Below are 144179 nucleotides of genomic sequence, written 5' to 3'. Positions count from 1 at the left end.
CCTCAAGCGTCTGCACGGCACATGTCCATCGTCTGGAGTCCCTCCCCGCCGTCGCTGACTTGAGAGAAACCTGCTGGGCCCTCAGCCCCGCATCCCAGCTCCCTCTGCGGTGCCCCACCTGGCCCACCCCACCTGGCCCACCCCACCTGGCCCGCCCCGCCAGTTCAACTCAGCCCTTCCTCCTTCCAGCCCCGGGGCACCCCAGCACCCCCTCCACACTTTTATGAAGGAACGCAGCATTTTGGTTGTTTTGTTCTCTGTCCTTTTCATTAAAGTGGCAACTCCGTGAGGAAACGTGCTTTTGTCTTTTTCATCTTTGAAAACAGTGAAAAACTCCCAAGGAGGCTTTGTTCTAGCGGTTCGGAGTGACTCCCAGTTCCCCAGATGCAAGACGCTCCCCACACCACCTGGCTCTCTTCTGGGGCACAGCCCCCAGCGCAGAACCCAGTGCGTGAAATGCGCTCCATTACAATGTCTGGGTGCTCAAATACTGGGTGTTCAAAAGATGGGTCCCCAAATGTACAAAACCCTTCCTTGTCGCCTTTCCTTGCCATGCTTTTCAAAACATGTTCTGAATGAGGCACGATTTTTCAAAAGACAGCATGTTAGCTCCTGATGTAAAGATTTCTGCCACTCACCGAAGGAGAGGAGAGAGGTGCACGGGTTGCCTCCCCAGCGCATCGGAGCAGGGCCAGAGCCCTCCACCCTCTCGTGGCAGCCGAAGGAAGCAAGACTGAAAACCGGACAACTAGCCTCTCCAGGAAAATGGCCTCAAAAGGAAATGGCGACCAAGTCCGACAAGACAGATTCCTGGGTGTTTTCATCTCCTGATGCGACTGGACGAAACGGCAGGCTCCGTTGGCTGCCACCCTCCCCGCACCAGGCCCTTATTTATTGCCTGCTTCGAGGTCGCGTTCCTCTCTCCTCCAAACGAGATTGGCCGGAGGCTAGCCCCTTTCCCATGAAGGTCACCAGAGAGCTAGCTGCTGAATGCTAGGAAGTGGTAACTTCAGCAAAATGTCAGGGAAGATTTAGTTGAAAGGAACTCTGCGCCAGGTACCGGGTAAGGAGCAGAGCTAGCTGAGACTACACACGCAGAGCCCAGAGCTGCCTGGGTGGCAAAGTCAAGGGCAGGCGGGCCCAGGCCTTGGAGACCAAGTCCCCTAGGCAAGGAGCAGCCTCCCGGGAACTTCAGTAGGGAGAGAGACTTGTGAGACCTCTCGCCCCTGGATCGCCCCTGCCGTGGGCAAGCCGGCTACAGACAGGGCTCGGGATGTTCTGCTTGCTCTTCATTCACAGAAATTACCAGGAAAACCCAAGGTCCGATTTGTTCCGTGACAGAAGAGGAGCAGCAGCCATCTGCACGATGGAGCCCGACCCCTGCCCAAATTAAGCAATGCCCCTGAGGAATGCTTCCCCTTTGTCTGGGTGGACAGCAGGGCCTGGCCAGACTTCCCCCTCAGTGCCTTCCATCTTCAAAGGGACTTTGAAGTTCTTCCCCCTGGGAACGTCCTGTGTGTGACAGAGGTCTTCGGTCTACAGGTAGACCATCTCTCTGGAGAGGTTATGCATTGGGGGACACCCAGAAAAGGATTTCAGATTGAAAGGGTCAGGAGAAACCCTTCGAAGTTTTCCCTGAGGCACCCAGAAATCAAGCCAGTAACCGGATTCTTCCTCTGTTCTTGTCTCACACTCAACATGGTCATGGATCCAACACGTTACATCCAAACGCACAGATTCACATTAGAGACAATCCAAGCCAGTTCGCTCCCTCGCGTTCTGGAAAAGGAAGCGGCGCACAGCTCGGGGTGACAGCCAGCCAGCCTGGCACACGCCGCCCCGCATGCTGGGTGCGTGAGCCGAGCAAGGCGCCCTCTGGACCCGATCTCCGCTTCCGCACGGCTCACTGACATGGCAACGGTTGCCTCTCTGACGAGCAGCAACTTCTTTTCCGACAACTTGCTTTTTTTCTGGGTTGTATTAAAATAATGACTTTTCTGGTTTTGCATAAAATCTCTACATCTTCCTCTCAACTTTGCTCATGAGCCTACCTAAAACTTCTCTGAAAAAAAGTCTTAAAGGATACATATGAGAAATTCAAACAGAATACAATAATTGCAAAAGAAATTTTCTTAAAAAATTCTAAACACTATTGTCTAGATACAAGCATCATTAATATTGTTAAACGTTTTTCTAGACATCTCTTTGTGTGTGTACTCAAATAGAAGGGTAGAGCCCTGGCTGGTGTGGTTCAGTGGATTGAATGCAGGCTGTGAACCAAAGGGTTGCCGGTTCTATTCCCAGTCAGGGAACATGCTTGGGTTGCGGGCCAGGTCTCCAGTGGGGACCAAGTGAGAGGCAACCACACACTGATGTTTCTATCCCTCTCTTTCTCCTTCCATTCCCTTCTCTTTAAAAATAAATAAATAGTGCCCTGGCTGGTGTAGCTCAGTGGATTGAGCGTGGGCTGCAAACCAAAGTGTCGCAGGTTCGATTCTCCGTCAGGGCACATGCCTGGGTTGCAGGCCATGACCCCCAGCAACCGCACATTGATGTTTCCCTCTCTCTCTCTCTCTCTCTCTCTCCATCCCTTCCCTCTCTAAAACTAAATAAATAAAATCTTTAAAAAATAAAAAATAAAAAAATAAAATAAAATAAATAAATAAGATCTTAAAAAAAACACAAATAGAAGGGTAGATAGATGGATGAAAATAATTTTCCAAAAATGAGATTATAGTCCATATTTTCATTTCTGTGAAAGTGCCAAATTTAATATTATTTTTTAATTTAATATGAAAAAGAAATGGCAGGGAAGCTGAAAATGCCCTATCACAAGACATACGCGGTGACAGATGTAGTGACAAATGGTCACAAGTCCTTTGTCACTCCTCCCACTAAGAGGTAGGATCTCTTTCCCCGTGGCCTCGAACCTGAGCTGGGCCTGTGACTGTTTTGACCAATGGAACACAATGGAAGTGATGCTGTTTTAATCCTGGGCCTCACCTGTAAGGGTGCTAGCAATTTCTACTTCTTCCCCCTTGGAATCCAGCCACCACACTGCCAGGAAGCTCAAGCGGCTACAGAGCAAAGTCACGAAGAAGGAAAACTGGAGCCCGGCCAACAGCCAAACGGAACTCCCAGCCGACACCAGCATCAACATTACTGCCCAGGTGAGTGAGCCACCTCCAAGTGATGCCCCCAGCCCCCGCAGACACCGGCTGTAACAAGGACAAACTGCCCCCACTCCGAGCCTTGCCCAAACTGCCCAAATTGTGATCAAACACATGAGTGTGTTTCCTTCAAGCCACTAAGTTTTGAGATGGTTTCTTATGCAACAATACGTAACTAAACAAAACCTCTCCACAGTGGTTGAGGAAAAAAAAGACAAAATACTTAAGAAATGGGGTTTCTCAATTATGTCTTTCACATTTAGAAAGTCACAATTGACTCTAGCTATTAAAAAAAGGATCCCAATCTTATTTAGTGTCATTTCCACACATAAAGGGTAGAATGTTTACCATGAGATTTTCGCCACATCCTCAAACTTCCTCATTTCTCTTATTTAGTATCATTTGGTTGATAAATTTTAACCTCAAGTGTCCCCAACTCCATAAAAAAAAGAGTTTATGGGCACTATCAAACATTGATTGGTACATAGAGATAGAGTTAAGTCACGTTGAATCACATTGTGGGCAAGTTACTTCCTCTTCACTGTCAGTTCTGTTTAAATCAAAGATGGAGCCTGAATTCAGTGCTGGGGTGTCTTCAACATCTCTCCAAACATATTGGATCTTTCTTTCTAACAAAGAGAGAGTTGGCTCTAAGGTCACCTTGAGCAGGTGACCACGGGATTAGACACCCCGCAGGGTGGTGTGGACCCCCACTCTTCCCCAGGAACAATTCTGGCTGGTCGAGCAGAGCCTCCCTGAGCTGCCCGAGAACCTTCCGTTCCTTTCTCTGACCCCCTAATCTTGACATGGGTAGCATGAATTTGTAACTCTGTTATTTTTAGTTGGTGTTAGTGAGTTGTTTTGCTATTATAATTTCTCCTCGTTTTTACATTTAATTTTTTCAAAAGAAGAGTCTTTTATCTTTGTTTTTAAAACTTCTTTCTCTCTCTCTCTCCCCCTTCCTTCCTTCCTTCCTTTCTTTCTTCCTTTCTTTCTTTCTTTCCTTCCTTCTCTCTTTCTTTCTAGACGTTGATGATCATTTGAACAACATTTGATCTAACCAAAGTGTTGGCTAAGATTTAGGGACACAATTAAAATAAAAAATCCCCAAGTCTCCCCCGGGGCATTATTGTAAGGCAATGTGGTCAGTGGAAAGTATATGAAACCAGGAAAGCCGGCATTCATGCTGCCAGGCACCTACCAGACCCAACAAGCAGAGACAGGGCTTGAATCTTCATGGGCGGTCTGTTCAGATGGTCTGCAGCCTGAGAAGAGGGTGGGCTTATACCCTAACAGACTGTCTTAAATTCCATTTTAAACCAACGCTTTTTATAAGGAGAAGAAAAGTGTAGGGAAGGGGATTGGAAATCAGGAAAAAAGGTAATCACATAAAAGCTGCAGCATTCTTCCATCCAAGTCCTTATCTGAGTCCTTATCTGAGTCCTTCTTATCCGTATCCTGGGCGGTGGGCGTCTCACCCTGGAGCACAATGGCTCAGATACCGTCTGGACCGCTTGCAGGCCCCCTGGGGCACAAGGTGGAACTGTCCGTGGTCTCCTGGAGTCAGGGTGCGTCATACCTTCTGTTCCAGAACAATAGCTGTTTACATACATTGATGACTAAGCTTATTAACTGTTACCTGAAACTGAAATTTTTCCAACATTTGAGCTCCCCAGCAGGTACAGTCTGGATTTGAATCCCGGCCCTGGTGCTTCCTAGCTGTGGGACTTAGGACGAGGCACTTAACCTCATCCAGCCTCGGTGTCTTCACCTGCAGTGAGTAACGTGGTGCCCATCACATAAGGAGTACTCAGTGGATGCTCAGGTAGCTTTCTTTGTTTGTTTATCCGAGTGCCAGAGGACTCAGGGGCGAGTGGAAGGGTCCACCCAAATCCAGGCTGAACCAAGGGCAGAGAACCAGCCCCTCGTCTCTCTTAAAGAGCCCTGAGCGTCATCAGACCCAAGAGCCCCATGAGAGTGAGCAGACTTCATCCTCCTCCTGAGAAAAAGAGGAAACTGAGTCAGGTGAGGGGCGAGATAAAGCCTCAGACGGGCGACCCCAAAGGAGCGCTGGCCGATCCCGCTGGGCCCGTTGGCCCTCTGACCTGTTCCGAAGTTCTCCGAACCAACGCTTATTCTCTGTCTTTCTGTCACACTCACCGACATACACACATTCACACGAACAGGAACATATTTTTTCACATATACGCTTGTTTACATACAAATCTACACACATCCAAGCAGTCACACACACAACACAGAGACAGACACACAGACATTCACTTTCGCACATGCAGATCCACGCTCACAGGTGTGCACAGATACTCACACTCACACGCACACCCTCACTCCCTCATACACATGTTCCTATTAAACTCTTCTCCCTATCAGAAGGAAAAAAGAAATCACTCCTGCACTTAGGCATCCAGGGGCAGTCTCTCCTCAGTCTCAGGAAGACTCTGAGAGGCCGTCCTGTTTGTCACCACGCTGGCCTGGGAAGCAGCCCCCGCTCAGTTAGATGCAGGGACAGCCGACTGCAGGGGTCCCTGTAATCCCGCTTCTGGGCACGTGCCCGAAGGAACCCAAAACACTGATTCGGAAGAACGCAGGCATCCCTGTGTTCACTGCAGCGTTACTCACAGTCACCAAGATGTGGAGCACCCCATGCGTCCACCAGTAGGTGAGTGGATAAAACAATGGGGCAGTTACACGATGGAATTCTACTCGGCCGTAAAAAAGAAGGAAATTTTACCCTTTACAACGGTACGGGTGGACCCAGAGAACATTATGCTAAGTGAAATAAGCCAGCCAGAGAAAGACAAATACCCCATGATTTCACTCACATGTGGAATCTAACGAACAAACTGAACTAACAAGCAACACAGAGACAGACTCACAGATGGTGAACAGATGACGGCCAGTGGGGATGGGGGAGGGGAGGTTAGGGGGTGGAGGGATCCAGCAAAAGAGGAAAAAGGACTCATGCGTGTGGACACAGGCCGGTGATTGCCGGGGGAGGGGTACAAGGGGACTACATAGTAATGGGAAAAATATAATAAAGATTATTTTTTTAAAGAAATGTCATCCTATTGGTTATCACAGTGGCCTGGGAAGGAGCCCACTCAGTTTAATGCGGAAACAGCCGACTCCGGGGATGAAAACACCCACCTGGGCGAGAACAGGAGCGTAACTGATTACATTCATTTTCTCACCCAATCACTACATTTACAGCCCACTGAAAATATTTGAACCATTACCAAGCCAAATCCCCAATTTTCTATTTGAGTTTCATAAATCTCACATATGATCTTTATCCCGAGCCAAAGCTCAGTTCATTAAAAATACTTGTTAACCTAATTAGGCATCGGAGCTCAGAGCCCATTCTAAGTCGGGGGACGGGTGAGCGGGCAGGCAGTTGGGGCGGGCAACTTCATCTCCCTGAGATCCGCCGCTGGTGGTAATTTATTTTAGAAAGAGCATCTTTAATTAAGTTTGAATAGCGTCTGATTTATCGTGTGTGCCAAATACGCAGTCACCGAGGACCACTGTGCTCAAGAGCCCTCAGTTCCCGGGCACTAAGGCAGCCGCGGGTCTGTGTCACTGGGCGGACGGAGCCGGCCCCGCCTCCCTACCCCGCCATGCCTCCACTTCACGGGGACGCTTCCTCCGGCAGCGCCATCCTTTTTGAGCGTGCCCGGGGAGTCCAACACGGACAGAAATCCAACATGTACAGAAACCTAAAACAGCTGTGCACCTCATATGCATGGAGCGGTCCTGGCTGAGCCCACCCAGGGTTACTACTGCGGAAGGGGTGGCCTGGTGACCGCTGTGGCGTCTCTCTGCAGGAGCTGATGTGAGAGTTTTGAGGAGGCCAGAGGTACTCGGGTCGCTGAGGGAAGGAAGAAGGGACAGCGCAGTTTCTGTCCCTGCTGCAATCTCCGCCCCGGTCCTCGGCCGGCTCCTGCCAACTCTGCAGGCTAACAGACTAGCGTTGATCTCCTGGGAGAGACGGGTCAGGGTAGGAAGCCAACGGAGCAGCTTTCATGAAAGTCCAGGAGAATGCTGGGCACAGCTGAGACTGAGACAACCAAGCACGGCCGAGCTGGGGGACAGGTCACCACGCCGCTTCGGCACCACAGCACCGCAGCAGGGTCTGGCAGGGGCTGTGGCTGCACCGCAGCCACACGGCAACTCTGGCGGAGGACCTGGTCCCATAGAACTGGTCTCACCAGGTCCGCCAGCGGCAGCAGAGAGGCCAGCAGCATCCTCAACGGCTATGCACCATGGGCTTCCATGAGAAGGTCAAGTGCAAGAACTTGAGCAGACTCCTCCTGAGGACCTATGAGTTCTTTCCGGAGACTCACAGAAACACCTGAGGGAGGGTCAGAATGGCTATTGGATTGAATTCCTTCTTTCTCCTAGAGAGGTTCCAATGTCAGGGTCAATCTCATCTCATTGTTCCATCTGCCCAGTGATATCTGAGACATTCAGACACACACACACACACACACACACACGCCTCCACAATCAGTTCATAACTTATCCAAACCTGCATGCTGAGACTACCTGGCTCCTGGGAACTACAAGTCCCAGCCTCCCTTGCAGTCACATGTTTCCTCGTGACTGAGCTCCTGGCAATGGAATATAAGCAGGAAAAATATGTGTCACTTCCAGGCCTGACCCATAATAATGTCCCACTTGTTATGACCCATCTCTTTTTCCAACTCTCATCTGAATAAAGAGAATGCCAAGGACCTAGACAGAGGTTCACAAAATGGAAGGAGCCCAGCACTGGCTGGTGTGGCTCAGCGGACTGAATGCCGGCCTGAGAACGAAAGGGTGGCCGGTTGGAACCCCAGTCCGGGCACGGGCCTGGATTAGGCAGGTCCCCAGTTGGGGGCATGTGGGAGGCAACTGATCAATGTTGCTCTCTCACACTGTCGTTTCTCTCCCTCTTTCTCCTTTCCTTCCCCTCTCTAAAAATAAAGAAATAAAATCTTTTTTTTTAATGGAAGGAACCCAGTTCCTGAATTTTCAATAAGAAAAGCCACCAGACCACAAATACCCACACTGGTGAAACACAGTAAAATAGAAACTTTATTGTTCCAAGCCACTGAGATGTGGGGATTGTTTATTATAAAAGCTAGGGTTGCTTGCCTTCTGCATGATGCCATAAAAGCATTATTATCCCCAGTCTACAAATGAGGAAATGGGAATTCATAAGGGTTAAGTCAATGGTTCCCAGCTGGCAGTGATTTTGACCCCAGGGGACATTTCGAAATGTCTTGGAGACATTTTTATTGTCAGAGCTCAGGGAGGGGATTGTATGGGCGGCTGGGCCCTGATGCAGAGAGGCCGGGGCGCTGCCACACTCCCCGCAGGGCCCTGGTCAGCCCGCGGCAAGGCACTCCCCAACCCAGGGGGGCAGCGCGCTGAGGTTGAGGACGCCCGCCCAGGGTGTGCGAGCTGTCTGAGGTCACTGAACTGGAGCGAGCAGGTGGCTTGTCATCTCAGCCCTTCCTCAGTGTCAGGTTGTCTCTACCGGGGGGACCCTTGTGGGTGAGCCGCCATGACACTGTGTGTGCCCCGTGTCCCCACGTCGCTGCTGCACCCAGGTCTGACGGGAAGTTCAGTCCTGGAACAAGGAGCACCCCTCTGCACAGATCTCAGTGAGCTCTGTGGAAGACAACGCCGGCATTTCCCGCTGAGTCAGCGGGGCCCGGGATGCTGACTGAACACAGGCCAGCGCGTTTGCAGTCTCAACCACGTGCCACACCCCCACACCGGAGAACCTTTGGAGGGAAGGTGTTTGTCTTCCGCTGCTAGGGTCCTTGCAGCCTTCTGCATTATAAAAAAAAAATTCATTTTCCTGCTTTCAAAAGCAGTACGCTTGTTTTTTAAGACATTAATAAAAAATAAATTAAAAATTTCCTATGTTCCATCTGCTTGAGGAACCCATGATAGGTAATTTTGTTCATGTTCTTCTATATTTATTTCTATGTATATGCTAATGTGATGGTTAATTTTGTGTATCAGCTGGATGGGCCACGGAGGCCCCAGGTTAAGCATTATCCCTGGGTGTATCTGTGACAGTGTTTTCATACGAGGCGAGTATTTGAGTCCATGGACCCAGTAAACTACCCTTCGCATGTGGATGGGCATTATCCAACCTCCTGAGAGCCTGAGTAGAACACAGGGTGGAGAAAGGAGGCATTTACCCCTTTTCCTGGCCTCGCTGTTGAGCTGAGGCATTTCCTCTCCTGCCCTCCTGCCCCCAGGCTGGGATCAGCACCGTGCCCAGCCCCTGGGGTCTCAGGCTCTCGGACTCACTCAGACTGAATTGCACCACAGGCTTTGCTGGGTCTGCAGCTTGGAGATGGAAGGTCGTGGGGCTTCTCTGCCTCCGCACTCATCCGAGCCAATTCTTATAATAAACTACACATAGAGGAGATATCAACCATCTACCCATCATCCGTCTAAAGATATCTACTATTGGTTCTATTTCTCTGGACACCCTAATACAGCTAATATTTCTCTATTTTCACTAAAATAAGATATACAGGTGTGAGCAAGAGTAGGTTTGCAGTGGCGAGTATGTGAAACAGTTTATTCTTGTATTATTTATTAATCATTGTATTCTTTTCCATATGAACTGTAAACCTGCTTTCGCCCCACCCTTCATATTCATACACCTGTGCACATACAAACACACACACAATCAGGGACTGCTAAGGAACAATCCATGTTCCCCTCGCCCTCCTGAGAACACTTGTAGAATACATTTCCCAGCCTGCCTTGCAGTCAGATGTGGTCACATGACTAAGTCTAGCCAATGAACATGAGTGGAAGTGCCTAGCGCATCTTCTAGGCCTGGCGACAAAAACCTCCCATTCATGCTGCCCCAAGTTCTTTTCTCCTTCTAGCAGGTTGCGGGGGAGGCAGCCACACATCAGAGACGATAGAGCTTTCTCCAGCCTGAGCCCTGCACGAGTGCTGGTAGGAGAGTCACCCCAAGTCTGCTCCAGACTGTTGTGTGAACAAGAAACATACTTCTACCGGGCACACCGGGGCCTATTCATTATACTATTACAGCTAACAGCTGCTCTGTAACTTGCTTCTTTCACCTAAAAATATATTTCAAACATTTTTCCACATCAGTACATACACTATATGTTTTTATGACATATTTTTTCCCCCACAATTCAACTTTTCTGTAGTTGGGGGATATCTAGTATACAGGAGGTCCAATTCCCCAAAAGATTTTATTAAATGAGTGGGGTATCTTGGAATCAAGGAAACATCACAATCTAAACTTCCTAGAGCTTTAAAAATAATACTCATTTACTGTTGCTGTTAAAAATCAGAAGAGTACGACAGGGTTTTAAAGGAAAAGTGTTTAGTGTAGCAGAAATGTTCAGACGGGTGGCTCCTCACCCAAAGGTCCAGTGGAAATAGTTGTGCTCATGGAGGAGCAAAACACCCACAGCTGGATGTGCAGGGGCTGAGGAACTCTGAGACCCCCCACGTGTGTGAGGAGGGAGAGCATCCGTGCAAGAAGTTCAGTCGTACCCAGGTTTAACCTTGGGAACTACTCAGGATATATTCAGCCACTGCAACGATCTTGAAAACACACGGAGAGCATTTCTCTGAAGGATTTAGGTGGAAAGGTATCAGGCAGAGATCAATCAACCAACTACACATACCATCTCCGGAAAGACTGAGAATCCCTAGTTTTTTAAAGTTTTTATTTATTTATTTTTAGAGAGGGAAGGGAGGGAGAAAGAGAGAGAGAGAGAAACATCAGTGTGTGGTTGCTGGGGGTCATGGCCTGCAACCCAGTCATGTGCCCTGACTGGGAATGGAACCTGCGACACTTTGGTTCACAGCCCGCGCTCAATCCACTGAGCTACGCCAGCCAGGGCGAGAATCCCTATTTTTAAGACCACATTCGTTCATATTTAAGAAAAGCTACCAAATTCTTTACCTTCTTATCTCCTGTCAAACTTTCCAAATTCCATAAGCTTTTTTAAATTACAAAACACATCTGATATCAAATGAGAAATGTCTTATGTCAGAAGACATCTCTCTCCTTAAAGGCCTTGGCAATACTGAGCACATTTAGAAAGGCTTTCTTGCAGGACTGGCTCCATAAAACATTTATCATGAGAAAATAAGCAAGATGTACAGAGGTAAAACTTCAAATTAACTTTATTTATAAAATGCACTTGCTGTTTTCCTCTCCAAGGCAATGAGGGGCTTTGTGGTCACTATAAAACTCTGTTTTGCCTCTTTTGATGGTTTTTGAGGCCCCTAGAACCCCCAAATTATTCTCTCTGCAATGCATTCCTTTTGGTAAAACAGAACTTTTTCTCACAGAAAGAATCGGTGGCTTAAAAATGCCTTTTTTGGGTACAGAATAAAATATTCATCAAATCTTGCCTCTCAATCTCCCAGCATCTATTTATGAAAACCTGCCACCAAACGTCTTATGGTGACAAAGACATTTCCCAGGTGAGAGCAGCAATAATGGTTCACATTATGATTCTCATCTTCCTAGTCCAGCTTTTCAACATTCTGCAAATCTTCATGTTTGTCTAGAAAATAACCTCTGGAGTTTCTTCCTTCTCAATCACTAGTTATGCCATGAGCATGCAATATTCAAGAACTACTGAGTCTTGGACTAGAATTCACTGTAGAAAATCTTTTAGGGTGTAGCTTCCAAGATATTTGATAGAGTTCCAAAAGCCCTTCATCTAATGCCATTTTGACAAATGGAGAAGGCGCAGGCTCTCTGGAAGATGGAATTGTGGTCTGTGATGCTGGTTCAGCCAACATCTTTGAAACAAGAGAGTCTGTTGGCAGCTCACTATTAATAAGCAATAATTAGACCCTCAATTCGTGTGGTTTCTTTGCTGGTGAGTAATGAAAACCATTTGGCTTTTCTGTCCAAGTAATGAGTCTTGTTCAAAGAAACTGGTTTTATTTAAAGCTTTGAGATGGTTGGAAATGATTTCCTTGGTTGGGAAAAAAAAAAAAAGTCAGCACTGAAAGATTCTGACTTTCTTTACTATGAAAAAGAATACTACTCCCTCCCAGAATCCTCTGGGGAACCAGTATTCACTGGAGACCAGGCTGGAAATTGTCATTACTTCACCGATGTCTAAATTCCTTTAACTTTCTTATTTCACTTATTAAACAAACATTTATATATAGTGTCTAATTTGTGCTACCACACAGGGTCTGCTGACACAAATAATGCCCCTTTTTATTACAAAGTCATAAGCATGTAATTCTGTAACATTACAATATCACACTCAAGCACACCATATGACATTTTGGGTGAAATGTTCAAGTTAAAACTATAAATCATTACACCTATATTATTACCCCACCAACCACACTCAAGCAGGCGTTGCTTCTGCTGGACCCTGTATATTAACTCCATTAATCCTCATGGTTCTCATATAAGATTTTCCTGATAATTTATTCTTTTTCCCCAGACTTAAGATAGCAATGAGCTCTTGGCATGGGTAGGACTATTTCCATTTAAGTCTTTTTCTCCTTAAGGGTTATTCCAAGAAGATAGAAATGAAGAAAAACAGAAAGTTAACCTTTAAAATATGATTTGGGGATCAATATCAGTAGAGAAATGACCCAAAAAAAAGTATCCCCAGAAGTAAATATTTAACTCTGATAGACCTTGTAACTTGGGAAATTTGCATAAAAACAAGCTAACTTCTACCCATAGGAGTTAACCAGGTTGTAGTTATTATATCAAAAATTAGAAACTTTTGTCACAAATATACCATAAAATGCAATTCTACAGATCAGATACTAGCCTCAATAAAGTGCAGGTAATAACAGTTACCATGACACTTATTAAGCACTTAAGAAACATCGCCACAAAACAGAATGCTATCCTACATAATAGAGGAACAAGATCTTAGTTTGGTCTGTGTGTCCTGAGTTATATCATAAATGAAACTTGAGGATGAGCCAGATGAATTTCAGAAGTCCCTCCACTGTGACCCAAGATCTTATCACTCGTTTGGTGCATCAGCTAGCCTACATCTAGCACAGTAGTCTTCAAGCTGTGATTCCCAAAATGCTAGACTGGTGTAAAAATAAAGACTTCTAACATACATCATTTCGGAAATGCTTCCTATTGCGTGGCCTTCCTGGAGATGGTCAACGTGCCCAAGACTCGAAAAAGTGCCTCCGAACTTGGCTTGTTTAACCCAGCCTTAGGGTCCTGAGAACACAGCTAGAACCACCGGCTTATCCAGTGAACTCCGGACGATTCGCTTCAATGTCAGAGGACAAGTGTGTTGCAGAGAATAGAGTTAGAACCTGCAACTGGGGGTAGACCCGGGGGTTGCTTCTTGGGCACTAGGGTTCTCTTCTGGTTCTTAGGGACACAGGTTGAGTTCCTCAGACTTCTCAGTTCATGACCTGTGACGTAGTGATTTATAATAAAAAAATAAATATATTTGGTTTTTGTTCCCTTTCTTGGCACTGAGCTCCTAAAACCCTTGAAATTTCCTAAGTGATAAGTGGTAAAGATAGCAAGGATGCCCACTCTTGCCCTTTTATTCGACATAGTATTAGAAGTCCTAGCCAGACCAGTTAGTAAAGAAAAAGAAATAAAAGGCATCCAACTTGGAAAGGAAGAAGTAAAACTATCACTTTTGTAGGTGACATGATATTATGTACAGAAAACCCCAAAGACTCCATCAAAAAGTTGTTAAAACTAATAAACAAATTTAGTAAAATTGCAGGATATAAAATCAATATACAAAAATCTGTTGTATTTCTATACACTAATAATAAACTAACAGAAAGATAAATTTTTAAAAATCCATTTATAATTGCATCAAAAGAATAAGATACCAAAGAGTAAATTTGACCAAGGAGATGAAAGACCTATGAAATGAAAATTATAACACATTGATGAAAGCAAGTGAAGAAGACACAAAGAAGTGGAGGATATATTGTGCTCCTGAACTGGAAGAATTAACATTGTTAAAAAGTCTATTCTACCCAAAGCAATCTACAGATTCCATTCAATCCCTCTCAAAATTCCAGTGACATAGTCCACAGAAATAGAACAACCTTAAAATTTGTGTGGAATGACAAAATACCCAAAATTTCCCAAATAATCTGGAGAAAGAAGAATAAAGCTGGAGGCAGTAGACATCCTGGTTTCAAACTATATTACAAAGCTATAATAAGCAAAACAGTACAGTACTGGCATAAAAACAGACATATAGGTCAATGGAACAGAAAAGCAAGCCCAATAATAAACCCAAGCATATAAAGTCAATTAATTTGTAACAAAGAAACCAAGAATATACAATGGGGAAGGAACATCTTTTTCAACAAATGGTTTTAGAACTAATAGATATCTATATGGAGGGAAAATGATCTTGACTCTTATAACACACCATACAAAAAAATTAACCTGAAATGAATCATAGACCTAAATGTAAAAACTTAACCAGTGAGGTGTCTCAAGATAACCAACTGTAAGAGAAAAATCTCAATCTTGGAGTAGAAAAAACAAATCCTTAGGTAGAACTCAAAAAGCACCAATCATCAAAGAAAAAAATTAAAAATTGGACCTGTTCAACTTTAAAACTTCTGCTCCTCAAAAGATTCCATTCAGAAAATTAAAAGATGGAGTTCTGGGACTTCCCACCAAGATGGAGGCGTAGATAGACGCAGTGTGCCTCCTCGCACAACCGAAAGAAGGACAACAACAAATTTAAAAACAAAAAACAACCTGAACTGCCAGAATGTCGAACTATATGAAGTCTGACAACAAAGGAGTTAAAGAAGAAACATCCATCCAGACCTGCAGGAGGGGTGGACACAGGCAGCCAGGTGGTGAGGACTCGTGGCTTGGCGGCAGCTGACGGACCTGGCGAGGTAGTGGCTTGCAGACTGGGCGGTCCCACATTTGCATGCAGATAAACCGGGAGGAACAATTGGGGAACGAGACAGACTGCACAACCCAGGGTTCCAGCGCAGGGAAATAAAGCCTCAAAACCTCTGACTGAAAACCTCTGACTGTGGGGGTTGAGGCAGCAGCAGGAGAAACTCCCAGCCTCACGGGAGAGTCCATTGGAGAGACCCACAGGGTCCTAGAATGTACGCAAGCCCACCCACCTGGGAATCAGCACCAGAAGGGCCCAATTTGCTTATGGATAGCAAGGGAAGTGACTGAAAACCAGCAGAGAGTGGAGCAAGCGGCACTGTTCCCTCTCAGACCCCTCCCCCACAGACAGTGTCACAATGCAGCAACGTGGGTTGCCCCGCCCTGGTGAACACCTAAGGCTCCGCCCCTTACTATGTAACAGGTATGCCAAGACAAAAAAAATGGCCTAAATGAAAGAACAGATCAAAGCTCCAGAAAAAATATAACTAAGCAATGAAGAGATAGCTAACCTATCAGATGCACAGTTCATAACACTGGTAACAAGATGCTCACAGAATTGGTTGAGTATGGTCAGAAAATAGAAGAAAAAGTGAAGGCTATGAAAAGTGAAATAAAGAAAAATATAAAGGGAGCCCACGGTGGTGGGAAGGAAACTAGGACTCAAATCAATGGTCTGGAGCAGAAGGAAGAAAGAAACATTCAACCAAAACAGAATGAAGAAACAAGAATTCAAAAAAATGAGGAGAGGCTTAGGAACCTCCGGGACAACCTTAAACATTCCTACATCCAAATCATAGGGGTGCCAGAAGAAGAAGAAGAAGAAGAGCAACAAATTGAAAACTTATTTGAACAAATAATGAGTGAGAGCTTCCCCAATCCGGCAAAGGAAACACTTTCAGGAACTCCAGGAAGCTCAGAGAGTCCCCAGGAAATTGGACCCAAGGAAGCACACACCAAGGCACATCATAATTACATTAGCCGAGATTAAAGATAAGGAGAGAATCTTAAAAGCAGCAAGAGGAAAGAAGACAGTTACCTACAAAGGAGTTCCCATAAGACTATCAGCTGATTTCTCAAAAGAAATCTTGCAGGCAAGAAGGGGCTGGAAAGAAGTATTCAAAGTCATGAAAGGCAAGGACCTGTATCCAAGATTGCTCTATCCAGCAAAGTTACCAGTTAGAATAGAAAGGCAGATAAAGTGCTTCCCAGATAAGGTCAGGTTAAAGGAGTTCATCATCACCAAGCCCTTATTCTGTGAAGTATTAAAAGGACTTATCTAAGAAAAAGATGATCAAAAATATGAATAGTAAAATGACAACAAACTCACAACTATCAATAATCAAACCTAAAAAGAAAATAAAAACAAAAACAAACTCAGCAAACAACTAGAACAAAAACATAATCACAGAAATGGAGATCACGTGGAGGGTTATCAGAAGGGAAGGGGAGTGGAAGAAAGGGGGAAAAGGTACATGGAATAAGTAGCATAAGTGGCAGATAGAAAATAGACAGGGGGAGGTTGAGAACAGTATAGGAAATGTAGAAGCCAAAGAACTTATATGTACGACCCATAGACATGAACTAAGGTGGGGGAATGCGGGTGGGAGGGGAATAAAGGGGGGGAAATGGGACAACTGTATTAGCATAAACAATAAAATATATTAAAAAAAGAAAATTAAAAGATGAGCTCTGTCTTGAATGTGCAGTTCCCATTCAACGGTAAAAGATTGTGTATGTCGGTTTCCTGCCTGTTTTCCTCTGACTTTGTTCAATTTCAGTTTCACTGAAGATCAGCCCCTCTCTCTTTACAAAGGGACAGTGACCCTCGGCAGCAATAACCCGATTCCTGCCCGACCCCCAGACTGCACTGCACACAGCGGGGTGACGAAGCCAAGGGAGGGTGACCCCCGAACTCGCCCGGCTTGTCTCGGGTACCCGAGGAATGGAGCCCTTGGTCTCAGTGTGGGTCTGTGGGTACGCGTGTGTTCACTCTTGGGTTTCTTTTTTGTTCTCATTTTATAAACACAGTGTATGTTCATCCCTTAACAATCAGTAAAAGCAAATTAATTATCCAGAGCTTATTGATTGCAAGTGACAGAAACTTAGTTCAGAAAAACTTCATCGAAAGGTTTTGGGGCCATCTCACCTGCTCCTCCGGAAGCATGGCGCCTTTGAGAACACCTGCATTCAAGGTTCGGGTGACGCGTCCAGGTTCCGTCACTCTCCACTATCAGCTCTACATGCCTCATTTTGTGGGCGAGCTGCCTTTTTACCTACTTCCCACTGCTTCCTCCAGGCAGCCACCCCAGAGTCACACCTTCCCATTTAGCAGCTCAAGAGTGAAAAGGAAAAACCCTTTCCTGTCAGGAAAGTTTGCCTGTCAGGCCAAGAAAATGAACCATCAACCCTGCCTGAGTCAAATGCCCTGGTTCTTCTCTGCTGTATGGACAACGCCAGTCGCAAAGCAGCGCAGTCTTCTGCGTGCTGATTGAGCAGAACTTGCATGCTCATGGCCTCTCCCTCCTAGGGAGTATCGTGTTGCATTGCCATCGCCTACACCAGCTTAACATACCTTCACATAGTCTTCCCTTCATTTGTTCAACAAGCAGCCTGCCCCGTGCCCTGCCCGGCACTAGGTGCCGAGGATGTCAGGTTAGACGCGGCCCCTACCTAAGTGGCTGAGCAAGGGAACCCTCCTACAGTTCAAGGAAATTCTGCCATCAGGGGCACTTCCATGGGGCCACCCAGAGCACCAGTATGGAGGAGAGTCCTAGAGAAAAAAACACTCACTTGCACAAACACCTCTAAGAATTTCAAAGCACTCTCACTTTTCTCTCTGCTCACACCTGTAAGGTTGCTCCTACGGTCCCTGGAGCCCAAATTAACTGGTCTTCCTGCCTCCACATAGTCGTGTGAATTTGGATATTTAGCCATTCACTTTACTCTATAAAGTATTCCAGCTCTGGAGCCCCCAAGTTACTCTCAAGGTCATTTGAAAAACGAATCACAGCAAAAGTTGCCTGTTAATGAATGTGAACATGTGGGGAGGAACTGCCATCAAACAGAATAGGACTCGGGGACACTCCATTCGTCCCCAATAGTGTCTATTGTACGTTAGTAGACTTGTGTTTTCTGAGTCCAGTTCTTCCACTAGTAAATGCTTTCCCCTCCGTAGTTACTAAGATGTCAAACAGCCATATCTGAAATGCAGCCCCGAGCTGCGAGGTGCTTGACCCGGCGTGCTGCACGGTTCTGTGTTGGCGTCTTCTGTTGCGTGGATGATGTTGTATGGATGACGGCGCACCTGAAATCTTGGTGCCAGTACGCTGGGTACGTGACTCCACCTTTCCCCCTGTCTGTTCAATGAAGCGTGAACATCTTAAAGCTAGTCTGGAACCAACATGTTTCGCATTTTCCCAAAGTGATCCTCAACACAGGTACACACAAGATACAAACATGCAGATATAAACACACGTAAATTATATATGGTTTATGTGACAGAAGGATTAAGGACCATTATTCTACTTTGGCAAAAGGAGTACTCATTGCAGAAGCCTTTAAAATAACATTAAAGGGTGCATTGATTTTGTACTAAAAATTAGAATGAAAATGACAAAAATTCTCTTTACATGCAATGTCTGAGGAATACATCTATGTGCAAAGACCCACTCACGGGTAAATGTTTGACAATCACGTATATACAATGCACGGACATGTATATATTCCAGGAGCAGTCTCTTCAGAGGGCTCCTTTCCAACTCTGTGATGAGTCCATACATTTGCTGATCAGCCACCAGTCTTGGTCCAAATTAACATTTGGTTGGTGGCAGTTGTAGGGGAAAACGTAGCAGAGCAGATTGGAAATTTACAAACCTTCTGGAAGAGCTATTTGCTAAGCCCGTGTCAAATCTGCCTGAGTTGGCTGCGAGGCAACTCAAAATCCAGGCTCTCGGGGTGCAGATGGCCCTCCTGACGTGGGGCCAAGGCTTGGCTGAGTCCCTCACATCACAGAGCCCCTCAGCCAGCGGAGCTGGGCCCCTCTTGCAGGGCACCTGCGCCCCACTCCAGTCGCCACATCTGCCAGGCAGGGCTGCTCCCCGGCGTGGGCGTGGTGGCCGAGGAGCGTGGGGCTTGCTGGGCCCCTGCATTTGCCACAGCTCCCGACAGCGAGAGCTTGAGGACAGCATGCCCTCCTAGCCGCATCTTGAACACTTAGAAAATTCCAAGTTTCTGCTCAAAATAAATAGCAGCCTCCCGCAGCGCAAGCCCTTCCCCCTCCCACTCAGACGTACCGACGGTCTGTGAGTCGCCCCTGGCCGTGGTTGATCTGGGTCCTTCTGCCTCCGGGAGCCTGCGCAGCGCTCGGGCCCCACCCCCAGCGAGCCCCTCTGGCCCCCGTGCAGCTCAGGCTGCGCTAGTGCCAGGCCCTTGATTTATTCATCCATCGTGGAGTCATTTAAATATTTACAGAGCGCCTACTACGTGCCAGGCGCCGGGAAAGCAATTGTGAGAAGGACCCACATCGGTAAGGAAGATAAACAAGTCCTGCGTCTAAGACTTCTGTTATTTTCTCTCCTAACTTCGTTCCCGCCCCCTCCACCCCTCCCCTTCGGCCGCCCATCAGCCTGTTCTCTCCATCCACGGTCCACTTCTGGGTTTTTTTGTTGTTTATTCATGTTTTATTTTTTTAGTTTGTCCTTATGAGTGAAATCATAGGATATTTGTCTTTCTCTGATTTATTTCTCTTAGCATAATGCCATCAAGGGTCATTCTTATTGTTGCAAGTGGCGAGATTTTATTCTTTTTCACTGCTGCTTAATATTCCATCATGTATGCATATGTGTGTGTGTGCATCACATCTATATGCAAAGGTTTGTCCAGAAAGTTTCCATCCACATGCTATTAAAAAATAGAGACATTTACTGAAGAAGATACAAGACACAAGAAACACTGTACATAGGACGATGATGCCTCAGTCCCATTCAAAGTAGGTACGTTGGGACCTCACGCAGTTCTCCCAATCACCATCAGCTGCCCTATCATATTTTCCTGAATGTCACTGATGGTCTGAAATCTCTTCCCTTTCAAAGGTGATTTTAGTTTTGGGAAAAGCCAGAGTCACAGGGCACCAAATCTGGGTTGTAGGGGGACTGAGTCACCTGGGTGATTTGAAGTTTTGCCAAAAAACTCTGCACCAGACGTGATGCATGAGTGGGCAGGTTGTGACGAAGCTGCCAATCACCAGTTGCCCATAGCTGCAGCCTCCTTAATCATCTGAATAGTTTCCATGGAGGAAATGTTCGAGCTTAAAGCAAAATTTGATGTAGATTCATTGCTCTGATCACTCAGTCATTTTGAATGTGACAGCCACACAGTGCACATGCTCACTCAACGGCATCTACCCCCACTGACTAGTGCAGTGAAGTTGCCATTGTTCACACGTGTGCATTCCAGCCCACTCGCCAGGCTACATCGCTGTCGCACAGACTGCTCCCGTTATATTGACAATGGCTGGACTTTTTCCGGACAGACCTCACATACATCCCATCTTCTTTATCCATTTATTTATTGACGAACGCCTAGGTTTCTTCCATATCTTGGCTTTTACTAGTAATGCTGTAATGAACATAGGGGTGCATGTATCTTTTTAAATTAATGTTTTGGTTTTCTTTGTGTTAATACCCTGAAGTGGGATTGTTGGATCTAAGACTTCCCACTCAGGAAAATCAGTGACCAGGCACACGCATGGTGAGAGAGAGAAGTCAAAATGTCGCCGGGGCACCCAGAAAGATCCCTAAGCAGACTTGTGAGCCAGAGCCTTGTGAGGGAAAGAACTGAGGTCTAAGCTGAAACCGGAAGGCGGCCAGGCCTCGGGCAGGTCCGCGAGGGCAGGGAGGGTGGGGCAGCAGGGGGTGCCCCCTGCAGACGAGCCCGGGGCCCTGCAGACCGCGTCTGGATGATGAGGACGAGCACCGGGGGCAGGTGGGACTGCAGTCATTTGTGCCTTTTTTATTTTGCTTTGTATGTGCTTTGATGTCTGTGTTCTGCCTCATATATTATTTTTTATCTTTTTAAAATATTTCATTGTTTATGTTATTATAGTGGTCCCAACTTACCCCCTTTGCCCCCCTCCACCCAGCCTGCCCCTCACTCCCACATTCAACCCCCACACTGTTGTCCGTGCCCACGGGTCCTTCACTAATGTTCTTTGACTAATTCTTTTACCATTTTCCAACTAATTCCCCTCCCCCCTCCCCACTCACAGCTGTCAGTCTGTTCCATGCGTCTATGTCTCTGGTTCTATTTTGCTCATTAGTTTATTTCGTTCATTAGATTCCTCTTACAAGTGAGATCATATGGCATTTGTCTTTTACCAACTGGCTTATTTCACTTAGTATAATGCTGTCCAGTTCCATCCATGCTGTCAAAAAAGGTAGGAATGTACTATTGTTTGACCAAGAATCCCCAATTCTTAACGCAGAGCTTAATCTCCACAGTGTTGCCAAATAGATTACCACTGTGTGCCTCGGTAAGACAGGGCGATCTTTCTGAGCTCAGGCATGCTGCCTGCCAGGCTTCCCGCCCATAGCAGACTCTGCCGGGGCCCTGGCTGCACCGGGACGGCTCAGCGCTTGGACCGATGCCAGAGGGTGCCCACGTCCCCGTTTCCAGAATAACTGCATCTGTGAAATAAGTGACATCCCAGCTCCCCGGCTGCTTTGAGAGGTAACAATGATTCACATTCCAGGGGGCTAGAGAAGGGAGGGATGGGGGAGGAGCTGATGTACAGATGTCTTATAATTCTTCGATGGACGTTTCTCAGGCCTCGGCTTCCTGGGCCTCTGGGTGGGACGCAACACCCTAACGCTCCATCAGTCTCAAAGTGCCCTTCCCTTTGGGCTTCTGAAACACAGCTGTCTGCCTCTCTTGCCCCTCCTTCTCAGGTCTTTGTAGGGGTCTGCACATCACTCAGCCTTTCCAAGTGCAGAGGGAGGGCTCCAGGCCCATCCCCAGGCCCTCCCATCTCACTCAGTGAACTCTTCTTCCTTAGAGATTTCTTCTGTCCTGCAACCAGCACGGGACTGATTACTACCAAATGTCCAGCTCCGGCCAAAATGGGCTCTAGCAGTTGTCATTTTTGGGCTGCTTAGCATCCAAACCTCTTCTCTAGTCACGGAGAATCCCCCTCCTTGTAAGTCTTCGTAGGAAACAGAGAAGCACTCACCAGAGAAGCACTCAGCAGAGGAGTGCTTCTTCCCCAGCTCCCTGAGCAGCCAGCACTCGGGCAAGGGACCCAGGGTCAGCCACTCGAGGGTTCGAGGGTTCGTTCAGGGACTTGGCGGAAATCTCTCCAGGTGCCAAAGGGGAGAAGGGAGGGCTGTGGCAGCAGCCTCAGGGACCAGGGCCAGGCTGTCAGTGATGCAGGCGCTCAACAGCAGCAGCAGATGCTGGGCTCAGCAGCAGCCACTGCCCTCCCCCGCCTGCTGGGGCGGTGCTGGCCCAGGTCCTGGACACAGGGTCTCCATCTGATTCTTGCTGCCCATCTCATAAAACCTGGCCTTCGCGTGACTCTGTGAGCGCCCCAATATCCGGTCAGTAAATCCCATTTCAGCTTCAGTGAGCCGGAACAGGCGTCTGTTCTGATGGGGGTGTGTCCCCCCCCAGCTTAACTCAGAGGCACTGCTCCAGCTGGCCGGGTTCCTGCCTCCCGCACCGCGGCTCGGTCAGCGGCCAAGGCTCTCCGGCGTCTCCAAGGTGTCACCCCCAGACACCTGGAAGCTGCCGAGAGGCTTTCAGAAGGTCTGCAAGGTCAAAATTATTCTCATAAAATAACTGGGACATTATTTGTCTTTTTCGCAGCGTTGGCATTTTCACGGTCAATGTAAAAGCCACGGTGAGGGAACAGCTGGTGAGGGAGCAGGCATCGAGGTGGCGGCCCCAAACGGTGGCAGGGGGACTGCGCGCCCCACCGCCACGCCCTTGCAGGAAAACACAGCCAGTGCCACTGGGGAGGAACCTTGCGGAAAGAGTAAGAATTACTGATTTCATTAAACCTCCACCCTCCCGTGCACTGCCTTTTAAAATTCTATTCTGTTTTGGGGGGAGGTTTCCCAAGAGCACATCCTTTCGATGAAAACCATATTTGTAGCCAGTGACAAAAATCTGAGCTTTCAAGCAAAAAAAGTAGAAGTTTGGAAAATGTATGTCCTCCACCTTGAATTTGAGAGCTTCCTGGTACTCATGAATCTTCTCATGAATTTGGTTGCCACGTTAATGGATATGATTTTTTGAATATTGTAAAATGAAATGTGCTAATGCCTAGAAAACTGCATAATTCAGTGAACAAATATTTTCCAAATAGCTAACGCATCATGTTTTAATATTACAAATGAGCAAAAGGTCTATTCAAAGGGGCGAGAGAGAGAGAGAGCAATTGCTTTTACTGTAACTGAGTAGGAGCAGAAAGTTCACTGATATCAATTCGGATTCCACCCGGCAAATAACCTTTGACCTACTGCCTCCCAGCGAACTTCAGCATTGGATCAAAGGAGAACATCCATAATTATCTCCTCCTTTTTCCTGAGCAAAGGTGATTCTTCTCCACATATTTCAACCAAAACATATCACAATAGATCGAGGGCAGAAGAGATGTCCCATCGTCTTTTATCAAGTTAGACATCAAAGAGATTTGTGAAAATGTAAAAATATGGCTGTTCTTCTCGGGGACTTTTTATTTAGGAAAAGTGAACTTTTTAATTAAAATGTTATTTACCTTGACATGTAGTGGACTTACTATGGTTACTTTTAACTAATACATAGATAACTTTTTACATTTCTCGGTTTTATTTTTTTATTCTCACCCAAGGACATGCTTATTAATTTTATTTTAAAGATTTTATTTACTTTTAGAGAGAGAGGAAGGGAGGGGGGAAGAGAGAGAAACATGATGTGTGAAAGGTACATTGATTGGTTGCTTCTCACAGGCCCTCAGCTGGGGACCTGGCCGGCAGCCCAGGCATGTGCCCTGCCTGGGAATCAAACCCATGACCCTTCAGCTTATGGGATGATGCGCCAACCAACTTAGCCACACCAGCCAGAGCCTCAGCTTTAATTTCCGACTCAGTAAACAGCTCTAGATTAGGGTTGCCAGGCTTAGCAAATAGAATTACAAATGTTGCATGGGACATACTTATGCTAAAAAATTGTTTTTCTGAAATTTAAATGTAACTAGGTACTCTGTATTTTATCTTGTAAACCTACTATACAGAAGAGTTCTTGGGGATTCTTAATACTTTTTACACTTGTAAAGGGGTCTGCAGACAAAAGGTTTGAGGACCGCTGCCCAAGCATTGGGTCCCCTCCAGGTCCCCCCCACCCACTGTTCACAGGGTTCACAAGATTCCTTTACTGTGGATCATTGGTGGTCCCCTGAAGCACTGGGGGGGCCCACACTCCAAACAGCTCCGTGTTTCCACTCCCTGGTCCTTGCAAGCCACGCTTCCTCCCTTTGACAAAGACCCTTGGTCCCCCTGCTCCTTTCTCTCCCTCCCAAACGGACTTCTCACCTTCGGCTCCTTCTTCCCCCTGCCCTGGTCTTACTGAGTCTTTGAGAGCAGAGGACCTCATTCCGCAAGCACTCGCCAGGCTTGTTTCCCGGGCCTCAGCCCGGCCGCATCTGTGCGTCTTTGCTTCCACTTGAGGTGGGCTGCAGGAAGAGAAGCTGCCCTCTGGGGAGCCCAGAGCAGAGGGGTGGGCACATGCACAGGAAATAGATCAGTATTTTACATAATCCTCAGCTAAACTTGCAGTGGACATTCCTCTGAGCCCCTGCCCCTGCATCCAGCTGCCTGCTCCATGCACAGCCCCTCTACCTGGAACATTCCCCTCACTCAGCGCTTGACTAGCTCTTAACTCAAGTCCCCCTGAGATTAAACCATACTTTCCTCAAAGAGGCTTTGTCTTATGTCTCAACCTAAATTGAGTCATCTACCCACACAACACCCAGTTTTTCCCTTCAGAGCATCCATCATCATTTTAATATTTGTCTGTGCTTGCTCACTCCTTTGTCTCTCGGCAGACCGCGACCAGCAAAGGGGCAGGAACCACGTCTGCTCGGCTCAGGACCATATACCCCACAGCCAGGTGCTCAGTCCTGACTTATTAAATGAGTTAGTGAGGACACAAATACATGTTTTACTGTGTTTAGTCTGTTTCATCCTGATGTGACCATGTAAAGCTATACATTTTCCTCTAAAAACTGCTTTAGCACTCTGGCTGGCGTAGCTTAGTGGATTGAGCATGGGCTGCGAACCAAAGCATCGCAGGTTCGATCCCCAGCCAGGGCACATGCCTGGGTTGCAGACCATGGCCCCCAGCAACCACACATTGATGTTTCTCTCTCTCTCTTTCTCCCTCCCTTCCCTCTCTAAAAATAAATAAATAAAATCTTTAAAAAAATAAAAAATAAAAAAGTAATTTAAAAAACCCTGCCATTTTCTAAAAAAAAAAAAACGACTGCTTTAACTGCACCCCACAAATCCTGATACGTGGTTTTCATTATCATTTCACCTTAAATATTTCCTAACTTTCCCCTGGCTGGTGTGGCTCGGTGGATTGAGCACCACCCTGCAAACTGAAAGGTAGCCAGTTTGACTCCCAGTCAGGGCACACACCTGGGTTGCAGGCCAGGTCCTCAGTTGGGTGCATGTGAAAGGCAACTGATCAATGTATCTCTCACACATCAAGGTTTTTCCCCCTCTCTTTCTCCCTCCCTCCCCCCGTCTAAAAATAAATAAAATCTTTTAAAAAATCGTTTTCTAACATCATGCTTGATTTCTTCAGAAACACATAGCTTTTTAGAAATATGTGGTTTAATTTGAAATATTTTGAGTTTTCCTAAGCATTGCATTTTTGCTGATTTCTAATATAATTACAGGGTGGTCAGAGAACATACTCTATATGACTTCAGTACTTTGACATTTATTGAGACTTGTTTTATGGCCCAGCACATGACCTGTCTTGGTGAACACACCGTGCACGTTTGAAAAGACTGTGCAGAATGCAACTGTAAGGCATAACGTTCTGCATCATCAGTTAGGTGAAGGCGACTGAGAGTGTCCTTCAGATCATTTATATCTTTACCGATTTCTTGGTCTAGTGGTTCTGTGAGTTGTTTAGAGAGGGGTTTATGCTTCATGTATCTGGATGCTCCATTATTAGGTATTTACAATTGTTAAGTCTCCCTGGCGAGCTGATCTTATCATTATGAAGTATCCCTCCTTTATCTCTGGTGATACTTTTTGTCTTCAGGTCTGTTTTATCTGATATTTTCCTCTCTACTAAAACTAAAGTAAAATAGCACCATTTAAACTCTAACTTTTTAACATTTCTTCACACGTTGATCTCTCTCGTGTTCTCCAATCTCGGTGCTAAACTGAAACAAGTTAGCAAGGTGGCGTGAACCAAAACAAGGATTTCTTCTGGAAAGGAGCGGTGTGGCTGAGAGGTTGGCCAACCCCTCCCCTGAACCCTGATGCGAGATCCCTCACCAGAGACAAGCCGCGCCCCTCTCCCTGCTTCCCACACTCGGCTCCGAAAGTGTCTCTCTTGAATCACAAAAAGCAGCTTTCCGCGCATTTCTAACATTTTTACGGCTTTGACTTTATTAAGCGTGGGGCTTTCAATAATGAATGAAAAGAAAATCATTTCATGACTAATAAAGCAGGGTTGGCAGACAAACTTTTTTTCTCAAAGATCTAACTGTGAGCACAATTGTTACAGCTTTAACAAGCTATTCTGTCTCCTGTTGATTCGGGGGAGAATGTCATGGCACTCCAAGGAAATCAAGTTCAGGGTCAACTGTGGTTCGTCTTTGTTGGAAGTTTTCAGAGTATCTCTATTCCTGGTACGGGAAGCAGCTGGCAATGTAGATCTTTAAGCTGCAACACAATGGGTTCACAGGGATTCCCTAAACATTCATGTTAATAAAAAGTTTGGGAGGTTTTTTTTCTTCTTGATTAAATCGCTATGGTTCCATCGTTGAAGGAAACTATGGCGAGCCTTAGATTGTGCTCAGCCCTCCTGGATGTCTCCGACGCCCACACCGCATATCTAAGGTCATTAAAAATAAATCAACACCAATTTCCACCGGGCATGGAGACATCAAGGCATCGGAACACCATATCCTGTGATTGCAGGCGCCTCCGTGAGAGCACACAAGGAGCAGGGGCCAGGCGATGACTTGGGGGGGCCACAGAACCCCATCACCGGAGCGGGGTGCCCACCTCCAGTCACTGCTGTGCGTGAGACGTTCCCTTCAGAAGGCTCATGTGCAGCCCACCTGCTGCCTCTGCCCAGGTAACGTGCAGATTTCCTGACCCCCGACCAGCGGCTGGCCCACCGGGCCCAGTTCCCACCCCGCTGCCGAGTTCTTGCCGGCCAAGCCCTCTCTTCTGAGCTTTGCTCTTCTTGGTGGCGACTTTCCATGATCACCCCCAAACAGAGGACACCCAGTCTCCAGCCCTGACCAATTTTTATGAAACCATTTCCTGTCTCTGGTTCCCAGATGGTTATCCCCACTAGGCTATGATCAGCCTGAAATGCAACTTTCCAAATCAAAATTCATGATCACACTTCCGTATCACCAGCCCTTTTTCCAACGAGTTATTTCCAGCCACCCTAGGACTCCTCTCTTCCTCCCTTAGTGAAGAAGTCACAAAGCTCCATTTCTTCCTTTCCAGGTCTAGTGGTCTAAAAAAAAACAAATACAAAAACAAGACAGGCAGTCTGGGGGATAAGAAGTAAGCAGGTGGGAGGCAGTTCGGTTCAGATCAACATTTGCTGGACACCTCCTCTGAGCCAGCTGAGACACGTCCCCTCCTGCGAAGATGCTGAAACTCCCACCACGCATTTCCAGCTCTACTCACGACTCTTCCCGGCCGCCTCCCCCGCCCCCCCACCCCCGGCCAGCCACCAGCCCGTGCCCCTCCACTCCTCGTGCGGCCTGTAGGTCTCTAACTGCAATAGAATCAGGTGCCAGCATGACCTGGAGGCCTGGGGGGGCGCATAATTACTATAGTTACATCGTCATCAAAGGAATTTCAGAGAAGCGGACTGTGAGGTACAGATTAGCATGCAGAGCCTTGATTACGGTGCGGCCTTCAGACCACGCCTCTGGAACAGAAGAAAAGCAGAATTGGGCAGAGGCTTCCACTGGCCGCACCATGCGCTCCGGAGCCCGATGACCACTGGGAGCCATTCAAGCAGGGGCCGGGGGGGGGGGGGGGGCAGCGGGGGGGGAGCCGCGGGGGGCAGGCCTTCACAGCCCAACTTGGACGGGTTACTGGATGTGGCTGCCGCAGGAAGGGCGTGGCCCAGGGAAGTGCAGTGGTCTTCCCGGGAGCAGCCTGGATGGGGCCGCCGGCCGAGGACCCACCGCCGCTGCCACTCCCAGCTGCTGAGGGGGGTCCTCCGCTCCCGCGGGGGTGGGTGGCACACCGCGGTGCGCACCACGGGTGCGCTCGCCGGACAGCAGGGGGCGGTGTGCCAGCCCGGCCGCCGGGCGTGGGCCTCCCTATCAAGGCAGTGGTCGGGACTCCACAGTGACTCTTGCAACATGAAGATCCAGTGAATAACGGAGGAGAGAATCCACACGCTTGGGCACGAAGAGGTGCTGTGGAGGAGGCGTCATGTGTGAGCTGCCCGCACCTCTAAGAACGCTCTCCTCCAAGGGGCACGAAGACCAGGTGCACTGGCAGGGAGGCCAGCAGCGTCTCCGATCATCAGCCTGTGACTGATTCCGGGGACCAGTGATGCGAGTGGAAGCAGCTGAAGTGGGATCCTTGCTATTAATGGAGGAGCGAAGAGGCCAGAATGGAAGAAGCTGATTTCAGGCACTTCGTTGCCAAAGGCAAGATCATCGCGGTAGTGACAACGGGCGGGAGGGCTGGCGTGGCAGCCCCAGTGCTCTGCCCTGAGCTGGGAGCTGGGGGCCGGGGGTTGGGGGCTGACTGATTATGCAGCCCCGGGTGGAGACTGAAGTTGTCCAAAAACACCCACTCTCCTGCTCCTTCCGCCTCCTTTGGGCGGTGTGTGGTCACATGACAGCCCCTGGCCAATGAGATGTGAGGAGAAGTGCAGGCCTCGCAGGAGAGCAGAGAGTTCGCCACGTTCGTGCCCTCTTTCCTACCGCGTGGGGCCACGACACCCGGGACAGCCGTCTTCGGGGAGAGCAGCACCCGAGGGATGGTGGAGCCCCCAGAAAGAGGGGTCCCTGGGCAACCTCTTAAAGCAGAGCTGGCATGCCAGCCACGACACATGGGTCACTTTGTGAGTCATTCGTTGTTCTTCGGGGTCTCTCTTACGCCCACAAAAACCTACATCCTCTGTTACTTAGAACTTGGTGCCCAAAAGTGCGGCACTGATGTAGCAGGTGGCAGGAAAGGGTCGCCTCACGCTGGCAATCTGGTGAGACTTATGCCATGGCAAAACATGTGGCCAAACTGTCACCTACAATACATGGTGGGGGGGGGGTGGGGGGGGGGTGGGGGGGCGGGGTATGCAGCAAGCCTGTGGCTCCGGAAGACATGGTTCGGAAATAAATGAGAACGTTGGAGAGTCTTCGCCTCACTGTTCTCGGGGAAACTCAGCCCGTGGGCGGGAGGGGCCCCAGCTCTGCGGGACGAGCGCCTTTCTCCGCCGGCGGCCTGCCGTCTCCCTCTAGGTTGCCTGGCAGGCCACAGCTGTGCGCGGAGCTTCTGTGGGTCAGAAAGCTGAGCTGGCGGACTCCAGCCGCCGAAGTGAAGTGTTCATGAAGTCGGAGATGGCCTGCCACGGGAGTAAATCGGCGGCACCTCCCTTTAAGGTCTCTCTCCAAAACAAGAGAACCACCCGGGGGCCAGGGAAGGGTTAGGGGCATTGGTCCCCCGCACGAGCCCCAAGACCGCTGCCGCTGCGTTGGATGCGGATGAAGGCCGAGTGGGGTGCAGACGCCAGTGAGCCAAGGGCTGGCGCCTTCAGGCCCGAAAACCGCCGATTGCCGGTCGTTGGTGCTTGCGCGGGGAGCCAGCCGGAAGCCAAGAGCCAGAGAGCCCGAGGTAACGAGCAAGTCCGGCCCGAACCCGTCAGCCTCCAAGTCTGTGACCATGCAACCCCTAAAGCAAGGGTTGCCGTATATTTTATGTGACGAGCTGGTTGGTGTTTTAGGCTTCGTGGGCCCCGTGGCCATGAACCCACTTCCGTTGTTTGCAGGGCCTGGCGCTCTGTGAATCGCGGTGATAGGAAGGCCCCTCCCCCCGCCAAGACCAGACCCTTCCCAGCCCGGCAGCCAGAGCGGGAGCAGGTGGCCTCAGGGTGGCCCAGCTCTTGGGCAAGTGACACAAAGAAGCAGAGCCGGCCACTCAGTGGTGAGGCCGTGCCCAGTGGCCGTGGAGCCAGCAGCCCGTGGGGACGTTTGGTCCTAATCAGATCACCCCTGGAGTGGGACCGTGGGCGGGGGGGCGCCTGCCCCTTTTCTAGTCTCTCCCTTGCTCATCCGTTTTTGAGAAACTTAACATCTTTCCCATAACTTCCTTTTCCTGCTTGCGTGAATCAGTCTTTTTGATTCTGTCGCTATCTGAAGCTGGGAAGCGTAGCTGCGACCGTTCAGGATGTCCGCCCTGTATTCGTCTGCAGCCCAAAAGGAGCGGGAGACCGCACGAGAGGGTGGGAAGCTGCCCCGGGGGGCATGGGGGCCGGGAGGGAAGCTGGAGCCGGAACCCGGGGAACCGCAACGTTTACGGCGGAAGAACAGTGATCTGTGGATCTGTGGGGGCGGGGGGGCGACTCGGTGGAGAGCGGACGGAGGGAAAGGACAGCGTGTGCAAAGAGGTGGGGTTTCCCCGTGCAGCACTTGCCGTGGGAGTCGTCCCACCTGTGAGTGCGGTTCGGGGGTCCCCGACGTCCAGACGCCACCAGGCGCTGCAAACCAGCAAGGGTCGGGGACAAGGACAGGGAGGCCACAGGAGAGGGGCGCCTAGGAGTCTTCACCCAGCAAGGCCTTTCCAGCCCCGGCTCCTTGAATCCCATTTAATTCCCTAATGTGTTTTCCCTACCGTGCAATTTAAGAGTTTCCCATTTTTCCCACTTTTTATTCTGGGAATTATTTTCATTGACGGTTCTTTTCCAGTTACATTTTACATCATACAGCTGGTTCCTCGTCAGCTTCTGGCCACACATTCTTCCCAGTTCGAGCACCTGCAATTGTGAAGTTTGTGGCTACTGTTTTCTGATCACCTCTTGTAAATCTGGTCAAGCAGACTTAGTCTTTTTCAGTCGGTGACAGGTTTTACCAAGTGTGCTTTCAACCACTTTCACTTCTACTGATTACCGTTTGGAATGACTTGGACACCCCCTGAGAACCTGTGTTTCTGTCCTGGCTAACCCGTGAGACGTGATGGTAACGCCAGTTTTATGACGCAGAGGGGCAGGGAGACTTGGGACTCGGGCGGGGCGGGGAAGAGAGCCAGAAAGGGGAAAGCGAAGCAAAGTGAGTGGGGCCCAGGCGGGGGGAGCGGAGGCGCAGCCGCCCAGGCCCGTGTCTTCAACGCTGACGCCCAGCATCTCCAGCCTCTGACCCTGAGCAAGTGTGGAGTTGCTCTCGGGGGCCCCCTCGCGGTCAGTGGGGCTGCATCACCTGTGCCGCTGCTGGCCGGCACCTTCAGAGCTCTTTGGCCACTGACCCTGCACCCCAGAATGCCCCACCCCGGAGTTCCTTCAGTCCAGGCCTCAGGGCAAGGACGGCACAGAGGAAAGTGATGGACTTGAAATGTTTATAAGAAATAAACCGTTACTGTGTGAACGTAAGCCACTGGAGTAAGGCGTTATGTATTACCGCTGCCTAACCTGCCTATTTCAATTGCTGTCTGTCAGCTGTGTGACTTTGATGGGTCACTGAACCTCTCTGATTCTCAGTTTGCTCATGCAGGAAACAGAGAAAATAATGCCTAACTTGCAGGGCTGTTGTGAGGATGTTGTGAGACATATTTCAAGTGTCAGGTATATGGTAGACAATAAATGAGAGCTTTATTATTATTACCAGTGTAGCTTAGGAGGCATTTCAGTCTGGTTGAACTTGGCAATCAGCTGCCTTGTTTTCCTTTCTTTCCTGGACTGCCTTTGGGTCCAGCCCACGTTGTGGCTAGAAGGAATGGCCTTTGTCCGAGCAAAGATGACTGATTTTTGGACACCACAGAGCAGGGCTCCAGTTCTGTTTTCTCAGCCATCGAGGTCTATGGTGCGAGAAAAGGGGGACAGAGCTCTTTGTGAGGCTCAGGGAAGGGTGGAGGGAGGGAGGTGAGGGAGGGTCGGCGGGGACCAGTTCCCAGATGAGGCTCTTCCTTGTACAGGATCCATTCCTGCACTCTGACCCCCAGAAAGTTGTCTAAGAAAGTCACCCCTTTGTTGCTGGGGGAGCCAAGTGAGCAGATGAGGAGGAAGAGCTCTGTGAGTGCCAGCAGCGTCCTTGGTTCAGAGACAGGCCAGGCCCGCCAAACGCGGGGTCTACCCCCATGAGACCCTCCCCCAGCTGCACCCAGTGGGTCCAGCCTGCAGTAAGTGCCTCCCCTCGGCCTGCCCCTCGGTAGTCACCCGTCCTGCAGCAGTGACGTGCAGCCAGATCCACCCTGTGACCGCCTTCCAGGCACCCGGCTCCTCTGGTGCCCTCCTGGAGGCAGGGCCTGGGAGGGGAGGGTCGGCAGCAGGCGTGGGACACCCTGACCGTCCATGCCCTTCCTCCCCTCCCCACCTGCTTCCTCCAAATTCCCTCTCAAGGCATTTGGGGACTTTAAGAACCACAGACACTTGAGTGTGGAGGAACAACCAGTGTAATTTTAGCAAGTGCTTCTGCCACTCCTGGAACAAACAGAAGCTCGTGTCTCAACCATTAGGGATTGCCACACGTTTTAAATTATCCAGACGGAACCAGTAAGACTTACAGAACCTCTGGGCCCCATTCCGAGCACGCAGCACGCAGAAAGAAAGCTACCTGTCTCCTGTAAGAGCAGGGACTCCCCCCGAAAAACTGGGATTGTTTTCCGGAGGGCAGGCCCCTTGTAGTTCAGGCTTCCCCAGCTCAGCGAGTGTTCTCAGAACCCATCTGTGTCAGGGCACCTGCCGGCGTTGTGAGAGGCTGCGTTCAGGTTTAGCGAATTTTTTTTGAAGACTCTTTCAATGCATTTGCCCATTTCATGACGGGTGGTTTACGAGCACACCTGCCCACACCGCGCTGAGTGTTCAGCAGTTTTTGACCAAAAATGGCGTGACCCCCGTTTCCCACACTCTTATTCACCTGATCTCACCCTGAGCGACGTTTTGATTTTTTTTTTTGAGGATGAAAAAAGTCCTCAAAGGGAAACAGTTGGTCAAAGCGGAAGAGGTGAAATGGCAGAAGCCCTAAAAGGCATCAAAATCGGCAGGTTCAAAAACTGCTTTGAGCAGTGGAAAAAACGTCTCAGTAGGTGTGCTACTTCAAATGGAGAGTACTTGGAAGGTGACTGAAGTTTAAACCTAAGAGTACACGATTTCTTGTAAATAAACACCTGGGTTTTGGGGGTGCCCCTTCGTATCTGGCGGAACGTCCACACCACCCTGAGGGGGCCCCTCTCATGGGCCCAGAGTGTCCCTGCCAGGCTGAGCCAGGACAGGCCGAGCAAAGCAGGCAGGGTGACCAAATTCGCTCTGTGTGGCTGCCCTCCCTGAGGTCCTATGTGTCCGCATGGCCCAGGGCCCGTCCTGGCCCCAGCAGTCCGGCCAGTCTGCAGCGCCCCTAGCGGCCTCCCTGCCGTCGCGCTTCCGCACTGTCGTGCTCAGCAGTCTCCACCAGAGGGCGCCAGTGCTCCTCAGAAGCGGGGCCGCGGCCGTCTTCAGGATCCGGAGTTGTACTGAGGGTACAGGGGCCCACGAACGGAACGTCCACAGCAGCCACCCCGCTCCAAGGTCCGGCGTTATCAGCACGTGCAACCCAAGGACTCTGTTTTACACTGAAAACACATCCTCCTGTGGCAGCCCCTCCCTCAAAATAAGTAATAATAATAATAGCGATAATAATAATGCGATGATGTATTTTTCATGGCCCCTTGCTGGAGGGTTTTCTGCCCCGGAACAATCTTGTCTTGGCGGGTCCTGATAAGGCATTACCCCTGGGCGGTCTCCTAAACTAGTCTCTCTCCCTCGAGTATTTGCAAAAGTTTAATAATATCTTGTATTTGCATACTCAGCTGGCTTATAAGTGCTCTTCAAAAACATCTCATTCGTGTGCCACAAAAACCTCATGCTGCCCTCTTCAAAGGTGAACAAGCAGACCTGGAAAGGTCACTGTGATGGCTGCTGGACAGAAACGCTCAGCTGGTAAGCAGCCCCGGGACTTGGGCTCGGTCCCTGCGCCCTGGCCCTCTCGGCCTCCCCGGGGTCTCTGCGCACCTGCCGACTGTGCGTGCCCGGATAACGTCGGCACGTCCTCCCTCGGCCATTCTCGGTCGCGTGTACTTCTGCACACGGACCAGAGTCCCAGCGGCCGGGGGGAGGGCAGGGGTGACAATGAGGCAGTGTGCGGGCCCCTGCTGACATGAATGCCAGCCCGTCCTGCGCGCCCACAGGGCCACACTGCCCCCTGGACCATATGCCAAGGGGTGAGCTGACCGATCTCAGAGGAGGCCGCTCACAGCCCTAACACTTCTGGAAGGCGACCGATTGTCTGGAAAGCAAAAGGACCAACACTGAAGAGAAAGTGCGAAGCCGCTCTCAGCGCTGTCCCCTCCCTGACCCCTCAGCTGCCGGGCCATCCTGTCCCAGCCACACACTCCAGTGACTGCTGATGAGAACTGGGCGTCTGAGCGGTCCCAGCCCGCCCCTGGGAACGCCTGTGAGGCAGGCGCCGCAGGCAGACACCACCCAGGTCTCTGCCACTGAGCTCTTCCCACCTTGACCTCTGTCGCCAGGTTGGGAGAACTCAATCCTTGGCTACCTGGAGGGGCTCCTCGCTTCCTGTTTTATTCTCCCCCGATGCCACACTTTTGACATCCAATAAAGGAATCCATTGTAATGATCAGAGTAATTTCACTAAAGGGAGACGAACATGGAGCTTCTGAGAAACCTTACCTAACAAAAGCCTCACAAGTAAAAAATGCACATATTCTAAGGACCACCATTTGCATTTTGCTGGTGCAAAGGCTGAATGAAATCAGGCGGCTTTCAGAAACTGTTGCTCCTTTGTTTCCCTGCAAGTGTGACCGCTCTGCTGCATTGCATTTACCCAGCGCCAGCTCAGAGGTTTCCCCTCAGAGCTCCGTCAGCACTCTGTGTCAAAGCTGCTGTGGTTCTCAGCCCACAAGGGGGTCCCCTGCCCCTGTGTCCGACATCCTCAGAAGGAAAGGGACTCCTAGGAGGAGGCTTGGAGGCTAAAGGCTAAAGGGGCTGCGCCAGGGACCTGCGGCCAGGTGGGCAGGTCCTGGGCCAGGTTCCCCCAGGGGGTCATGGTTCACCACCCTGAGGGGGCCCCTCTCATGGGCCCAGAGTGTCCCTGCCAGGCTGAGCCAGGACAGGCCGAGCAAGGCAGGCAGCGTGACCAAACTCGCTCTGTGTGGCTGCCCTCCCTGAGGTCCTGCGGACCCCTGCTCGGCCCCTGGGGCTCAATGTCCTGAAGTCACCTGGTGCTGACTTGCTGTGAAAGCCTGCAGCCTCACAGCCCTGGCCTTGGGAGCGGAGAGGGGCCTTCCCCTGAGGGACTGACCCCTCAGCAAGAGAAGGAAGCCACCCAGCCCCGCAGGGCCAGCAGCGTGGAGTCTGAGAGCCTGCTCTGCTGCAGAGTGAGTAGCACCTGCCGCTGGTCCACCGCCTCCTGCTCGTCTGTGCCTCTCCGTGCACAGGGCCATGTCTCAGGGCCTGGGACAAACTGCCGTAACAAAAACATCTCAGAACACCAGGGCTGAGACCAAACAAGTTTCTCATCTCTCAAGAAACAGTCCAGAATACACAGGTGACCCAGGTGGGGGGATGTGATGGCCTCAGCACGCAATGGCCACAAGTTCTTGCCGGGGACTCGGCCAGCAGGATGGAAGGAGCCGGGCACACCCACTCAGACCCCGCAGTGCACATCTTGTTGGCAGGCCCTGGCTTGCTGCCAGGTCCTTGGCTCGGCACCCAGGTGCCCAGGTTAGCTCTCGCTGTGGGAAAGGGGACAGCAGACACAGAGGGACCCAACACTCAGGGGCACGGCCTTAGTGAGGCTAGTCTCTGCCACGCACAGGAAAATCTGCCGTTCTCCCTGGTCCTGCCCTGGCTGCCCAAGGAACCAGGGGTTTTAGGCCTCCCCGCACCCAGGCAAATGGGGAGGGGGCTGCAGTCCTGGTGGGGGCCTCATGAGATGGCCACGAGGGATTGCTTCACCAGAACCCCCCTGCAGCGTCCTTCACCACCCAGCCCCCTTGCCCCTTGCCCGCCCTGTCATCACTCGTGGTTGTCATTTTCGGATGCCTGCCCCTCTCCAGCTTCTCTCTAAGGAGGCACTGCCGCAACGCGCCCTGAGGCCACGGCTGCCTCCAGGGCTTTTCCAGCCTCCTCGAAACAGCTTGTTCTCATCTTCCTCCCACGGGGCGGGAGCTGTGGGGCCCCAGGGGGCGGAGGGCCCCGATGTCATGCTGGCCTTCGGGCCCAGGCCCTGCCGCCACACCCATCTGTGCAGCAGCTCTCTCGCTCGGAGACTGTCCCCCGGGGGACACAGCCTTCTTGGGTCCACAGCAAGCAGCACAAGACAGGGCGCAGGCCCAGAAACGGCGAGCACAGCCCTAGCCCTGTCCCTGTCCCCTACCCGACAAGGCAGTCCTCCGCAGCCAGCACCCCGCCCCGCAGCCCCCGTGGACCCTCGGGCCCTGGGCCCCAGCCCGGGCAGGGAGCGCCCCCTGGGGTGGTGGACACTGCTCTGCCTCGGGGCAGGCCGGGAGGAAGGGGGAGCTGGTGGGCGCCACGGACCCCTCGCATCCCAACACTCCCTCGTCGGTCCCGTGGAGGAATGGCCCCGAGAAACAGCCACACCCGGGACTCAGCAGTGACGTCCTGCGCCGAGAGGCGGGGTGGCGTCGTGGTTACGAGCACGGACCGGAAGCCACGTTAACCGCACTGAGACCTAAGTTCTGCCCCGCACTGGCCCCGGGCCTGAGCACTGGTCCTGCCCCCGAGCCCCGGTGCCTTCGAGTGTGACCGAGCTCGAGGCCCGTGCCTGACGCACCGCCACGTTTTAACCCTAGAGCCTGTCCCGGGTGCCCGGGGAAGCTCTCTCTGCGCAGATTTGGAAGAAGGCGAAGAGGAGGGCACCACATTTCAGGCTCAGCAGCCTTTTCAAGCGGGACAGGAGCTTCGGCATCAAAGACGTGCCAGGGCCTCTCGCTGCCCACACTTCAGCGGGCAGGCCGCTTACTGCGCAGCCTCGACCCAGGAGGGCATCTGCCGTCCGGACCGAACATTCGCCCTCAGTCCCTGCGGGACGCTGCGCCCGAGACCTCACAGGAGCTCGGGTTCCCTTTGTAGTTCCAGGAAGAGATGTCCTGCCAGGTACAGGACGCAGCACGGGTGGCCACCACCACCCATCCAGGTGCTGCAGTCACCTTCGGTAGCATCGCAAGCATGGCCCGACTCCCACTAGAGGGCGGCATCTCTCGGAAACTGTACCGCAGCGGGTTTGGCGGGAGCTCCCTCTCGCCACCCCCAAGGCCTTGGCTATTCACCAAACCCATCCTCTCGCCTACCTTGCCCTTCTCCTTTGCCTCTCAAGACACACACACACACACACACACACACACACACACACACACACCCCTTTCTGAAAATTTCCTGTTGGGTTTAGTGCTCAGGCTGAAGACGTTAGGGATCGCCAGAGCAGCAAGACCCACTGACGCCCAGAACGGGAAATGCCAAGACTCAGGCATTTGCCTTCCAAGACCAGACTCTGATGCTATTTCAATGCAGGCAGTTTGTTGGGCGGGATGGAAAGGAATCGAACTCCCAGTCATGACAGGCAGCTTTATAAATCCAGTCAAATGGGTGACGTTAGCTGCTACTGAGGTCCACTGGCCGACTTCTGGTGCAAAGGAGCACAGAACGGCCAGGCACTGACTCAGGTGTCTGCCCTGACTCGGAAGGGAGTGTGCACACAGGAAGCAGAGGAAGGGGACAGAGCTGCGAGGTGGTGCAACAGGGTGCAGCCAAGGGGGGGCCCCAAATAGGGCTTTATAACGCGGTCCAGAACTCAAGGTGCCCAGGAAATATTAGGATGTCCTCACCCCCCCTCAATGCCACAGGTGTGGGATGGGGGAAGGGACACATGGAGCAGGGCCATTGAGAGCTGTATTGCATAACAACAGCTTTGCAGCTAACCTCTGGTGTGGTCATTTAGCATATCTATAACCTTTAACTGGCTGCATAGATATGTTAAATAGCTGTGGCCATGCCCTGAACCAGGGGAATGGAAGTAACTTCCCCACCAAGATGTAAGGGGGGGCAGGTCCCCTGAGTTACGGCACCTGCCTGGGAGCTTGGAGAAGATTGGCTCCATGACATGGGGCCACACCTGCTCAGACCCACGACGGCAGCCCAGTAAAGCTGGAAGGATATCAGAGTGCTGGCAAGTGTAGCCAATTGTGGGAGGAGTAGGAAATGGGGCTGCAGAGGAAGATCAGTGTGGGCATTTAAACCAAGACTCGGCAGCCGTGGGAAGGGAGAACCACGCGGTTTTGGCTGAGTGGGGACTCCTGCGGCCATTGTGCAGAGAGGACCACTCGGCTGTGGCAATAGAAAGGAGAGCCACGCAGCTTTGCCAGAGTGGGGACCCCCGCAGCTTTAGAAGGGGGAACCACCACCCGGCTTCAGCAGAGATCCTGGCGACACAGCTGATGGTGCCGGGAACCAAGGGAGGCCTACCAGCCGAGACGGATCAGCTGGGAAGAACCGGGGGCTGCCTGAGCCACAGACTTCTATTTCTTTTCCTGAGATACAGTACCCCAGACTGGGAAAAGGGGGGGGAAGGAAGGACTGTGTGTGTTTGTGGGTGTTTTAAGGGACTTTGATGAAGACATTAGGTCACTACTTTAAGTCTGTATAGCATTAAGTAAACATTTCCTTTCCTTTTCACAAATCTCTGGCACTGAGAGATGTCTTTCCTATAAGGCGGCGGACATAACGGACCTGGGGGGTTCCTTTCCGTAGCAGTACACAACCCCCGGCCCCGTGTTCTGTAACAGTGGCACTGGACGCTGAGGTCCACTGGACAGAGCTTACGTGGTCCGTGAGTACAGGGAAGGGCGAAAGTGGTTCACTGTTACGAGTGCACAAAAGTTTATTCTTGTATTAATTATTGTGGTATTTATATGTATTTCCATACGAATAACTATAAGCCTATTTTTGCCCACCCTGTATATAGAGAGAGCAAAGAAACTGTTGAAAACATGTTATGTAAGACGCTTCCATTGGGCTTTCTTGTGTCGGAGAGTGAATAGAAAATGAGTTGGTAATTTCACTTTTACTCATCTTTGGAAGGAATTGGGTAACATGTTTTCTTTTTCATATGGTTAGAATTAGTTTATAAAGCCATTTGTCCTTGGAGTACTTTTTAATAAAAGGTTTAAGATTTTATTTTTTAGAGAGATGAAGGGAGGGAGAATGGGAGGGAGAGAAACATCGATGAGAGAGAGAATGATTAACTGGCCCCCACTGGGGGCCTGGCCCACAACCCAGGCATGTGCCCTGACTGGGAATGGAACCGGCGACCCCTCGAGACACAGGCCAGCACTGAGCCACACCAGCCAGGGCAATAAAAGGTTTTTTAATATGGACCCAACTACTTTAAAACTTGTCAGAACTTGCACCAGTTTTTCTTTTTCTAGGTATTTGTTATTTCCTATAATTTAAATTTTCTAATTTATTGGCATAAATCCATATCTACCTTTAAAATTCATTTGAACTTTTAAATAAAGATATAGATAAAATAAGATACAAAAAGATACAGAAAAACCACACAAATATACAGCTCCGTGAATAGTGATACGATCACCACGCTTTGCACTCCCAATGAGAGCAGCAGAGCCCTGGCAGCCGTCCCGGAAGTCCCTCCCCTCGCCCTTCCCATCACGGGCTTCTTCCCGCTACTCATTTCGATGTTTACCCCGCTGTTGATAAAGGGCACACCTGGCACCACTCCCATCCTCCTAAACTTACGGAGGTCTGTTAGATGGTTTGGCACACAATCTCCCTTGGAGAACGTCCCACGTGCCCTTGCGAAGAATGCGGACTCTCCCGGGAAGTCGTCTGCAGGAGTCAGACCAGCTGGTTTGGAGCGCTGTTCATCTCTTCTGTTCAGCTGGTCCATCCATCACCGGACTCGGAATGTTGATGCCTGCAACCATTACTCTTGTGCTGTCTGTTTCTCCCGTAGTCTAGGGTCTGTTAGTGTGCTTAGAATGTTAAATCTCCCCGATGTCATTGATGCTGTCATTATAAAATGTCTGTCCCCGACATCATTTTCTTGAGTCTTTTCTCTCCTAAAGCACAGCCACTCCAGCCTTCTTGTGGGTGCTGCTTTGCAGAACATCCTTTTCCCGCCCACTGCTTTCCATCTACTTGTATCTTCGCATCCATAGAGCTAAAGCGTGCCTTTTGTGGACGGTGTGCGGTCGGATCGGGTCTCCCTATCCAGTCTGGCGCTCGCTGCCACTTGACAGGGCTGTGTAGCCCCCTCTCTTACTTAACGTTATTGCTCCATTGGACCAATGTCTGCGGTTTTATTTTGCTTTCTGACTCAAGCCTTTCTCGTTCCTTTATTTCTCTTTCAATGCTTTCTTTCACTTTAAGTGAATACCTTCCAAAGTAGTACTTTAATTTCTATAATGGATTTTCGCTATCCTTTAGAGGGTTTTGTTTTTTTTTTTCAGTTGCTCTAGGTTTTACTGTATATATTAAAATCAGCTCCAGATTTATACTAGGCTAATTCCACACAGGGACATAACTCATTTAACTCTATTCCCACTTCCTTTTTGTGGTGTTATTGTTATACATAAACTTCCATTAATGTTACAAACCCAACAACACAGTGTTGTAATTATTATTGTACCAACTAATTTCCTTAGGCCAACACAACTTTGTTCCTACCCACCTCCATATAAATTAGCAAGTTCGATATACATATATTATTACATTTCTGCATGGGCCCAACAATATATATAGTTTTAACCAGCTGCTTTTTAAAACAATTAAAGAGGGAAATATGCACATATACTGTCATATAGAATTATCTTTGCTGGTGTGGATTCAAATTACTACATGGCATCACTTGCTTTTAGCCTGATCCTGTGTGTTTAGTATCTGAGAAAGCCTTTATTTCACCTTCACTTTTCAAAGACAGCTTCTTTGCTGGATGTAGAAGTCTTGGTAGACACATTTTCCCTTCAAGCATTTTAAGTATTTTATCCACAGCCTTCTGGCCTCCACTGTTACCACTGGGAAGTCAACTTTGAATCCCATACCCTGGAAAGGAAGGAATTGCTTTTCTCTTGCTGCTTTCGATATTCTCATCTTTGACTTTCAGCATCTTTTACTGGAATGCATCTGAGGACCTGTTTTTGATCACATTTGAGGTTCAGTGAAGTTCCTGAGATTAGGTTTAAAAAGTGTTTTCTTAAGAATTAACATTTGTGCCCTGGCTGATGTGGCTCAGTGCATTGAGCACGGGCCTGTGAACCAAAGGGTTGCTGGTTCAATTCCCAGTCAGGGCATATGCCTGGGTTGCGGACCAGGTCCCCAGCTGGGGGCATATGAGAGGCAACCACACATTGATGTTTCTCTTCCTCTCTTTCTTCTTCCCTTCCCCGCTCTCTAAAAAAATTTCTTTTAATCTTAAAAAAAAAGAGAGAAAGAAAAGCAAATCTAGAAAAAAAAATTAACATTTGTTTCTGTTAAGTATCTGGACTCACTTCTAACCTGAAACCACTTTAAAGTCTTAATTTCTCTGACCACACCGGCAGTAAGTCTGGTTCCAAACCTGTTTTAGGTGTCAGCATGTGGATACATATTCTCTGGGGAGATTTTCCTTCCTTCCTTCCACCCACTCTTCTCTCTCCTCTCTGGGCTACGGTATCTGGATTCGTTCTCACTGAGTGTACCATTATTTTGAGGTCCCAGGTTTGGAAGAGTATCTCACTCTGACTTCACACTCACACTGGCCCTATCCTTCGCCTTCCTTTTAGCCCATTCCAGCCCTGACTGGTGCAGCTCGGCTGGGCATCATCCTGTGAAGGAAAAGGTCACTCACTGGTTCGATTCCTGGTCGGGGCACGTGCCTGGGTGGTGGGCCTGGCCCCCGTTCAGGGTGCGTGTGAGAGGCAACCCGTCGATGTTCCCTCTCTTTTTCTCTCTCCCAAGATTAAAAAAAATCAAATCTTTTAAAAAAAATAAAGTGTAGCCCATTCCAGTATTTAGGATACAAGGATTGGTGGCAACTGTTCTCTTTAATACTTCATGACTTCATGCTTTTAATTCCACGCCCCCTCCCCAACTAAACCTTATTTTGAAGATTTTCAAGTCTCTAAAAATTTGAAACAGTAAACCCATCTACTTTCCACTACAATCCCAGTTGTTATTCTGCCTCATCTGCACTATCTCACATCTACACGTAACACACACACGCACACACACACACACACACACAGTTTGCCTCACCACTGGAAACAGAATGACACTTCACCCCTAGACATTTCAGTATGCACCTCCAAAGAAAAAGGACATTCTCCTATATAAACACAAATCCATGATCATACCTAAGAAAATTACACATTCCACCATCGTGTAAGAACTCATCTGCAAATTTCCAGAGGTCTCTAGAGTGTTTTTAATGGCAGGGTTTAAGTCAAGATCAAATCTAAGCCACGTATTGCATGTCGTCGTACATACAACCGTCTCCCCATATGTTTTACATGGCAGTTACTTTAAGACTCCACATCAGGTGTCTAGGTGAAATGTCCTACAGCTATTGCACGTATTTAATTATCCCACATAATTAGATTCGCATCAAATATTTTGGGGGAAAATGCTACAGGTGATCGGGCAGAGCTGTGAGCACCCTTCTTGGCTAGCTCAGCAGTACATTAAGTTTTTCAAAAATGAACCTAACCGAGCACCAAGCGAGGTCCTTGCTGCCATCAGCCACACTGACAGGAGCAGAGGTCCCTATGTGTTGCCCTTCCAGAGCACCCACAGCCACATCTTTACAAATGAAACGACATATTTACCACCACCTGAGCACAGGTGTATGGGAAAAGGGACACTTGAGACAACACCGTGCACTAAGCATTGTAGCCCCCAATCTGTGGAGTCTAGAATCAATTACATTAGTGCAGGATTATTAAAAAAATTAGTGAAGGACAAGCTATATATTTAAGAGCTGAGGATATATTTTAAAGCCTTGTCTATAGTTGTCTTTTTTATGATAAAAAGGGAAAAATCACATTTCTAACCTGTTTTCATGGCAATGGTAGGAAGAACAACTAGGAAAAAGGACTGTTGAGAACCATGGGCAATCCTGTACCATAAATGGTCCGTGTCCACATTCATTCCATGGGCTGGACATGACTACCCTCATTTCACAAACACAGTGAAACTCCAAGTTCACACAGGTCATTGGTTTGAAAACCAGTCTGCCCTATGGTCAAAACCCATGCTTTTCCCACTACACAAGATGCATCTAGAAAGATAACAATTGTGAAGTTCCAGTCTGATGTTTTACTTGGTTATTCATGGCCATAACTGATGTATAACCTAAAGAAAAACCACCCAAGTCAAATTTCTTGGGGGGGGCGGGGGGAGTCTCCACGCAATCCATCTAACCCACTCTGCTCTTGCTATTCAACACGGAACAGCCCATACCAAGGTCATGTATGGCTCCCATGTTGCTAAGTTCAATGGCCACTTTATTCCCACTCCATCTCTTGCTGTAACACTCGATGTATCACTAATTCCTCACACTCCCTCTTGAAACCTTTTTCTCTCGTCTTCCATTAGAGTTCTTCGGCTTTGCTCCATGACTAATCCGTGGTCTTTTTCTCCTCCTTTTTGTCCTCTTTAAATGTCTCCTCTGCTACCCTAAGTATCCTCCTCTTCTCATTCCGTCACACCCCGGGCAGGAGCACACCCTCACTGTGCCTAGTTCCTCACTGTTACGCGGGCGGCTCGCCGTCACTGAGGCCTACCACGTGCTGGGCATGACTGCTGAGGGACGAAGGACATGACTCCCAAGGATCTTCCGGGCTCTGCCCGCGGCCCAGGGATTTCACATGAGCACCGGAACCACGGACACGCGCGCACTAATTCTCCGTCAGTGCCGTAAACGCCACACATCTCCAAACTGAACTCACTCCCCTCTCCACTCATAATCTACTCCCTCCTCCCCCTCTATTCCTTTCCTAGGTACCAAACAAAATGTGCCTCGGGCAACTGCACGGCCTCAATTACTGGTTGGCCTATTTTACTTTCTCAATCTAAGATTTGACTGTCTTCCATTTCCGCTGCCAGCTAGCTTGGTTCAGGGCCCACCTGGATTACTCACAGCCAGCACCTGCCTCTCTATTCCCCATCTTCTCTGTAGCCCGTTCTTCACAGTGAAAACGGTCTTCCAAAAAGCCAACTCGGGTTATGTCAGCTCTCCAGCCCCATTCTGCTCCCAGTTCTTGGCAGCGGGCTCCTCGCTGCCCTCAGGGCAAGCCCCAGACCCTTTAGTATGACTCTCAAGGCACTCTGCCGGAAAGGGACCCACCCTCCTCACTCCAGCTCAGTGTCTTCTGCCCCCACGTTACCTCTAGTCCAGCCGAACCGAGTTCTTTTTGGGTCCCGAAACACACACATTCTCTTCCATTTTCAGGTTTCTGTGTATTTTAGTCCCTTCTCACTCTCTGCTTGGCCCATTGTTTTACCATTTATGAGACAAAGAAATGGCTGCCCAGACGGACAAAGTGCGGGGCCAGGTGTTAGGGACCGCCCTGCCTGGTATCAGAAGCTGTAACCCCCGCCTAGGCTAAGGCTGAGGGAACACCCTTGGAACCATAAGCCAGCAAGGAGGCAAAAGCTTATCTCCTTGGTAGGATCGCTGCTTCTGCTGCTTCATTCATAACTGAACCCCAATGCTTGGTCGGTTAGCCAATGACGGGTAAGATTCCCCAAGGGGGGAATGACCTAAGACAGGCACAATCACGTGGGAGGCCCCCAAGAAAGGACTTGGGGGGCTACAGCAAAAGGGGGTGATGGACCCTCACTCCTCAGCTTTGACATAGCCTGAGTGCTCATCGACTGGGAGAAAATCTCATAATCTCTCGGCTGCCTTACTTCCCTTGCTCCACCTAAGCCTGAAACAATGACAGAGGGTGGTGCAGCCCTGTGCTGGAAAGGGCGGTTCCCCGGGTGATCAGGCCTAAGAAAGAATATGTAAAATCCTGAGAAACCTGCTTTGTTTAGAATGCTCTCAGTTGAATGATAAGGGTCCAAGGAAGAAGTAAGTTTGTTCCTTAAAGTTTTACAGCTCTTTGACCCTGACTCAAAACAGGCCCTCAGACTTCCTTGTTATCTATTGTTTGATCCTTACTTCCTAGCAATGAGTAATGAGCTTTACCTGAATTCTTATGCAAACGAACCAATAAAAAGCCTCTCTGGAGGGGGACGAGGTGCTCCCCACGTGAGGAGTGGCCATGGCACCCTTCAGGAGAGAGGGTGGCCAAGACGCTCCCCATGTCAGGAGTGGCCCTGCTGTTCCTATTCCCCCACAGGGCCTGGTTGACTCTGTGTATGTTTTTAGCATGTTTCAACGAACATCCGCAGCCGAGATGGATACTGCAGGCCGGTATCCTCCATAGCCAGGTCCTTCCCCGTGAGTCCCGCTCTGCTCTGAGCCCGCCCCATCACAGCGCTCACCGCCCTCGCTGCATCTAAAGCCCCTGTACACTGACTGCTGTTACCTCCAGCGCCCGCACACAGTGGAAGTATTTCCAATAAACTTGCACGATGAAGTCTCAAATCAATGAGAAAGAAAAAATGAAATTCATTTGAAAACTTTTTCAATTTTCTAATTTAATAGAAATAACCGAAACAATGTGGCTTTCAAACAAGGATTTAAACTAATCTAATACAACTTCTACAACACATTCCAGAGCATTGTAACAAGAAATATTTACAGGCAGCTAGTGTATTAAATAACCATGAAAAGAAAATCTTGCTTTTATTACACACCAGCAAAAAACACAGGAACGGAACAATTAGAAACTGCAACTTTTAAAAAAAAATTAAATATGATTATTTAGAGAATACAATATCACAGAAACAGCACTTTTTCTTGAAGAATCATACTGAAGGGTAAGTTAACTATGTGCAAAAATAATAGGAGTTGTGGTAGTAGTAGTAGTAGTAAAAATAATGAGGGAAGGAGACCAGTTGAATACCGGGAGCAAGGAACTAGTAAGGCTATGAATTTAACCCTTTTGTGTGACAGTATTTCTACATAGAAAATTAACAGGCTTTCGGATCGCACAAACCTTTTTTGATAGGCATATAGACACCTTTCACTGACTGAAAACATAGTGAATGCCTACATTTTTCAGACCAGGAGACAGACCACACACGCCATTTCATTCCTAAGGCTGCAATTTAGGCCACACTCGAAAGGGAATAGTGATTGCAGTGGCACTTAGAAATCACTTCTGTGCCCTCCCACGTGCAAATTTGGTGAATTTAAAAGAACAGCATTTTCAGTTTTAAAGGTCACTTGCTACAAGCGGGCTAAACTTAGTTTTGTACATCTGGTAGTTTGATTATGACAAATATATCCAAATGGGCTTCGTTTTGTTTCTCTGATACAATAAAAATATATATATAAAAGACCACAAAGGCAAACACAAGGAACCAAGACGGAAGGGACGACGCTACACATGCATTCGGACCCAGTAACAGAAACCATTATATCCCCGAGTACGTGTGGAAATCTGAACTGTCTACGTAAACTGAGGCATATAAATTTTTTTCTTAAAAAAGTACCTTCAATTTTTTTTTACTCAAACACCTACATTTAAAAAAATATGCAACTTTCCCCAATTTTTAAAATAAAACGCCACAATATATTGTCATTAGCTCCAGCGCATATTTCACTTTCTTCATTTCTGAAAGACAGACTGGGTGATGTGCATACAAACTTCCCTACAAAACCACCATCCGGGCGAGGACGCGATGTGCTCCGGCAGCGGACTGAAAGCAGTGTTATTGCTTTATCGAGGAGGAGAGGGTACAGGGGAAACGAAAGAAAACATCTTGTTCGGCACAGGATCGAACTGGGGTGCCCCTTGAAAGCCGTGGATCGCCTTCAGCAGATTATTAACACAGATGGTGCACGTTAAGAAATCACAGTATGCATTCAGAACTTAATTATTTTAATAAACAGTTGGGGTGGATGGATGGATTTTTCTGAAGCTACTCACTGATCCAATGCTGATTATGCAAATAAGCAATGCTAGCAGAGAGATTTCGTTACTTCGTGTGTTATGTGTGAGTGGGAGGAGGCAGGGAACTTAAAAGGTCAAGGGCAAGGAAGCCACGGTGTCTACTCCCATTTCGAAACACAGAGAGACTGCTGAGTAACATCTGGTGGGCCCCAGTCCAAGGGCAGAGTCAGGAGACCTAAACCTATGAACTTGTTAACACTAACCACTGACAATTACATGGCAGGATACCTGCTGAGGTAATTAATAAATCTACAGTTTGCACACTGTAAACCTTTTGCTTCTATTTAAAAACATCATTTCTTTGGATGAACAAAAATTTTCAAAAACTGTTAACAGAAAGTGAGAATTATAACTGACTTTAAACTTTATTTAAAATTCCCTTAAGAAATAGAAGTCAGAAAGTGCCTGGTGGATTCTGAAAAGGGTAACCTCAACAGTGGAGTGGGCCAGCCCCTGGTCCCTTCTCTGTGTCATGACTGGGTGTTTCTCTACGGAGCATGACCTACAATCTGACCGTTCGGGACACGCGTGTGCCTGACCTTGCAAAGCAATTCCTGCAGCGAATCAGCTTGGCTAAGCACTAAAACACACACATTTAGGCCAGCAAAACAGACTAAGGAATACTTTGTTCTTGGTGTTCTGACAGGAGATAAAACTGAAATTGGCAAAAACTTTGCAAGCTTTAAGAAAGTATTCCCATCTCCAAACTGAAAAGACTACCTCTGAATGAACAATGCAAGTGCCCGAGATGGAAACAAACTGCCTTCAGGAACTGCTGTTCAACGTTTGTCTTTTCAAAACGTAACAGGGAAACATGTCAGATATCTTAAATATCAATTTAAGTTTCTATACTTTTGAAGTTATATTAGCATTGAACGGATCAACTTAGAAACAGCTTAGATCAGCTAATCAATCAGTGTGCAAGAAAAAAGCTTTAAATGAACTCTAAAGTGAACACCTTCATTTGATAACGGGTAACTGATAGCTGTTAGCTAATGGTAATTCCTCAGCAGCACGAAGTATCTTCTGGTAACAGAAATGGAGCCCACTACAGGTTGACAATAGAGTGGCTTTTTAAGAACCAATCTTGAAATAAAACAAAGAGGGAAAACCCCATCCAACATGGAAATGTCTTTAAGGGAACATACTATCTTTTAAGGCCCCAAACATTGAGAAATAAATCTTTACTTAAAATTCTGTTTCTCCCTCCATTGGTAGAAACTATATATATGACTTATCTAATAACTGTGAGAGAGAAGAGCAAGTATGAAATATTAGACAAAATAAAGCTACGCTGCTACTTGTCATTTTCCAAAAATGTGCCCTTAGGTACGTCTCCTGACAAATTAAAATCACAGATGTTGTCGGAAAGAAGGAAATGAGCACAGACAGAAATCTTTTAAAACAATTTTCTCCCTCTTACAAGGAAACTTTTCATAGGAATTTGAAATCTGAGTAAAATAACAGAACAGTTAGGGACGTTTTCCGGTTTAACTCACGACGAAACTCAGAGAGAAGCTGATGGGAAGCCGGAAGCGAGGTCGGGCAGCGGCAGCAGCAGCAGCAGCGAAGCCAGCACCAGTCACACACCACCGACGGCTTGGATCACACTCGTGTCCACCCCACCACTCGTTAACAAAATAACAACCCAAAGGAGTTTGCATAATAATTTCTTTAGAGCACTTTATTTGATTCAATACGCACTAAAAAATATTGACCTCTTAAGACAATCATGTCAAGTGACTTTTATTGAGTAATCTGTCTGAACTGCTGAAGCTGGAGTTTTTAAAAGGCAAACAATTTGCCACAAATCTGCTGATGTCTGAAAATATCTGATGGAGAGAGAGTCTTCTATTTTGGTCACTTTATATTCTAACGGGTCCGTACAAAAGTAGGACTGAAATTTCAAATCCAACAGAAGAGAAGCCTGCATGTACACAGTCCCAAGCACACATCTCGGACACGAGCATCACAAATGAAGAGGAGAAAACGAAGCAGAGCCGAGGTGGTCTGTCTGCCCTGGGTGCCGAACTCCGGGCGTGACGACGGTGGGATCGCCACCCATTCAAGCGGGAACTGGCGCGTTCTCGGGGTTTCCTTACAGCTCTCTTCTCGGTCCCTCAGGCCCTCGGTCCACGCACACGCCCCACTTGGTGGGCAGATGAGTAATCTAACCCTACCAGGTTTCTGTCAATATTTTGATGTTTTAATAATAAGCTGCTTCTGAAGATTTTCTGAGAAGTCTGTTCTCTATTAAAATAACATAGAACCTCAAAATATGAATGTGAACATTAGAAATAGACAGCATATATTACAAATCCATTCTTGATAGGAACATTAGTAAGAATACACATTAGCTTAAAAAACAGGCTCAGCAAATGTTGCTGATCTGCCGGAAGTTTTCGTTCACTATTTACAAATAAGACAAAGTGAAATACAGAAAATTTTACACATTTGGTAGCTGACAGATTACTGTTTGCCAATAGTGGTCTATCAGGAAACTGATACGAAGGAAGACTGGATAAGATCCAGTTGTCACCTTCTCAATCAAATTTCAATGCACAGAAAACCAGGTTAATTTTGAACCCGACATTCTGCCTTTCATGGGAATAACTCTCTGACATGGTGGCTGGGTTGAGAGGTGCAATTCTGGGGAAGTCGTTTCTGGAAGTGATTACTATACTCATGTGATCTGCAATGGGAAAGTCACCATGTTTATTTCAGGAGACCACTGAAACTGATTAAATGACGATCAGTGGTCACGTTTCCTAGACTCCAAGTAGGAAGAGAAAACACAACTGCTGAATCTTAAACCAACACGAAAACTGAGGCCCAAGAGCACCGACGTGAGAAGCGATGCGAAGGTGAGATTCGATGCACATCCGCACGGACATCGAAAATGGAGTCAGAGCAACTCTGACTTTACCTAGAACACAGGCCGGTGCATGTGCGGGCGGGGGCAGGCACACACGCTGTTTTAATAACCGTGCACTATGGTCTGAAGAAACAACCCATCGAGCGACATGACCCTCGGGTGTTCACACCCAGCGCCCTGCACCCAGCAGCACCACAGCCACCACCGTCTGCCGGCTCTACCGGTCAGAACTCTTCTCTCTAGTGACAGAGATTTTCGTGTCGTGTCACTTTTGCTTTTCATTGTTACTTTTAATGGTGCAAATAGAGTTCTCTCCCCCTTTCTTGACAAGAATGTGTTTCTGTCCATTACTTCAATCTAATACTATGTAAAAGCTATCGGCTTCTTCAAGGAGGTGCCCACTGGAGGCAGGATATTCGAGTAACACTTCAGTAAAAAGCATTATTCCTCTTCTTTCCTTGTTTAAACAGTCGATTTAAGTTCACGTCATTTTACTTTATGTGTATCGGTCTGTCATCTGACTTTAGGCGTTTTCTGCGGGGTTGTATAAAGTCTTCGTCAGAGTCCTCCGTTACCTCGCCATCGTCCTCTTCCTGCTCAAACTCGGGCAGGGGTGCGAAGGTCCTGTCTGAGTAGATCTCTGTGAGTTTATCTTCAAAGTACAATGCAACTGCTTTCCCTGCCTGAGCTACTTCTGAATCAGCCTGCAAGCAAAAGACAGGAATATTCACCTATTGGTAATGCACAATCCTTCACCAAGTTTGCATGGTCTGAAAAGCTTACCTTCAAATTAATCTCTTGTGTTTCTGCATAAACTTGAACAACTCTCATCATCTAAAAAGGATACCAGAGTCAAAAAAAAAGGGAAATTATAATCCTTTCTAAAGTTATAAAACTGCATAGGATTGGCGACAAAAGTCAGCCATACTAGGGGAAACAGATTATAAATGCTATGACCAGATTATAAGTGCTTTCTAAAATTCTATAGAACATGGAACCACTTTCTTTACAAAGTTCTATTACTAAAGCTACTGTGAAACCTCCATAAATTGTCTCAGATTCTGAATTACTAAGATCTGAAAAAAAAAAAATTGGTCTGAATACATGAACCTATTTAAGAGAAATACATTTGTGAAATGAATATTGGAAGAAATGTTTTAATGCTTTTAATAAAAAATCTGCCCAACTTTCAACACACCACTTAATCAGAACTGCACCGGTATGCAATTTATTAATCATAAATTATTATTAAAGCAGATAAAATGGACCTTATTCCTGGCAAGTGTTAGCTATAGTTCACAAAAGCATATTCACTTAAAATCATCTAGGTGGATTAGAAAATAAGACAAAAAACTTGGGACTGTATCAATCTAACTCTGAGTGAAGTTTTACTCTGCTCTCTGTGGCACATTGCTATTAAGGTGACTAGACTTTTAACCTAATTAAGAACCTTTTAAAAAATTTTACAAAGTCACCTAGATGCTTCCAGAGGTAGCTATCAGTACATTTTAGTAATTCAATATGATTTATTTTAGTAAGTCATATTGCACCCAAATTTCATCAACAATAAATGAGACTTGAGTATTAATCTTGAAAAGATTTTTTGAATTCTTATCCAATTTCATTTTCTTCTATAATAATGAAAATTTTCCTTAACAAGAAGGGACTTTTCCCAAAGATAACCAAAATTATTTCCCTTAAGGAGGTACATATCACATTTCTTTTCATGGTATGGATAACAAATCCTTATCCTCAGAACATTTAAAAAGCAAACAAACAACAACAACAAAAAAACCACGACCAAAGTTAATGAAAGCCACACACTGCTGAGATCCAAAAACTCAACATTATATACTCTGGGCTACGATTTAAAATGAGCCACCAGAGATTAGTTATGACTTTAACGTTCTACATCAACATGGTCAATAATGAAATCGAAGGACGCCGTTACAAATGTCTTTCCTAAAGGCACCCCAAACGCGGACTGTCTGTAACCATTTCCCATGAAATATACCTAACTACAGACTACTTCCTATACTTATCTCAACCTTCAACTTGTTTCAGAAGGAATATTCAATAATATTCCTAATTTACTATATTTAAGTATACACGTCAAATTACACATAGTAAACATTCTTCTTTGGAACTGTGGATGAAAATTTTACTATTGACAGAATTGAAGCAGGAAAAAAAATTAAATCAAATTAGAAAAATCACTTGGTGGGAAAAGCAAAACCCAAACAAAACAAGCAAACGAGCACAAACTGACAATCTGAAACTCTATAGTTTGGAAGCTAACATACTTCATTAAACCTTTCACAGTTCTTGAAGATCAAACGGACATCAGCCACGAAGTCATCCGGGACTTGGTAGTGTTGGGAATGTTTCTTCTGAAGCTTCTTTTTCACAGTGGATAAATCCATTGGTTTCTTTATAATTTTATAGTAGTTTGGTATCTTAAAAAACAAACACACACAAATAGTTATGGCTAGATAAGGATTCTCCAAAAATGCTAAATTGTTTAATTTGAAAATGTACATCATATAAATTTTCGGGGAAAATGTGTTAATCACTGAGCCAGCTACTTGCAGACTTGGGGCGCAGTGAATGTACTTTAAATCTGTGGCCGTGATCATATCATGAATCATGTTCAGAATGAGGGGCAGTCCCCATGGTCATGAAGGTCCCCAATTTCCACCTTTACTAAGTAGATTCGGAAAGAAGGCGGGCGGCAAGGCTAGCCAGTCACTAATGTTAAGGACACATCTGGCTCATCAGAATGGTGTGCTTCCTCAAGAGGTTGTTTTCAAATAGCAAAGGGAAAACAGTTACAAAAGATATTATTATTAGAATGGTACGTTTTAGAATGATACATTTATATCACAAAGTACTCTGGACATAGCAACAGAAGAAGACAGACTATAATAACCGCCCCCCAAATTTTTTGATTAACCATTTAGTGGTCACGCTGGAAAGTTCTGGCCCCCACTCTTGGTCGAAAATTTGTACCCTTGGGAAATAACTGAACATGGAGAAGCTATTTAAATAGTTCATGAAAAATAATTACTTGAAAGTAATTTTCTACTATAAAGTCCCTGAACTTTCCTGAAGACAAGACAGACTTCTTAACATCAGGTGATTACTCTGCAGAAAACATCTTTCTCGTGTCCAGACTTCTGTGCTTTGCAGCTCCTTTCTGAGCCTCCGCAGCAGACGAGCCTACCAGTCAACGCTCCGCAACAGGCCTGGCATCCTCAGTATCTTCGTCCAACAACCGACGGCTAACAAGTGTGTGCTGCATGTTCTCGTCCCGTTGGTGACGCACCGAGCACCTCTTATGTCCCTTCTGTTATGGGATGTTAGAGCCTTGATTCCTTCCAAAGGCCCCCTTTAAGTTAAATAAATAGCACTGACTTACCCAAGTTCCCAGTCTTTTCCTAATCTCGACTTTTCAAAAGAGGGCTTATGAAGGCAGAGCCAGTGTGAAATTCATTTTTACATGTTTATTCAAATAACACTTACAGACTGTTTTCTCCCCAACGTACAGAGTCTGTATTATACAACTAGAATCTTAAGAAATAATTTAGTCCAATACTCCTACTGCAAAGTTTAAAAAGTAAAGGCAAAAAAATATGTAATTTTCCCAAAGTTACAAGGATGGTTAATGGCAGAACTAAGAGAAGAAGTTGTCTTCTGACTGCTAGGTTCAAGGTTATTTCCTTATACCTGTATCCCTTACATCCATCTTAAAAGTAAAAGAGGACATGAAAATTCAATTCATTAAGTTTTCATCACAGCAACAAAATCTTTAAAAACAAACCTCAATTTTAACAAGTGAATCTCACATCCATTTAGCCCTACTGAAATTTCTGATTATAAGAAATACTTAAAATGTATGTACCTTGAAAGGTACTATGCTAAAACATTTTACAGAGGTCATCACATACAATCCTCAAAAGAACCCAATGAGGGAGGAAATAGTATTAGGAAAGAAAATTTGAGCCTTGAAAAGGTCAAGGAGATTATTCAAGAAGCCAGAGTTTTAACACAAGGAATCTAACTTCTCAACCAGGGAGGCACGGAGGTAAACAACTTACCGAAGCAGGAACTGGCTCCTGGAATTCAATACTTAATTCATGACAATAGAGGTAAAGCAGGAGACGTTCACATTTCTGGCCCCCCAAAAGAAAAGAAAGCCCTTAGTAAGTTTTTATTACAAACTGATCATAAGCCTCCTACATCCTAGCCTTCAACTGAACATACACCCAAATAAAACTGCCTGGTTTCCCATCCAGTTTTGAAACTATCTGTTCTACTTTAAATGAACTTATCAGAGACAGAAGGCCATTGTTCTTACCTATCATTAACTCAACTATTTATACACATGGGAAGGAGTGAGCAAAGTAACAAACAGCATTCTGTACAACAATTTATACCTGGTAATCTATAAATTACCACGGTTGCTATTCATTGTAATTCTCTTAGGCAGGCTGGCTGTTATTCCCTTTCTTGAAATGATTCCACTCCAGGTCAAAATTAAATAAAAACTATCTGTGTAAGTCTTCTCAATCTGATTCTAGAGGTTTTTTTTACCCAACAGAAATAAATTGAAACGTATTTTACATTTATGGGTTTCATTTACTTAAACTTCCTTTAACGTTAAGTTTGTACATCCTGAACACACACGTTCTCTTTACAGACAGCGGACAAAGGATTTTGTAGGTATATACATCGGGTGAGAGCCGAACACGACTGTAATCAACCACAGCACTCTGTGAAAGCCACTTTGTCTTTGGAGACCTGACTACGGACCACACGAGCAGAAATTCGACTGAAGTTGAGGGAAGGATTTCAGATCCCATTTTTAATATGATGACCAGTTATTAGAGGATTTTAGGCAAGAAAGTGACAGCCTTGTTTGTGTTTTCAAAAAGAACACTATGACCAGCACAGAGAGTGACTGCCAAGGGGCAAGAGCAGAATCGGGGAGCCCAGTGACGAGATTCCTATGACAGTGCAGACGACAGACCATGACGGCGGTCCCAGGAGGTCATGGTTAGGAGAAGTAAGAAGAAAGTACTGCAGTCACTCCCGATTCTTTTATTGCTCAGAGATTTCTGATCTGAGCAACAGAGGTAAATGGTGGTGTCAATGAATGATGTAAAACACTGGGGGAGAAGTACAGTTTTTTACGTTATTATCTGCTTGTTTATTGCTTTTGCTTTCTGAAGATGACCTTTAAAACAGCAGCATTTTGGCTGGGGCTCTGACTGCTGTGGCTCAGTTTGCTGGGCGTGGTCCCACAAAGCAGAAGTTCACAGGTTTGATTCCTGGCAAGCGGGCCATGTTCTTCTCTCACACCAATTATTTCTCCCTCTCCTTCTCCCTCCCTTACCCTCTGTCTAAAAAAAAGATTTCGCTTGGGACATGTTAAATGCGAGAAAGCTGGATATGAGAGTCTCTAGAGCTGAAGGCTAAAGATTTCAGAAGTCATCAATATACCATTAGATGAAGAGATTAACAAATGCAAATGTATCAAGTTACATGTTTGTAATAAACTTAAAAAAAAATTCAGCATGTTTCCAAGGGCTGTGGCTGGCTGTAGCCATGGGGTCTCCAACTGCATGCCAGAGCAACCTGGAGAGACTCTGACAGCTCAGGTCAGCACAGTACCTGCAGCTGCCACTCGCCTTTCCTGTAACGTCTCAGCAAATAAACAAACAAACAAAATTTTAAAAATGTGCAGCAAGGCAACTACAGAACCCCTAATAATACATCAATTTATTTGACACTTACCCTTTGGTCCACAGGGCTTAATCCCTGTGCAGTTTTCCCCTTCTTACTATGTTGCAAATTGTCACAATCATATTCAACCTCTGGTTTCCCAATATCTCTGCAAAACGTGCATATCCAGTCCCCACTGAGGAGAAAAACGGGCAATCAGTCCGTATTTTTATAACAAAACTCACTCTAGAGAAGCTAGTTCCCTAGAGGTTAAGACTAATTTGTTGTTTTCTTTCTTTTCTACTTAATTTTTTTTGGGGGGGGGGTCAAATCTCATAAAGTGAGGTTGTATGATAAAAACTTTCCCAGTCATTCTTCAATTGACTACCTACCAGAAAGCAGTATGAAACTGGCATCTTGGCATTCAAAAGGGTTTTTTCCCCAGTACAAAGCTGAAGGTCTGTACTTGCAGCGTAAGACCAACTCTCAGGCCCCAGTAATTACAATGGCCCCGTACTCACAGATGAGACAAGAGTACAGGGTATGGAATTCCTCAGGTGTCCTGTGCTCTCTAGGCATATACTGTACAATACATGCCAAATAAAACAATTCTTCTCTCACAGCCAAAAGCCTAGGCCACACACACACACACACACACACGCACACACGCACACACTCCTGCAAGTGCAAGCACATGCACACATAACCCTAATCTTTCAAATCTGCTCAGTCTAAGGCTTGTTTACATCAAGATTTCTATCAAACCATAAACTCCAATGAGTCACTCGTACTCCATTTCCCCCCGCCCTGACCATATCATATATAAATAAATTCTAAGTCTAGAGACTATACTAATGTGTGCCAACAGTTTCATTCCCTTCCAAAGCATCTGCCTTTGAGAGAAAGCCCTCAGTGGCAGAATTCTAATGTTCCAGCAGATGTTACTATTCAAAGGAAAAAAATATGAAAAGCCTTAATTTCTAGCCAAAATGCCAATGCTTTTCTTTTCTGAAAAAGTAAAGAAAAAGGCTGTCATTGCATCTCTGGCAAATGACTACACCTCCTAAGATTTAGGTAAGGATTGTAATTCTTCAGAAAAATATTCTGGCACTATTTCTATATCCACCACTTTTCTAAGGCAAAAAGGTTGAATTTTTCAAAAAGGGTAGTATTACTCAACTAAAATTATTGCTTTTCAGAAATCTAAGAGGAGCCCTGGCCAGTGTGGCTTGGTTGGCTGGAGCATCATCTCGTAAACTGAAACGTCATGGGTTCGATTCCCAGTCAGGGCACAAGCCAAGGTTGCGGGTTCCATTCTGGGTCGGGGAGCATACTAGAGGCAATCGATCGATGTTTCACTCACATTAATGTTTCTCTCCCTCTCTTCCCCTCTCTTACATCGGTAAGCATGTCCTCCAGTGAGAAAGAAGAGAAGGGGAGAGGAGGGGACAGGAAGAAAGAAAAGAAATCTAATCATCTATAGAGAGAAAAGCAGCTGGGTTTTCCCAAGAACACTGGTTTACTTCCACTTGAAAAGAAACCGAGGGTAAGGACTGAGGATGGGGAAAGGCTGAAGGAAAGAAGTACGACTACTGTTTTATGGTCTCTGAAATCCCCTGAAGACAAGACTGTGTGAACATAAAACGTCCAATGGAAGGAAGAGAAAGAGCTCTTCTACAGCGAACTCTCCCACGTGTAGGTGCAGACAGTAATCCCCGAGAGTCTGTGAACTGCCCAAAGCCACGAGGCTCGTCCACGGCAGGGTTACCGCTCGACCGCAGGCTGCGAAATCCAGCCCAGCGCACCGGGTCTGCTGTATTAGCTAGTTATCTCGGCTTGCCATGGGGCCACCCAGTCTGAGAACAATACTCTTTCTTTACTTATTTTATTCCCCAAATTATTCACTTTTAAATAAGCCAGTAACTGTCCATTCCAAAGTTAACGACTGACCGACATTCCACCCAGATCAAAGGAAGGTCTGAGAAATCCGCGGTGCCTCAGGCGGCGCTACCACCAAACTAGCCGCTTCCAGCGGTCAAGACAAGGCTATTTCTAAAAAAAACTCAAGACACATAAGGTGATTTTACAAAGGTGTTTTTTCTTTAAAATGCCTTCTGAGAGCTTTCAAAGATTATAAAAGTTAACTCTGGGTAAGATCCTCTAAAAGAATTTCCATAAAACTAAATAGTTTTCATAAATAAAATCATAACTGCAGACCCCACTAAAATTAATGGCAATAGATTTTTGAAAATTCAGCTTCAAGAGGAAATCTACTTTCTCCAACACACAAGGACCCTTGCCCCTCATATTTTGGAGTTTTATCTAATTTGTTTACATTAAGTATAAACTGAAGGCCAGGAAATGATCTATTTTTTATCATTAATGCTCCACTTAGATCTTGGACATTTTATCACTTAGTTATTAGCTTCTTTTGAAGGGAACACCAAAAGAAAAATAAACAGGCCCATATGTTACAGAAATACTATGTATGCATTGGTTTAGAAGGCCATCTGCCCTGAATAACTTTCTGGGGGCCAGGGGGAGGGTTTAGGTCATGAAGATAAACAACAAAAAGTCAATTCTTTCGCTGATACCTTGGAAAGCTAAGCAGTGTTGGAACATGACAAGTTAGATGGAAAACCTTTGGGCACTTTTCACAGCACAAGAGGTCCCCTCCGTTTTGGCACACGGCACACCAGTCCTCATTTGGGTCATCGTCTTTGCTGCTACCGTCTCCTCCCATCCTCGCCGCCCTGTGCATGAGGCTTCGAATTGAGGACTTTCCGTTAACGAGGCCGCTGAGCCCCGACTGTTTGCAGCTCTCGTTGGTATCTGTAGGCTCGGTTTTCACGTGGTTTTCCAGGCTCGGTAATGCATCCAGCTCGCTCTCCAGATGCAGGCTGGTCGAGAGAGGTGGTGTCAGACTGCTCTCCGGGCTGCTCAGCTGCAACATGGCAAGGACAGATTCTTGAAGAGTCATTTAATCACTGTTGTTTGCAGCATGTGTGTGTGTTTAAAGTTTATGCCAACATATATACAGACAGACTAAATTAAAATTATTCTATAAATTACATTTGTTACATAAAGGAACAAAATTAACCCCAAAATTATTTAGGCATGTTAATTTACAGCGAATTTAGGCATGTTACTACTGGTTCACTCAGATAGTAAGGCAATTAATTGAACAGGTGAGCACACTGATTTGGGAGTGAGCATGGGGTTATACTTTTCCCACCCAGAGTTGACTTTGGTATGATAGTTTTCCCACAAGAATCTGTTGCTAGTTTTTGAGAAGCATTCTGAAATAGTCTTCTGCTCACTTATCATTCTACAACTGTAGAAGATTACAACAACATAAAAAAGAGTATTTTACCCTGTCTGGGGGGTACTATCCACACTAAGTTCTGGATGAAGAGGTGGTACCAGTCCTACACACCAAGGCTCAGTGTGCTGCTTGCTACATCTACATGTACCGTGTTCAATACACAGGGGCTCGAGCTGAAATTTCTGTGCCAACCACACAGAACATGAGGCTTAAGTCTGGGTAGGAAGAAAAACTAAGATCGAAATATCAAAAAGAAGAGGGACTTGGGCCTTCTTTCATCCTATATAAAAACTCTACAGTGTTCCACCTAGGAACTCCAAAACGGTTAGTAATTCATAAGCTAAATGTAATCTTCCCATCACAGAACTCTTTGTTAAACTTCTCTCATGTCAGCACCCTTAATTCCGGACTTACAGGCCCAGGAAAATAGCCAATAGCCAAGGACCACTGGTGGCCTAAGACTCAATGGGCAATTGAGATGATTCATAAATTCAGAATAAGACAGAACTTGATTTAGAATCATGGCAAAAATACTGACCAATTACAAACTAAAAGATCGTTTGAATGGAGTCCTGAATGTGATTAAGTCTGATTAGAAAGAGATGATCTGGCTGGTGCCAGGCGAGAAAACACTCAGACACAAAGGAACGTTCACAGACGCACTGATCCGCCCAACACAGTCAGATGGGAGACCCCCGGCGGGCCCAGGGGACTGTACCATGCAGGCGCTCCTCCTGCCATCCTCTGTCTTCTCCTGCTTCACGGCGCCCGAGAAGCTGCAGATTTCATCCTCGGTCCCCGGTTCTTGCTTGACCTTCACTTGGTCAGACTTGAAACTAAGGCTCGTCTTCTCAGCAGTTCTTCCCGATGACCCACAGCTAATAAAAAACAACCAAGGCCACATATGTTTGGCTGTGTGGTGTACAGGAACGTAATCATCGTTAACATGAAAACACAATTTATTAACTTTAAAATGATCAGGACACTTTATAATGGTGTTAGGAGGACTGCGGTATAAACTTAGCTTCCACTTCTTAAAAAGGCAGACCACACTTGCAGTGGGCCTTACAAACACCACATTATGGTCTGAGGCATTTACACTGAATCATGTAAAAAGTCTAAAGTAACAGTTTCCCAAGGCTAACAGCACAGAATGTTGGTGTTGGTGATCGCTTCACTTCTCTCTATGAAAGTAGTTTCAATTCTCCTCTACCCACAAATATGTGAAGAAATAACATCAACAGTAGTTCATGAAGCCTCCTCAAAGGAACTGCTAGTTTAATTTTTCAGGGCAGGTGATTGGGAAAAGAGGATAACAAATAGTGAAGAACCCAGAAAGTCCCTATTTGAAATCAATGTAATGACACATGACTAACCAGTTCCATCTAGATCATGAGGCAAAACCATTGGCAAGAGAAAGTGAATAATTGGTAAGACTGTATTACTTCTAAGAATGAACGTTTTTTCATTCAATTTACACTTTTCTTCTAAAAACACTGATCATTGCCCTGTCTGGTGTGGCTCAGTGGATTGAGCACCGGCCTGCAAACCAAAGTGTTGCCAGTTCAATTCCCAGTCAGGGTACATGCCTGGGCGGTGGGCCAGGTCTCCGGTTGGGGGCACACAAGAAGAGGCAACTACACACTGATATTTCTTTCTGTCCCTTTCTCCCTCCCTCCCCCCTCTGTCTAAAAATAAATAAAGTATTTTAAAATAAAAAAATAAAATACTGATCATTAACTTGAAGTATAATTAACAAGTCAAGCAAGTGTTTAAAAGAACCAGTCTTCAAAAATGCATGTGCACACAATAATATACAAAAACCTCAAGGGTATACGTCTTTCCTGCATTATACTACATTATTTACACTAGAGAGTAAAAATCAGTTAACACTATTGTATTCTGTCTTAAACACACTCTTAGTGCTGTCCACCAAAAAGGCAGAGGGAACAGCGAACAATTCAGGGGTAACGAGCACCCCTGGTACCTAGAAGAGTGCCTCCAAGCACCACTCTCCTCACTAACACGACCAGAGTTCTTAAGGAAGTGGTGGACTCCAGGTGTGACTCCGGGAATGTACAAGGCAAACCTGGAACATCATTTCATAAGAAGAAACAAGGACGCTTTCAGAGACTTTGGGGTTATAACAAAACAACTAAAGGGGCCAACTTTAAAAAGCTGACAGGCCAAAAATAGAAAACTTTAGGCATCAATGAAAATCACACCTATAATGGTTGAGGAGATATAAAATGTTTAAATATGAGTTGATAAAGTTAAAAATAATAAGACTCATTGGCCACTGTTGGGAGGGTGCTGGGAAATCAATTCCTTACTATAAAAATACGTAAATAAAGAGAAAGAATCAATTCACTCAGCCTTTCCTATAACCAAATAGATGATGACAAAGTTTCTCTATACAGGAACAGTTTAAAATAGTAAACTAAGGAGGAATACAATTATTTAAAACCCATCATTTTTCAATTAGTTAAAAAAGAGAAAATGAATATTAATGGCTATCACAAAACAAACAAAAACCAACCAGACTCCCCCAAACCGAACCGAACCTAGTCAAACCTCCTGATCTGAAGAGTGACAGAGAAATCACAGCAGGCTGTGTGCCCCAGCAGCACAGCGGGGAAAACACTGCAGGAGAAACACTACGCCCCCAGTTAACACTGACCCTAGCTTCAACATCTCTACTGACGGCAATGCAGACAGCTTATTTGAATGTGGTTCAAAGAAACCTTTTTATTAAAGACCCCCCCCCAAAAAGGCCCTTGTGGGAAAAATTGGGAAATCTGACCATTAACTGGATCTCTATTGAAATTAAAGAACTATCTGCTAATTTTTTTCTAGGTGTGATAATAGTTCTGTAGCTATGCAATTTTAAAATCCTTATGTTCTAAGTGATATATTCTGAAGTAGTCACAAGTAAAATAAGACATCCGATACTGGTTTCAGAACAATCCAGACCAAGAGAGAATGAGCGGGAGCAGAGAAGAATTAACAGTGGCCACAACTGCTGCGTTAAGACTGGTAACTGTTGAAGCTGGGTGGTAAGTACCTAAGAGTGCATGTGGTAGTCTCCTTTTTCAAATACGTATTTGAAATATTTCTTAATAAGAAAGAAAATATATAGCTATTAATAATGAAATACTCACCTGCCTCGACTGCCAGTACTAGAGGTACTAGGGGGTCTCACAGGTGTGTGAGAATTGGATAAACCTGCAACCAAAAAGTTAAAATGAGTATTAATGCAGGTAAGAGTATTCAGAATTCTACCTACTAATTACAGAATTAAAGATGATTATAATGAAACTCATAAATTCTCAGAAATCAGACACAGGCTTGGCCTCAGGTTGGCGGACCTCAACCAGCCTCTCGGCCGAGCCCCGTTCCCAGAATTCTCCTCACGGCAACACTGTGTTTCCGACCAGTGACAAGTGAGCAGGTCAGAGAAAGCCATTCGCTGTCCTGCCCAAGTCATCTGATAAGTATACTACTTAGATTCCTATTATTTACTCTTTATTTTAGAAGTCCTACAATAATTACAGTAAACCTCAAAAATTATATGATTCAAAAAATGTATTAATGATGCATCTCATGCAAAACTCACACTGAAATCTGAACTATTCTTACTCCAGAAATAATGAGGTGGTCTGTTCTAGTAAGGAAAAAAATAACAGTTAATTTACCGCAGAAAAATCTATTCTGTGACTCTGCGCTGTCGATTTGTGGGGAGTTGCTGCAATCATTCACTGCTGGTAAGAAGGTCAATAGAACAACTGGGATTTTGGAAAAGCTGTATTTCATGGACCTGGTTACTCACATTTTAACAGTTTCCAATGAAATTTTGTTTTAAAATTACAATCTGAAAATTCACTTGCCTTCCCTTCACTTTTTTTAAACAAATTTTCCACTTTTCATTATTTTACAAAGTGTTTTAGACTTGGGTTGAAACCCAAGAACTCTTCGACTGAAGATCTAGATCGGAAAACATAAGACATGGAGGTCAGCGTGCCCACAAACGCGGCATCCGCCAGCAGGGCTGGGGGGCGGGGGGGCCGGGCCCCGGAGTGCTGGACCGCACACACTACAGATATCAATTCATCTCACTCCAGTCAGCGAAAGACTGCCAAGACTACCTGAAGAAAAAATAGTCAGAAGGAGCAATCATGGGAAAAATATGATGTGTTATGAATTGTTAATTCTGGGGGCCCCTTGGCTAGAAGAGAGCACCCCCTTGTTTGGCCAAACACCAGTCTAAACGTTGTCATGAGGGTATTTTTTAGATGTGATTAACACCTCAATCAGCAGATTCTGAGTGAAAAACATCAACATCTATAACGTGCATGGGCCTCATCGAATTAGTTGGAGACCTTAGCAGGAAAAGCCCAAGGTCGCCAGAGGAAGACAGAGCTCTGCCGCTCGACTCCAGACGGCATCGCCTACGCTTCTCTGGGCCTCCGGCCCGGCGGCCTGCTCTGCACCGTCTGGGCCTGCCCGCCCTAACAACCGCATGAGCTTATTCCTTCAAACCTCTCCCTCTCCCTCCACAGGCACGCACGCACACACGCTTGTAACAGACAGGGGTGGCACCTCAGCTGGTTTTACCTGACGATCCTGGAGACAGGGCAGAGGGGCCTGGAGAGGGATTCATGGTGCTTGTAGGCTGTGGGGGTAGGTGACTGCCTGAGATGTATCTACTTAGTAGATTATCTAAACTACTTGAACCAGCATCTTCCAACTAAAGAAAAAAAAAAAAAGATAAATTTGCTTTGATTAAACAGAGTAGAAGTTATTAATTTTATTAGGATAATCACTTAAGCTGTTTCCTAATAAACAGATTATCCTACATCTAAATCAGCCTGTTGCTTCCTTAGGCACCCTAAGGGAATCACACAGTATAAAGTTTATCTGAATAAATCTATAATAATATTATTCAACAAATAAATACCCAGCAGAACAGGACAAAACCCAATAATCCACTAAACCCTTTACGTTCTACTATGAAAACAGCGCCGACACACCCTGACATGTTTGCCTTTTCTCAAAGCTGATGCAAGGCCCTGTTTTTCCACTGTCCCATCTTCTTCCCTTTATTTCAACACCCAAAGATCTCCCAGAATCATTCACCCAAACAGGAATTCAACGTCAATGCCCAACTCCAAAGCTCTGAGTTGTGTTTCTACGCAGGAGAAAGCCCTCAGCCCGAGACACAGGGCCCCTACTTCACAAAAAGCAGGCGTCGACAGGCTGTGAGCTACAGCCAGAGGGCCTGGCACGGAGACTGGGACCTGAGTTCCAACTGAACATCAGCTTCCCATCTTTAAAACGTTCACCCACACTGAGAACTGTGATGATGAAATGAGAAAATTTGTGTAAGAAATAGTAAATCGATACTATTTAATTATAAAAACCATCCCAAGTAAAAGTTTATACTATTCCATATGGAGACGGCCAAATCGCCCTTAAGTAACTGCCCGTCTTCTTGCTTCCTGATCTGACTGGATCTACACGTGCCCCTTCGCACTTTCTCTCCCACTGGAGGCAGGAGCGCTTCTTGAAAACTCAACACATGCATTTACTACTTGCTTTCCTCCCCTCCCAAAATACACAGTGATTTTCATGACTATAAAACAGAAAAAGATGGCATCAAAGCAGTAACCTTAGAAGAAGCGATAAATATATATACACCAAGGTAGAGTTGGGCTGACAGAAAAATGAACAGAATAAAGCATCTCAAAACATACCACAGACAAGATTCTCCTAAAAATAATTCAGTATCCATTTACAATAAAAATCATCAACAAAGTGGGTATAGAGGGAACATACTGCAACATAATAAAGGCCATAAATTACAGCTCAACAGCTAACAACATACTTAACAGTGAAAAGCTGAAAGCTCTTTTAGATCCAGAAAAAAAACAAGGATGCCCACTCTTGCCACTTTTATTCAACATATTGTTGGAAGTCCTAGCCAGAGTAATTAAGAAAGAGAAACAAAAGCATCTAATTTGGAAAGGAAGAAGTAAAACTGTCCTTATGTGCAGATGACATATTACAGATAGAAAATCCTAAAGACTCCACCCAAAACTGTTAGAATAAATCAATTCGGTGAAGTTGCAGGATACAAAAACAATTAGGATTAGAGAAAATAATCCTAAAATTTATATAAAACCCCAAAAGACTCTGAAGAGCCCAATTCTAAGAACAAAGTGGGAGGTATCATACTCCCTGATATCAAGCTATGCTACAAAGCTACAATAATCAAAACAGTATAGTACTGGCATAACAGATACAGATCCATGGAACAGAGAACCCAGAAATAAATTCTTGCCTATATGGTCAATTAATCTATAACAAAGGAGGCAAGGATATACAATGGGGTAAAGACAGTCTCTTCAATAAGCAGTATTGGGAAAATCAAACAGACACATGCAGAAAAATATAAAATTGGGCCACACTTTCTTACACCACATAAGAATAAACTCAAAGTAGCTTGCAGACTTAAATGTAAGACCCAACACCATAAAATTCCTGCAAGAGAACATAAGCAGTCAACTCTTTGACACCACTTGTAACAGTATCTTTCTGGATGTCTCCTTGGGCTGGAGCAACAAAAAATAAACCAATGGGACTATATCAAACTAAATAGGTTTTGCACAGCAAAGGAAACCAAGAATGAAACAAAAGGACAACCTACTGAATGGGAGAAGATATTTGCAAATGATACATCCAATAAGAGGTTAATATCCAAAATACATAAGGAACTTATACAACTTAACACCAAAAAACCCAAACAATCCAACTGAAACATGGGCAGAGGACCTGATTAGCCGTTTCTCTAAAATGGATATATAGATAACCAACAGACACAAAAAAACTGTTCATCACTAATCACCAGAGAAATGCATATTAAAACCCTAATTAACTACCCGTCATCTCATACACATCAAAATGGCTATCATCAGTAACTCATAGTAACAAGTGCTAGCAGGAGAAGGGAACCTGCCCTTGTACACTGAGGGTGGGATTATGAATTGGTGCAGCCACTATGGAAAATACTGTGGAGACTCCTCAAAAAATTAAAAATAGAGCTACCATACAATCCAGCAATTTCACTTCTGGGTATTTATCTGAAGAAACCAAAAACACCAACTTGAAAAGATACACACCCCCATGTTCCTTGCAGCGTTACTAATAACAGGCAAGATATGGAAGCAGCCTCTATGTCCATCAACAGAAGGATGGATAAAGAAAGTGTGTATACATACAAAATGGAATTATTACTCAACAATAAAAAAATGAAATTTTGCCCTTTTGTAACAGCATGGAGGAACCTAGAGGGTATTATGCTAAATAAAAGAAGTCAGAAAGAGACAAAGACTACACAATCCCACCTGTATGTGGAGTCTGAGAACAAAACAAAACAAACTCACAGACACAGAAAAGAGGAGGAAGAGGAGGTGGGTGGGTGAAATGGGTGCAAGGAGTCAAAAGATACAAACTTCTGATTATAAAGTCAATAAATCACAGGGAGGTAATACATACAGCACAGTGACTACAGATGGCAATACTCAAATAATACCATACTTGAAAGCTAAGAGAGTAAATCTTACAAGTCCTCATCACAAGAACATAACTTTTGTAACTATGTATGGTAACAGATGGTAACTGTCACCATACTTATTGTGGTAGTCATTTCGAAATGTATACAAATACCCAATCACTAATGTTATACACCTGAAATTAATATGTTTCATGTCAATTACATCTCAATTTTTAAAAAAGTAAACAGGCCTCTCTCATTAAAGACGTCTCTTTCATTAAATACCCCAGAGAGCTGCATGTCAGTGACATGACGGGCTGAAGGTGGGAGCAGGCTACAGGCTAACAGGAGGGACAATAAGGCGGACTGAGAGCTGTGCCTGCCCACTGGACACAGCTGTTGGCCATGGCTTTACTTGTAAACTCTTATTACTGGAGAGCTCCGTGCTGCAACCACAGTCTGCTGGAGGATGTGTGAAGAGGGGCAGCTACTGCACTAACATAAGCCATAGACAGAAGCTGGGCCCGTCTCACCTAAGCATGAAAGAGGGAACGATCCAAAACATACACGGAGGTCTCACGTTACGTACCTCTGTTCCCACTCTCTTACACTATCCTGCCTGCAGTCTGTGTCTCTGCCAGAGAGACGACCTGAAGTCTGGAAGAGTGAACAGAAGAGGCGAACCCAAAGGATGAGGGCTTCCCGGAAACTACTGTCCCCAACAGGGAAACGCTGGCCAAAGCGTTTGCCTCCAGGTTTCATTAGACACGGATAAAGTCACCGTCAAGTTAGAGGCCTCACTAGAAGAACAATTCCCTTACTCACTAAGCCATGGTCTCTGAGCTCCCTGAATAACTGTATAGAACGTGTATGATATAATAATTTCTATGAATTAAAAGGAAAAAGACAACCCGTGAAAGAAATACAAGTATCAGTGAGCCTAAGACAACCAACCATGCACATAAAACAAAGGTAAACAAAGTCAATTATTTTGATCTATCACTCTGACAAAGATGGAAGAAAAAACTAATTTAGCCAACGTTGGACATAGTATAAAAATGAGTACTCTATAATATTTAACTTTGCATGTGATTATCAGAAAGTTTTCCCAAAATTTTATAATATCCAATATAATATCCAAATAGTTACTAATATGCCAAATACAAAAAAATCTCTACAAAAATATGAAAGAAATCATTAGAATACATCTGTTGATCCTATTAGGAACAGAATCTAATGTTCATCTGTAAATTCAAAAAGTATTCAAGTTCATTACATATTCCCTTAAAGTCAAATTACAAACACGCATTATCACTATGTAGTAGAGTGAAATAAAAATAATTCAGGTTGAGAGAATTCCACTTAAATCAAATTCTACTTTATACTGGGTGGCCATAATGATCAGTATTAAGATATGTCAGCAAACATCCAAAATTATCTCTGTGTTTATTGCCCGTCTGTGTTACATAATTAACGCTGCCTCATCTCCGCTGGGACAGCTCCCCCCAGGTGTCCTCTTACTGCACCATGGCAACTACAGGACAGGAGAAAAGGGATTCTTCTAGAGATAACAGGTTTGCTTCCTTTGCTATTTTTGGTTCATATGGTGAACTATTTCTTACTTTGTCATTTTGTGGTAACACCTCTAATTCCTTTCAAAAATCAGTGACAGTAACAAGTGGTAGTGAGAATGTGGAGAAACAGAAACCCTCACACACTGCTGCTGGGAATACAAGATGGTGCAGCCCCTGTGGACAAGTTTGGCAGTTCCTCAAAAACACAAACATACTCACAATAGGACCCTGAACTTCCATTCCCAGAAATTCAGCACCAAGCGCTGATAGCCTGTGTTCGTTCACATGTTCAGAGCAGCATTACTCCTAACAGCCAAAATGTGGAGACCCAAACGTCCATCAACTGATGGATGAGCAAATGTGATTCATCCACACAACAGAATAGTCTGCCATAAAAAGGAATTCAATACTGACACATGCTATGGTATGAATGGACCTGGAAAACATTATGCTCAGTGAAAGGTGCTAGTCACAAAAGGCCCCGTACTGTATGGTTGTTGGGAACCGCCCTGCCTGGTTTCAGAAGCTGTAATGCCACATGGCTAAGGCTGAGGAACAGACCTTGGGACTATAAGCCACTGAGACGAAGCTTGTCTTCCCAGCTGGGCTGCTGCCTCTGCCTCCTTCACTTCACCCTGGTTGGGCCCCGGGGCAGATGACTGGTTAGCCAATGATGGGTGAGAGTCCTCAAGGGAGGGTGACCTAAGACACACATGGTTGTGATGGGGCCATCAGAGAATGTCTTGGGGGGCTACAAAAAAAGGGGGCGATGGACCCTTGCCCCTCAGCTTTGACATAGCCTGAGTCCTCATTCTGTCTGCAAGAAGTCTCCTAATCTCTAGGCTGCCTTACTTCCCCTGCCTGCCTTAAGCCTGAAACAATGCCGGAGGGCGGTGCAGCCCTGAGCAGGAACAGGCGTTTCCCAGGGGTGATCAGGCCTAAGAAAGAATGCATAAAATCCTGTGAAACCTGCTTTGCTAAGAATGCCCTCAATTTTCTAATAAGGGTCCGGGCATAAAAGGAGCTTGTTTCCCAAAGTTTATGGATCTTTAGCTAACTGATCCTAACTCAGAATAAGCCCTCATAGTTCTTTGAATGTTATCTATTGTTTGATCATTACTGCCTGACAATGACTGATGAGCTTTACTTGTATTCCTGTCCTCCCCAAGCATATTATGTCTTGGTAGACTTATTCTCATCCGTGGTGGATGGAGGCGGCACTCTGCAAGTGGAGCCCCTCCACATATAACCTCAGTCATACAAAATGTCCAGAACAGGGAAATGCATACTCTCTTGGTTGCCTTACTTTCCCTGCCTGACTTAGCTTGAAACAATGCCAGACAAAGGTGCAGCCCTGGGCAGGAACAGGCAGGAATGAGTGCTTTCTGCGGTGGGAATGAGTGGCTTCCGGGGTGGAGAGGGAAATAAATGGAAAGTGGCTGCTAACAGGTCCAGAGTTTCTTTCAGGGGTGATGAAATGTTCTGGACACAGTAGTGATGGTGACATATACTAAAAACTAACAAATTGTACATTTTTAAAAGTTGGATTTTATGGCATGTGAATTATATCTCAATTTTTAAAAGCCTATGATACTTCCACAAATCTATAAATAAAAATAAGGTCAGATGTGTGCAAGGAAGAAAAAGCTCCTCGGTGAAGTCATGGCCTCTAGTCTCCGACCCACTTTAAAAACTGAACACGGGAGGGCACACACTCCGAGTTTTTTGTCTTGACTGCACAGCTCTCCTGGGTGAGATGACAAGGAAGGTGCCACGTGAGCCTACTTCCCCCGGGATGTCCAACTTTTCAAGGACGCGGAGCACCTGCACTTCCAGCACCCGGTCTGTGTGAGAAAGAACTGGACCAAAGGCCAGAGTGACCCTAGCAAATTATGTTAAGTTTGACATTAGCAAGTTTCTTAAGAACTAAAACCAAGTTTTGTTTATCTTTTTATTGTTAATGCCCCAGGACTGGAGCATACAGTAAGTACTTAGTAAAACGTGAATGACTGACTCCTTGGACACTGTTACATACCCTTCTCTGAGTGCCCAAGCCTCTCAATACTAATACCGTTCCAGGCCTCCAATCCCAAACTACCTCCCTGCTATCTCTATGGACAGGAGGGGATGAACTGGACTGGTAATCAGGAGTTTCACTTTCTATTACAACGTTTCCATTTACTGGGTAACTCTGAGAAAGTCACTAACTTCTTACTGTCATCCATAAAGTAGAGATATTACATATATGAAATGATTTCAAGTATTAAACTGATACACTGAAACTCTGATACTCAAAGTTCTTTGTAAATTGTAAACTTATAACTTAGCAATTTTATTTATATACTCCAAAATTTTCCATATATTTAGTCCAGAACTCTCAGTACCAACACAAATACAATTTGCTCTGCCAATAAAGATCCCCCTTAACATCAGGAAAGCAATCAGATTAAGAGAATTTACAATGAATGAGTGGTTTTGAAACAACGTTGGAATTAAAGAAACATCCCTTAAACTAAGTCTTAGAAACCCATCAAAAATACTAAAGTGTTCAACATCGGCCATGGATAATAAGGGCCCCAGTGACTCAGCAGTCTCACTGCACCCTGCTCCCACAGCATCTCATGAAGATACAGCTCGGTATGATCTTTGAAAGTTATATTTACATTTAAAAATACAAAATGCTTTTGAATCAAATGAATTAGCAAAATCCAGAAAGCACTGAAGACCTCTGTTCAGGAAAAAGCTGCCAGGGAAAGGGGCAGCATGCCTCAGAGACCCAGCAGGCCCTCCCTTCCCCGCGCCCGCCCTCCTGCTGCAGCACACCCCCCGCACCCCTGACACTAGCCCTCCAGCCTCTCCCTTCTCGGTCCAGCCTGTCTGCACAATGAACCTAGCAGAAATGACAAAGACTCGACCACATGTTGGTCCTGGGTCTCCTCTCTGGATCCAAACCACACAAGGAGGGCTTCACCTAACTGAAGATTTACCTGTTGGCAGGTGAGAGAAAGATAAGCAGTTTACATCTTATAACTTAAAAATATTGAGGAGTGCTAGTTTTAGTACATGTACCTTTTAAAAATTCAAATACAACCAACCCTTTGGAAATGTCAAAAAACAAGTTTTGCCTAAATTTTAAAATGACCAGAAAAATATACTCAAATTCCCTAATGAACAGGAGATTTGAAATCTTTCATTCAACTTAAATACCAACCTGTATGGGTGGAATATCTGGTAGCGACGGAAGGTTTTCTGGATTGGTAACTGAGGGGATCAGCTCTATTGCTGTAACAGACGGGCTGGTGGGGCCGCGATTCGCACTTGCCATGGTAGCTGTGGTAGGGCTGGTCGGATTGATTGTGTTGTGTGCCGACACAACAGGAAAGGGTCCGGCATGCCCTGGGTTTGAGTGCTGTCAGGAAAGAAAGTGGTATCATCACTTAATCAACTAAGATAATCCTAATAGGAATATACCTTGACAACCAGTTTTAACTTAGGAAGAATATACAAGTATCTGATACCTATGGTTGAGAAACAAAGAAGCAAGCCCTCTCAAACTTACACAGGTAAAAAAACTGTAATTCTAAGTTAAGTCTTTTCATTTTTCTGTTCATTTTTGTGCAGTATTTAGGAAAAAACAGACTTGGCAATAATTTCCAACCTGCCAGTCTGGTAATAACATGGTCTTACGCAGAACGAAGATGTACGTAACAGGAAACCCCCAAGTTAAGTTTTCATACAGCACACCAGGAAAACCACTATTCTGTCTATGTTCCTCTTTGAGTCTTTGTCTTTTTAAAAATAAAAGTAATTAATTAGCCCTGGCTGGTGTGGCTCAGTGGACTGAGTGCCGGCCTGCAAACCAAAGGGTCACTGGTTCGATTCCTAGTCAGGGCATATGCCTGGGTTGTGGGCCAGGTCCCCTATAGGGAACACATGAGAGGCAACCACACAGTGATGTCTCTCTCTTTCTCCCTCCTTTCCCCTTTGTCTAAAAACAAATAAAATCTTTTTAAATAGCAAACCTCTGACCCATTCCTAATCTCATCTACCACAACACCCCAGGGTTTGAGGGGAGGGGAAGGGAGAGAGAGAGAAGCAAAGGTACAACGAGGCTGTCAAGCTGCTGATCAAGTGCCTTGCTCCAAAACTCATGCAGCAATCTTTAAGTGGGTTCTGATATTTGATGAGCAACAAAAATTAAAATAAAGACCTGATAGATTTTAGAAAAAGTTTTTACAGCTCATTGTGAGATGAAGCTTTGATAACCTAGGAAATGTCCAAAGAACTGAGAAATACGCATTTAATTCCCAGATACTCCCACACAAGCTAGTAATAAAAATTGATGTTGAATTGACTTACTCGAACAGCGAGTAACAGGTATACAAACGTATACAATTGGAAAGGAAGAGGGGAAAGGTTCCACTTCACTCACAAAGCAATGTAGATCTACAAGAATTTTAGTTTTTGTTTCCTAACATTCTTCAAGCATGTAAACATGTATGTTGTTTAAACAATTGTATAGGAATAACTGTAATAAAAATCTGGTCTAAAGATAGCCAAAGTTTAATAATAGCCTTACCATCACTAGAAATTTAAGAATTTTTAAATTAAAAGACATTTTTTTCCACAGAAAAATTCCAAAAGACTGATTTATAACTTTATCAAACAAATATACATATTAAGATGAAATGCTACAGAGGAATTAATAGAAGAGATAGTCAACTTCCAGGAAAGAAGGGAAGGTAAAATCTTGACTTTCAAAAGGCTGTGCACCCTGGCCGACGTGGCTCGGTTGTTGGAGTGTCGTCTTGTAAACCAGAAGGCTGCAGGTTCAATGCTCCATCAGGGCACATGCCTAGGTTACAGGTTCAGTCCCCAGTCAGGGCACGCTCAGAAGGCAAATTATTGATGTTTCTCTCTCACATGGATGTTTTTCCCCGTCTCTTCCTCCCTTCCCCTCCCTCTAAAATCAATGAGCATGTCCTCAGGAGAAGAATTAGAAAAAAAGAGAAAAAGTTTGCCATGATATTTGGGACTCCGGTGGATTCACTCACTAGAATAAAATAAAGGTTTTAGCCCTGGCCAGTGTGGCTCAGTTGGTTGGAGCGTCATCCCAGAACCGAAAGGTTATGATTTCGATTCCTCGTCAGGGAGTATACCTAGCTCTTGAGTTCAATACCTGGTTGGGGAGTTTACAGACGGCAGCCATTCCATGTTTCCCTCTTTCCCCCTTGCTCTCTTTGTAAAAGCAATGAAAAAATATCCTCAGGTGAGGATAAAAAATAAATAATTTTTTAAAATTGTGTTTTACTTTATGTATTTACAATATGCCAGAAACAAACCGTGTCCTTGCAACTATTTACACTTAAACTTACAATGAAACTTTTAAATGTCCATCTTCAAGTGTGAGGGAGCACATGTTTTTCAAAGCCTTTCCAGAAGTTACCTGGACCAAAAAGTTGAGGGCCCACTGCTCTAAGAAGACGGTATTTGTCCGTTTTAGTATACAGACGGATGCAAGAGAGCTAGCGAGAGCTCACACATTTCCAAGCATCCACGCCTAGAAATTCTGATTCGGAGCGGGCATGGCTTTGAAGGAGTTTCTGACAAGGCCTCCGAGTCACTCTGGTGGTCTTTAAAGAAGCATCACTCTGATAAAAAGTGACCTGCATTATTTTATAACTAGAAATCCCATGTAAAAGTAGCTTCATTTCAAAACCACGTCTCTGCCCTGACCAGTGTGGCTCAGATACTTAGCCACTGTCCTACAAAGCAGAAGGGTCGTCAGTTTGACTCCTGGTCACAGCACATGCCTGGGTTGCGGGTTTGGTCCCTGGTTGGGGCACTTATGAGAGGCAACCAATTGATGTTTCTCTCCTTCTCTCTCTCTCTCCCCTTTCCCCACTCTCTAAAAATAAATAAAATCTTAAAAATCCTGTCTCTTATATAAAGATAATCTACAATACTATTCAGGCAAAGACCAGAAAATGTGTCTCTAAATACATTTATTTTCAAGGGTAGGCATATCTATATCCTGAAAAGAACAATAGTATGTAGAGAGAAGTAAAAACAAAAATTAATAATAGCACACGTTTGTTTTCAAAGTCCTTTTTATGTATTAGGTTCAAAATGTCACATTTAAAAGAGCAAAAAACAATTTCAGGAAACTAAGGTTCTAATCTTGATTTTACCATTGTATCTTGTGGTTGTGGACAAATAACGAGCTCCTTTGTTACTTAATTCTGTAAAATGAACTGGGTGGACTAGATTAAGGGTTCTAAACCCAGAGTATATAAAAGATTTAATGGCATCAAATGAACTCTTAAAATTAAATACAAAATGTTATTATCTACGTGCATTTTTCTGGGACAAGAAGATACACAGCATTCATCAAATTCTCAAAGGTATCAATGACCCTCCCACCAAGTGATTAAGAAAAATGGTGTCTTTTAGTTTTAAAATTGTATGATTCTTACAAATGGAACTCTAGGCATACTTGTCTTTGGAGGTGTGGCTGCATCATGGAATACTGAGGGCCGCTGTGCCGGGGTATCCCTGATATTCGGGCAGCGTTCTGAGCCAGTCTCATCTGATGGGCTTGGAAAGATCCACAGTTCATGTTGTTCCTCTGCATTGCTTGCACACTGATCAGCCTAGGAGGCTACAAAGGGCAGAAATGGCATTTATATAATGTTTTTAATAAATTTATACTTCAATCATAAAATGTTATGGTAAAAATAATTCAGTCAGGATACATAAATTAAAAATAATTCAGTCGGGATACATAAATTAAAGTGAGTAAGTCATTCTCCTCATCTGTAGCCCGAAAGCCCCTTCTTTCAAGGTTTCTATGTGTTTAAAGCATTAACTTACCCAACTCTGGATTAAGGTCTGATTTGGATAGGGGAGGGGAAGGAAGGAGAGATACAAGAATGGGAATGGTTTTAACAAAAGCCCAAAGCGTGTATTAGAAATTGCGCAAAAATAATCTGGCTCTTTGGCCCAAAACCACACGTACAAAACAAAGGTCTGGTATGGAAGAACAACAATTTGTGTACTAGTGAGTTAATTTTGTTTCCCGTGGTTACCTACTGTCCTTCCTCACAATTACCCTGCCATACCCAGAACAAATATTTAACTCTGACCTTGGAGCTCTCTCCCTACATGTCACTTTGAAATGTGTTACTCATCTACAGGGGACAGCGTGTAGTCCTGAGGTCTTCACCAGTTAGAGCAGTAATGCTGTGATGTAATACTCACCTGCTGTTGTAACATCTGAGGGGCTGCTTGTCGTGGATGCTGCTGTGTTGTTGTCGTCGTCGTTGCTACAGGTGCAGGTGGTTGCTGCATCCTCATTTGTTGCAACTGCTGATGCTTCTGTGCATACACTTGCTGTTGCATGTGCTGGAGCCGAAGCTGTGCTAAGTTAATCTGTCCAGGGGTTTTACTAATGTGGTTTGTCCCTGGAGGGACTTGCCCGACTACAACATTAGGAGTATACCCAGGAGCTGGTTTACTCTCTATTACTAGATTACCTGAAAGATTTAAAAAATGAGAATGATTTGCATCTAATCAAATAAGTCATCTACACTTTGTGGATTAATCATTATCTTTTCCCCCTTCCTCTGAAAACTCTCAGAACTCAAAGTTTCCAACAGTACAGTAGGGATGGGAGCTAGGTTTAAAAGATGATAGAGGTTGGAAACCTAGTATAGTCCAGAGCCAAATAATTGACTTTTGATTATTCAGAATGTATTATTTACATACACGTACAGAAAACTGAAGAGCTAAAAGAGATGTTATCAGAGGAGGCCCATCTAGTCCATTTAAATCAATTCTCCTCTGACAAGATACAAGAACACTCAAGATTACAATTGCTGATTTCATGTACCTCTGAATTGCCAAAATATGCAGGGCAGAATACTACAATGCTACACAACTGTCTTCCATGGAAATATGTCCTTAGAAATGACAATTTTCCTTACTTCTCACAGAGCCCATTACTTTCTAAAAGGAGGACATTTCAGGAAGGTCTGATACAAGGTAGAGTGGCAAACCTTTCCTATAATGAGCCAGATAGTTTAGGCTTCGTGAAAACTGTCATATATTCTTTTTTATTTATTTGTTTTTACAACCCTTTAAAATGTAAAAAGCAAACTTAGCTATCATGCCACTCAAAAACAGTTTGCTAATGCCTGATCTAAGGCTACAGCCAAATTGGAACAAACACAAAGATTACTTTTTTACAGAAGGCCATCACTTCTGCTTTTACAGCTTCCAATGGTAAGGATCTGGCTCCTTTATAAGTGAGTTTACACAACCTGTACACAACTCTAAGTTTTAGGGTTTTGCCTTAGCACAAGCCAAGCAACTGGTCTGTTGTTCCATAACCTTCATTGGTGGTCCTTAGTCCCACACTGCAGAGTGACAAAAGCAAAGTCCATTTCTCTTCCACGTGAAACAAGCTACTCTGACCCTTCCAACGTTCCTCAGGACACGCCTTTCAGACACATCAGCATCCTGGGCGTCCTCCTCTAGAGGAGGATTTGGTACAATTATATACAAACTACTAAGCATCTCACAAGTGCTTCCAGAGAGTGGAGACCCGTTTGCTGAGTTTTCAATGTGAGACAGCCAATGTCAATTTAAAAGATGTGGGGAAATGTTTAGAATGATACACATTTTTTAAAACTATACAGGAGACTCTCAACATTCTTAAAAATGTAATGAATATAGTCCAAGTGAGTTTCCAATGAAAAACATATTTTCCAAGTTTATATGTTAGAGTGAAATTAAAAAACTTTCCGTATCTAAAGTTTACTTTAGATGCTTCCTCCTCCTAATTCAGTGTTTCAAGTTATATTCATAAAACTAATTGTTTCTCACCTAAATTGACTACATTCTTTGCCCAGAAGGTGGGATCACAATGGAAACGTATTGCTCCATTAGCAGCAGGGACAGGATCACAACGAGCTTTCAAAATATGGCGCAATTGAAAAGTAATCTTAAAGGGAAAAAATTCACATTAGTCTTAAAATTAAGTATCACTTGAAAAAACATACAAGATAAAGACATAAAAGCTCATGTAGCCCCACAGTGCCAGTCTCAAAAGAGACAGTATCAGTGTTGAAAGACTATCTACATTCGCAATCAAATGCACATGCTTGAATTTCTGCTGTTCTGATAATGGTATCTTCAAAATAGAATACTGTGCGAATCCACTTACTAGAAATTCTAGAAAAGACAGAAATCAGCTAATAATTGCCTAGGGCCAGGGGTAGAGGGGAACGAGGAAACTTTTGTGGGTGATAGAGATTTTCTATGTCTTGATGTGGTAGTGAATACATCTGCCAAAATTCAAAATCTACCCTTTAAACAGGTACAGTTCACTAAATGTATAATAAAGCCAACTTAAAAATAAAGACCCCATGTGTCTCACCAGTCGCTTGCTGTACAGCAAGGCTGTGCTGCTGCCACTTGCAATCGCCCAGTTTGTAAAGTTCATAACGTGCTTCACCTGCCGGGACAGGCCTGTGATGTCATTCTGCTGCTGCAGTAACTTCATCTGTCTTTCTTTTGTAACATTCTGAAACAGGACAAGAGATTCACCAAAGACTTCTATACGAAAAAAAATCAAGTCATGATTTCTATTGAAAATGAACGCAGTGTGTCTATTTCTTTTTTAAAATGGGAACAGTACAAACAGAAGCTAAAAATGGATAAGTTAATGAGCTCCTCATTATTCAATGAGCCAATAATCAAGGGAAAAATCACTCACAAAACTGGGACCTAAACTTAGTTCTCTAGGCTAAAAAGGACATTCCATATACAGAAATTAATGTTACTTATATATTTTTTTTCCTTCAAAAGATGAAATGTCTGTGTTAAAGATAGTGTCTTTCTGTTAGGCTAATCCAGCAATTTCCAACAGGTGTGCTGCAAAAATTTTTAAAGCATGCAATATCTGACTATTTATAGTCAAGGCATTGGCATCTTTTCCCTTCGATTGTCAAATTAAAAAATGACAACATGCCCCAGCCAGTGTGGCTCAGCTGAATGGAGTGTTGTCCCATAAACCAAAAGGCTGCAGGTTTGATTCCCAGTCAGGGCACATGTCTAGGTTGCAGGTTCAGTTCCCACTCGGGGCACATACAAGAGGCAACCAACGAATGTTTCTCTCTCTCATCCATGTTTCTCTCCTTCTCTGTCTCCTTTCCTTTCCCTCTCTCCAGTCAATAAGCATGTCCTTGAGTGAGGAGAAATTTTTTTTAATTTTTAAATGACAACAGCCAACACAACAATAGCCATGTTATGAATGATTCAAAATTATGCTTACTTTTTGTCAGATCAGCAAAAAAATATATTTTTTGGTGTGCCAGAGAATTTTAGTAATTAGTTTACGTGTGCCATGAGATGAAAGAGGTTGAAAACTGCTGGGCTAACCCACTACATGGAGTCTATGGCATAATAAGCTGACCTTTAGAAATAACATTATATAATCTTAACTTATTACACTTCTCAGGCCAAAGAAAACTTCCTGTTACCAGTGCCCCCTCCTGGCATGGCATGAGGCGGATGTTAAAATCTCTTCTTTTAAATACTCAGACAAAATGAGAAAGATGAATTTTAGAGCTCTAAGAGTAGAGGTTAGGGAAACTTTTGATCTGACTCAAGTTCATGAAGAACGAGTGAGTGAGTGAGGGTTGAAGGAAAGAGTAATCGGAAGAAACGCTACAGAGGAAAAATAAACTGCCTTCTGGGAAGGACAACCCTCGGAAAGGAAAGGTGACACCCGCTGAGCTTTGACCCGGGTCCGGCACACCCAACAGCCCTTCTACTTCCTTCTCAACCCCTTTTCAGTCCAGTTGGTTTATTGGACGACTTTTTTTCCTGAGGAAACAAGTTTCTCATTTTATAATGTAAATCAATGAGTAAAAGTATCCAGCTGACACAAGTTTGACAACTTCGCTGGAAATCATTCCTCTTATAAAACCTAGGAAAAACTCTATTTTACAAAGTTTTGGAACACATTATACTAGAAAACATCTGTTATTTAAATTATCAGCAACGGAGTGTGTGGCAAACTTACTATTACGGTAATAATGTATAATATGGTAATAATGTATGGTATTTATGTGTATTTTAGCATTACGAGGCATCTCTTAATTCCATAGTTCTTGAAATGGTTTAAAACCATTATTTTAGACCTATAGTTAAACTGTATTTACAGTAAGTTAAAAGACATCAAAAACAGTTGCATACTCAGTGTTCTCTCTATCAGAAGGGTCTTTCTGAAAACAAAAATCTATCAGGATTAAGTGCCACCGGTTGGATATAAAACAGAAAAGAAACCACCAACTTTAACAATATGTTACAGCCCTGGGCTGGTGTGGCTCAGTGGATTGAGCACCAGCTTGTGAACCAAAGGGTCGCCGGTTCAATTCCCAGTCAGGGCACATGCTTGGGATGGGGGCCAGGTCCTCAGTGTGGGGACACACAAGAGGCAACCACACACTGATGTTTCTCTCCCTCTCTTTCTCCTTCCTTTCCCCTCTCTCTAAAAATAAGAAATTATTTTTTAAGAAAACAGTATGTGTTAGAGTACTTTTGTATCTCAATGAAAAAATGAAATCAGAAATAACACTACCGCTAACATAATTTCTTTAATTTGTATGTAATTATGTGTCTAATATTTCTCCAGCGTTCTACAAAAAAAAAAATGGAACAGAAAAAAATCTGCTATGGAAAATCTGAGGTTAATAGTAATGAAGTTACTCACGTACTTTAAACTGCTGTTATTCAGTGGTGCAGAAAATATAACTGCCTATCATCTAAGCCTACTTAAGAGCATGAAGTTTTGAGAACCAATCAAGTGTAGTCAGCAGAGATGCGTCTTTGATTAAAACTTAATTTGGGTTTCACAAATTGGACTCACATCTAGAAATTTACACCTACATATTAATCTCAAATATGCAAAACAAAGACCTAATATAACAAAACTATCAGTAAGTTTAAAATTTACAAATTTCAAAATGAGCAATTTTTACAAAACTATGGAATATTTTTAAAATAAAGTGAAACATGCAAATAATTCAAGCAGGCTCCCAGTATACGTTCATATGCAAGTAAAAGTTAAATTGGGAGGGGGGGGCGCCAATGTGATGGGTCAGCCTTGTCTGCATTTACATCACATTTTGGTAAAAATTCTTTCATTCCTAAGAGGACAACACTCTTTCCTTATTTATACAGCTAAAATCAGTGCTATTAAATTGTGGGGCAAAGTAACTAACTCAAAAAAAGGTCCATTTTCCAACAGCACATGAAAAAAAATTTTGTAGTTTACTTCCCTGTCCCCCACAACCAATCTAAAAGAGCTTTCAATAATAAACATTAAAAACAGCTAAAGAGTTACAGAAGCAGTATTTGTTTGAGTTTGGCTTTGAACCATACCTCTAGCTGCTGTAAGAGAGATTTTCCTTTCTTATTAATTTCATTGATAAGGGTGAAAATGGCCACTTTTATTTCCTGTTCTACTCGCTTGTTAGTTTCGTTTACTTCTTTTATCCTGAATAAGAGAAATGCATCATTGGGTTATCAACTTATCTCTAAATCATCAACTATTACAGAAATTCATCCAACTGGGCACTTAACCAAGCAATTAAAATTAAACCTTTGTCAAAATGTGTAACTTATGTTTCAGCAGACCTAACCACTCAATTTGGTCAAAACAAGTTATAAATATATATATAGACAAAGAATGGATTAAATATTCAGTCATTTTAAATTAAATTCATAAAGGCCAGTTTATTAATCTAGATGGTAATCTCCTTTAGTTCCTATGACAAACATATTATACAGACATTTGACATCAACAATTGCTGGTTAGTATCAATTCTGGCACACTGGTTCTAATTAATCTTAATTCTTTTCAGTAACAATGTGCAAAAAATACCCAATGTTGCAACCAATAATTATCTTTTCAAATAGTAGGAATTAAGCTTAGAGGCATTAATTTTCATTTATAACTTAACCATTTCACACATGGATCCTAACATACCCCTTTCATAGATCTTCTCAAAATGGTTTCTTATTGTATACAGTTAAAGGCATAAAACATTTTCAATCCATTCTTTTAAAATAGCTATTAAATGTTCTACAAATAGATATAAGCTTCCACTGTGGTTAAAAAAGCTTTTGTTGCAAATATGAAATAGCTGATACCCTGTTATTTACAAATTCGAAAGGGGGAAATCCCACCAATATAAAGAAATAAAATGTTAACAATAAGGAAGCCTTCACAACTTTTATACACTCTGCTTCTGTACAAACTATATATATAAACCACACTTTCAACCCCCTTAAGTTGACCTTAATTTACCAAAATCAAATCTGAGTAACTTTTAACACACTCAATCATAATAATATAGTTTTCCCTCCTTTGTCTATATATTGGCCCTTGTTTGGAAACTTATTTGAAAATTTTATTCAATTCTGTCCCTAAAGTCAATGGAAAACATTTTTTAAAAAATGAGTATTCTGATTACTTATAAGACATAGGGGACTCAAAATGATTTTGCTGAAACTAAAACCATCAAACATGCTCAAAGCAGAGAACAGCCACAGTCAGACTGTCACTGGACTTAGGAATGCCTACTATGTGTTCAACCATGTCGAAGAAAAAAATGAATGTACATTAAAAAATAAAGACAGGTCATCAAATGTGTCTAAAAAGGACAGTATCATTAGAGATTTTAACACCCTCAAGGCTTTCTGAAGATGAAACCATCAATCTTTCCAATCCTTTGCAATCTTATAAAACATAAACTTCTTGTTCCACTTCTCCACACAGATTCAGGAATACATATAAAATACATATAGGCAAAAATATGAGACTGCCATATGCACCAACTCACCATCCTTTTTGAAAAAGACATCCATATGTAATTTATGAGGAGACAGGTACTGTCTCCAGTATCACCCACAACACGTCACACATCCACAACACCCTGACATACACAAGAAACTAACCGTCCACAATTAGTGTGTTATTCACATACACCTGCAACTTCTTAGAATGAAAATTCTACCACCTTACTGTTCAATATATACTATTTTCTAACTCATAATGTACCATTTGTTCATCTATTTAATATTTTTAGTACTATGTGAAATTTGGTTTTAAATAATCATAAGTTAACTGTAATATTCTGAAAGTATCTATTATCTGTGAGTCCAAAGAACAAACATTATTAACCCTATCTGTCGGCAGTGACCGTGGAACGCTGCAGATGGCTTGTCAAAACACGAGAAAAACATACACATGGACAACCGAGTCCTGTGGAGAAATAGGGATGAAACGGACACTCTCTCTAGTGGAGAGAGTCTGGGATTCAGGTAAAGCTCATTAATCATTGCTAGGAAGTAAGGATCAAACAATAGATAACAAGGAAGTCTGAGGGCCTATTTTGAGTCAGGGTCAGATAGCTAAAGAGCTGTAAAACTCTGAGGAACAAACTTACTTCTTCCTTGGACCCTTATCATTTAATTGAGAGCATTCTAAACAAAGCAGGTTTCACAGGATTTTACATATTCTTTCTTAGGCCAGATCACCCTGGGAATCCGCCCTTTCCAGCACAGGGCTGCACCACCCTCTGGCATTGTTTCAGGCTTAGGTGGAGCAAGGGAAGTAAGGCAGCCAAGAGAGTAGGAGATTTTCTCACAGACAATGAGGACTCAGGTTTTGTCAAAACCGAGGGGCAGGGGTCCATCACCCCCTTTTGCTGTAGCCCCCAAAGTCCGTCCCTGGGGGCCTCCCACGTGATTGTGCCTGTCTTAGGTCATTCCCCCTTTGGGGAATCTTACCCGTCATTAGCTAACCGACCAAGCATTGGGGGCCAGATATGGATGAAGTAAAAGGAGCAGAAGCAGCGCTTCTAAGCCAGGGAGATAAGCTTTGTCTCCCTGCTGGCTTACAGTCCAAGGTCATTCCCTCAGCCTTAGCCTTGGCGGGGGGTTACAGCTTCTGATACCAGGCAGGGCAGTTCCCAACACCTATCCACACCTCTAGGAACACATAAGCTTCAATTATGCCAGCTCCAAGTACTTGTCTTCCTACATTAAAGGTCCTCATTTTGTCAATCTGTTCACTTCTGGAACTTACTCCCACCTACTTTACCAATAAAATTAATTAATTTAGAAATGAACCAAAATAGAATTTTTTAATACTCATTGTGTTACTGATAAAACCAATAAAACTTTATCAGATCAAAATCAAAATTTAAGAGTTTACTATGTGCCAGAAACTGTGTTATATATTCACCTTATAATAACACTACTAAAAAGCAGTCTTTAGTGATTGTTTTACATATGAGAAAATAAATTTGTCCACCACTCTTCACACTATCCTCCTCTATTCTGTGTCTTCAATAGTCTGTAGTTAAAATTTTGTAATTCAATTCTATGTATCAATTGCATTTTCCACATTTAACTAAGGCTTACCAAGATTAGAGTCTTACTTATAAAAACAGTCAAAGATGTATCCAGCCTAAAAGACTATTCAAAATGTTGATCTATTAAATTTTACTTAATTGACAAATATAAACTCAAACTTATACCATTTATCCCTCCCCCAAAATATTTTAACATGCTTAACATGAAAAGAAAAACATTTAAATTGGACCATGTTTAATCATGAAAGTGAAATTATAGTTTCATGGCAACATACTTACCTATTCTGCACCTGAGTAGCTGCAAAATGAACATAATTCTTCTTCTCAAGAAGTTTGGCCAGTAGATTCTCAATTGCACCTTTCTGGTTTTGAAAAGCTTCTTCTAAAAACTGGTACCTTAAAACCAAAACAAAAATGATATTTAAAACAGGAAATTTATGATGAAGACTTTGGAAATGAAGCATTGCTGCGTGGGTAAACCCTGACACCTTACTTAAATGATCAATGTTCTAAGCCAGCCATGCACACCTTGTGTCATATCAACTTTTAACTACCAGTCCCTCCCCATCGGACCCAATACTGAAAAGCCATTGTAAGATTAAAAAAAATACTTAAAAACTGTTTAAGTGTTGGCTCTTTATATTAGAATTTTGATTCAGGATTACATTTTTTTAAAAAAATCCTAATACTGGCATGTTGTATACATTTTATACCATAAGACAACCACATCATAGAAAATACTTTCAAAAGAAAACCACCCATATTTCCAACATTGTAAAATTGCTATCACTGTAATATATAATTTCTCAGTCTTTTATTATGCATCTTTAGATTCAACTGTAATCATAATGTACATGCAATTTTGCACCTGACTTTTAGTCTTTATTTCGTCTTTATAATCACCACTTAAAATATTTCTTCAGTTCTAGATGCTTTATGTTGTCCAACTTTTCCAAAAAGAGTTTTTCTATGAAAAAAATCACTGACATCAGTTTTATTGGAACTATCAACATAAGTGATGTATGTTAAGATTTTCTAATATTATAATAGTGAAAATTAAGACTTGATATTAAAGACTACAGTTCATTGGTTACTAAAAAGGTAGAATAATTTTCTTTGCTAGTTTCATGTCCTTTGTGTAAATTGTTCATTAAGTCAACAAATATTCTGGGGCTTCTTCTATACGCTAGGAACACATGGATTAAAAATATCTATTATTGTTCATATGCTCATAATAAATCAGCACAAATACAGAACGACAGCTAGCACACTGATAAGAGCTATGATGGAGGTATACGAGGTCTGCCCAGAAAAAGTCCAGACGTTAATACAACGAGAACGGTTTGCATGACATCGATGTAACCTGGCAGCCAAGGAGAGTGGACTGGAATGTGCATGCGTGGACAATGATCACTTCACTGTACTCGTCAGCAAGGGGCGGTAGACACTGTTGAGTGAGCATGTGCACTGTGTGGCCATAACATTCAAAATGACTGAGCAAGTAGAACAACAAATCTGCATCGAATTTTGCGTTAAGCTTGAACATTCTTCCCCGAACACTATCGGGATGATACAAAAGGCCACAGCTATGGGCAACTGGTGACTGGCAGCTTCATCACAACAACACACCTGCTCTTGCATCACATCTCCTACAGTTTTTTGGCGAAACATCAAATCACCCAGGTGACTCAGCCCTACAGGCTCAGGTGTCCCGCCCTACAACTTCTGGCTTTTCCCAAAGTTAAAATCACCTTTGCAAAGAAAGAAATTTCAGATCATCGATGAGATTCAGGAAAATATGACAGGCAGCTGAAGGTGACTGGGAGAACTGGGTGAGGCTCCAAGGTGCCCACTTGGAAGGGAGCTGAGGCATGGTTGCGCTGTATCTCTATTTTTCGTATTACATGGCTGGATACTTCCCATCCGATTTGCAACAGGAGCGCTACCTTACTCTGCCTCACCACCAAGGAAAGCTTCACAAGGAAGTCACAACAAAGGCACACAGGAACTATAAATAATTCAATTTAGCCAAAGAAAACCATGCAAAGGTCAGAATATGAAACAATGACTGATAAACTCGAGAACCAGACTGTGAAGGGCTGAGTATAATGAATCTAATTTTTGGATTTTCATTCTTTCAGTAATGGGAAACCCTTGAAGAATTCTAACCAAGATATAGTAATCACACACCCATTCTAGGACAATCATCAGACAAAAAAATACAAAAGACAGGTCTGAAGAAGGGAGAAGGGAAGAGCAACTAGAAATCTATGATGGTAGCTCAGCTGAGTAATCAAGGTATAAAACCAGTTGGTACAGCTAAACAAGTAAGCTTGAACAACAAACTATATCAGAGAGATCAGCACCTTGGTGGTTTGGGAGTTCATATGGCTCGAGTTAAAGTAAGATCCACAGTATAACCTAAAAACTGAATGCCTGGCTAAGGCAGAGTGAAAGCAGGGCGGGGTGTCACTGGAACTAAGGAACTCAAGCTACTACCTAAGTTAGAATTGTCTATATGGATACGAAATCACTACAGGCACGAACTGAGATGAAGAGGAAGACTAGGAGCATCTAGGTACTCGGGGCTTCAGTGAGAGTCTCAGTGAAGGTAAATACAGGAGGAAAGGTGATAGAGTTGTAAACATTAAAAAACACTTGCTTGTGGTGGGGTTCAAGAGATAAAGGAAAAATAAAAAGTAGTGTGAGACGGAAGTAAAAAGCAATATGGGAATCGGTGTCACAAAGAACATCTGGCAATGAGGTTTTTATTTTGTGCAGTAAGAATTTCTTATTGTAGCAAAACATACATTGAAAATTTACCTTTTTTGCCTGGCTGGAGTAGCTCAGTGGATTGAGCGCGGGCTGGGAACCAAAGTGTCCCAGGTTCGATACCCAGCCAGGGTACATTCCTGGGTTGCAGGCCAGAACCCCCAGCAACCGCACACTGATGTTTCTCTCTCTCTCTCTCTCTCTCTCTCTCTCTCTCCCCCCCTCCCTAAAAATAAAATAATCTTTAAAAAAAACTTACCTTTTTTAACCATTTTTAAGACAAATATTTTAAAGCAAAAAACACTCCTGCCTATACTGTAAAGTCTACCCCATTATAATTTGCATTAGATATTAATTAAACAGCATGAAAACATGGGGGCACCTTAATTTAAAGAGCTTTTTTAAAAAGAGGCTCTACTGTTAAGGAGGTGACCCAAGGACTGTTCCTTCACTGAAGAGCAGCATTCGCTTACCATAATTTCTCCGGGTCCAAAATATAATTTTGTAAAAATAAAGTAGGAATATGATATTACCACATTAACCCTTTTGACTTAATGAGCTTTATATTGTGAGGAAGAAAGATCTCTGGATGCAGAATTTGATTATGCCAGCACAAAAAGAAAAGCACTGGTAGAAAGGTCAACCGGAACCATACTTCACAAATATTCAATTGAGAAGTTTAATCTTGTACAAATTCATTTCTCTTTTCCCCTCAAAATAAATGTTTTAGAATCCTCTTTCCAAAAATATCTTTGTTGCATTCACGTGAACACGCAGCAAACACACTAGGAATACACGTAGGTGAAAGCGTACGTCATCTCCTTCCCTTACACAGGAGTTTACAACCGAGCTGGATGTTAAAAATGAGTAAGAGCTTTCAAGATGAACAAACTCGCAGAAAAGGTGCTTTCTTTCTTTTTTCTTTAAAGAGTTTTCTTTATATTTAGACAGAGGGGAAGGGTCAGAGAAAGACAGAGAGAAACATCAATGTGTGGTTGCTTTCTGAACCCCCCTACCTCGGACCTGGGACCTGGCCTACAACCCAGGCATGTGCCCTGACTGGAAATTGAACCAGGACCCTTTGGTTTGCAGGCCTGCACTCAATCCTCCGAGCCACGCCAGCCAGGGCAGAAAGGTACTTTCATTAAAGGAAAAAATATGAATGGACACAAATACATAATTCTGAAGCCATTTGCTATTTTAAAGGCCTTGGAAAAGAAGGCAAAGCTCTGAAAGGAGGTAAGTAAAGAGCCATTTTGTTGCAGTTGGACTCAGATAATAAATAATAGTGAACCATCAAAATATCAACTGCAAAGTGATGATCAGATATGTCTCTGTTCATTTGAATAAATTCAAATGTATTATTAGAAGAAAAATACTAGCTGGAGCTTGCAAAAAAAAAAAAAAGGAGCAATAGGAAAATAGTTTTGGCTACATCCTACTTCTGATTTTCTTAGCTAACAGAATAAACTAACACTGAATTTTCTTTTCTAACTAATCAAAATTATAACTGAAATACTTCAGAAGTGGGGAGAATGAATAACCAATGAACAGATTAAGCGTAAGTCTGATTAATATGTAAACACATGAAAGTAGTTTCTTAAATTTTAATCTTACATATGAAGCAGTGATTCTTAGCATAGCCTTCTTAATCACAATGAGCTATTTTTAATATTTCAAAATACCTAAGTAAAAGTTATATAGCCCTATGATTTAGTCAGGACAGGCTAAAAGTAAGGCTTTCTGTGCCTTTGGCTAGAATTATAGAAACTCAGTATAATAAATATATCACTGGTTATTCTGGTTTTGAACAGAATTCATCACCATGCTTATATGCTTTTTTCTTATTAAGAAATGTATTAATGCAGACCCTGGCTGGTGTAGCTCAGTGGATTGAGCGTGGGCTGTAAACCAAACATTGCAGGTTCGATTCCACGGCCCCCAGCAACTGCACATTGATGTTTCTCTCTCTCTCTCTCTCTCTCCCCCTCCCTTCCCTCTCTAAAAAAATAAATAAATAAATAAAATCTTAAAAAAGAAAGAAAGAAAAAGAAATATATTAATGTAGTTTGCTAAAAAAATTTTGAAAATCTGGTTGTCAGAGGTAAATAATGTGCGATGAATAATAAAAGGATTATTTTTAAAAAGGCTGAGAATCACTTAGCTAATAACTTAAGAGCTATAGCTTCTGAATGCACATTTAGAATCTTATCAGGTCCTAGGCTGCACAGGAATTCTACTATTCTTGCCAAGTAATTACAGTAGTATTACTCTTAGTAATTGTCAGCATGTACACAATTGGTAAGATTTTACTCTGGCACCCCTAGGGCAGTAAGTCATCTTAGTTTGTATCCAAACTGTGTATCAAAAAATAAAATAGTAATTCTGACTCAGTTTCTTTTTTAATTCAGGTATTCCACTTAAAACTTACATAAAATTTCAAACATACATTAGAGGTTCAATTCCATGAAACCTTTCACCTACTTTCAAAAAGTATTCATTTATAGCCAATTTTGTCAAAATATCCACCCACTGTATCCTCAAGATTACTTTGAAAAAAATCCCAAACATAATATTTTATCTAAAGATTTATCAATCTACAGCTAGCAATAGCTAGCCTGTTTTGAGAACTTGTATTTTCAGGCACTCTATTAATAAATATCTTACACACACTCTCATTTACTCTTTAGAAAAACTTCCCTGGCTGGAGTAGCTCAGTGAATTGAGCACGGGCTGCGAACCAAAGTGTCGCAGGTTCGATTCCCAGTCAGGGTACATGCCTGGGTTGCAGGCCATGACCCCCAGCAACCGCACATTGATGTTTCTCTCTCTCTCTCTCTCTCTCTCTCTCTCTCTCTCCCCCTCCCTCCCTCCCTCCCTTCCCTCTCTAAAAATAAATAAAACCTTAAAAAAAAAAAACAACCAATCAGTTAATTAAAAAAAAGAAAAAAAAAAAGAAAAACTTAATGACTATCTTAGTAGTATATAACTATCTTCATAGTATGAGTTGGATGATTTGAACAAGCCTCTATGTCTAAGTCCTTAAGATAAGTATAAAATAACCATATTTATCTTATAGGACTGTTCTAAGAATTACATTGAGCAAAACACACAAAGCACTTAATAATAAGCATAGTACTTTGCTTACAAAAGCAAAATGGGAGCTTAATGCTAGTTATCACTGCTAGTTTTAGCAGTAATTTAAAATTGTCTCCTATGTGACAAAATAAAACCTCAATCCTTCAACAACAAAAGCTTACTATGCACAGAGTGTTCTGAAGAATAATTTAAAATGAGATTCTGTTCCTTATTTAAGGCTCTAAATAAAGGAGAGATAACAGTCATAAGAGTCCAGGAAGAGCTGAGGAGAAGGGGAACTCCAAGCAATCATGATGAGAACCTAAAAGGGTGGAAATTTCAAGAAAGCTTGGGGAAGACATTAGGATTGCCACATAAATACAACGAAGAACCAACTTTAAATCTCAAAGGGCACGTGGTGACATCAGCTGCTATTTCTGTTAGGTAAGATTTCAGTTAGAACAGGCTGCTGCTTCCCATTGTCGTCTTCAAATTCACTTATCTTTTCTTCCATAGCATATGACCTGTTGTTAATGCCAGGCAAAATCAGAGAAAAAACTAGGAACAGAGAATAACAGCAAAAAAAAGTAAGTTTGGGGACAACTCTAATAACACTAATATATAACTGTCATTCCCAAATGGGAAGGGAAAAGGAAAAGAAAAATATATTGGAAGAAATTACAATGGAGTATAAACTATATATCTACAGATCTAAGAAGCTCAACATCTCCAAGCACAAGAAAGATTAAAGAAATCACACTAAAGTTTGTCATTTCCAAACTGCTTAAAGTCAATCATAAAGAAGAAGTCTTAACAGTAGCTTTAGGAACAAAGATACATTATGTGCAAGGAATGAAGACAGAGAAGAGAGTGACATCTCTAAAGTACTGAAAGAAAACTGTAGGCCCAGAATTAGTTAGCAAAAATACCTTCCCGCAGTGACAGAATTTTGGGGGAAAAATATGTTTACTACCTTTGAGTGTGAGGATGGTTTCACAAGTACATACCTATGCCACCGTAAGACATCTAAAGACCTCTAAAGACATCTAAAAGACCTATGACCGCAATGTAAGAGTGTAGTCGAGTAACCTGCGCCTCCACCACCTCCAAAGGAACTTAAGGGAAGTTCTAGTAATGCTGTGGAAGAAAGGAGGGAAGACCCCTGAGAAGTAGCAGACACCAAAAACCCACATGTGGATTTTCAGACAAAGTGCACATCATCTGGTGACCAAAACTCCGTTCTAGAAATTCAATGGTCCCAACCTGGTAGTGCTGTGCACGGATATCCAATCCTTTATTGAGGAAAGCACTGTAATTCTAGGCAAAAATTTGCATAAATAATTTTTCAAGGAAAAAGAGAAGTTCATAGTTTAAAATAACCATATATAAGGAAACGTGGCACCCTGAGCAAAAATCAAGGGTATACAAAGAAGAAATAAAGGTCCTACAACGGGAGCAAAATATATCTCTGCTTACTATACCTAAAGAATGGAACACAACCTGGCAAATATTCAGGCAACTTTTTTAAAAAGCAGGCAAAAAGCAGACAAAGAGCCTCAATTTTTTTTTTTTGGCAACTCCCTGTGAATCTATTGTATAATTTCATATCTCAAAATGAAACATTTTTTACAAAGGGGAGTGTGATTGGCAGATTCTAAAATTTTTAAATGCAACAATGGGTTTTAGTGGAAGTTTCACATAGTTACAGAGAATATTCATTAACTGATATTACTCAGAAAAAAATGCCTCTTTGTTTTGTATTTTGAGCTAAAAAAATATGGGAAAAATACACAAGGTAAAAAGACATGGAGGAATCAGGAATGGTACAAGGAGATCATACATACACACTTAAATTCCAGAAGGGGAGACAAGAGACAACAAGTGTAATATTTGGAGAGATTACTGATTAAAAACTGCAATCCAGAGACTGAGAAAACCAAACCAACGGAGGAATCTCAAAAAGCAGTAAAAAACCAAAGACAGGTTACTTTCCAAAGAATAATAGGTAGGAAGTTTGCTGATCAACAGCAAAAGGCAATGTGCTTACGTAATCAACGTGCTGACAACGACAAAAACAAAAGTAACTGACAAACTATACATAAAATGCTACACATAGCATAAATATCTTCCAATAATGGGAGTAAAACAGATATTTGTGGACAGACTAAAACAAATTTGTTAATAAAACAAGCATTAACAATTTCAAAAGACAGAAATCATGTATGCCACGTTCTCTAACAGTGAAATTAGATTAAAAGTCCATTTAAAAAAAATGTTTTCCATATTTGGAGGCTAAAATTAAAACCTTACAGCTGACCCTTGAAAGTACGCATCTGACTATCACACAGATTTTTTTCAATAAATATACACTTGGCCTTCGTAACCCTGCATTTTGCATCTGTGGATTTAACCAACTGCAGATTAAAAACACGGTTTTTGATATTCAGTTGGGGCTCCAGGGATGTGGAAGGCCGACTCTCTGCATTGTTCTGTGCCATTTTATACAAAGCACTTGAGCACCTGCTGTCTTTGGTACCCACAGGGTGTCCTGGAACCAAGCCCCTGCAGACTCTGGTTCAAGTTTTGGGAGAGTCAGAAGTTATACTCAGATTTTCAAATGCATGGGGGGAGTCAGTGCCCCTAAGTTGTTGTTCAAGAGCCAAGAGCACTCTAATCTATCCATTGTTCAAGGAAGAAATTACAATGGAAATTAGAAAATATTTTGAACTGAACTATTAAAATACCTTACATTGAAATCTAAGATAGGGCTAAGACAATACTTAATAGGAAATTACCATTTATTAGATAAAAAGTATGAAATTTAGTAAGCCAAGCATTCATCGTAAGAAGGTAGAAAAAAGAAACATAAATAAACCCAAACAAAGTAAAAGGAATTAAGACGGATACAGAAAATAATATAGAAAAAATATATAACAGTACACATCAACAAGCTAAGACTTGGTTCTTTGAAAACACTAGTATTAACAAATCTGTGAAATGACAGATTAAAAAAAATAGAGAAGGCACAAATAGCTAATGCCAGGCATTTAAAAGAGGTCACCAACACTGCAGATCTGAAGACATTAAAAAGATATTCATGAAAACTGTTGTCAAGAAACTTGAAATTTTAGATAAAATGAACAAGTTTATGAAATACATAACTTTGCAACACTGATATAACAGAAAATCTGTACCACAAAAAAAAATTTGAACCTGCAGTTAAAAAATAAATAAACCCAACAAATTCCCATCCCAAATACATACCCTACAGAAACACATGCACACGTATCCCAGGAGATCTGAGGAAATATTCTTATTTTTCACATTTCCCCCAACTAGAAACAACCCAAGTTATTATTTTAAAAAAATTAGATAACTGCTATAGCCAGGATGTTCCCAAGCTTTCTTTTTTCATTTAACTATTTTATTTTTATCCTCACCAGAAAATATGCTTACTGATTTTTAGAGCAGGGAGGGAGGGAGAGAGAGAACCATCAGTGCAAGAGAGAAACATCAATCAGCTGCCTCTCATTCGCACCCCTACCTACCAGAAACCAACCACAACCAGACAGCAAACCTGTGACCTTCTGGTTTCCAGGACAACACTCCAACTGACCAACGGCCCCAACCAGGGCCCCAAACTTTCTTGGATCAGGATGCCACTTAGTGTTCCAGCAAATTTTTTTCACAGAACTAAACGAAGTACCTAATAGTTTCATTTATCAAGTAGTTAGGTAAAAAAAAAAAATTTATTACCAAAAATCCAGATTTTTAAAGGTATTGTTTTAGTTATTCTTTTTTTTAAACCATAGTTTCAGACTTTTTTTTAAATAGTTTAATTTTTTTTAAAGATTTTTTTAATGTATTCATTTTAGAGAGGGAAGGGAGGGAGACAGAGATAGAGATAGAGATAGAGAAACATCAATGTGCGGTTGCTGGGGGTTATGGCCTGCAACCCAGGAATGTACCCCAGCTGGGTTGACCGACCAGCAGGGTTTTTACTTTTGACACAATTTTACCAATTAACAACAGTTTTACCAACATAATCTCAACCTGTATGTACCCCTGCAACCCAGGAATCGAACCTGGGACACTTTGGTTCCCAGCCCACGCTCAATCCACTGAGCTATGCCAGCCAGGCATTTAGTTATTCTTTATACTGTATTCTGAGGTATCCCCCTAATTCAAAACTTCTTAAAAGTATGTATGGATATGCACTGAATTCTTCTATTTGCCAGAAAGGATGAAAGGTTGTGTATGCTACAGTAAAAAAGACAAAAATAGGGTGCTCGCCTTTCTTTCCAAACATTCTAATTAATGAGAAAAAATTTAAATAGAGTGATGTGATAAGAGAAGACATGAGTGGCAAGAACTTCTAAACGGTACACAGTACAGAGTTCTGGAAGAGTGATGACATTCACACTACATCTCAGAGACGGGAGCCAGCCGTGCAGAGATGAGAGAGAAACCACAGGCGACCAGACAGGTTTCCATTGCTGCAACAGAAAATGACCGACCAGCAGGGTTTTTACTTTTGACACAATTTTACCAATTAACAACAGTTTTACCAACATAATCTCAACCTGTATGTCCCACTGCCAAATGGATAACGGACATTCTGAATAGTATGCTTCTTTCTCAGACTCTCTCCTGGTACTCCTCTCTGCCAGGCTGGCTCCTAGCCATACTCAGCTCTTCTCTTCCCAGTCACAAAAGCAGTCATTCTGCTGGGTGACTGACTCGCTGAGCCTATGAGTTACTCAGTTTGTTTGACAGGCCCACAAACTATGATATTAAAATTCGCAAGGCTTTTCCTCCCGCAAAAACCAAAATGAATTAACTCTATTTTGAACATAACTGCTGAAATGAACTACTATCAAACCCCATACTCAATCTCAAGTCTCATACAACAGACTAAAAGAATACAAGATAGTAAAAACAGTCTCAGTTTTTTAAATTATTTTATAGTCATTAGCTAGTATGGTACCTGGTACATGGTGAGCACTCAAGTATCTACTGAACTGAACTTAATGAATACTGAGTAAAAGTTCAATAAATAAGCTGCTTTTGCTCTGACAACAAATGTACCTTACAAAAACAATATGCTTAGATCAGAAACCTTGACCTGTCTCCAGAGCTCTAATTATAGCTCCCTGAGAGGACTGACAGTAGAAATTAATTTCTATGTAATTTCTACCAGCCATGTGGATCTCATCTGAAAAGCTTTTTCTTTCAACTGTAGAAAAATTTGCAGAGAAAAACAAAACTAAGTTTGGCAAAGGTTTTTCTTAAAGTAGTGGTTTTCAACTTCTACTGAAAAAACAAGAAACACCTAGGGTGACTTATCGGTATTCTTAAAATGCTATAAAAAAAACTTTTGAGCCCTGGCTAGTGTGGCTCAGCGGATCGAAGAGTCAGCCTGCTAACTGAAGAGTCAATGGTTCGATTCCCAGTCAGGGCACATGCCTAGGTTGCTGAGGGCGTGCAGGAGGCAACCATGGATGGTTCTCTCACACATTAATGTTTCTCTCCCTCTCTACCCCACCCCTCTAAAAAAAACAAATAAAATCTAAAAACTATGAAAAACTTTTAATATCCAAAATGTAATTTAAGATTCTTATTAGGCAGTCTGGAGTAGTACTAAAGCCATCAGCATTTTTTTTTTAAGGTCTCTAGGTAGCTCTAATATACATCAAGGATTATCTATCTGGATATTCATCCATCCACTCATTTTTTAGTTTAAAGGCCTAAATCCAAGAAAAGTTGTTTCTTTAGGAAAATATTTGAGAGAAATGTTACTTACATACTTCCATTCAAGTGAACACCACTATTGAGTATGGGGTTTGACAGTAGTTCATTTCAGCGATTATGTTCAAAATAGAGTTAATTCATTTTGGTTTTGCTGGGGGAAAAGCCTTGCAAATTTTAGTATCATAGTTTGTGGGCCTATAAACCATCTTACTTTTTAATAAAAATGCCTGATATTAGGTTTTAAGTAACCATTCTCTCTTAAACCATACTGGTGCTCAAAAACAATCTACAAATATCCTTTTCTAACTGTATATACAAAATTGCAACTAGGATAAAACACATTAAGGCGAAGCAAAGCTAACTCACTCTCAGCCATGACCGAGTAACAGGTACCAGTCTAGTTTGCTACCAAACACTAAAAAACGAGATGAAGATCTATGAGGCAGCTGTATTCAGTCACTGGGGAACCTCTGCTAAACTCATTTTCGGAGAAATCCTACAGTCCTTTGCAGAGTATCACAGTCACCCTGCCTCTCTGTCGGTAGACAATTTCATGGTAACTGGCAAAGAGAACTGGAGACCAAGCAGAGTACAAAAGTCCCTTTGAGGTGAGGAGCAGAAGTCAGGGTTTGGGACTACTCAGCACCAGGAATCCACGGAGCAGGGAACTGGAACAGAGGGAGCTGTGCAGGGTGAGGCTGAGGAGTGAGTAGGAGGCTAAGGGGGAGCGGAAGATACAGACTGAGTTAATTCCTCACAAATCCATACCCAGCGTCTGAGCTGTACATGCACAGGATGAGATCATAAGCTGCTATGAAGTTGGCAATGGGAGGTAAAAAACCTAGAGGTCACGCAGTTCTGGGAGACAGAACTCCAGCTGAGCCAGTGAGGGAAGAGACTCTGTTCACCTTCCATCTGAGTTCACCAGGCATCTAAGAAACCAGAAGGCCACACCTTAAAGGAAAGAACTCCAGTTGGAAAAGTTTTACCCTAGGCCTATCCTGTCCTAACAAAGCCTAAAACCAAGTCTTCACATGATCTTTCAAGAAACAGAGTTTAGAAGTTGAGTCCAAACAAGTTAAGAGGCTTGGGCAATATATTGGGCTTTCACAGTTCATCCCTAACAAAGTATAAAGCCAAGCTTACAAAAATCAAGGCAATCAATCAACCACTAATTTAATTGCGTGTTAGAACAACAATTAAGAGTCTGCAGAGGAAGACAGAATCCAGCGTTTCCATAATGTATTACCTACAATGTCCAAATCTCAGTAAAAACTCATTAGGCATTCAAAGAAACAAAGTATGACTAAAAAAAAATATATACACAACAAAACTGACACCAAGATAGTCCAGATGTTCTACTTAGCAGACTTTAAATGGGCTATTACATATTTTTTCCAAATTTAAATGAAAACAGGTTCTTAACAGTGAACTGATAGGAAATCTCAGTAGAACAAAAAAGGAAATTCCAAAAAAGTACAAGAATTGAAATAATTCATTGGATGGGCCAGGCAGCCAATGGGTGATGGCTGAAGAAAGGGTTAGTGAAAACGAACACAAATGAAAAGCTACAAAGTCCTTAGAAGAGGAAACAGACTGAAGAAAAATGAACAAAGCTTCAGAGACCTGTGTGTCAAAATCAAATAATCTAACAGAATGTGTGCTTAGAGCCCCAGGAGACAGTAAGAATTCGGGGGAGAAATTTTTTTTAAAGAGTAATGGCCAACTTCCGAAAACTGATTAAAAACCCAGAAACTTACAGACACAGGAGGTCAGTGAAGCACACACACAATCTACAGAATGGAATGTCTACGTACAACTTCACAGTCAAATGGTGAAGACCAAAGAAAAAAAGAGGAAATCTTAAAAGTAGCCAGAAAGCCACCATACAACAGTCAGGGAAGAATACAAATGATATCATTAAAAACAAATAGAGGCCAAAATACAAAGTACTGACAGCTTTTAAATGTTAAAAAAAAAATAATGTCAATCCAGAATTCTCTAGTACAAACATCCTTCTACACCGGATTTTCTGCTGAACAGATGCTGAAAGGAGTCCTCAGCAGACCTGCAAAGCAAGAAATGCTGAAGGATATTCTTCATGACAAAAGAACGTGGTCAGAGATTACCATCTCTGGTATAATCCCATATACTTCAAAGAGCATCGTCCCATACATCAAAAGGTTGCGGGTTCAATCCCCAGTCAGGGTATGTGCAGAAAGCAACCAATTGTTTTTTGTCTCTCTGCCTCTCCCTCTTACCCTCCAAAACAAGAAACCAATAAAAAAACATATCCTCAGATGAGGATTAAAACCATATTTTTTAAAAAAGCATTTTAAGGTAAAGTTCATAATGTATGCATGAATAACTGATATGGCATTAGTACAAAGGATAAGGGTTTAATAAACTAAATTATTCTTTTGTAAGGTTACTATATTTTGACGTGAGAAACAATACAATATTTTAAATACACTTTAAGTTAAAGCTGCCTATCATTATGCTCCTGCATAATCACTAAAAATAATAGAGGTATAACTTAAGCCAAAAGTGGATGTAAAATGCAATACCAAAAGAAGTTTCAACTTAGAAGATGACAGGAAAGAAACAACAGAACAAAAGCACAAAAGAGAAAAACAGAAAATAAAAAATGGCAAACTTAAACCTAACCACATCAATAATTACATTAAATATAACAGGATTAAAACATTCCAATGAAAAGACCAAGGGCCTTCAGTTAAGAGATAGCGCAAAGGGACCTCAACTATTTTTTATGACTAAAAATAGATTTCTATGAAAATACAGACATATAATTGATAACTCCTATATTCAGGGAGCTCTATTACCTCTTTTTTCCCTTTATCTAAATTAATAAACATCTGTTAGTGAGTGAAACTGTCTAAACCTGTGTCAGGCAGATGTTCCTCAAGTTACAATGGAGTTATGACCCCCAAACCCATTGTAGGTCAGAAATACTTTGTCAAAAATGTATTTAATACACCTAACCTACTGAATTCAAAGATTAGGCAGAACACTTACATTAGCCTACATTTGGGCACAATCACCTTACTGCCACTGCTCAACATCACGAGAGACTATCACAGCACATATAACTAGCTCAGGAAAAGAGCAAAATTCAAAATTCAAAGTTTTTTTTTAAAGATTTTATTTATTTAATTTTAGAGAGGGAAGGGAGGGAGAAAGAGAGAGAGAGAAACATCAATGTGCGGTTGCTGGGGGCTATGGCCTGCAACCCAGGCACGTACCCTGGCTGGGAATCAAACCTGCGACACTTTGGTTCACAGCCCGCGCTCAATCCACTGAGCTACGCCAGCCAGGGCCAAAATTCAAAGTTTTTAAGTCAAAAAATTCTAAGTCAAACAACTGTAAATCAGGGACCTCCTCTCCTGTTCTAGGTCGGCTATTGGACTCAGTGAATAAAAAATGGAGCCAAAAGAGTGTTCCCATGAATTTGGGTTTGGATATGAAAAAACAGCGGAGGCAAAAACGGTGCCAGGATATCTGACCTACGGAACAGAAAAATACACAATGGCCAAAAACTGAGATGGGGCAAGGCTGATGGTGAAGAAGATTTGGAGAAGGTGGTTAGGTCAATTTTAATGTTATATTTGATAAAGCAAACACTCAAGCAGACATACAGAATACTGAGAGAGAAATACAAATTCAGACAGCACCGGCACATGAATGGCATTTAAAGCCGCAGGACTGTAGCTGGAGGTAATGGACTAAGGCCTGGCACACCCAACATTAAGAGATCCAGGAGAACGAGCAAATGAGACTGAGAAGCAGCAAGCAGTGTAGTAGGAAGACAACTACAAACGGTGGTCTCCTGGCAGCCAACTAAGTAGAATGTACTGAGGGATGATCAAGCATGTCAAGTGCTGCTGACATATATACTAGTGAAACGACCAGGAAACGGCCTCCAGACTTAGTAGAGCAGTGCTGGCGGTGACCTGGAAGAGCAGTGCTGGCGGAGTGCTGGCAGCGCAGTGTGAGTGTATCTAAGAGAAAACGGGACGGAAAAAATTGGAGACCATGACTATAAGCAATCCTTTCAAAAAGTTTTGCCGCCAAGAGGAGTAGGAACAGCTGCTGGTAGAGAAAGTAGGTTAAAGAGAAGGTTTGGTGTTTTTGTATTTAAAGATAGGAAAAAAAATAGCAGAATACCGAAATACCAATAGGAATAACTGCTAAAGATGGAGAAACTGACATCGGCAGAAAAGGCCAAACTGCTGGAGCAATGTCGTTGGCTACACGAGACGGAATCTAAGTGTGTACGTGGAGAAATTGGCTTTCTAGAGAGAGTTCAAGTAAGGTGACAAACAGAAATGGAGAAATGGGGGTGCAGGTGCTTGGCAGGTGGGTAGACGTGGCAGACCGAAACTGTTCAAGTTCTCTGTTGATCGCCTCGATGTTTCCCATGAAGTAGAAAGCAATGTCGGTATCTGGGAGTGAGGACTGAGGATGCAGTGCCTGCACATGTGACAGGAAAAGGCGTGCACACGCCACATGACTGCCAGTGAACAGCAGGGTCTACTTGAGATAAGCAGACCAGCCAAAAATGAGACTAGATGGTGTCACTATGCATTTTTTTCTCCTGTGATGGTCATCAGCTGCATGAGCAAAGCATGACCAAAAGGAAGCTGGGTTTCATCACGATTGTGGTTTTGCCAAGCGAGTTCAACCAAGTGGGATATAGGAGTCAAGGTTAAATGCCAAGGGAGTGAACAGGATTAGTGTTGAAATTAAACTGGAAAAGGGTTAAGTGAGAACAGAAAGAAATGAAGGAAAGGAAAGGCATATTAGCAGTAGATTAAAATTCAAGTCACTGTGCGGTAAATAAATGTGGAGGGCTAATACTAAGCAGAATAAGCTAGAACGATAAATGTGATCACAGACAGGAATGTTTAAAATTGAAAAGAACTTTTTGGAAATGCCACAGTGTAGTGTATGGACATGGGTGTGAATGGCAATGTAAATGAAACCACCTTAGAAAAGAGTTCACAGAGCATGCAGCCTAGGGTCTGAAGGATCAAATATTAAAAGCACCACAGTAGGAATGAAGACAGTAGTAGTAGACCACAGATTACCACTGAGTTAGGAACTCAGATCTTTAAGACATGAGGTGGGATGCCCCAAGGTCTTTTTAATATATGACAACACCAACAAGGTATATGAGTAATGATATGTGATTAAAATTCAGAAGCTTTTAGGGAGGAAGAATGGTCTAAAAAATAACAAATAGAAGATGGACCTCATGCCTCCAGGCCCGCTGACACATGGGATATCAAAGAAAATCCAGCCACCAGTTAAGAGGGCAGAAGGGGAAGCAATGTCCTAGAGCTGTTTCCACTGCAGCAGAGTACAGAAAAGGATCAAAGGAGACAGAGTATACGGAGATCCTGCTGATAACAAACCGTGAATCCCAGAGAACAGAGTGGCAGAGAGAAGACAAACTGTCACATGCAGAGCCTCATGGGAATTAAAGTATCACAGATAAGGAGGCACCTAGGAGTGCAGGGCTCTTCCTGGGTGACAGGAATAAAGAACGTAATAATGTTAATAGTGGCCCTAGTAGGTTTAGAGCAGATAATGATGGAGAAAGAACAAAAGTAGGTGGTAAAGAGGGGTAGGGCCTGCGGCGTTCTCTTTTAATCTGTTCATGGGGAAGAAATTGTAGGTCCAGCAACTTAATGTCTTTACCCCAGATGAGGACAGAAGAGCCAGAACTGGGTGGTCTTAGAACGTGCAGATTTACGCATGACCCTAACTTCCGGAGAAGCAAACTCACCCCAAACCTAGAGGTTCCATCCTGCCCCCTGACAACAGTTAACGGGACTGAGAAGGTGGACAGAGTGTAAGGACGCTCTCTGCCTGCCCGATGGGGGCGGTCTAGACGACACCTTCTAAAATAGGTCTAATAGCTTCGTCAGCTTTAGACGATTAAGAATTCAACACTTGTTGAAAACCTTACGCCTGATAAAAGTACCTTTGTTTACCTGAGGCTTTGGGTCCCATGCTAAGGAAATAATCTATAGTGGGGGCTTTGAGTCACAAGGTATCAGTTCAACTCAGGAGGCACTGGAGACAGGTCAGTCACGTGGACAGTGAACCATGTCTACATGACAAAGCTCCAAAAAACATTCTGGACATCAAAGCTCAGGCGAGCCTCTCAGGTTGGCAATACCCAAGCATACTGTCACACATCCCGTCTGGGAGACGTTAACTACGTCCAGAATTCCAGCGAGAGAAGGCAACTGAAAGCTGCACACTTGGGACTCTCCTAGACTATGCCCCATGCATCTTTCCCTTGGATGATTATAATCTGTATCCTTTTCACTTCAATAAACGCAAATATCAGCCTAATGGTTTTTAGTGAGTTCTAGCAAATTATCGAATCTGAGGGTAGTCTTGGGAAATCCCAAACCTGCAACTGGTGTCAGAAGTTGAAGGTGGTTTGGGAGACCTCCAAATTCTGTAGTTCGTGTCAGAAGTAAGGGCAGACTTGTGGATTGCTTCCTCACTTCATAGCTGACATCACAGTGGGATTCACTGGCATGACCCGACTCACTGAAACATGTGCTTTGGGAAGAGGAAGAAGGAGGGCATGGGGGTTTATGAACCTTTGACTCCTAACTACCTAGTCACTCATGGTATGTAACACGGTTACTAATGGGGAAAACTTACCAATGGAATTTAGAAATGGTAGACCCCACTCCCTAGGGGCTGAATCACTGGATAAATAAGGAGGTGCAAACTAGTCAGAAACAAACTACTTATATAATCCCTTGATTACTGTTATCCACCGGAGCTAAAATGAAAATAGTGTGTTAGGACAGATCCTGACGCTGGTCATAGTCACTCAGATTTCAGCCAGTCTGAGCTCTAGCCACTAGCCTCAGGGCCAATTCCAAGGCAAAAATTATGCTGAGAAAACAGACAGCACCTCTACTACCTCTGGTCACAAGAAAGTAGTCCAGGTCCAGGAAAAGACAAAACCACGAAACTAATGGCACCAGAGAGTATGTGTAAAGCATCTGTCTCATTTTGTGGATTGACACTGTCTACTCCCTGAAGGGAAACCTTTACTAAATATTATGAGAGTGATTAGTCGGAGGCAGTGTCATTGGTTCTGAACGCCGCAGAATAGAAGAGCAATGTCTGGGGCTGATGCAGGACCCACAGCTCACTAGGGAACAACCACAGGTAAGGTTATACATAATTCAGACACAGAGCAGGTCACTCCTAAGGGGACAACTAGCCTGAGAGACTGAATAAAAGCCCCTGTAAAGTCTGACTACCCTGAGATAGGTGACTGGCCTTCTCCAACAAAAGGCAAGTGGAACCGCCCAGAGGACATGACTGACACGTTTCTTACGTAAACCATGCTGGATCAGCATTATGAAGATCAGGATATTCATCTACTGCCTCTGACTTAGGTTACAGTAAATACTATAATTAAGGGAAACACTTTTACATGGGTGTGTCCATGTAACTGCACTGCTGCAAAATCCCGCAACAATCTGAGAAACCTGTACAGTAACAACCCTCTGTAGCCTGTGAAGAAGTGGACAGCTCACCAAGACTAACAGTGGACTATTAAAGCTTGAATACAGTCGTGCCACCATAGCACCACCAGTCCCCGATACAGTTTCCACGGTACAAAAAAACATACAGCAGGCTAAAGGAGCAAGGAATTCAGTGACTGATCCTGCAAATGTTTTCTTCTCTGCCTCAATCCCCCAAAAATGCCAGCAGCAATTTTCCTTCCTGGGGAAGGATCCCAGTTTACATTTACTATACTGCCGCAGGGTTATTTCAATTCACCAGTTTACTGGTATAATTTGGTTAGAAGGGATTTGGATTTGAAGCAGGTCCTGAGTATAATACTACACTGTATCGATGAGATCACAGTATCAGAAAGTGAAGACTTCAATGCATTGGCAACACACAACTAATAGAGAGGCTATTAATAGGTCCAAGAATCTGCTAAAGCTAGTGAAATTCTTAGAAATAACCTAGGCAAAAGTCACCCATGACATTCACAGGTAAAGAAAACTAAATCACTTTTGCCACCTACTTTTAGAACTAAACAAGAAGCCCAAATGATTTTATGTATTTCATTTGAGCAAGCAAGATCTTTGTTTGCATTTTGTGTTACAAAAACAGTGTTTTTTCAAACATACAGTTATACACTTGAGTTTGTTTTAACAGTGTACGTGTGTCTACTGGGAGAATGATATGCCTACTTTTAGAAGGACATTTTATCGATGTTTCCACTTTCCATTAGAATTACTGTGTAAGTTTCTGTAGTTTGTATATTCACAACTCTTGGGGACTCTTGCTAACATTCTAGTCTCTTTCTGGTACTTCTTATAGCTGCATATGATATAAATGGTAAAAACTGTAATCTAGTCTTGAACCCTTTCTTGAAGCAAGGATGTGTTATTTATACTATATCCTCATTTTATGGCTGTTTTCACTTTAACCGTAAAAAGGGTCACGGTTAAAGTTTGAGAGAGGGGTGGTTGAAGCTATTCTTTCGTGAGAAAAAGGATGCCATCTTCCTGTTCTTTTTGCTTCTCGCCATCAATTTAAAAAGCTCTCGTAAGTTTAAGATTTCTCAAAACATCTGACTGCAGCTGTGAGAAAGGTAATCTAACATCTTACTGAGATTGTTACAGAACAATCAACAGTAAGATTTGGCCCTGAAGTAATGGCGGCCACAAAATTAGTAACCTGAAGTAAAACATTAGCCAAAATGAAACACTCTGGGCCAAATGAAGAATACAGAAATTTTAAGTAGATTTCTAAACAAATGCTCTGTCAAACAGTAAGAGCAGCCTTGAAAAAGAACAAAGGGCACTGCCTTTGTACACAGTCAACTCTGAGAGGCTCCACGTAGTGTGTTCGCATACCGCAGTCTGCATCCCACACGGCAGAGAAGCAGCACAGAGCCGAAGCAGACGTGGGGCGGGACCACCTGTGTGCAAACCCGGGCTCCGCCACGCATGGCAAGACCCAGTGCAGATCACTGAAGCTTCCTGGGAGCTCCCTCTCCTTTCACAGCCATGTTACTGGCACCAACACTTCGTGGGTAGATGGTGAACTACACCAGCACACGGCATTCAGAAAAGTGCCTGGCACAAACTGAGACTAAGGCATCCCCTCCTCTTTAGGAGAATTCCAAATGAATTCCAGTGGATCTAACAAATTCAAAGCTCTACAACATCTTACAGTGAAGCACGTTGAAGTGTGGTTGATCAACTCAACCTACTCTTTCATGACAAGAGGTTCATAAAACCTAGTCAGCAGAACTATTGTGAGAAAAACTTTAGAAAATGCTGTATAGGTAAGCAAGACCATCTTTTTAACTGTAATAAATAGATGTCATAGCAACTGGGAAAATTACTAGAGTATGTTGTTACAACTAGACATTTCAGTACATTTCCAGAACAGCTAGCTACAATGTAACAGAGTGGTGATAAGTGAATTATTATTGAATTCTGTGGGTATAACAGAGGTGAAATACTAAGCTATTTATTAAAGGATTAGTAACTATGCTTACTTAGATGCTTATAAATCTCTAGTTTTTCCACACATTGTAGTATCTAATATGAAATTGGTATATTTATGCTTTTTTGTTCAAATGGGTACCATTTATCCACACTCAGGGGAATATTACTGTTTTAGGTGACAGCCCACCGCCTAAATACCACAGTGCTGGGAAAAAAGTGCACCTGAACCAAGGCAGAACAAAGAAATACAACTCCATTCTCACAAACCCAAACTCTTATAATACATTTTTAACAAATCATAAGACTATTAGATATGAATGTGGAAATCATTAAATAACTTATCAAAAACATATTTTAAGAAATATACAAAATTGAGAATCAAAATGCTAACAAACAAAAATATGGAGTAAATATTTGCTTTAGGAAGAAAAATAAGAACTTTTTAAGGATTTTTATAATATTTCTTGATAAGCAATTATGATTTCTGTACCTATGTTCTTTGTGTTCCAATAGCTGACAGTCTCTACATGTCAGTCTATCGCATGTTTCACAGAAAAGTTTCAACTGTTCTTGTTTGTGTACAGGGCAGAAAACAGGGCGCTGACCAGATGCTCCAACAGACTCTGTAGTAAAATAAAACATATATTTTTAAACTAAACAACACTTTTGTCTAACGTCACAATTCTTATTGATACTGGTATCCAAAGCTTAAAAAGAACACGCAGAAATGCTATAGGGGCAAAAGAGGGAGATTAATAGTAATCATTAAAACTGCTTCTATCTTACCTGAGACATCTTCTTTCTTCCTGATCAAGTGATCTTTAGTGAATTTTACTCTTTGATGTGCTTCAATACATGTCTTACATAGCCACTCTCCACATTCTACACAAAAGCCAACTGCACTTGCATTGTCTTCACAACTAGTACATACCTAAAAGAGGAAATAAATACTAATCTACATTAAATTTACAAAACAGAGATCCACAAAATAAAAAGTAAAAACTAACTTGCTTCCAAATACAGTAATTCACTGCACCTAATATAAAATTATTTTGTTAACCATTTAACTTAACAAAATCCTTTTCCTTCCAGATCAAACATTCAGGTAGGTAAAAATCTAAATCTCAGAATACAAAATTTCAATTTTTCAGTAATGGTCTATTGTCTCATTTAGCCAGATCTGAGCAGATGCAGAAGATACCCTCTATTTTCTATTTGAAAGGTGAAACTATAGCAGAACTAGTCTAATTTATGTAACAATCTGTTTTTCTAATAATTTGCATTTTGATATCAAGATAGGAATATAAAGAAAAATTAAGAAGCATACCTGTTCTGATTTCTCATCAGAACTGCTAGGAGCTTCAGATGTATCTTTCACAAAATAATTATCCACAAGGTCTATCTGTCTGCATTCTTGGCGGCATACTGGGCACCGTATTACACCAACTACAACACAAAATGATAACATTAAGAACTATTTTTCAGGAAAATTGTGCATGATGCCCATACAAAAACTACTCAATCAATATGTAACAGACAAGACCAAAGAAATGAGCATTGAGAACTGAGTAAAATAACCCACTGAGTTATTCCATTAGGGAAAAAAACGATACTCTGATTTAGGAAGAGAAAGCAAGCATTAGTACACAAAAGAGAGGAAAAAAGTTTAAAAGTAAGTATTTATTATAATATGTGATTGGCTGAGTAATGGTCCCAAAAGACATCTAGGTCCTACTTCTTGGAAAACCTGTCACTGTCACTGTACACAGCAAAAAGATTTTGCAGATGTGATTAAATGAAGGCTATCAAGATGGGAATGTTGTCCTAGATTATTTGAAGGGCCCTAAATGCGATCACCAGTGATCTTATAAGAAGGGAGCAAAAGAAGATTAGATTACACAAAAAGGAGAAAACAACTGATAATGGGAGCTTTTAAGATGGAGCCATAAGCCAAGAAATACAGGTAGCCACTATTAGCTAAAAAAAGACAAAGTAGATTCTTTTCTCAAATCTACTGCAAAGAGTCCGAGCTGCTGACAAAACTTTGACTCTGAAACACACTTTGATTTCAGCCCAGTACAAATGAATTCAGCCCTGGCTGGTGTAGCTCAGTGGAATTGAGTGCCCACCTGAGAAACCGAAGGGTCGCCAGTTTGATTCCCAGTCTAGGCCACTTTGCAGGCAAGGTGGTCCCCAGTTGGGGGCCCGCAGGAAGCAACCATAAATGATATTTCTCTTCCTTTCTCCCCCCTACCCTTTTATCTAAAAATAAATAAATAAAATCTTAAAAAAAGAAAAAAAAATGAATTCAAACTTTTAGCCTCCAGAACAGTAAGAGAATAAATGTATTGCATTAAGGCCCCAAATTTATGGCACAGTCTATCATCTTATAAATTCTGACTTGGTTCAGAACTACTTAAATTCGTGCTAGTGTGGAAAGAAAAATCATCTGCTTTAATCGGCTAGTGTTCTAGCATCTGTAAAAACAGATAAGCCTGCTGAGGTAGCACACAGGAGTTAAAGTTAAGAACTAAAAAACAATGCAAAAGTCAAACAGTCAACACATATAGATAACTGTATGTGTCAGCCATAAAATCGAGGATATATCATAAATAACACATCCTTGCTTCAAGAAAGGGTTCATGACCAGTATATAATTTTTACCATTTATATCATATGCAGCTATAGGAAGCACCAGAAAGAGACTAGAATGTTAGCAAGAGTCCCTAAGAGTTGTGAATATACAAACTACAGAAACTTATACAGTAATTCTAATGAAAAGTGGAAACATCGATAAAATGTCCTTCTAAAAGTAGGCATATTGTTCTCCCAGTAGACACATGCACACTGTTAAAACAAACTCAAGTGTGTAATTGTATGTTTGAAAAAACACTGTTTTTATAATACAAAATACAAAGATCTTGCTCAAAGGAAAATATAAAAATAATTTTTCAAGTCAAAGGTATGATGAGAAGGGGAAAAAGAATGTAAGTATTTTTACACTTGAGATGCCTTGAGTCAAAAACCTTTTAAGAACTAAAGAGTGTAATATAACTACAAAGGAAATAAGCATATGCAATTGTAGAAGCAGAAGAATGGGAGCCATTAACTTCTCACAGTGAACCAAGCAAGTTCTCACTGAAGAGGTGGCACTGAAGGGTTAACATACATTTACTAACATGCAAGGAAGAGTTTGTTTGGCTGGCCTAAGTTCCTCAAGCTCTATACATACCTAGGAAGTCTGTCCTCAACACTTGCCCTTGACTGGCTTCTGGAGATGACTCGGAATATTATCCTTGATAAGAGTGTTTTTTGTATACCCGAGACCTTGGGCCATGCTGTATTCAGTTTGACCTCTGGGGATGGTTGGAGTCCAAGCAGGTGGTGACAGTTCTGTAAAGGCTGCACCCGCTACGTGACTGACCCCCTCCCCCAACAAAAACCCAGGACCGGAAGGCTCAGGTGAGCTTCCCTGGTTGGCAGTACTCCTGCTTATTAACACAATGTTACTGGGAGAATTAAGTATCTCCCAGTGCAACTCCACTGAAAGGAGATACTTGGAAGCCTGTTCCTGCTTCCTCCTGGACTTCACACCATGCACCTTTTGTCTTTGCTAATTTTAATCTGTATCCTTTCACTGTAATAAAACATAACCCCGAGTCTAACAGTTTTTCTGAATCCTGAGAGTCCTAGCCAATCACTGCCCCTGAAGGTGGTCCTGGGGATCCCGAACTCAACCAGAAAGGATAAAACAACATGCACAACAAGAACAGCAGGTGCTAGGTTCAGAAATGAAAAATAGAGGGGGGGGGGGGAGGCTAGCCCTGGCTGGCAAGGGTCAGTTTGTTGGGCTTAGTCCCACAAAGTGAAAGGTTACCATTTTGATTCACAGTCAAGGCACATGTCTGGGTTGTGGGTTCGGTCCCCCGCCAGGTGCATGGGAGAAGCCATCGATGTTTCTCTCTCACATCCATGTTTCTCTCCCTCTCAATCTCCCTCCCTTCCCTTCTCTCTTAAATAAAGATTTTTTAAAAATAGGAGACTATAAAAAAGAACTATAATTTTACATATAAATTGATGTATACATATAATTTAAAAAATTAAGAAATTTGCAACATCTAAATTAAGGAATATTTTTGTGGAAGGATACAAAAGATAGAGAGACATTCTGTTCTGAGCAAGAAAACACTCAATATTATCCATTAAAAGTATTATCCAGGTAAAAGTATCCATTATACCTGTGTAAGTGAGTGACTTAATACAAGTCATTCCAGTTGTTTTGGGGTATTTCTGAACTCAGTAAATTCTCAGATTCTTAAAATTTCTACTTTAATCTGGCAAGCTGACATCACAGTAAATGACAACACAAAGTCTTTTTCTCAATACGAATACACATTAAAATAACATTAAGGAATTTAGAAGATAAACACGATATCCAAAAAATTCAGGTGGAGGAAGGGGCAAGGCACAGAAATCAGTATTCAAGCAATTTCAAGAAATACAGATGCAAAACAATAGCTGAACACTGCAGAAGAAACCCAACCCAGAGTACACAAGGACTGGGGGAATACATCTGAGAAAGACCCTTATCTGCCATAAAGATTTTCACAGGAGCTTAATTCAGAAACTTGTGGCATTAAAGAAGTCCCAATGAGAGATACAAGGAAAAAAAGTCTGTGGACCCCTATGGTAAGTATTTACGTCAGGTTACCCAGAAACCAAGGTGTCTCACCACCAAGACAAAACGAGTTAAAGCTTCTTCAGGCAACTTTTTGTTATTTGCTTCCATATTTACCGATAAACTTAAAAATTATGCAAAAGTTTACTTTGAAAGTGAGAGCCATTTACCATTTGAATTTATGGGCAAGTATGTCCTCGTAGTAAGTATATGCAGATCAGATGAATGTGCTCCAGACTCGATCTCTCTTGGTGCTATTTGTCATGGTGAGTTTTGAAGATTATATAAAACTGAAACCCAAATCCAGAGCCCAAGCTTCTGACCACTTTTATGTATAATGTTCCTGGACCTGATTTCATTACTTCAAAGGTCAACTTTTGAGAGTCCCATTCATGTCTATTAGATGAATTTGTTTTCAATGCCACTTTACTGAAATGTGTAATTATGGGAAAGGACGAGGAGTGAGGGAGACTTTTTAAAAAGCCAGAATACACAAGTTTACAAACTATTTTATCTCCAGAGTATTAAGTGGACTTTGTTTCAGTAAACTGACTGGTGGACTTCCACTCAAGATGGACGACTAAGCAGATGTGGAAAGACCACCTGACCTCCAACTCAAATACAGAAATGGCTAAAATATAACGAAGTGTAGTTTGACAAATATGTAATCTGCACCCAAGGAGGCAAAGTTTTCAAGTTCTAGAAACAAAAAAGTTTTCAAAAACTCAAAACCCAAACGGTGAGGCACCAATGCAAGTGGGCCACAGGGGTCATCAGTACCCCTGTTGGAAATAGGACAAAGGTTTACGGGTAAAAAATAACTAAAGTCCCTCAACAAAGCCATACAACAGGGTCAAGTCCATGTCATCCCTGGAGTCATTCACAAGAAGTCAGAACACCAAACAAGCTTTATGTATAAAGACATAACCAAAGTTTATATTATCTGCACAGTACACCGAAGGAAGCTTCAAGTCAAGGAACTACGAAGAAGCTTGTCTGGGAGCTTCCAGGCTGGTGAACTTGGGAAAATTGGGAAAGAATGGTACAGCACACTCAGAGGGCATGGAATTTCCGGGCCCTTTCCCACATACCTTGCCCTATGCAACTCTTCCATCTGGCTGTTCCCAAGTTACATCCTTTTCAAATAAACAGGTACAGCCCTGGCCAGGTGGCTCAGTTGGTTGGAGCATCATCCTGATAGACCAAGGTTGCAGGTTCCATCTCCGGTCAGGGCACATACAAGAAGCAACCAATGAATGCATATGTAAGTGAAACAACAAATCGATGTGTATGTGTGCCTCCCCCATTCCTCTCAAATAAATAAATAGGTAATCTGTCCAGTGGTTAATGACTTAGGGAACATTCAAGTAAGGATGTGACCTCCAGCTCTGCATCTTCATGTCCTGACACCAGTTTTGCTGAGACTTCAGAAACACCGAATGAAAAACTGGGAGTAAATCTACTATAAACCAGAAGGAATCCAAGGAATCCAGTCCATAATACTGGTCATCTTCCCCAAGACTGAAGCCAACGTTTCTCTTCTCTGTTCGGCCCTAAGTTCAAGTTCTTACTTAAAATCTCATCTTGCCCTGGCTGGTGTAGCTCAGTGGACTGAGTGCCAGCCTGTAAACCAAAGGGTCGCCAATTCAATTCCTGGTCAAGGAACATGCCTGGGTTTCGGGTCAGGTCCCCAGTTGGAGGCATGCGAGAGGCATCCAATCCATGTATCTCTCACACATTGATGTTTCTCTCCCTCTCTTCCTTCCTTCCTTCCTCTCTAAAAAGAAGTAAATCTTAGCCCTGGCTGGCGTAGCTCAGTGGATTGAGCGCGGTCTGCGAACCAAAGTGTCACAGGTTCAATTCCCAGCCAGGGTACAAGCCTGGGTTGCAGGCCATAACCCCCAGCAACCACACATTGATGTTTCTCTCTCTCCCTCTATCTCCCTCCCTTCCCTCTCTAAAAATAAATTTTAAAAAATCTCTTAAAAAAATAATTTAAAAAATTAAATAAAAATAAGTAAATCTTAAAAAAAAAAACACAATACTATTAGAGTGAGTCAACAAACACGATAAACCAAGAAGTAACAACCTAAAATCACAGAAGCAATATGAAAAACACTGCAAATATGTGTAAAATGTTCAGGGTTATAAAGCAACCATCTATGAAAATGGGTGAATATGAAAAAGAACCAAAGAAAAATAAAACAAACTCAATGAATAAACTCAAAACACAAATTAAACAGCAAGCAAGAGATAAATGAAAATAAAATTACGAAGGTAAAACATAAATATGATGAAATCACATAGAATTTAGCAGAGATAAGGAGAGATGGAAACTGCAAACAAGAAGAAAGCTAAAGAACTGAATGAAACTCCAGCATGTGTCAAACAGAAGTTCTAGAAGCTCATGAAGGAAATGAGACACAGACGCAATTTAAAGAGATAATAGCCGAGAATTTCACAGCTGAATAAATGAGTTCTCAAACTGCAGTTCAAGTCCTGAGCAGGATAACTACAAATAAATCCACACCTAAACAAAGCCAAGATGGAGCACAAACTCTTCATAACTGTGAGCACCAGAAGATAGTCAAGACTAACAACAGACCTCATCAGTAAAAAAATACCAAAAGGTAGCAGGCATATCTTCCAAGTTTTTAGAGATAATAACAGTCAACCTAGCAATCTATGTCCTGATAAAACTATTATTCACCTGGCTGGCGTAGCTCAGTGGATTGAGCGCGGGCTGGGAACCAAAGTGTCCCAGGTTTGATTCCCAGCCAGGGTACATTCCTGGGTTGCAGGCCACGGCCCCCAGCAACCGCACATTGATGTTTCTCTCTCTCTCTCTATCTCCCTCCCTTCCCTCTCTAAAAATAAATAAATAAAATATTAAAAAAAAAAAAACTATTATTCAAGTCTAAAAGAAAATTCAGTTTTCAGACCTATAACAGTTTTATTCACTGTTGAAAAAACTAATAAAGCGTTGAGCTGAACTATATAAAACTGGCTCAGCTGGTTGGAATGCCATCCAGTACAACGGAAGGTTCTAGGTTCAATCCCCAGTCAGGCATGTACGGGAGGCAACCAATCAATGTTTCTTCCTCCTCTCTCTCTGTCTCTTTGTGTGTCTGTCTTTCTGTCAAATCAGTAAATATATCCTTGGGTGAGGATTAAAAATAAACAAAACTACCAACAGTAGACCACTTCTGATCTGCAAATACAGCAACTTTATACCGTTCAATCCAGTATTTACCTTAGGAATATGGAAAAATATTTAGAAGTTAAATATTAAAAATAATTAGCAAAGGCATCAATAATATATGTTGATATCTAAATATGCACGGACTAAAAGTAAATATACATATTAATTTGGGAAGTAAAAATGAAATTAATATATCAAACTATAATAATTGTTCTAACTAAAGCTTGAAAAAACCCACTCTAATTACAATATGAAGGGACAATTGAGATAAAAGGTTAATTAAAAAGAAGGTAAAACTCTTCCTTGACAAAATACATGAGGCCCCAAAATGTAACTGCATAAAATGGAGTCAGTTGTTGGAAAGTGAAATAACTGTGTGTAAGCTTTCTTTGCCAGCCAAACTAAGACTAACACAAACTTAGACTGTAGTTTGACACCTGGCTGAAGCTGCTGTTCTAAGGATGACACTTTGAAAACAACAGTTATAAAATATCAGCAAGAATTCCAGCAATCTCTCATTAGTTGGCCATTTTCCCCATTTGATTCATAAAAACTGGCTCAGAACCACTGGGACACAGGGACTCTGTCACCCATGTCCCTTCTCTGATGTTTCCTTGCTCAATTCAGCTCTTCTGTCCTTACTCCAGGAAAAATTTTAACCTGCCTGTTTGAGAACAAGGAGACCATCGTGGTCAAAGTATATCTAAATTTGAATCAATACAAGGTTTTACTGTAAGATCCATCAGTGCAATATCACTGAGAAATTTATATGTATTAGTTCATTTAGTCCTCATAAAATAGCCATGTAAAGTAGGTTCAATTACTATCACCCCTTCAAAGGTGAGGAAACTGAGGTTCAGAGACCTCAGGTGACAGTCTTAAGGTCATATGACAATGTAAAATAATGGTTGGGGGAAGGGTCAAGATCTGAAACTATGATATATGAATATATAGCCCTTGCTCTTAAAACCTATGCTGCACCAGCTCTCTAGTTAAAAGGCTGGTCCATTAGTAATGAAATAAGAGATTAAACTAAGGCAGTCATGAAAGAAAGATGGAGAACAAATTAGAGGCAAAACCGAATGACTTGATGATGACTGTATGATGGAGACACGGCAGTTAAAACAAGGAAAAACATTTCACATTCTAAACGATTACCAAGTTTCTGGTGTGAGTAATTCACGGACAATTACACAATTACACAAAATGAGAGAGAAGCAATTTTAGCCAGAACATAGTAACTTTTAGATAGATCATGTTTAGCATAGTTCCAGAGTGAACCGCCAGCATTGTAAGTAGTTCAAATCTAAAGCCCAGTTAAGATGAGTGAGGGGGAACAGAATCAAGGACAGCACCCTTCAGCACACCCATATTTACAAGTCAAACAGAAAAGGAGCTCTGGAGATTTAAGAGACATTTCAAACAGTTTCAAATGTAAATCACAAGTACATTTCACATCAAAAGCTGGTACACAAACACTGAACATTTATACTGAAATAAATGAGAATCAAACGGGGTCGACTACTTTTTCCATTAACCACTCATGATTGACTTTTCATCACTCGACCAATTTACTTTTAGAAATGCACACAACCTCTAAATGTCAGTTGACTCAGTATGACCTAAAAATCTTTCTATTCAGCTCAAGCATCTCTTTCCTATACTCTGGATCAGTTAGTCTAAAACCTTCAATCATCAATTCCCCTCTCCTTTCCACTAGAAAGTAATTATGAATGAAAAAAATACTGATACATTTTCAAGGTGGAAGAGGGAATGGAGGGGAATTTATACCTATGGTCTCTGCTTACTTAAGTAGGGAGCCAGATCAAGTGATGAGAGCAAGAGTCTAATGAGCTCAGTGTTGAAAGTCTGAACTGACTAATCTAGGGAACTGGAAAAAGAGGCTGAAGAGAATAGTAATTTTATCAGGTAGTACCAGGAGCACCGAGTTAGAAAAGTATCAGCATTCCCAAGGCTAATTCCTCCTTCCTCCTTGCATACCTGTCTCCTGTTCATTGCTATTCCTTTCCCCATGCACACAGTAACAGGCACCTAGGAAGCAGTATATATTTGCTAAGAGGGAAACAAAGAAATAATAACCAGATTATGAAGCAATAGGTCACTGATCTTTTCTACAGAAATTTTATAGCACTGGAGATAGCAGCAGAAAGATTTTAGTATTAAGAATAGGGGAGTTGGAGATGTGGAATGTTGAATGTTGCCCATTCTTAGAAAAAGCTGGCAATCAAAACAAGGAAGAGACAATGATTTGCTATCAGATGCAGAATAAAGAATACTGCTTTATGCAGGGAAAAACTGGATATAATATAGAAAACAACTGAAATTAATGTATAATCAAAATTGGCTTAACTCCTACAGAATAACACCACATAGTAATGTATTTAAAACTATGCTGGTAAGTATCCAGCAAATTTCCATAAGTCAATTTTACCACTAAATATAAAGCTGGCTTAAATGAAGTCAGAGCTACATATGGCCACTTATGTGTATATATAAACATATAAGACCTGACACATTATCAAACTTAAGAAACAAAACATATTTAGGAAATGCATTAGGTGTGGATGTTATCATAAAGCTCCTTGGTATTCTTTAAGTTTAATTCCTAAATATATATCAGTCTTTAAATTAAAATTCAGAACCCCTGCATAGTCAGAAAACTGTAAGTTCATTATCAAATGTATTAATGTAATTCCAATACACAGCATTATCTACAATAAAGTACCCAAGATTTTTCAGACTGGAAATTTGTGTAAAAGTATGTAATACACTTTTTCATTGGTGATATGGACAGGTCATAGCATGCTAGCTATAAAAAAATGCAACTTTAAACAATAATAAACAGTTCAGCCAGTAATTTATTAAGAATGACTTTTATACTTTTAAAGGAAAGAAGAAAGGAAGAAGGAAAACGCTATGAAGATATATTTGGACCACAAAGGCCTAAAATGTTTATCCAGTCCTTCACAGAAAAAGTACTGAACATCTAATTTAAATAAGTGATTTTTCACTAACCCAGGTAAAAACAATGTGATATAACCAGAAACTTCAAGAATTCAAATGCTTCTTGAAATCAAGTGCTCTAATTCAAAACTGCAAGAAGTCTGCATCTTAGTGGGTCTAGTTCACAGGACAGAGAGCTCCAGTTTGCGTTATCTACACATGTGATTTTGGGAAAACCTCAATGCACTTAGGTTTTCTTTTCTCTTTTTATGAGGGAAAAAAGTATAGAGCTGAAAAGACCCAGCAGAACCTAGAGCCATGACCATGAAGACCCAGGATTCGATGGCTACTGGGGTCCACTGCATCTGCTCATTCACTGCATCCTTTGGGGGTCCATCTGAACTCTGCACTGATAACTCCATCAGTAAGTCCCGGGAGCAGACTGCCCCAACCCCAGCGTACTAGCTGATGGGGAAACGGTAAGGCTCTGCTACTCTTGGGATAAGGTCTTTAATGTGAAAACACATTCAGTACAGGGACACCAAAACAAAGTTTATCGTGTCCTCCATGGTGTACTGGTTCACCAATAACCACCACACAACCACCGCCAAACCTGACCCTAAAAAGGGAGCTATACTCCTAACAGACAAAGAACAAGTATATCCCATTTGAAGAGGTTCAGTAACTTCAGGGAGACCAAGGTGGACAATCAAAACCAGCTGACTGGCTCCTAATGAGGCAGAACTAATGGCAGAAACAAAAGAGAACTTGAGTATAAAAAAAAGTAATGAGATTCCCAGCCAGGGCACATGCCTGGGTTGCAGGCCATGGCCCCAGCAACCACACACTGATGTTTCTCTCTCTCTCTCTCTCTCTCTCTCTCTCTCTCTCTCTCTCTCTCTCTCTCTCTTCCCCTGTCTAAAAACAAATAAATAGATCTTAAAAAAAAAAAAAAAGTAATGAGAACTCTCAGAAATAGTCAGAATACACATCACAAATATAAGAAAAAAAGTTCTGCTGTAATTAAACATGGTTTCCACATTTGCAAAAACTGAAGACCTGAAAAAAAAGGAAAGAAAAACTGGCAACTCCTAAGAAGCAAATTGATAGTTTGAAAGATCAAATTAAATACATACTGCCCTGACCAGCATGGCTCAGTTAGTTGAGTGCCATCCTGCAAAAGCTAAAGGTCGCTGGTTCGAACCCTGGTCAGGGCACATACTTGGGTTGTGGGGCCAGGTCCCCAGTAGGGGGTGTGCAAGAGGCAACTACACCTTGATGTTTCTCTCTTTCTCTTTCTCCCTCCCTTCCCCTCTCTCTAAAAATAAATGAAATGTTTTTTTTAAAAAAATCAAAATAAAATCAATAAAGAAAAATATGAAACCCATGAACAGTAAGGACCAGAGGGCCAGCTGTATTTATTGAAAAAATCCACATGTAAGGAACACTCACAGTTTAAAACTGTATTGTTCAAGGGTCATCTGTATGTGTAACTGGAGTCCCAGTAAATGACTAAAAATAGTCAGAAAACTATTTTTTAAATGGCCAAATTTTTTTCCAACTTGAACAAAACAATAATCCAAAAGTGTAAGACTCTCAGTAATCCCTGAGGATAACATCTCTAAATAAAACCATGCCAAAGCACATCATAAAATTAAATTGCTGCCCTGGGCAGTGTGGCTCAAAGGGTCTCAGGTTGAATTCCTGGTCAGGGCACATAACCAGGTTGTGAGTTCAATTCCCAGCTGAGACACATACGAGAGGCAAACAATCAACGTTTCTCACATCACGGCCCCCACTCCCCAAAGCAATAAAAAAATGTCCTCTGGTGAGGATAAAAAAAAATTTTTAAGCTGACAAAGAATACAAAAGATGAAAATTGCAGACCACATTCTAATACATTGATTTCTATATTTATGAATGAAATACTGGTAGTCAACCTGCAATCTGTCAACCAAGTTTTACAACAGGAATTCAATTAGTCAACAGCAGAAATATTAATAAAATCATCCTACCAAAAAAACTAAAGAAGAAAAACTACATGGTTATATAAGTAGATGCTGAAGTGGCAGAAGAGGGGAAGGACCCCCAAAAACCCGAATTACCTTCTTGAGGGCGGGCCCCTTGTAGTGCAGGCTTCCCCCACTAGATGAGTGTTCTAGGAACCACCTGTATCAGCCAACGTTGTTGTGAAAGGTTGTACTGGCTTCAGCGAATGTTTGGAAGGCTGTTTAATGCATGTGCCAAATTTATGACGGGTAAGGTATGAGCACACCTGTCCAAAATCAGAATGTTCAGCAGTTTTTGACCAAAAATGACAGGACTCTGTGCCCCACCCTCCCTATTCATCCAATCTCACCCCTGAGTGACTTTTTTTTGTTTCCTTGGATGAAAAAAGACCTGAAGGGGAAATGTCTTGGCTGATGTGGAAGAGGTGAAACAGAAAACGGCAGAAGCACTAACAGACATCAAAATCGACGAGTTCAAAAACTGTTTTGAGCAGTGGGAAAAAAAGCTTGATAGGTGTATTGCATTAAATGGAGTGCACCTGGAAGGTGGCTGAAGTTTAAATATGTAAGAATAAAAACATAACCTTTTGTAAGTAAATTCTGGGGACTTGGGGGGGCCCCTCCTCATATGATAAAATTCAGATGTTAATAAAATTCTCAGAAATAAAAGCAAACAACTTAAATATGAAAAGAATCACTTACCAAAAAAATCAAACAGCATTCAAAAATGGCCAAAACATTAAAAACCTTTTCAATTTAAGTTAGGAACCAAGCATCACTTATCAAAAAGGCAAATCCAACAAAATAATGACACATCCTCTGAAACCAGACAAATTAGATATAAATTCCAAGCCCATCCCCTTCTGAGCTGCATGACTTTGGGTTAGTAGTTCTTTAACACTGGAGTCTGAAGACAAATGGGGATGATAATAATAGTATCTACATCTCAAGGGGTACTGGAGAACTGTGTATATTAATAACTGCAGTATCTGACACAGTTAAGTACTCAGAAAATGTTATCTATTATTAGTTACTATTTGTATCAAGGGTTTTTAAAGCATCACTGTGTAATGAATGGAACTTCCCACAAGAAAATGTGCTCTACCTGCAGCAGCCAACGCAGCAGCCAATGCACCAGGCAGCTGCTGACCACCTGGTGAGGGGCTTAGTGCAACTTAATAAACTGGATATTTTAACTAGCCACAAGTGGCTAGAGGCAGTAGTATAAGACAATGCAGATCAAGAAAATGTAGACTATTTGAGATGTTACTTATTTTTCTAAAATACTAAAATTAAAAAGATAATTTGACAACAAAATTAATGTACAAAAGAAAAATTAACAGCTAGCCAACTTCAACTAATGGAAGAATAAAAAGCAAATCCCGTCTTCAAAGCACACATATAAAACTAGACAAAACTGTCACATACACGCACACGCATACAAACACACACACACACAAAACCACCTATTTCAGGGAAGTGGGAAACATCTACTGTCAGACAAAATGGTAAAAGCTTATTCTACAAACACTGCAAGAGTTTTGGTAAAAACAGTAAGAGGTACAGTACTGGCCTTTTTGCCTGAGAAGGATCCTATGATTCCCTACTCCCACCCAGGCTGTCTGGTCTGCAAGATCAGTTAAGTTTATCAGAATACAGACTGACCATAAAAACGGCAGCTTTGCCGCCATATGAGGGAGAATCAACTGGGGGAGGAGAGCACATGTGAAAACAGAAGCTTTGCCAGTTAAAAGTAGGTGTCTCAGAAAAGAAGAGCTTTGCTGTCCTGAAGTTAGGTCACAGAGAGCAAGCAGCAACCGCAACAGAAAACTGAGATACTTAAAACAAGAGAGTCACAGAAGGATTATGATAAAATTCTCCGCATGTACCTAGCCAACTGAAAGGGAGACCCAAGAGAGCCCAGCAAAAACTAAAGGCCAAGTAAGACTAAAAACTAGTTGCAACTTGGAATGTGATTCCAAAACCACAAAGATCAACCATTAGTGAGTATAAGGATAGATACTCGATCACAACTCCTGCCCAACGCACTGGCTGACCACCAAGCTGTGCAGACACAGGAGAACCCCCAGGAGGCCAGGCCAAACAGTTTTTTTTAAAAAGCACTGGAGAGAGACAGCCTGTATACTGTACAGAAGATGAGATTCCATACTTTAAGTCTAAACAAGTTACTAAAAAATAACCAACAACCTACAGAAATATAAAATAGAATTCACAGTTGCTACATTATCTTAGATGTTCAATTGTGGAAACATTCAAAGAAACAAAAAAAAAAAGTGTAACCTCCTAATCTCAGGGGGGAAAAATCAGTCACTAATCAAGTGAGTCCAGAGACTAGTTAGTAGACAAAGATTTCAAAACAGCTATTATAAATATTTCCAAAACTAAAAGAAACATTTCAAATCATAAAATGAAATACGAAGGCTGTACCTCAACATATAGAAAGTCTCAAGAACTAAAAATGATAGTAACAACATATAAAACTAAAATGTACAATGTCCATAATAAAAATTTCATTACACATTTTGGTTCAATAGATAAATTAAGTATCCAATCCGAAAGAGGAAAACAGACCTAAAAAAGAAACAGATCCTCAGAGTCTACTGAGCTCACATCAAGAATTCCAACTTAAATGTAATGGGAGACCCAGGAGGTGAGTAAGGAGTGGAAAAGGTAAAGAAAGGATGGACAAAAACGTTCCAAACTTCATAAATTACATTAATCTGAAGATCCCAAAGTTAGAACTCCTAATAAGATAAATGCCAAGTGAATCAAACCTAAAGATATCATAATCAGAGTGGAAAGACCAAGATTTTCAAAGAAAATCTTGAAAGCAAGAAAAAAATAATTCACATACATATAACAACAATACTATTAACATCTGACTTTCCATCAGAAACACGAGAGGCCAGAAAGCAATTAAACGACATAATTAAAGTACTGAAAGAAGACGATAAACCAAGACTTCTATATCAAGCAAAAATATTCTTCAAAATGAAGGCAAAATAAAGACATCCACAGATAAACAAAAACTGGGACTGTCACATGTTTATACCACAAGAAATACTTCAGGAGATACATCCAGCTAAAAAGGACTGAAACCAGACTGTAACTCAGGTCCACAGGAAGGAAATGAGAAACACCAGAATTGATATGGAAGACATAAAAGACTATTTTCCCTCTTAATTTCTTAAAAAAAAAAAACACAAAAAAACCATGAGATTGTTTAAAGCAATAATCATAACGATGCATTGATAATTTTTTAAACATAAACAGAATAATGTAACAATAATGGTACAGAGTATGGGATGGGTCTAATAGTGGGACAAAGATGCTATATATTTTTTAACTTTTAAAAATTGATTCCAGAAAGAGGGTAAGGGAGGGAGAAAGGGACAGAGAGAATCATCAATGTGAGAAAGAAACACTAATTGGTTGCCTCTTGCAAGCATCACAACCAAGGATCAAACCCACAACCCTGGCATGTGCCCTGACCAGGAATCCAGCTGGTGACCTTGTGGTTCATGGGACAACACTCAACCGAGCCACATCGGCCAGGGCAAGATGCTATATTTTAAGAAAATTAATACGGTATTACCCAGAAGTGGCTTGTGATAAAAACATGCTCCAATTGCTATAGCAAAAACTGAAAATCCAAATTATAGAGAAAATTTTAAAATACACTAAAAATACTAGGTAACAAAAAATGCTTAGTAAAGCATAGGGCCAAAAGTAAAACTGACATGACCCAGCTATAAAACAAATAGAAAATGGCCAACCTACATCCAACCATATCATTACTTACATTAAATATAAATAAACTAAGCACTCCAATAAAAAGGAAGATATTGTTAGACTGGGTAAAACACAAAATCCAACTACATGCTGTCAAAATAAGCATTTTTAGATTCAAAAACACAACAGGTTGAAAGTAAAAGGAGGTGGAAAGGAAACACCTCCCTGAAAACAGTAACCATAAGAAAGACGGAGTGGCTGTACTAACACGGGGGGGTGAGGGAACTCTCAGATGAAGAACATTACTACTCACAAAGATAAACATTTTGTATGTTAAAGGGTGAATATGTAAGGAATGAGTGAAAATTATAAATGTCAATGCACCTAACAAATACACGAAGCAAAAACTAATATATTAAAGGAGAAATGAAAAATTCAACAATTTCAGTTGAAGACTTCAACAGTCATCTCTCAGGAACTGATTTTTCAAAAACTGTACCAGTAAGGACACAGAAGCTGTGAACGACATGCTACCCGACTTGACATAACTGACATATGGACACTCCACTCAGAAACCACGCAATACACATTCTGTTCAAGCACAAAGGGAACATTCTCCAGGACAGATCATTCCTTAGTCCAGAGAAGGGCACACTAAGGCCCACAGGCCTAATCAGGCACAGTATGTTCCTGTATGGCCCACCAACTAAGAATTAGTTTTTACTTTTAAAGAACTACCAGAGGTGTCTTTCCTCCTGACACCAAATATCTAGTATCTCTTCCAACACAGCTTTTCCCACTCTGACACCAACCGGGTGACCTACAATTCAATTCTGATCCTAACTACCTCTGAGTTAGCATCAGACTCCACGTGTTAAGTCTCGTTCTCAAAGACAGCCCCCACTTAAGATGCCAGTCACCGTTCAGGGGTTTCTACAACCCGTTCTTCAAGTCCAGTTATTCACAAGACCAACTCACAGAACTCAAGGAAAAGTGCTTTCCTATTACTGGTTTATTACAGAGGACACAATTCCAGAACACGCACATGGAAGACATCCACTGGGAGAGGTATAGGGAGGAGTGAGGAGCACAGGGCTTCCACGCCCTATCCAGGCACTGCACACTTTCGCCACACACAGATATCTTCACAGATCCAAACCTCTCCAAACCTCACTGCTTAGAGTTTTTTATAAGGGTTCCAATATACAGGCACGATCAAACTCAATCTCCTGCCCCTCTCCCTGCCTTAGAGGTCCAGGAACATTTATCCCCAACCTCTAATCATGTGATTGATTTCTCCTGCCAGAGCCCATCCTGAAGATAGGCTCTAGTAGGAGAAACCAGGTCCTGGCTGAGTAGCTCAGCTAGTTAGAGCACTGTCCCTATATGCCAGGGTTGTAGGTTCAATCCCCGGTAACAGCACATACAAGAGCCAACCAATAAATGCATAAAGAAGTGGAACAATTACTGGATGGTTTTAATTTAAAAAAAGAAAGGTATCCAGAGGCCCACTAAGAGTCATGTTCTTAGAAGGCTTGCCTCCAGTGCAGCGAAAAGGGGCTTATTATGGACGACAAAGCATGTTCCTTTCACTCCTATCACCCAGCCTTACACGCTCTATGTCAGGAACCAGGGACAAAGACCAACAGAGATCTTATGTGCCCTACAAAGCCTAAAATACACATTACCTGGTCCTCTCCAGAAATGACAGTTTGCCAACTCCTATGCTAACTACGACAAAGCTCCCTGGCTGGTCTGGCTGAGTGGACTGAGCTCCTGCCTGCAAACCAAATGTTGGTTCCATTCCCGGTCAGGACATGTGCCTGGGTTGCAGGACAGGTCCTCAGTACAGGGTGTGAGAGGCAACCACACATTAATGTTTCTCTCTCTTTCACCATCCCTTCCCTCTCCCTAAGAAAATTAAAATAAAATAAAAATTTAAAAAATGGTAAACCTCAATAATTTGAAAAGGCTTTAAATCATACATTGTTTTCTTACCAGAATTAAATTTAATTAGAAAGTAAAAACAAATCTGGAAAGCTCGAGATATTTAAAAATTTAAACAAACTTCTAAATAACCAATAGGCAAAAGGAGAAATAACAAAGATATGAGAAAATACCATGAAATGAATAGAAATTAAAACTTAACATGTATGTCATAGCACGCAGTGAAAGCAGTGCTTAGGAGCAACAGAACTTTCTACCGCTGCACCGTCCAGTGCGATAGCCGCTGGACGCAATACTACAGCACAACTCCAATGTGACTACAGTGACTGAGGTTCTCAACCAATTTTACTTAGCTTCAATTTTTATACTAACAAGACATTAGCCAACATGTGACAACACAGGATTAGAGGAAATTTTATAGCTTTAAAGCTTTAAAAACAACAACAACAACAACAAAGATCTAAAACCAATGATCTGAATATGCCCCTCAATACAGCAAATCAAACCTGTATAGAATAGAATGAAATAAAGATCAGAGCAGTTATCAATTGTGGGGGACAGGGGTGCAACTCAAAGATGGTTCTTCAAAAAGACCAGCAAACTGACACACAAGTAGCTGGACAGAGGAGAAGGTACAACCAGGGAAGGCGCAGCCCTGGCCAGAGTAACTCAGTTGGCTGGACGTCCTTCCAAAGTGAAAGGCTGCCTGACGCTCAGGGCACAGGCCTGGGTTGCACGTTAACCAACAGATAGATGTTTTTCTCCTGCATGGATGTTTCTTTTTCTTTCTCCCTTCCTTCCCTGCTCTTTAAAATTAGGTAAATATAAAAAAACTTTTTTAAAAAAGAAAGGGAAGGTGGGAGGAGGAGGGGGAGGGAGGGGCAAGAGACCAAAGATTACCAAAATCAACAGTGTAAGAATAAAACACAGGATTTAAAACTATAGATCCTACAGATAGCAGAAGTATTAAGACAGTATTGTTAATGTGTTTAAGCCAACAAGTTAGATAACAAGTCAAATTCCTAGACATTAATTATCAAAACTGACTCAAGAAGAAAAAATAGAGAAACTGAATATACTGGTATCAAGTAAAGAACTGCATTTGTAATTAAACATCTTCTACAAAACAAAGTCCAGGCCCACCTGGTTTCAATGGTGAATTCTCTCAAAGAGAAAAATAACATAAACCATACACAAACTCTTTAGGAAACAGAGAAGGAAACATTTCACAGCTCATTTTAAGAGGCCAACATCGCCCTGTTACCAAGGACATAAGATGACAAAAGCATCACGAACAAAATGTCACCAGAAAATTACAGAGGGGGCGCAGAGATGTGTTTAGAAGGAGGCAACGAGGATCATTCCCAGGATTCTGGCTTAGGAAATGACAGTGATTAGGCAGTAAGGTAGAGCTCATGAAAAGAGGTATAGAAACTGCTGAAATGGATTCAATTTCAGACGTGGTGAAATTGAGGTGCATCTGAGCCATTCAAGAAGAGGCAGTTATGTTAAACAAAAACTCGACTTAACTGAGACTGAATAAGGTAATGTAATGTCTTATTATGAAGTAATGGCCTACCTGACAAGATTATACTCTTAATATCTTCCTGGCCATTATGGTGTTTTAAATTTTAATAACTTAACAGTTTTAAATAATGTAATTACTATTTCATATTTTAGAGATTTGTGATTTTAAGTGAGTTGTCACTATATAACCATTTATATTTTCCATGTCTTATTTATAAAAGTTGAATTGGAAGAACATCTTAGCTAAATAACCTTGACTAAGACACTCTGACCTGTAATTTTTTCATTTGCAAAAGTAAGCTGTATTGATCATTGCTTCAATCTTTAAAATTAAGTGTTCGCTTAAGACACTGCACTCCCACACGTGACAACATTATTCGCAATAGCCAAGGCGTGGCAAAAACCTGAATGTCACCAAGAGATAAACGGATACAGTGCTACAATGCCATTTGCAAACAACATGGATGGATCTTTAGGACATTATGCTAAGTGAAATAAGCCAAACAAAAACAATACTGCATGGTATCATTTGTATGTGGAAGTTAAAAAAAAAAGTTGAACTCACAAAAACAGAGTGAGAGAGTCGCTGCCAGGGACTGGACAATGGGGAATAGGAGGTTGAGACGAGGGTTACAAACTCTCTGCTGTGAGGGGAATAAGATCTGAGGGTATAAAGGGTAGCAGGGCGACTACAGGTGGTAACACCTTATCGCGTATTTGAATTCTGTTAAAGAGTAGAGCTTAAATGTGCTCACCAATATAGACATAATAAAATATGTGCAGTGATGGACGTGTTCACTGAATAGATGGGAGGAATTCTTTCACAATGTATATGTATACCAAATCATGACATAAACATCAACATCTTAGAATTCTGTCCATTCTATCTCAGTAACACTGGAAAAGGGGGAGGGGGATCCTCAGAATCTCCACTGCCATGTTTTTTAAAAAATTATTTTGAGAGAGAGCAAGCACAAATTGTTGTTCCACCTTCTTATGCATTCACTGGTCACTTCTTTTACGTGTCCTGACTGGGGATCAAACACACAACCTTAGCTTATCAGAACAGTGCTCTAACCAACTGAGCTACCTGGCCAGGGCCTCCACTGCCATGATTTTAAATAAAAGAGACTTTAATTAAGCCAACATTATTTTTAACACCTAAACTACTACAAAAAAAAAACAAAAACAAAAACAAAAACCCTCCTACCCCTCCCTATCAATGGGTAACACCAAGGAGCTGAACAACTGCTACCCCCACTTAGAACAACAAAAAAGAACAGGTGGTAGGAGCCTGGGCAAGTCATCACTCCACTCCCAACCCCCTTCTCTGGAATGCTAAGGTCCCCGAGGGAGCTGCAATTCCTCCCCTATCCTGCAGCAAAAAGTTGGCATGAGTCATCCCTATTGCTTGCTCCATCCCTGGTGTCAGAGGGGCTCAGTGGAACCAAGCTTAGATGCAACAAAGTTGTCTTAGTATCCAATTTTGTTGGGAAAAGCCCAGGGGGAGCTTCAATTCCATCTCATTCACTTACAACAAGGCAGTGACAGTCAGCCTCCACTTTTGCTGGTGTACTACCAGCAGAGTCCAAATAGAAGCTAGCATACACACCCACCTGGCCAGTCAACTTGTCTTCAACAAGAAGACTGCTCACTAAAAAAGATGAAACAGGACCTTGAGTAACAGATACAATAACCAAAATTCAACACACTCAAAAATCACTGTGATATCAAAACCTAGAAAAATTACAATTAATGAGAAAAGACAATTACCCTAAGACAATTTATTCAAGAAAATTGACTACATCTTGGTTTAAAAAAAATGTCACCCTGGCTGATGTGGCTCAGTGGACTGAGCACAGGGCTGGCTGGCTGCACACTGAAAGCTCACCAGTTCAATTCCTAATCCGGGCACATGCATGAGTTGCAAACCAGGCGGTCCTCAGTTGGGGGTGTTCAGGAAGCCCCACTGATGTTTCTCACACATTGATGTTTCTCTCCATCTCTTTCCCCCTCCCTTTCCCTCTCTCTAAAAATAAATAAAATATTTTTTTTTAAGATTTTATTTATTTATTTTTAGAGAAGGGAGGGGGGAGGGGGGGCGAGAGAGAGAGAGAGAGGGAGAGAGGGAGAGAGAGAGAGAGAGAGAGAGAGGGAGAGAGGGAGAGAGAGAGAGAGAGAGAGAGAGAGAGAGAGAAACATCAATGTGCAGTTGCTGGGGGTTCTGGCCTGCAACCCAGGAATGTACCCTGGCTGGGTATCGAACCTGGGACACTTTGGTTCCCAGCCAGCGCTCAATCCACTGAGCTACGCCAGCCAGGGCTAAAATCTTCTTCTTCTTTTTTTTTTTTTAATGTCTGTGGGACTTAAGCCACAACCCATTCCCCTCCCCACCAAATCACCATGAAGAAAAAAACAGTTCAGGTAGATATGGCCAAAAAGACCTCTCCCACCAGGTCCAAGTCCCCAAGAGGTGGCAGGCCACTAGCATTTCTGATCTCACACAGCTCTGGATTGCAAAAGCTAATAAATTCAAGGCACTGTGGCCAAGAAATCAGAAGCTCCTTCCCCCAGGTACAACAGGACAAGAATACTGGGGCAACTGGCTCACGAGCTTGTAGGGCAGAGGTCCCATGCCTAAGGAGATGCAAGTAAGACCAGAGGCTCCTGCACCTCAGCCGGCACCCTCAGCACAGCAAGAAGTGAGTCATTCGCTGGCCCTACCTACAGCTCCAGAGCAGTGGCTCAGAGAATTTGCCCAGAGGGGGAGGTAGACTGTAGGAAGAGAGCTGAAGCTTTTTCCAAGAGAACTGACTTGGGAGAGTATGTAAAAGTTCTAACCTAACGGCATTCTTAAAACGGTGGTGGTGAACAAGAGGAAGCTAGTAGCTCCACGAGAACAAGTTAAACCACAGGCTAGCTAGCTTACTGTAGAGACCCAAAGAACCTAACAAGAAGCCCTGTTAGGGTCATTACAAACCTCAAAAACTAACTTCAAAAACTACCTCTGACAGCAGTTTGAATACAATTACAACAGACTGGAAAAGTTATGTCCCATAAAACTGTCAAAAACAACAGAGTAACCAGACCACCATTAGCAGAGCCTAACAGCTCAGTGTGATGCCCACAGAGGCAGAGAACGCAACACAGATCAAGGAAATGAGCCCTCCTAAAACCATAGTATTCCAGGGTGACCACTCATGTCCAAGGTTATGCCTTCTGACAAGAGTCATCAGAGGCTTCACACGACAGTGTTGCGGCAACTACAGTGAAAAATAAACCTGACCTCACTAAAATGACCCAGTGATGTTACTAATAAAAAAAAAAAAAAACTGGCAGCCCCAGGGACAGGGAGATCTGTATCACAAAAGGCAAAAATGGAAAATGAAGACACAAAGGATATCAGACATATGGGGGGGGGGGGCGGGGGACAAATACAACTAGACAGAAACACATCGAATGTGAATGAATTAAACAACCCAACCAAAAGACAAGAGATTGTCAGAATGGATTTAAAAAAAAAATAGGAACCAACTATATACTGTCTACAAAAGACACAATTTAGATTCAATATATAAACAGGCTCCAAGTAAACAGATGGGAAAAGATGTATTGTGCAAACAGCAACCATGGAAAAGCTGGATTGGCTCTACTTAGTTTCAGCAGGCAGAGTAATGGCCCTCCGAAGACATCTTACCTCCTAATCCTCAGAATCTATTGAGAACTAAAAGAGCAATGTACAAAACTCAGTTATAGTTTTATGCAGTGAAAGAATACTAACTGTGAAGAAATAATCCAAAAAAAAGAAATTAAGGAAATTTCATTCACAAAGCATCAGAAAGAGTGAAATACTTAGAAATAAAAATTTAAAGTGTAAAATATATATTCTGAAAATTATAAAACACAGTTGAAATAAAGAAGACCTAAATAAATGTTAAGACATCCTATGTTCATCGATTGGAAGACTTAATATTGTTAAAATAGTAACAGTCCCCAAAACTGACATACAAATTCAATGTGATTTCAAAAACCCAGCTGACTTTTTTTGTAGAATTGACAAGCCGATGCTAAAATTTACATATATGGGAAGTCAAGGGACCTAGAATAGCTAAAACAATCTTGAAAAATAACAAAAGGGGCAGGAGAGGAGACTTGCTCCCAATTTCAAAACTTAATACAAAGCTACAGTAAAGAAGATAATCAGCTACAATCAAAAGGATACACATGTAGATCCACAGAATGGAATTGAGAGTTCGGAGATAAAAATTTCAAGTTAGCACTCAGGGTGCTAAGACAATTCAACAGGGAAAGAACAGTACAGCTGACCATCAAACAACATACGTTTAAACTGCAGAGGTCCATTTAAATGTGTACTTTTTTCAATAAATATATGTGTAATTTTTATTTGGAGATTTCCTTACTACCATGAAGCAATTATATCACTTACACTAGGCTACCATCAACCATATTGCTGCTTTTTCATTATCAATGCATGAATTATTACACCTGTAAATAAACAGGAATATCTTTTTCACATTATCTTCTCACTTTTTGATGTCTAGTAGTACATATAGCATCTACAGTGTTTTCTACCACATAAGACAACGTGGATGTAGATACTGACAGACAATTCATCTCGTAAAGACACTGTAAGCTTGAGGTATTAATAAATACAGTACAGTGCTATAAATGTGTTTTCTATTTATGACTTACTTTATTAACATTCTCTTTTCTCCAGGTTATTTCATTATAAGAATACAGTACATAAAACATATAAAATACAAAGTATGTGTAATCTACTATTTATGTTATCAGTAAAGCCATTAGTAGTTCAGTTTTGGAGGAATCAAAAGCTATACCCAGATTTTCAACCGCAGTGGGGGGTAAAGGCAAGGGCAGAGAGTTAGTACCTCTAATCCTCACTTTGTTGAACAGTCAACTGAATTGTATTTTCAAAAATTGGTGCTGAGACACTAGATGTCCACATGCAAAACAATGAAGCTGGACCCTACCCTCACATACAAATTTTACACAAAAAATTAACTTGACTACATCATGGATCCAAGTGTAAAAGCTAAACCTGTAAAGCTCTTAAAAGGAAATGTAAGAGTACATCTTTGCGACCTGGGGCTAGGGAATGGCTTTTTAGATGTGGCATCAAACACGAAAGCATGCACACACACGAAATAAACTGTACTTCACTGAAATTGGACTTCGCCGAAATAGGACTTCAGCACAACTTTTGTGCTGCCAACTCTACAAATACAATGAATGCCAATGAGTTCTACACTTAATAATAGGTAAAATGGCAAATTTTCTTACGTATTTTTTACAATAAAAGAGAAGTTTTAAAAAAATAGCAAAGCGTTAAAAATATTTGTGCAACATCAGCCCTGGCTGGCGTAGCTCAGTGTATTGAGCGTGGGCTGCAAACCAAAGCGTCGCAGGTTCGATTCCCAGTCAGGGCACATGCCTGGGTTCCAGGTTCTGTCCCCGGTCAGGGAAAAGCAAGAAGCAACAGATCAATGTTTCTCTCTCACATCGATGTTTCTCTCCCTCTTTCTCCTTCCCTTCCCCTCTCTAAAAATAAGTAAACTCTTTTTTTTAAATCCTTCAATAATGGGTGAAAGGCTTAGAGGGTCAAGTTCCATTTCCTCAAAGAAGAAATACAAATAAAATGCACATGAGAAGATTTTCAACATCACTAGCCATCAAGAAAAGGCAAATTAAAACCACAATGAGATACTACTTCATGCCCACCAGGATGGCACCCATACAAAAGATATAACAACTGTTGGCAAGATTATGGAAAAATTGGGACCCTCACACATGTTGCTAATAGGAACATACTCGTAAAATGGTACAGCCACTCTGGGAAACAGTCTGGCAGCTCCTCAAAGAGTAAATACAGTTACTATACAAACTAGAAATCCCATTCTCATACATACACACAATAAAAGTGAAAACATGTTCATGTAAAAATTTGTTAAAATCATTCATAGCAGCATATTTGTAATAGTCAAAAAAAGGGGGAAACTCAAGTGCCTATCAACTGATGAACAGATAATTAAAATGTGGTATAACCACAAAACAAAATATTATTCAAGCCCAAAAAGAATGATGACCTGCCCTGGCCAGTGTGGCTCAGTTGGTTAGAGTGTGGTCTGTAAACCAAAAGGTCGCTGGTTCAATTCCCAGTCAGGCACACAACTAGGTCGCAGGTTCGGTCCCCACTCAGGGTGCATACAAGAGGCAACCAATCTATGTTTCTCTCCCTCTCTCCCCCTCTTTCCCCTCTCCCTCAAAATAAATAAATAAAATCTTGGGGGAAAAATAAAAGAAAAAAAAAAAAGAATTTTGTGTCAACGTGTGCTACAGCGTATACAAACCTTGAAAACTCTGTACTGAATGAAAGAAGCCTGTGACTGAAGACCACCTACGATCCCATTTATATGAAATGTTCAGAAAAGGCCAATCTGTAAGAGCCTGGAAGCAGATCAGTGGTGATGGGAGAGGGCACTGTGGATAAATGGGGAGGGAGCACCACCTGAGTGCGGGATCTCTTTTTGGGGTGATGAAAACATTCTAAAATAGACTGTGTGATGGTGCACAACTCTGTGAATATACCTGAAACCACTCTACACTTCAATTGTGTGAACTGTATTACTTGTGAATTACACCTCAATAAAGTCCTCATATTTTTTAAAGAACAGCTATACTAAGATCAAATAGATTTCAGAACAAAAAACAAAATATCTCCAAGATACATTTTTAAATGAAAAAATTAAATGTGGCTATTTACATAAAAGAGAAAAATGGGTTTTATTTGCATTTACATACAGTCAGGTCTCATTATTTACAGTAGTTATGTTTGATTAAGTTGCTACAAAATATAAATTAGCAGATATTAAACCATCACTAGGGAAAATTCAAGGTTGGTTCCTGCAAGACACTGGCACATTTTCATCTACCAATCAAATATAATCTTTATGTGTATTTCTTAAACACAATTTAATATGTATTCTAGATTTACTAACACTGAAATCAAGCCATCAGCATTGCAATTCCAGTAACAATGTAAGTGCCTTGAATAAAGCTTATCTAACATGTATTTTCTCCATAAAGTATACATAGTCTTCTTGCACCTAGAAACTCTACACAGCACTTCAGCTCTATGTTTGAGGGTCATTTTAAAACAGTGAAATCAACAAAATGTACAAAAATGAGAAAAACGTGGCACAAAGTAGAGATACGACGGGTATTAATTTCCAACACGAGAGATGAGGGAAGGCAGAGCATCACCTTGCTCCCCCTCATCTGGGAAGGCATGCATTGGGTGACTCAAGTACTTGCCATTTTGCACATGCCCACGAATAAAAAAATGCCACAATGATTGATTTTAGGGTTACATATTAATTTTAGTGAGTAGGTGAATTCTAAAACACAGAACCACAAATAATGAGAAATGATTCTATAGTTTTAAAATCTCTGGAAGAGAAAACAATTTTAAAGTATTTTTTATTGTGGCAAAATAAAGTATAGCATTTTTACCATTTTCACATATCTCATTCTGTAGCATTAATTATTCAGAATGCAATGCACCCAAACTGTTTTCCACAATGGCAGCACATTTTACATTCCCACAAGCTATGTTCAAGGGTTCTAATTTTTCCACATCCTTGCCAACACTTTTTGATTTTTTCATTAGAAACAACCAAGAAGTGGTATCTTGTGGTTTTCATTTACATCTCTAATAACTAATGATCCTCAACATCTTTTCACGTGCTATTGGCCACATGTACATCTTTCTTCATTCATTCATTCATTCAGTCAGTCATTTTCAGACAGAGGGGAAGAGAGGGAGAGAAACATCAATGTGTGGTTGCCTCTCACTCGCCCTCTACTGGGACCTGGCCTGCAACCCAGGCATGTGCCCTGACTGGGAATCAAACCAGCAACCTTTTGGTTCGCAGGCCAGTGCTCAATCCACTGAGCCACACCAGCCAGAGCGAAGAGAAAAATATTTAATTTGGATATTAGCGTTCTAATAAACCACAAGTGGGATGACAGGCCACAGTGGTCTAGAATTTTTATCTGGCAGTCAACGTGAGGCATTGGCATCAGAAAGCACAGTAAGTATTTCCTGCTTTGTGGGCAAAGACCGTATCAAGAGTACTGTGTAGGTATGGATGTAAAAAAGAAAAGAAACTTCCAACTTTCATTCACAAAATTCACAATAATAATCTAGTAAATATTGTTGTAACAAGAATGATGAGATTCTTTGGACAAGATAATGTTTTACTTAACTGGGAGGATTTAATTAACTCATCATCACTGAAGAGTTTTTCCTTGCCTGGATAACAAATAATCCATGCAAAAACTAACCTTGATTTCTTTCTTTTTTTTTTTTTAATTTTTAATAAAGTCTTCTGTGATGAGATAATCCATTTTAAATTTTCTAATTTCTCTGTCCATTGCTTTCCTGTGAGTTGGGAATATCATGACTAGTACTTAATCTGGTATTGTCCATATGTTGTACTGTTATGTAAACAAGTAGATATACAGCTATATAGAACTATAGTAAAAATGAGTAATAAACATTTTGCCAACTAATTTAAAAAAGAAATAACTCACACCCCACTGTGCATTAAAAGCAGGATGTGAAATTCACTTTTCTTATTTCGAATGATAGGTATGCACCGAACATTGAAATATTTTCGTGAATGTCATGCTACAGCCATACATATATGTCTACTAAGTTATTACCGCATCACTTCAATTTCTAGTGCGCCAAAACGCAGTGCAAAGCAATGAGTATCACATACAGTCTTCATCACAACTATTCATTTTGCCATTGCAACATGAAAGCAGTCACAGATAATACATAAAGAAACGAGCATAGCTGTGTCCCAAAAATGTTACTTATGGCCCTGCCCAATGTGGCTCAGATGGTTGGGTATCGTTCCACAAAGTGAAGGGCTGTCCGTTCAATTCCCATGCAGGGCACGTGCCTGTGTTGTGGGTCTGTCCCCGGTAAGGGCATGTATGAGAGGCAACCAACTGATGTTTCTCTCTCACATTGACATTTCTTTCCCACTCTTTCTCCCTCCCTTCCTCTCTCTCAAAATAAACTCTTTTTTTAACTGTTATTTATAGCACAGATTTTAATGTCATATAATTTTTACATGCCACAAAATATTTTGATTTTTTCAACCGTTTAAAGATATAAAAATCATTCTTATCTCATAAGCTATATAAAACCAGGCAGCGGGCTAGATTTGGCCCATGGGCCTCAGTCTGACAACCCCCCTCACTGATCTAAAGTGAAGTTCAACCATAAACAAGTACAAAGCCTCCAATCAGCATTTGCTTGCCTCACTCAAATGGGTGAGTACAAGGATTATCTAACATTTGAGGAAGCCTCAAACAAAAAGGAGCAAAAGAAATTAGCATAAAAAGAAAAAAAGATTAGAAAACAAAGTCAAGGAGATTTTCAAAATGTGAGTTGAATAAGAAAGCAAAAAGAGAAGGAAAACAGAAAAGAAAAGGTAGGAGAGAGAGTATGAACTCAAAAGTACCAACCTCCAAACAGAAACAGTTCCAAAAGTGTCTGGGGGGATGTGGAGGGTGAGGGAAGAAGGCTATCCTTATAAAAAAAATTTTTTTTAAAGATTTTATTTATTTACTTTTAGAGAAAGGGGAAGGGAGGATGAGAACGAAGAGAAAGAAACATCAATGTATGCCACACACAAGTTTAGTTGCCTCTCACGTGCACCCAACCGGGAACCTGGCCCACAACCCAGGAATGTGCCCTGACTGGGAATCAAACCAGCGACCTTTCTGTTACAGGCTGGCACTCAATCCACTGAGCCACACCAGTAAGGGCTAAAAATTTTTAAGTTTAAAATGTGTTACTACAAACAAAGATCACAAGACTAACAGAAAACAGTGAACTATTAAAAACAATGGAAGCGGAAAACAAATCAATAGAAGCACATCACTGTGTTTCAGAACAAGGATAAAGAGATTAAAAGGTTCCAGGAAGAGTAAATAAAACAATCAGACTAGTACTGGCAATACTAATTTCTTTGAGACTCTGCAAGAGAGCTTTCCTCAAAGCTCTGAGGGAAAAAATATATTCAACCTAGAATTTCATATTCAGTCATGTTACTACCATTTAAGCAGAAGAGTAAAATAAAGAGAACTTTGAAAATGCAAAGGCTCAGAAATTTTACTCTCAGCAACAGTGAGGATGTGCAAACAGGGTAGTGAACCGAGAATGGAGAAGATGTGGGAGACTAGAGCTTATGCAAAGTAGGTAGAACCAAGATTCTTCATAAATCAGGCCCGAATTACACTCTCAGAAGGGTGCATAAGCAAATAGTAGTAGTAAATTTTTTTTAATCTGACCAATAGCTCAGAAATAAAATTGTCACTGCCTTAATTCAGAGTGAGGAAAGAACTTCCCTCCTGAGAATTTCCAAACACAGGTCAGCCTACAAAGTAAACCCTCAATCAACCTATGCCAGTTCTAAGAAAGACCAACCAAACTTAATTTCAGTGATTTTTGTGTTGGTGGCACCTGAAAGAAGCAAAGACAAAACACTCTTTGGAAGCTGGTAGCTGCAAACCAGCTGACAGGATTCATACATAAAGTCCTGGTAAACATGATTACCAACAAAATCTATAAAACATTGGAACACACCATCTACCATACTATGATCAAGACTAGGCAGAGGCTAGACCTGGCTGGTATAGCTCAGAGGATTGAGCATGGGTTTATGAACCAAAGGGTTGCCGGTTCAATTCCCAGTCAGGGCACATGTCTGGGTTGCAGGCCAGGTCCCTAATACCTGGCATGCAAGAGGCAACCACACACTGATGTTTCTCTCCCTCTTTCTCCCTCCCTTCCCCTCTCTAAAAACAAATAAATAAAAATCTTAAAAAAAAAAAAAAAGACGAGGCAGAAGCTAGAGGTAGTAAAATAAGACTTCAAATACCTCAGATGATGAAATTATCAAATACAAATATAAAATTAATATACTTTAGATATTTAAAATGTAAAATGAAAAATGAGAAGACAAAGCAAACACAGCTAAGTGTAGTTTGAGACAAACCATTTACATTAAAAGTAAAAATATAAAGTACAGCCCTGGCCCGTGTGGCTCAGTTGATTGGAGCATTAGCCTGTAACTGAAAGAATGATTGGTTTGATTCTGGTCAGGGCACACACCTAGATGTTCCTGAGCTTACAATGGAGTTATGTCCCAATAAACCCACTGTAAGTATAAAACATTAAGTTGAAAATGCTTTTAATCTACCGTGCATCATAGCTTAGCCTGACCAATTTCTACCGAATGGATATCGCTTACATGCCATGGTAAGGTAGAAAAATCGTTTAAGTCACACTATGGAAAAGTCAGGGACCCTGTGTATACAGGAATAACTCAAAAAGATGTGAAAGAACTTTCTAGGGGAACAGGCTACATAATATTGAAAACTAGAAGATTTCAGTAAATGGTAAGGCATACAATGTTAATGAATAAGCAGACACCAAACTGTAAAGAAAGAATGTTCTCCCAAATTTATCTATATATGCAAAGCAATTCCAACAAAAATACTGACGAGTTTTTTTTAATGAACTTTCACAAGATGATTCTAAAATGTGTAAGAGCAAAAAGTCAATATAAGTCAAAATAATCTCGATGATGAACAAGGTAAATGTGGAGGGGAATGAAATTACCTTAATGAACACAAGTAGACTTCATTTTACTGTGCCTTGCAAATTTTGCCTTTTCTACAAATTGAAGGCAAGACCCTCCACCAGCAAAAGATTACAACTCACTGAAGCTCAGATGATCATTAGCATTTTTAAGCAGTATTTTTAATTAAACTATATGTATACTGCTTTCTTAAACACAATACTGTTGCATACTTAAAAGACTACAGTATTGTGTAAATACTGCAAATGCACTGGGAAACCAAAAAACTTGTATGACTCACTTTACCGTGATACTCGCTTTACTGCGGTGGTCTGGAACCAAACCCACAATAACTCCAAGGTATGCCTGTGACAAAGTTTACTGTAGCTTTATAACAGACAATAAAATCAGAAAAATTGGGGAGGGTTAGTAAAAAAAATACACCCATCATATATCAAAAGACAACGATCTACAGAGTAAAAAAAGTCAAGTGCATTAGTTATCTATTGCTACGTAACAAATTACCCCAAAACTTAGTGGCTTAAAACAGTAATTCATTAGCTCTGTTTCTTAGAGTCAGGAATTTGGAAGTGACTTGGCAAGTGGCTCTGTCTCTCTGCCTCTCATGAGGTTGCAGTCAGGTGTCAGCCAGGACCACAGTCATCTGAGAGCCTGACCGTGCTGCAGGATCCATCCAGCTCCAAAGTGGCTCATTCACGTGGCTAGCAAGTTGGTGCTGGATGTAGGCAGAACGTCTCAGTTCTTCTCTACATGGGCTTCTTTATAGGACTGCTGGAATAGCAGTTGTTTTTACCAACAACACAGGATCCAAAAAGTTAAGAGTAAAGCTGTATGCCTTTAATGGCCTAGCCTCAGAAGTCACTGTTAATTCTGCCGTAGTCTCTTGGCCACCCAGACCAGCCAGTCACTGTAGGCAGAGACTACAGAAGGGCATGAATACCAGGAGGAAGGAACATGGGCATCTGGAGGCTAGCTACCACACCAACCACAGTAGGCTCAGAATAAATTTTCAGCTTACATAACTAACAAAGGATCAGTATATGAAACTTACCAAGAATCCTTATAAATCAAAACAAAAAATATAAACAAGCTAAAAAACAATAGAAGACACAGGGACAAGCAATTCAGAGAAGCAGCAACATAAATCACATACAATCAGCATTCAAAAGTGTTATTCATTAGTACCACATTAATTCATGCTATTTACCCATCACTAAAGCACAGACTTCAAATATTTTTCTAAAAATAATCTACTTATATTCATTCATCCTTGGTCTTTTTCCCCTCTTTCCCTTGGGACCAATGTCCATTCTAGAAGCTGACTCCCTAGTAGGTAGTTTGTGGCCACAGAAGAGACATAGGTTAATTTATCCAATACTATAAGCTCAACCTCCAATCTCGGACTCAGGAAAAGTAAAAGGATACAACCGAGTGAACCAGTCTTAATATGTGGGGTAGGGGGGAATAAGAACTACAGTGAGGAATTTATAAAAGGTCAACCAGTTATTAAGCACTTTTTCCACCTTTACGTTCTTTTTAGCGAGCTCTTTATAAACTGTAATGGGTACCCCAAGATGAAGAACTCTAAACGTACAAATCTGCAACCTTCTACTATTCCACAGTCTGACCACCCTCCCAATGACTCTACATTATCATTTTTGGATTGTCCTTTACGAGAGCAGGTCTCAAACTCTTTCATCTCAAAATCCTTCTTTTCCTCTTAATTACTGAGAATCCCCAAGAGCTTTTATTTAGATGGGTTTTACCCATCATTATGTACAGTATTAGAAAAAATTTAAAATATTTCATTAATACTTTAATTTGTTGCCCTGGCTGGTGTGGCTCGCTGGACTGAGGGCCAGCCTGCGAACCAAAAGGTCTCCAGTGCAATTCCCAGTCGGGGCACGTGCCTGGGTGATGGGCCAGGTCCCCACAAGGGGTGTGCAAGAGGCAACCACACATCCGATGTTTCTCTCCCTCCTTCCCTCTCTCTAAAAATAAAGTCTTTATCAGAAATAACTATATTTTCTGAAACAAAAGTGTCTCTTTTTAATAAAGAGAGACACTTTTAAAATTTTTAAGTATCTCTTTAATGTCTGCTTTAATAGATGACTAAATCTGTTGTGATGGGTTGTTTTATTTGAAGAATACAAAGAAAACCTGGCCTCACACAGCTGTGTATTTAAGAAAAGGGCAAAGTATTTTCGGACAAATATGTGGCCATTCTTGGATATAATAAAAAATATATGTGTATTTATTTTTCTTTTTATTTTTTTTTTAGAGAAAGGGGAGGGGAGAAAGAGAGGAAGAGAAATACTGATGTGAGAGAGAAACACTGATCAGCTGCCTTCCGGGTGAGTCCGATGGAGACCCAGCCAGGGACCAACCCTGCAACCCAGGCATGTGCCCCAACTGGGAACCAAACCGCAACATCCAACCAACTAAGCCATACCAACCGGGGCAAAAAGCGTATTTATTTCTTAAATGTCTGCTGCAGTGTGGAACGTCAAACCATACTGATACCTTTTACTTCTTTTATATTAAAATACACTGGTCTATTTTGCACTTTACACCTTTTTTCTACACATGATTTTGTAATATCATGCATTTTGGTCATCTAAAAAATACTAGTTCACTATGTTAACACTTCACCAAACAATATTCCAGAAAAAAAGTGCTAATATCACTACCGATCTCATCATAAATGCCTTTAAATATACTGAGAAGTTGTCAAGCTCATGGCAGCAGATAAAGTTTTCGAAGATTCTAATTTTCATTTAAAAGTTCCATACCTCCCCCTCTTAATTTTGCTATAACCCTAATAGTTCTCTTGAAAAATAAAGCATTTAAGAAAAAGAAAAAAGTACTCAGAAAAAGCCTTTCTCAGGAGGCAACATGTGAAGTGAGGAGCCCTTCACTCAAGAACTTACTCGGTGTTCATCAAAATCACCTAGAGGCGTGTTAAAACAGACCGCTGGTCAGAAGGCCTGCAACGGGCACAAAATTTCATTCTTAACAAGATCACAGATGATACTGATGCTGCTGGTCCAGAAGCTACACTGGGGGGGCGTCGATCTACAGGGATCAGCTAAAGAACGTGAACAACTTTCTGTGTGCTAGGGGGACAGAAGAAGGTCAGTCAGAAGGGAGGGTAACGTACCTGTCACCGTTTCTGAGCCACTTAAGATGAAAAACTACCAGCTCTGGCTTCCCAGACCAGAGATGGAACCACAAGTTGTTCAATAAAACCTTGCATTTGCAAAGCATTTCATAACTTATACAAGCATTTTCACATGTATTATTTAATTTGACTTAGTGAGATGTAAGTGAAGGACTATTAGCTACATTTGAGAGATAAACTGAAGGACAGAAACATTATGAACCGGAGGGAACCGGAAAGCAAGTGGCAGAACTATGTTCCCCAACTCCAAATCCAGTGTTCCTTCCAGAAGAGCATGCTCACTTTTTTAAAGAGCAAAGCAAAAGAGGCAAACAGGAGTTAATACTAACATTATGTTCTAGGCTCCTTGCCTAAAAACATGGTGGCCGCCAGACTTCATTTGTTTTAGATACTGGTCAGAGCGCAGTATTTCCTCAAGACTAACAGTACTTAGACCCATCTACTTATTTCTCCTAGTTCAAAACAAAGGATGGAGAAATGAAGCGGGAATTTACAGACTTATTCTCTCACCTGCACAAATATCAGAGAGCCAACCGCATTACCTCAGTCCCTCCGCCACAGCAGTGAAACCCAATTTTCATCCTGTGCTCCCTCTAAACCTCTCACCTAATCCAGGTCCCCACAAGAACACTGAATCCCAAATGTCTTACTGCACTCATGAGGCCACGAGCAGTTACCTGCACACCCATTATCCACCTTCTATATGCCCATTACCATTTACTATCTTTGCCATCAATCAAGCCCTTCCCTTATTCTTACTATCCTTTCCTGCATGTTTCAATACCTCAAAACCAAAATATCTAAAACTGAAAAATTATATCACCCCCTCCACCACACACACACACACACACACACAACCTGTTCTGTGCCCGAATTACTTTATTTGCATTAACAGCACTGCCACTCATCAAACAAGAAACCTGGAACTCCAGGCCCTGGCTGGGTGGGTGAGTTGGTTACAGCGTCGTCTCCATCCATGAAGGTTGCGGTTTCCATCTCCGGTCAGGGCACACACAAGCACAAACCAATGAATGCATCAATAAGTGGAACAACAACTCTCCCCGCTGCCCTCTCAAAAAGCAATAAATAATTAAATTTAAAAGCCTGAAACTCTCAATGCTCTTATCTCCATTACCATGGCTACTTACAATTAGTTACTACTACTAATACACTGGCTGCCATTTCATTAATAACCATCATGTAGTGGTCACTATACATACTTTATTCTAGCAATGAAATAACTCTATGAGGAAGGTAATTATGTCCTTGTTTCACAAACGAGAAAACTTAGACTAAGAAAAATTAATCTGTCCAAGTCACAAGCAGGAAGTGACAAAGTAAACATCTAAACTCACATATGTCTCCCGAAGTCGATTCCATTCCCCTGAAGCAAAATGCTTCGTTCTTCAGTACAGGACATCAGTCCTTCACTACCTATCCCCTAGTTTCTCACCTAGATTACTTCCAAGATCCTCCTAACTGGGCCTGCCTCCAGCCTTGCCTCTTCCCTTCAATGTGCCAAAGTGCTTCAGAATTCCCTTCAGTCTGCACTGCACAGGATACACCACCCTACACGACGAATCCCAAATGCTTTCGTGCAGATCCACAAACCCTTATTACTTGCAACTCCTAACTTCAAAAGCTTTGTGAAATTTTTTCATAAATTTGTAACAAAACCCACCCTGAATTGTGGAAGGCTATTTATTGTCTACCCTGTTAGTGTGACATTTGTATGTTTCACTACAGAAATATTGTGTTTGATGATGTGTTGTTAACCCAGACCCTCCTGGGGCATTAAAGACTTTACTGGGAAGAAATATTTCCAAACTACTCTGAAGGGTTTCAGATAAGGGACTGCAGGCCCTTTATCTATTCAGCCCTCAATCTAACCTGATTTCCACCAATCACCTCACACATCCCTTAACTGCAGGGATGCGTAAGGTGCCCTGTGAGTTACCTTTCAAGAAACCTGCCCAAGGGTGTTCTGTTCAGTAAGTTTCCCTGACCTTCTCTAGATTGCGCCACGCCATTGCAGCAAGCATCCACCTCTACTGCTATAGGTTCTGTATTTGTTTCCCTTAGACTGTGAATAAGCTCCTCAATAAGAATTTCATTCAATCCTACAGTGTCCGGAACACCAGGGGCTCATTAATGCACAGTGAACTGAAATTCAGGCCCAGCTCTCCCGAATTTCCAATTCCCTTCAAAGTTCATTTCTCCTTCACCCCTAAACCTTAGTATTTTTCCCTAACCATGCAGGCCTCTCAGAGCTATTTCCCTACCAGAGTTTCTCCTTCCCAATGTCATGTTAAAATTACTTTCTACCAGACGCCTCCTCTTAACCCCAAACTCTCCAATGCCCTTTCTCCTCTATTTAATCCCTAGTCCTTCTACCCTCTAGTCTTGAACAGGTCAAGTCCTCTCCACTAGGACAATTCCCCCTCACAGCCCTCATCTCTTACCTACTCCCTCCGCAACACCTCTCCCAGCTCTGGGCCTTCCCACCCCAAGCGCTTCCCACCAGCCCTTTCCCAGACCCCTCTCCTCTCCGAACCTGCGCCCGCCCCGAGTCCACGCCTTCCCGGCGTGTATCCGCACCGCACAAACCTCCCCTGGAGCGATGTCCCCTCCCCCAGTCTCCCGCAGCTGGCGCCCCCTCCCTCCACCGTCCTCGTATCTCTGGCGGTCCAGCTGCTCTGGAAACTGTCCCAGGGGCCGTGTCTTTCACCTCACAACCCTCGAGACCGCTCCGCTCAGAGCAGCCCCGGGCCCGAGCACCTCCTCCGTCCCCAGCTCCTCCTCGGCCCCAGTCAAGCCCCTTCAGCCCAGACCTCGGGCAGGGCCTCCAGCTCACCTTGCTGGATGTCGCCGTTGCTGCCCCCCGGGATGGGCACGTTGAGCTGGCGCTCCGGCTCCGGCAGGCAGCGCAGGCAGAAGGAGTGAAGACAGGGCAGCAGCTTGGGCTCCGCCTCACGCCGGCTCTGCAAGCTCTGCTGACACACCGCGCAGGTGTCCAGGAGCGAGGCTGGAGGTCCGAGAGGCGGCCCCGCGGAAGGACCTGGAGCGGGAGCCGAGGCTGGAGCTGGGGCCGGCGTCAATACCGCCCCCCCGGGAACCGCAGGGCCCACGGAGGCCGCAGGGGCCGAAGCAGCCGGGGCCGAGACTGAGGAGGCCGCGGCCACCCCCCCGTCGTCGGGCCGGGCCGCGCTGCTCTCCGCGTCGGCCCTGCCGCCTTCCTCCTCCTCCTCCTCCTCCACAAGCACCGCGGCGAGAGGCGGCTCCGCCTCCTGCGCCGCGGGCCCGACGGCCCCGGCAGTTACCGGCGCACTGCCGCTGCCCCCGCCGCCGCTCTCAGCCTCGCCGCCGCCTTTGTTTTCCGCCATGTTTTCCTCTTTGAACCCGCCGGACCGCCCCGCGCCGCCCGCCGCCCGCGCCGCCACCGCCCCCAGCCCCTGCCGCAGCCGCAGCCAGAAGAGCGGCCGCCGAGAGCGAGCGAGCGAGCGAGCGAGCGAACGAACGGACGAGAGCGCGCGCGCACGCGGCGCCCCCGCCCTCGCGTCGCGCTGTGGGAGAGGGGCGGGCGCGGCGCGCGCACGTACGTAGGACGTCCTCAGAGGGAGGCGGGAACTCAGGGCGCGGTTGCGGAGCGGTCCTCCCCGCCCCTCCGCCCTGCGGTCCCGCGGCTTGCGTTGCGGCGCGGTGGTTCAGCTGGCTTTAAAAGCCAGAAAGCATGGAGCGCCGCACTACTTTTGGCTGGGGCTGGTTATGAGTTGGGACGCGGAGGTCGAGCTGGGAGAAGAGTGGAAAGGATGGCGGGTAGGAGGCCAGAACTGGTTCCCGCAGAGCGAGCGTCTCCCGGGCGGCGTGGTCCCGAGACGCTGGCGGGTCTCCGCAGAGACGTC

At 42.7% G+C, this 144179-nt stretch overlaps 1 protein-coding gene and 1 non-coding gene across 3 annotated transcripts; one reads left to right on the top strand and one right to left on the bottom strand.

The window, feature by feature from the left end:
• Nucleotides 1-46219: 46219 nt before the first annotated feature.
• TRIM33 (tripartite motif containing 33) lies at nucleotides 46220-143758 on the bottom strand. 2 transcript variants are annotated; one of them, XM_045816473.1, is made up of 20 exons: nucleotides 143132-143758; nucleotides 106621-106739; nucleotides 106080-106224; nucleotides 105784-105916; nucleotides 84436-84552; nucleotides 81158-81272; nucleotides 78147-78293; nucleotides 77594-77711; nucleotides 75968-76242; nucleotides 75204-75368; nucleotides 71919-72116; nucleotides 64196-64328; nucleotides 62743-62806; nucleotides 60300-60459; nucleotides 58851-59200; nucleotides 56329-56452; nucleotides 54630-54704; nucleotides 52836-52988; nucleotides 51316-51366; nucleotides 46220-51236 (listed from the first exon to the last, which is right to left on the bottom strand). In XM_045816473.1, exons 1-20 carry the CDS (start codon nucleotides 143658-143660, stop codon nucleotides 51024-51026), a joined length of 3384 nt encoding a protein of 1127 aa, XP_045672429.1. In that variant the 5' UTR covers nucleotides 143661-143758; the 3' UTR covers nucleotides 46220-51023. The 2 variants fall into 2 exon arrangements, with proteins under 2 accessions (XP_045672429.1, XP_045672430.1); XM_045816474.1 differs by lacking the exon at nucleotides 51316-51366.
• On the top strand, nucleotides 56105-56235 carry LOC123804885. Its single transcript, XR_006783234.1, has one exon. It is a non-coding gene; the product is annotated as a small nucleolar RNA SNORA44 (small nucleolar RNA).
• Nucleotides 143759-144179: the final 421 nt, after the last annotated feature.

This window comes from Phyllostomus hastatus, unplaced genomic scaffold (genome assembly GCF_019186645.2).
Source record: "Phyllostomus hastatus isolate PE091 unplaced genomic scaffold, TTU_PhHast_1.1 phas_scaffold_216, whole genome shotgun sequence".
NCBI lineage: Eukaryota > Metazoa > Chordata > Mammalia > Chiroptera > Phyllostomidae > Phyllostomus > Phyllostomus hastatus.
This window is presented reverse-complemented; position numbering and strand designations above follow the sequence as displayed.

Bases quoted from the DNA above. Each gene is read 5' to 3' on its own strand.
- TRIM33 (XM_045816473.1), bottom strand. From the start codon at position 143,660: ATGGCGGAAAACAAAGGCGGCGGCGAGGCTGAGAGCGGCGGCGGGGGC. The intron at 76,243-77,593 runs GTGAGAAACAAT...TAAATCTTTCAG, and splicing joins AAAGAATGTAGTCAATTTAG to GTAATCTAGTAATAGAGAGT. The intron at 75,369-75,967 runs GTGAGTATTACA...TGCCCTTTGTAG, and splicing joins CTCAGATGTTACAACAGCAG to CCTCCTAGGCTGATCAGTGT.